The sequence below is a fragment of the Peromyscus leucopus genome, chromosome 8b (genome assembly GCF_004664715.2).
Source record: "Peromyscus leucopus breed LL Stock chromosome 8b, UCI_PerLeu_2.1, whole genome shotgun sequence".
NCBI classification, from domain to species: Eukaryota; Metazoa; Chordata; class Mammalia; order Rodentia; family Cricetidae; genus Peromyscus; species Peromyscus leucopus.
The window spans coordinates 101,084,271-101,224,460 of record NC_051086.1 but is presented as its reverse complement, the minus strand read 5'-3'; the positions used below and the strand labels follow the sequence as shown (position 1 = coordinate 101,224,460).

The 140,190-nt window shown below is 48.9% G+C and overlaps 6 protein-coding genes across 22 annotated transcripts; 4 read left to right on the top strand and 2 right to left on the bottom strand.

The window, feature by feature from the left end:
• Nucleotides 1-19,646: 19,646 nt before the first annotated feature.
• Nucleotides 19,647-43,157, bottom strand: Mfsd11 (major facilitator superfamily domain containing 11). 7 transcript variants are annotated; one of them, XM_037201286.1, is made up of 14 exons: nucleotides 42,186-42,514; nucleotides 41,771-41,944; nucleotides 41,216-41,271; nucleotides 36,526-36,633; nucleotides 35,709-35,788; nucleotides 35,503-35,599; nucleotides 33,988-34,046; nucleotides 33,337-33,481; nucleotides 30,454-30,494; nucleotides 28,301-28,366; nucleotides 26,201-26,326; nucleotides 23,101-23,275; nucleotides 21,370-21,505; nucleotides 19,647-20,788 (listed from the first exon to the last, which is right to left on the bottom strand). In XM_037201286.1, the coding sequence occupies exons 2-14, from the start codon at nucleotides 41,864-41,866 to the stop codon at nucleotides 20,624-20,626; spliced, it is 1,350 nt and encodes a 449-aa protein (XP_037057181.1). In that variant the 5' UTR covers nucleotides 41,867-41,944; nucleotides 42,186-42,514; the 3' UTR covers nucleotides 19,647-20,623. The 7 variants fall into 7 exon arrangements, with proteins under 7 accessions (XP_037057181.1, XP_037057183.1, XP_028745588.1 ...); XM_037201288.1 differs by having other exon boundaries at nucleotides 42,402-42,475; XM_028889755.2 differs by lacking the exon at nucleotides 42,186-42,514 and adding an exon at nucleotides 42,041-42,179.
• Nucleotides 42,803-45,960, top strand: Srsf2 (serine and arginine rich splicing factor 2). Of its 4 annotated transcripts, none has more exons than XR_003736605.2 (4): nucleotides 42,803-43,362; nucleotides 43,617-43,927; nucleotides 44,198-44,301; nucleotides 44,925-45,960. XR_003736605.2 is itself a non-coding variant. In XM_028889766.2 (3 exons), exons 1-2 carry the CDS (start codon nucleotides 43,001-43,003, stop codon nucleotides 43,918-43,920), a joined length of 666 nt encoding a protein of 221 aa, XP_028745599.1. In that variant the 5' UTR covers nucleotides 42,809-43,000; the 3' UTR covers nucleotides 43,921-43,927; nucleotides 44,925-45,960. The 4 variants fall into 4 exon arrangements, 1 of the variants encoding a protein (XP_028745599.1); XR_003736606.2 differs by lacking the exon at nucleotides 44,198-44,301 and having other exon boundaries at nucleotides 42,809-43,362; nucleotides 44,925-45,029; nucleotides 45,529-45,960; XR_003736604.2 differs by having other exon boundaries at nucleotides 42,806-43,362; nucleotides 43,617-44,301.
• On the bottom strand, nucleotides 45,522-52,713 carry Mettl23 (methyltransferase like 23). 3 transcript variants are annotated; one of them, XM_028889764.2, is made up of 6 exons: nucleotides 52,393-52,712; nucleotides 49,271-49,378; nucleotides 47,597-47,701; nucleotides 46,716-46,953; nucleotides 46,552-46,636; nucleotides 45,522-46,458 (listed from the first exon to the last, which is right to left on the bottom strand). In XM_028889764.2, the coding sequence occupies exons 3-6, from the start codon at nucleotides 47,678-47,680 to the stop codon at nucleotides 46,296-46,298; spliced, it is 570 nt and encodes a 189-aa protein (XP_028745597.1). In that variant the 5' UTR covers nucleotides 47,681-47,701; nucleotides 49,271-49,378; nucleotides 52,393-52,712; the 3' UTR covers nucleotides 45,522-46,295. The 3 variants fall into 3 exon arrangements, with proteins under 3 accessions (XP_028745597.1, XP_028745596.1, XP_028745598.1); XM_028889763.2 differs by lacking the exon at nucleotides 49,271-49,378; XM_028889765.2 differs by lacking the exons at nucleotides 47,597-47,701; nucleotides 49,271-49,378 and having other exon boundaries at nucleotides 52,393-52,713.
• Nucleotides 52,714-52,767: 54 nt separating this feature from the next.
• On the top strand, nucleotides 52,768-58,671 carry Jmjd6 (jumonji domain containing 6, arginine demethylase and lysine hydroxylase). Of its 6 annotated transcripts, none has more exons than XR_003736602.2 (7): nucleotides 52,768-53,191; nucleotides 53,575-53,963; nucleotides 55,054-55,340; nucleotides 55,857-55,992; nucleotides 56,457-56,550; nucleotides 56,981-57,133; nucleotides 57,234-57,324. XR_003736602.2 is itself a non-coding variant. In XM_028889761.2 (7 exons), exons 1-7 carry the CDS (start codon nucleotides 53,063-53,065, stop codon nucleotides 58,411-58,413), a joined length of 1,263 nt encoding a protein of 420 aa, XP_028745594.1. In that variant the 5' UTR covers nucleotides 52,770-53,062; the 3' UTR covers nucleotides 58,414-58,671. The 6 variants fall into 6 exon arrangements, 3 of the variants coding, with proteins under 3 accessions (XP_028745593.1, XP_028745594.1, XP_028745592.1); XR_003736603.2 differs by lacking the exon at nucleotides 56,981-57,133 and adding an exon at nucleotides 58,282-58,671 and having other exon boundaries at nucleotides 52,769-53,191; nucleotides 56,462-56,550; nucleotides 57,234-57,372; XR_005090417.1 differs by having other exon boundaries at nucleotides 52,769-53,191; nucleotides 56,462-56,550.
• An 8,081-nt stretch (nucleotides 58,672-66,752) lies between these two features.
• On the top strand, nucleotides 66,753-91,428 carry Mxra7 (matrix remodeling associated 7). Its single transcript, XM_028889696.2, is given in 5 exon segments — nucleotides 66,753-66,786; nucleotides 66,789-67,021; nucleotides 78,556-78,619; nucleotides 82,824-82,917; nucleotides 90,320-91,428. Coding segments are annotated over 5 exon segments (540 nt in total). The 3' UTR covers nucleotides 90,435-91,428.
• A 31,134-nt stretch (nucleotides 91,429-122,562) lies between these two features.
• Nucleotides 122,563-130,665, top strand: LOC114707079 (alpha-N-acetylgalactosaminide alpha-2,6-sialyltransferase 1-like). Its single transcript, XM_037201197.1, has 10 exons — nucleotides 122,563-122,631; nucleotides 126,785-126,911; nucleotides 126,978-127,513; nucleotides 128,340-128,508; nucleotides 128,601-128,772; nucleotides 128,964-129,102; nucleotides 129,334-129,437; nucleotides 129,629-129,718; nucleotides 129,805-129,904; nucleotides 130,091-130,665. The coding sequence occupies exons 1-10, from the start codon at nucleotides 122,563-122,565 to the stop codon at nucleotides 130,280-130,282; spliced, it is 1,698 nt and encodes a 565-aa protein (XP_037057092.1). The 3' UTR covers nucleotides 130,283-130,665.
• Nucleotides 130,666-140,190: the final 9,525 nt, after the last annotated feature.

Sequence of the window (140,190 nt, the reverse complement as noted above, 5' to 3'; positions counted from 1 at the left end):
CTGTGAGCCAACGCCAGGAGAAGTGCAATGTGCAAGTACCAGTGAGCCACAAAGCCACGGGGCAATGCATAGATTAGCAGAAATGGTTGAGTTAGGTTATAAGAGCTAGCTGGCGAGAAGCCTAACCCATAGGCTGTAAGATTTGTAAGTAATATGAGTCCCTGTGTGTTTACTTGGGTCTGGAGCAGCTGCAGGACAGGGTGGGACACAGGAAAACTTCAGACTGCATTGTTTGTTTTTGTTTTGTTTTTATCTTTTTAAAGATTTATTTATTTATTATGTATATAGTATTCTGCCTGCATATATGCTTGCAGGCCAGGAGAGGGCGCCAGATCTCATTATAGATGGTTGTGAGCCACCATGTGGTTGCTGGGAATTGAACTCAGGACCTCTGGAAGGGCAGCCAGTGCTCTTAACCTCTGAGCCATCTCTCCAGCCCCTGTTTTTTTTTTTTTTTTTGGGGGGGGTTGTTTTGTTTTGTTTTGTTTTTTTGAGACAGAGTTTCTTTGTATAGTCTTGGCTGTCCTGGAACTCCCTCTGTAGACCAGGCTGGCTTTGAACTCACAGAAATTGGTTTGTTTTCTTTCGTTTTTTGTTTTGTTTTGTTTTTGAGACAGGTTCTCAAAATTTCTGATCTTCCTCCTTCCACTTTGGAGTGCTGGGACTACAGGAATGCATCAACACACTTTATTTATTCAGGACTGGGGATCAGAGCAAATCTTCGTGCATGCTAGGCAAACACTCTCACAACTGAGCTACATCTAAGCCCCCTTAAGAATAATTTGATCAGGGCATGGGGGCACACAGCTTTAATCCCAGCACTTGGGAGGCAGAGGCAGGCTGATCTCTGTGAGTTCGAGGCCAGCCAGGGCTATATAGTGAGACCTTGTCAAAGATAAACAAACTATGCCATTAATCATTTAAATTAATGTCTTAAATACATGCAAAGAGTCAACCCACAGAGCAGACTCCAAAAGACAGTGTTTCATTAAAGCCAGCTCCCAGCCACATTACCCAGCATGGTGTCTGCTTTCTCTCAGTCTCAGGGCAAAGTGTCAGCAGGCAGACCTGGCCACATTTGCTCTTCCCCAGGTGGGAAGTGATTACAGCTGGCCCTAAGAACCAACCCCTCCCCAGGGTGAGACCTGCTGGCTGGTCCTCTCTCTGCAGGAAACAAATGAATATTTATTACCCTGAAAGTGCTTTTTAAAAAGGGAGGCATGATCTTTGACTTCGGCCTAGTCATAGCAACATGACTAAATGCACCAAGAAGGCTGGAGTATCGGTAAATTCAGGACCCAAGATGGTGCCTTTTTACAGAAAATGAAGAAAGTCAGCCAGTATACCAAGTGTACTTACTCCTTCTTTGGCCAAATCCAGATGAAAAGATGGGCTGTTGGGCATCTGTGGTTCCTGCATAAGAACAGTGGCTGGTGGAGCCTGGACCTGCATCATTACTCCCTGGCACAGACAAGACAGCCACTGAACAACTGAAGGAACTCGCCTGTAGACCAGGACTACCTATGTGGGAGAGCCCCTTGTCTAGGGAACCGGCATGGAGGCTGCAGGCTGTCCTGACAATTCAGACCAGCATCCTTGCCCACTGCATTCATGATGGGCACCATGCTCCAGAAAGCTAGTCAAACCCTGTCTTTTTTTATTTATTTTTTATGTATACAGCATATATGACTGCAGGCCAGAAGAGGGCACCAGATCTCATTACAGGTGGTTGTGAGCCACCATGTGGTTACTGGGAATTGAACTCAGGACCTCTGGAAGAGCAGTCAGTACTCTTAACCTCTGAGCCATCTCTCCAGCCCCAAACCCTGTCTTAGTAGCAGCTCCCTCATCTACAGCAGGAAAACACCCCAGGGACACACAGGGAACAACATATGCCCCAGATCTGCCACAGCAGGGCCCAGAAAGGCCACGGCCTGGAGCAAGGCTGGGATGGAAAATTATCTTTCCTGGGACCTTCTCTGGGGTGAATCGGGAAGAAAAATTAAAGACATGGTTCTGGCTTCTCTGCGGGTAGAACTTTCTAAAGCATTCTGCAGCTGGCTTCCCGCATGATGGGCTTCACTGACTCTTGCGGCTTCCTGAAATGAAGCCTTTCAAAGCCCTGGAAGGAAGGCTCCCCTCCCTTCCCCAGCCATGGAGCCTGCCTCGCCACCCACCCCCACCAAGGAGAGGCCCATGCATTTGTAACTAGACTCCATGGTAGTTGTTTGGTCTCCTTGAAGTTGTAAATAATTCAGGAGAAATGCTCTCCACTGTTCTAATTAATCCACATAGAATTTCAGGCAGCAGAGATGTGCAGCCTCTCCAGGATGGCCTCAGCAGGTACGATCACCTCGTTAACTGGTATCTCATGGCCAAGCGCCAACTGCCTGCTAATAGAGATTTCAGAGGAAGATGCCAGAATCCTAGAAAAGATGCGGCCTGAGCTGAGCAGGCAGCCGAGGGCTGAGAAAGACTCAAACCTCAGACCCTGCTCAACCTCCCCTCCCTCAGAGCAGAGCATGGAGAGAAGGAATGTCCTGCTTGCTTGCAAGATGAAAGATGGCGCAGCTCATCGGATACCCGAAAGAGTCATACAGTGGCACTGGAGCCCTGGCTGCTCTTCCAGAGGACCCGGGTTCAATTCCCAGCACCCACATGGTGGCTCACAACTGTCTGGAATTCAGGATTCAGGAGATCTGCTGTCTTCTTCTGGCTTCTATGGGCATCAGACATACAGGCAGTCCCATATTCATATTAAAAACAAACAAATAAAAAACAGCAACACAGGCAGGTAACAGAGGCCCAGGTTTAGGGAGGAAGAAATGGTCACCCCCCCCCCCCCCCCATCCTGCAACTAAGTCCCAGTGAATGCTCTGTGCTCACAACCTTCCCTGGTCCTATGATGCCCTCAAAGTGCAGCAAAGGACCTGAGAAGGGGAGCATAGCTCAATCAGACCCCTCCCTGGGGCTGTACCTGTGTGCTCCGTATGGACAGCTGTCCCAGGGCAAAAGCCCATCTCACAGACGGACAGTTGCTGATGGTTACAGTGGGTCTCTACAGCACCCACACGGCCAGGCCATCCTTATGAAGACACGCTCAGTCACCAGTGGCCAGGAGTGTGGGGGAGCCTCGGGGAGGTGACTCAAGGGACAGGCTTGCTCTACCAGGCAGTCCTGGAGCTAATGGGGTGGGTGGGTGGAGCTCTAGGGAGAGGCCTTCAGTCTGCTTTAGGGAGGTGTAAAATGAGAAGGGGCTGGAGCGGGGAGACTACAGATGTGTGGGAGGGCTGAGGCCAAAGGAATCAGTCAGTACATGTTTTAGAGATGCCCCTGGTGGCACAGGCCTAGATTACCACCTACTCTGGAGGCTGAGACAGGAGGCTTGGGAGTCCAATGACTAGGCTGCCGAGGACAATTTTAAGAGCCATGCCATATTGCCTGCCTGAGTTAAGTTTCTGTTGTCCAGTATTGAACCACTAACCAGAAACTTTTGACATGCATGGATAAGTCCTGAGTTATTAGAAAATAGCTTAACATTTCCTTATCTTTCTGCTACAGTGACCATTAGTAACAATGTTTTGTGGTTGGGTTGCTTGGTTGGGTTGCTTGGCAACTCAACAGTCCCCTGATCTTTTCCCAAAGAAAGTTTCCTGGTCTGCTTCTATAAAACCCACCTGAGAAAAATAAAATTTTGCAGCTTGATCAGAATACTGTCTTGCTGTCAATTCTTTGTGTCTCTTGTCCCTTCATTCACCATCCCCCCTTCTAGGGTCTCTGCTGAAGATCCCGCTGGCCAGGACAACTGGCCCCCAGCGTGAGGCTCTGGGACGTGGAGGAGTGGTGACCACCGTGGAACACGGCTCCACGAGCGAAGGTGATCGTGGAGTGATCACAATCAGTGATTGCCACGGAAACGCCCGGCCGTGAGACAGATCCGGAGAAGTTTTTTGTTTTTGTTTTTGTTTTTTTTTTTAAGATTTATTTATTTATTTATTTATTATGTATACAGTGTTCTGCTTGCATATATCCCTTTAGGCCAGAAGAGGGCACCAGATCTCATTATGGATGGTTGTGAGCCACCATGTGGTTGCTGGGAATTGAACTCAGGACCTCTGGAAGAATAGCCAGTGCTCTTAACCTCTGAGCCATCTCTCCAGCCCCCCGGAGGAGTTTTAACGTGACAACAGAAGGTAAGTTTACCATGGGACAAGCATTTAATACACATGATTTGTTTATTTTGGGACTGAAACAGTCTCTCAAGACACAAGGAACTAGGGTTAAAAAGAATGACTTAAAAAAAATTTCTTGACTATATTAGAGATGTCTGTCCTTGGTTTCCCCAAGAAGGAACTAGATGAAAAACCACTGGAGACGGTTTAATGACTGTTTAAATGATTTTTACCAGACCTTTGGTCCTGAAAAGGTCCCCGTCCAAACCTTTTCCTACTGGAATTTAATTAATGAGGTCTTAAAAACTTATAATCATTCCCCTGATGTTCAAAAATTAAGGAGGGAGAAAAAGCCTTAAAAGAGTCGTCCTGTCCACCCTCTGTCTGTCATTCTGTCAGTATTAATATTCCTGAACCACCCATGTCTAAAATTGTTCCGGCTGCCCCGTTACCCTCCCCCCAAGAACAACCACCCTCCTCCCCTCTTTTCCTCACAGGATGTATACCCTTCCCACAAAAATGTTGATGATGATTTAACCCCAGAGGAGGAAGCCTCCTTAGAGGAAGAAGCTGACCCCCCTCCTCAAACATGATTGGCCCCCCTCCTCAAACATGGTTGGCCCCCCTCCTCAAACATGGTTGGCCCCCCTCCTCAAACATGCCCACACCACACTTTCTCCTTTTAACCCCCTCCCTCCCAGTTTCTCTGCCCATCTCTTCCGTGGCCCACGAAAAGGTGGCCCGAGCACCCTGAAAGGGGGACTCGAGCATTCTGTCAAGAAGCCATTTCTCCCACGTTGTAGCTAGGCGAAAGTGAGTCCCAGGATGGTTGGAACTGTCATCCAGGATGATATCTGAGGAGTGGCAGTCTATAACTTGAACTTCAGTTTGTCTGTCCTCAAGTCCCCTCTCCCACCAGAGTGACCGGGAGGAGTATCATCATATCTGCAGTTCTGAGGTCGGCCATCGTTGCTTCTGGACAAGGGCCCAAAACTTCAGCTCCCAACAGCAGTCGACGCCCAGGAGTGGCGAGCGGCTGGTCAGGGTGTCTGAGGGTTAAGAGCGAATGGTTCCGAACTGCTCTAGAACTGCTCCAGAACTGGCCTCAGAGGAAAAGCGAGAGAGCGCTAACCCAGGGGATTGTCTCCCTCCGGTTTGGCTCCTAATGGCTGTGTCAAGACTCTGCACTCAGGAATCCTGCAGAAGAGGAACTAAGCTGGAGGCTGGGGAAGGATGCTGTGAGATGCTGTCTTCGACAGGGCATGGCTGCTGCCTTCATGGACTCAGGAGCAGCTCTGCTTTACCCGCACACAGTGAGTTGTCAGTATTCCATTAGGTGTGAAGAGCCCCACCCCTCCCCAGGAGTTATTGGCACTTAGTGGTTGCCGGAGGGCAGGGGGCTGGGGGGGGGGTCAGTTTCTTCCATGGTGTAGCCGCTGAAAAGTTGCTCAGGCTCCACTAAATGACTCACAACTCAAGCTCATGCAAGCAACTCAGGGGGCCCCTCTCTCTATTCCTCTCTCTCCATTCCTCTCTCTCACTCCCTCTCACTCACACACACACACACAGGTGCACACACACACACACATGCACACAAACACACGTGCACACACACATTCACGCACACACGCACACAGAAGAAGCGAAGAGGGGCTTTGTTGGGAAGGAGCGGTTCAGCAAGCAGGAGAAAGATGAGAGCAGAAGGGGAGGGTGACCAAAATACAAGGAATAACACATTACACACATACATGAAACCGCCGAAGAGGAGGAACTTTTGCTTTGGAGGAAGGGAGGGTCTCACTATGCATTCCTGGCTGGCTTGAAATTTGCTGTGCAGACCAGGCTAACCTTGAACCCAGACATCTTTCATCTTCTGACTCCCAAGTGCTAGAATTAAAGGTGTGTGCCACCACATCCAGCAATAACAAGAAGAATAAGAGGAGGAGGATCCCACTCACCTGCAGAGCACCCCAAGGCCTCCGGTTCCTTAGCAACGAACACCACCTGCTGAGGCCAGCCAGGATCTTAGCACCCCCTTTCCAGAGGTTCCATCACCCACCCACCCATCCCCTCTTGCCCACCTGCCCTGGAGCTTGCAGGAACTGGAAAGGCACTGGGAGCAGCAGATCACGGTCCCTGGAGAGTGCCACCCTGATCAGGGTGAAGGCGGTGTCTAAGTCTCTTCTCAGACTGGGCGTCACCAGAGCAGAGAATGCCAGGGATTCTGGCACACGACATTTTCCCTCTCATGCAGGGGCTTCAGGACAGTCTCCACTGAGCCATGTTACAAGCCCTTCCTTCCTAAGAACAACCTATAAACTCGGGGATTCACCAGGACATCAGAAGACAAGCCACAGGCTGAGTGGCACCCCAGAGACCTCAGAGTAGGAGACAGAAGTACAAGGGCAGCTCCCTTTGAGCCGAGTTGAGGTTTATGTGTGGGTTTCCTCTGCAGGCTCAACACCTCTTCCATCCCAGGCCTTGAGCTGAGTCTCATCCTGGGGCAAACAGACAAAAACAGACAAAAAGGGTCGGCTGCCCTCTGGAGGGCATGGAAGGATATGCACCGGCCTCTCTACCAAGACCTAGTTTCTGCACACTGAGGCTGGAAAGAGCCGGAGTGACTTGGAACTGGAGAGCTATGGCTGAGACTTCACCAGGCATTTGGAATACATTTGGTTTGGTTTGGTTGATTGAGTCTATAGCCTAGGCTGGCCTCAAGTCCTGCATCTGACTCCTGAGCACTGGCACTATAATTGTGTGCCACCACACCCAGTTTATACAGCCATAGAGCATGTGCCCAGGACTCATAAGGCCCTGAATTCAGGCCCCAGAAGGGGGCCAGTGCATGTGTGTGAGTTCAGGACACACAGGAACACAGAGCCACTGTATGAATCTGTGACTAACAAGTCTCCACAAAACTCTTTAGTAGCAGTCGGGCGGCGGTGGCACATGCCTTTATTCCCAGCACTCGGGAGGCAGAGTCAGATGGATCTTTGTGAGTTCGAAGCCAGCCTGGTCTACAGAGCCAGACCCAGGAAAGGCGCAAAGCTACACAGAGAACTCTGTCTCGAAAAACCAAAAAATAAAACAAAACAAAAAAACCTCTTTAGTAGCTTAAAACAGCACAAAATACTAGGGTGTGGGTGCTTGTCTGTAATCCCAGCACTTAAGGAGACGGAGGCAGGAGGATTGCTGACAGTAAGGCTACACTGAACCACACAGAGCTCTAGTCCAGGCAGGGCTACAGAGCAACATCTTGTATAAAAAATTACATACTTTCTTATATTTCTAGGCTCCCAGTCTCCAGGGCAGGCCTCACGGAGTTAGAAGCAGGGTAGCAGGCTGTGCCGTCCGGCAGCTCAGGAAGCTCTGGTTTTCTTGGTCTGTGGTTCTTTCATCTTAAAGCCAAAGGTCCTCACTTCCAGTCCTCTGTCGTCTCTCCACCTCTCTCTGATCTTTCCAACTGACACCAAATTTTCTCTGACTCTGACCCACTTTCTCCTTTTTATAAAGACCCTAGGAGGGCTGGGGTTGGGGCGGGGGCTAGGGCTGGGCTGGACTCAGTGGATAGAATGTTTTCCTTGCATGTATAAAGCACTAGATTCAGCCCAGCAGTGCATAAACCAGACATGGTAGTGCCTGTAATTCAGCACTTGGGAAGTAGAGGCAGGAAGATCAGAATTTCAGTGTCCTCCCAGACTACGAAGAGATTTCAAGGCCAGCCTGGTCTACAAAGCAAGTTCCAGGCCAAACAGATATATAGTAAGACCTTATCTTTAAGGGGGAGGGGGGGGACTTGAGTGATAGCTCAGCAGTTAAGAGCACTTGTTAATCTTGCAGAGGACTGGGGTTCAGTTCAAAACACCCACGTGGTGGCTCACAACTCCATAACTCCAGTTCCAGGGGATCCAACACTCTCTTCTAACCTCTCTGGGCAATGAACACACATGGTGCACCTACATACTCATATACATAAACTAAATGCAGCTAATAAAAAATAAAATTTCAAGGAAGGCGGTGATGGTGCACACCTTTAATTCAAGCACTAGGGGGCTGGAGAGATGGCTCAGAGGTTAAGAGCACTGGCTTCTCTTCCAGAGGTCCTGAGTTCAATTCCCAGCAACCACATGGTGGCTCACAGCCATCTGTAATGAGATCTGGTGCCCTCTTCTGGCATGTAGGCATACAGAGACAGAAGAAACAGTGTTTATTAAAACAAAAAGGTGGGACAGGAGCTGGTGGTGGCAGAGGCAGGGGGATCTCTGAGTTCCAGGCCAGCCTGGTCTACAGAGTGAATTCTAGGACAGCCAGGGCTGTGCAGAAAAACTCTGCCTCAAAAAACAAAACAAACAAACAAAAACAACAAGGTAGCCAGGTGGTGGTGGCGGCGGCGCACGCCTTTAATCCCACCACTCAGGAGGCAGAGCCAGGCGGATTTCTGCCCAGAGAGGTTAGAAGAGAGTGTTGGATCCCCTGGAACTGGAGTTATGGAGATGTGATGAGCCACCACATGGGTGTTTTGAACTGAACCCCAGTCCTCTGCAAGATTAACAAGTGCTCTTATCTCTGTGAGTTTGAGGTCAGCCTGGGCTATAGAGTGAGTTCCAGGACAGGCACCAAAACTACACAGAAAAAACCCTGTTTCGAAAAACCAAAAAAAAAAAAAAAAACAACAATAACACCACGGTGTATGACACTTAAATGACATTCAAGGTTAAGGGCACACACACACACACACAATCACACATTAAAAAAAAAAAAAACACCCAGCTATCCCACTCTTGGGCATATACCCAAGGAATACTGATTCATACAATAAAGATACATGCTCAGCTATGTTCATAGCAGCACTATTTGTAATAGCCAGAACCTGGAAACAACCTAGATGCCTGTCAACGGAAGATGGATGAAAAAAAATGTGGTACATATACACAATGGAGCAGAGAAAAACAATGAAAGCATGAAATTTGCAGGCAAATGGATGGAACTAGAAAAAAATCATCCCGAGTGAGGTAACCCAAACCCAGAAAGACAGTCATGGTATGTACTCACTCATAAGTGGATTCTAGATATAAAATAAAGAACAATCAGACCACAGCCCATAGAACCATGGAGGCTATATATATAGCATGGAGGTCCCTAGGACGACTGTGGCTTATAATAAATTTCGGTTTTACTCAATTATTGAAAAAAAAATAGCCAAACGAATGGAAACACATGAACTATGAACCAAAGGCTGAGGGGCCCCCAAATGGATCAGACCCTCTGAATAGGTGAGACAGTTGATTGGCTTGATCTGTTTGGGAGACAACTAGGCAGTGGGACCAAGTCCTGTGCTCATTGCATGAGTTGGCTGTTTGAAACCTGGAGCTTATGCAGGGACGCTTGGCTCAGTCTGGGTGGAGGGGACTGGAGTCTACCAGGTTGATCACAGTCCTCGGGGGAGGATTTGCCCTGGAGGAGGTGGTAATGCGGGGTGGTTTGGGGGGAAGGGGAGGGTGTGGGAGTGGGGAGAACAGGGGAACCCGTGGCTGATATGTAGAACTGAATGGTATTGTAAAATAAAATTTAAAAAAAAAATGTAAAAAAAAAAATTATAAATTCAAAAAAAAAAAAAAAAACCCACAAATAAAAGCCAGGCAGAGTGGTGCCCACTTGCAATCTCACCATTGGGAAGGCAGAGACAGACAGACCCTGGCTCACAGTCAGCATAGAGTAACTGTCAAGCTTCAGGCCAATAGGATACCCTGTCTCAAAAAACACAAAACACCACCAACCAGTCAACCAACTAACTAACCAAAGAAACTAAACTGTCTACAAACACAAGACACCTATGTAGCATGAATCTTTAAAGGTCTTATTAATAAAAGACAAACCTGGGCGGGGGGGGGGGGGGCTGCTGGAGAGATGGCTCAGCGGTTAAGAGCATCTGGCTGCTCTTCCAGAGGTCCTGAGTTTGATTCTGAGAAACCACATGGGAATCAAACCATCTGTAATGAGATCTGGTGCCCTCTTCAGGCCTGCAGGCATACATGCAGACAAAAACCTGTATACATAACAAATAAATAAACTTAAAAAAATAAAAAAAAAAATAGGGGTTGGGGATTTAGCTAAGTGGTAGAGCACTTGCCTAGCAAGCAGAAGGCCCTGGGTTCGGTCCTCAGCTCTGAAAAAATAAAATAAAATAAAATAAAATAAAAAATAAAAACAAACCTGGAGCCAGGTATTGGGGTGAATGCTGGAAGATCAGAGAAACAGAACAAGCCACATCCAACTTCACCTTGCCAATTCCTCAGCTGATCTTGTTTCCTCAGACTGAAAGCCTCTGAATCCTCATCCAAATGGATCTCAGCTGAACTGCTGCTAAGAGCTTAAAAAGGCTAGTTCCTGGTCCTCACACCTTATATACCTTTCTGCTTCCTGCCATCACTTCCAGGGATTAAAGACATGAGTCACCATGCCTTGCTGTTACCAGTATGGCTTTGAACTCACAGAGATCTAGATGGATCTCTGCCTCTGGAATGCTAGGATTAAAGGTGTGAGTGCCACCGTTTTCTGGCTTCTATATCTAGTGGCTGTTCTGTTCTCTGACCCCAGATAAGTTTATTAGGGTGCACAATATATTGGGGGACACAATATCACCACACACCTACTCCTACAAGATAATGAGATAGGCCAAAATGCCCCCTAAGTAAAGGCTTAGTCAGGGCCCAAAGGATGTCTTTCAGTCTAAATGTGATCTGAATGCAAACGGCCTCTTGCAAGCTTGTGCACAGAGTGAGCCCTGGTACAGTTCACTGCAAGAGCAAGGCCAATCCTGACACACAGTGTGGCTCCCCATAAGGACAGAGATCCTATGTCTTAGAGTTTCTACTGCTCTGAAGAGACACCATGACCATGGCAACTCTTATAAAGGAAAGCATTTAATTGAGGCGGCAGCTTACAGTTCAGAGGTTCAGTTCATTATCATCATGGCAGGGAGCACAGTGGTGTGCAGGCAGACATGGTGCTGGCTACATCTTGATCAGAAGGCAACAGGAAGTGGAATGTGACACTGGGCGGTATTTTGAGCATAGGAAACCTCAAAGCGCCCCCCACCCCACACACACACACACTTCCTCCAACAAAGCCACACCTCCTAATAGTACCATTCCCTGAGCTTATGGGGGCCAATTACATTCAAACTACCATACCTGGTGAACCTCTCCTGACACCCCAAGTTTGACAGTTAAATTTTCAACCTGGTTAAATAAACACGCCAGGCATTTATTTATTTAGTGAGACACAACTCTGGGTGTGTCAGAGAAGACACTTAAGATAAACTGCGTGTGGACAGCACAGTCCCATGGGCTGGGGGCTGGACTAGATGGGGACAGAGGAGAAAGCCAGCAGAGGATGCATACCTGCCTTCTGAGCCCCCTGGATGTGAGCAAGCAGCTTCACATTCCTGTCGCCATGGCCTGGAGTGTCTCCCAATTCCATGACGGGCTGTCCCCTAAAGCCTTGAGCTTTTAAAACCAGCCCTTGCTCCCTTGAGTTATCTGGTCACGGAAAGGAGAAACCGAGTGAAAACAGCTGCTGCACATATTTCACACACACACACCTGCTGCACATATTTCACACACGCACACACATATGGGGGTGTCCTGTTTTAACTCAGTCTGCTCCCACCCCATCTACAATGAGTCATACAGACTTGGCTTTCAGCTGCTGTAACAACTGTCCCAGCAGAGCCCTTTCAAATGAAAAACCCAGAGAACTAATCCAATAAAAAAGAAAAAGGCAATCAGGCTCAGAATGTAAACAAAAAAGACTGAAGGATGAGGCGGGAGCTGAGGCCATTTTCAGGAGGACCTTTGAATCGAAATGAAGACTAAACAAGAAAGGCCCAGATGAGCCTCGTCAGCGGCAGTCTTCCAGATTGCAATCAGCTCTTTCAACCCCCTGGCTCGGTTCCCACAAAACTGGGCAGAACTACTTCTGACAAGGGCATCAGACTTGCCAGACTTAAACTAGCGCAGAAAAACCAGGAAGCCAGGCACCAGATGCTCAGGGAGGTGCCGCCTCTTCGCGCCACCTGCAGGGAAGCTGAAGAGAACTGAGTGGGCCAGCAGCCAGGGCAGCAGCTTCTCCACAAACTTCCCACCATTCAAAGGGTCAGGAGGAGGGAGGCTGGAGAGATGGCTCAGTGGCTAAGAGCACTACTATCCTTCCAAAGGACCTAAGTTCAATCCCCAGCACCTACTCACACTCCAGCCACAGAGGATCTGATGACACCTTCTGACCCCAGCAGGTACTTGGACACACATTCACACACACAAATTAAAACTTTTAAGATGAAATTCCGGGGCCAGTGGGATGGCTCGGTAGGTGACCCTGCCTGCTGCCAAGCTGGAGGACCGGAGCTGCGTCCCTGGGAACCACAGAGCAGGAGAGAAGTAATTCCTACAAATTGTTCTCCGACCTCCAGGCACCCACTGTGACATGCACCTTCCAACACACATAAATAAATTTAACTTAGCACTACTTGCTATTGTTCATCGGTACATTTTTTTTTTAAGTATGCCTAAGGTCCTGGATTTCATCCCCAGCATAATAACAACAGTAACATGAGATCTGTAAGCGATATGTTTCAATATCTCTTTTTGTTTTGTTTTGTAGACAGGATTTCTCTGCATAGCTATGGCTGTCCTGGAACTCTCTCTGTAGACCAGGCTGGCCTCAAACTCAGAAATCTGCTTGTCTTTCTCCCTCTCAAGTGCTTGGATTAAAGATGTATGCCATCAAACCTGACTTTGATATTTCTTTTTAAGTATTTAATTTTTATTTTTGTGTTACATGAGTGTATGCAGGTGTGGCAGTTTGAATAAGAACGGCCCTCCTTAGCTTACAGAATAGAATGCTTGGTCACCGGCATAGGAGGTATGTGTGGCCTTGGTCTTGTTGAGGTTTCAAGGGCTCAAGCCAGGCCAGTGTCTCCCTCTTCTTGCTGCCTTTGGACCCAGACAGAGAACTCTCAGCTACTTCTCCAGCACCATGTCTGCCTGCATGCTGCCCTATTTCCCACCATGATGATAAAGGATTAAAACCTCTGAAACTGTAAGCCAGCCCCAATTAAATGTTTTCCTTTAGCAGAGTTGCCGTGGTCATGGTGTCTCTTCACAGCAATAGAACACCGACTGGGACAGAGAGCCAGAAGCCAGCATTTCATCCTCTGGTGCTGGAGTTACAGGTGACTGTGATTTGCCCGGTATGGAGCTGAGAACTGAACTTGGGTCCTCTGGAAGAGCAGCAAGCACTCTTAAGTGCTGGAACATATCTCCAGCCCCTGACTTTTTTGGTTTGTTTGCTTAAAACAACAAAAACAAAACACCATTGTCTACTTACTTTGCATGCCCAAATAAAGAAGCTGCAATGTTATGTTATATTCCCAGGGTCTCACTCTGGTCCAGACTAGCCTGGAACTCATTACTACAGTCCAATTCTCCTGCCTCAACCTCCCAAGTACTGGGTTATTTACAAGCATGAGCCACCTTCGCTGACTAATTTTTCTTAATCAGGCTCCAGAATCCACATTGCGCAATGCCTCCCTATTGATTAACCAGCCACGGCCCTCAGGAGGACAGTCACCCCAAGGTCAGAGCTGTTCCTGCTCTAATCCGTCCAATACTTGCATTTTCTTGGAAAAGCAAAAGAAACTTCATGGGGGCTGGAGAGATGGCTCAGAGGTTAAGAGCACCGACTGCTCTCCCAGAGGTCCTGAGTTCAATTCCCAGCAACCACATGGTGGCTCACAACCATCTGTAATGAGATCTGGTACCCTCTTCCGTATACATAATAAATAAATCTTTAAAAAAAAAAAAAAAACTTCATATCAGTTACATAAAACACCCCTCAATTTAAGAAAGAGACTAAATGTGCTTTTCTTTTTGTTGAGATAGGTCTCATGTAGCCCAGGTTAGCCTTCCACCCCTGATCCACTTTCCTCCACCTCCCAAGTACTGAGATTACAGATGTGTGTCACCACACAAAGCTCAAATGTTTGTGGTTACTCAAATCCTTGCTATCTGGTCTGGGACACCAAGGCCTTGGAGACTGATAAGTTTTAGGCCTCCTGAAGGCCTCTCTGCCAATGCAGCAAACCGAATCAGACCAAATTGGAAAGCCCAGGTTTATTAATAGGTAAAGCACTCCCGGGGAGATTCTCCGGCCCACAGAGAAGAGACGGAATGCGAGACCAGAAAAACCATGTGTCTGTTTTCTGGGATGCTGCTTATATCCCCTGTGGGAGTGGTCTTGAGCCTCTCTGGGGGAGGAGCTGTGTTTGGTGGGCTTTGAAGGGGCGGGTTTAGGGAAAGAGATGGGGAGGGGAGTGGAGGTGGGTCTTCCACCAGACTCCTTCCAAACAGAGATGGGCCTAGAAACACGGTTTAGGAGATGGCAAAGTCTTTTTTGTTTGTTTGAGACAGGGTCTCACTATATTGCCCTGGCTGCCCTGGAACTTGCTGTGTCTGGGGCCCCACAGAGGCTCCCCAGTAAGGCCTTACTCAAGGTCAGAGACTCTGAGCTTGCTTTACCCAGCAGAGCTGCATAATGGGAAGATTTGGCCAGGGGTGTGGTTACCAGGTATTTGGAAGGGTCTACACACTTGACTGTACGCTGTGCTTTGATCTTGAAAGGAGGAGGTCTTTTGCCTCTCCACGGGTAGTGTATAAAAGGCCCACTAGACTAAAACTCTGGGCGACTGAGTATTGACCCAGGGCCCTCCTGAAGCTATCTTGTGTCTGTCTCTTTTGTCATCTCCGCCTATATTTCTAATACTTCCTCGTTCCTCTCTCCTCCCCACAAGAGCCCTTCGAGAGGCTGGAGCGGGACTCCGGCAGCTATGTAGACCAGGCTGGCCTCCAACTCACAGATACCCACCTGCCTCTGTCTCCTGAGTGCTGACATTAAAGGCGTGCATCACCATGCCCAGCGGAGGCACTTTTTAAATGCACTGGTGGGAACATGAGGTGGGTGGGTTAAAAGCAAAGCCAAGAAATCCCCATTGTAGACTTCAGATGCTATTGAACTTTCAGTTGATGGGAGACAGTACATACCAAAGGATTTACTTATTGGTCATGGTCACAAAGATATTGGCTGACATTCAGAGGAGAGCAAGAAATGGCTAAGAGGGCTTAAGGTAGCCGAAGATAATTAGGCTCCAGACCTGCAACACTCCCACTCTCCATAGTTACAAAGATTCTCATCAGTTAATCAGCCTTGTTCAGTGAAGCTGTTCTTTCTAGAAACCTCTGTCCCCAGCAGCTGAGAGTAGATCCGTGTGCCCAGACTGGCAGTGCAAACAATGTAGTTTATGCTAAACACACACCTGCCTTCTTTCTGGGAGTCTGGCAGGTGGCCAGGAGCTAGGCTGAGGCAGTGCCTGGAATCAGACCCCAGACCCCTTCTATGCGGGTCTGACCTGGTGGGCGTTCCTGGTAGGCACACAGCACAGGTGGCTGTGGAAGTGTGACCTGCATGACCCCAAGGTAGAGATCCACGTAGGTAGCTTTACTCACAGCATCTCTAGACTCTGGGTCCTGGTCCTTGCAATCTGGCAGTGGACCGTGACCCTGGAATAAGCTTCAGCAGTGAGTATGACCACATGCTCAGTCCTACAAATCTTTCTGACAGATGTCCCATTTCAGGGATGGTCCTGGGTCCCCTCAGACACAAGCTACCGCAGAGCGCCATCCTCAGCCATCATCTTCACCTGAGCAGCTGTGAGTCCTGAAAGCTGGGTCTGATGACATTCCCTCTCTGGACCCTCAGCTGATTCCACCTACTTCCCCTGCACCTGGCAGACAGCTGTGTGCACTTCTGCCTTGACTGTGCAAGGCCTCATTGGCTTAGGGGATGCTAGAGTGTATACTGGATAGAAGGGTTACTGAAGTTAGCCTCCGTCTGTCCTCACTGGAGAGACTTTGGGGTGGAACAGCTCCTTTTGGGCCATCCACATTCCGGTAAGCCGGCTCTCACCAGTGATCTGTAACTAAATCCAATAAACTCACTAGTTTTCCAAATTGGATTTTGGTGATCTTTTAATCTGGGCTGTTGTCCGTGCCCCATGTGGAATGAGTAGGCATGTAGAGGTCAAAGGACAACTTTAGGAGTCAATTCTCTCCTTCCACTGTGTGAGTTCCTGTGCCTTTACATGCTTGGGTCATGTTGCCAGCCTTCTGTGCTTCTGTTCTACATACACACACACACACTTTTTGAGTATGGTTCTGCATGTATGTCTGCACACCACGTGTATGCCTGGTGCCTTCAGAGGCCAGAAGAAGGTGTCAGATCCCCTGGAATTGGAGCTATAGATGAAAGATGTCCTGTGAGTGCTGGAAATTGAATCTAGGTCCTTTGGAAGAGTGGTCAGCGCTTTTAACTGCTGAGTCATCCCTCTAGACAGATCACATGCTGGAAACTCACTTTGTAGAATAGGCTAGACTTGCTTTCAGAAATCCACTTGCCTCTGCCTCTTCAGTGTCCCATTTTACTTTTTGAGGCAGGGTCTCCCGGAGTTGCTCAAATTAGCTTTGAACTGCTGCCTCACCAGGTCTTGGGATTTTCCAGTCACCCCCTTTGAGCCTCCCAAATAGCCAGCTGGGACGAGAGTCCTGCTGCTGCCTGTTGTCACCTCGCCACCCCAGCACTGGGGACAGAACCTAGGACCTCCTGCATACTAGCCAAGCACTGTGGCACTAAGTTATAGTCCTAGCTCTACCCCAATACTGCAGCTTTTCAAGACTTGTTTATTATATATTTAGATGACAGGGTCTCACTATGAAGCCCTGGCTGTCCTGGAACTCACTCTGTAGACCAGGCTGGCTTTGAACTCACAGAGATCTTCCTACCTCTGCCTCCCAAGTGCTGAGATTAAAGGCGTGCACCAACCATGCCCAGCTCAAGACTGCTGGGAACACTGAGGTCCTTGTACTCACAGAGAAGCACTAAGAGGACCAGGAATGCTAATCACCCAGAGGTGTCTCCTCAATGGAAGGTAAGAATCAAACACCTGCATTCCATCCGGAAAGCCGAGAGGTTGTTAACGACCTGGTGACCTTTCTGCTATGTCAAGGGACAGACTTCAAATTCCCCAGGATGATTACAGCAGACTCTCCCCTCCCTAGACCATTGCCCATCCTTAGGGGAGATGTCACATGTACTTTATGGCCTGCTGACCTCTATGCTATCGGTCAGAGACCACACTAGATTGCAGGCCTTTTAGCTATGGCGCCCACCCTCGTGGGCACATGTACTGTGTAAAGGAGTTTCTATGTGGTCATATCTTAAGCTTTACTGTGCACCTGGAATTGGACTGATTGTTGCCTGGAAACCTTTCCCCAAGCTGTACTGTGTGTTAAACATGCTGACAAAGAACCACACCTGACAGACTCCCTGAAGTCTGGTCCAGGTTAATGAAATCAATTTGCACGGGGTTTTCTCTTATCTCTTCCCTCGGCCACTTCCCTGTATGACACCTGCAGGGACCCCCCTCACAAGACATTATTCTTAATGAATACTCATAAACCTATCATCTTCTGTATCCACTGTGTTGTGTAACCAACCCCCACCATTTATCTCCATGCCTTTCCTTCGCAATTCGGAAGCTGTACTCACTAAGTCTCCGTTGTCCCATCTCCTACAGCCCACCCATTCCACTGTCTGTGAGCTGTGACTGGCTTCTTTCGCTCAACAGAGTACCCTCCAGGCTTACCCAGGCTGCAGGATGTGCCAAAACAGGCTCCTTTTTAAAGGATGAAGACAATTCCACTCTATGCATAAACCACATTTTGTGTTTGTCTTCTGGTTTTGGGTTTTTTTGTGAGACCATATTGCTTTAGATGGCCTGGAATTCCCTATGCTGGCTTTGAATTCCCACAGCTTACACGGCATAGCCGTCAGGAAGTAGACCAGAAGCTGGGTTCACAACCTTCACCACACGTCCTTTCCCTGGTGACAGCAATCACCAGGAATCCTACAAGCGGTGATAAGATATGGCTCCCTCCTATGAAGACACGTGGTGTTAGGGACAGGCTGCTCGGCCACCTTCCACCCACAGTCACATGGCCTGTCCTATGCAAGCTCAGGAATGCAGAACTGGTTTCTCTTCACACCAAAGCTTTGGTGTGACAGTCAACCATTAACCCTGGTGTTCAGGGGCTATGTGGCCCTGTCCCCTCTTGCATGCTGGCCGCAATGACCAGCATCCCCGCAGAAGGCAGAGGAAGTGACGGGATGGCATTTCCATGAGTCGGGAAAGAGGGTTTATATGCTGCCTTTGCTGGCTGTGGCTTGCTTGCTTTGGTGAACACAGCTGCCCTGCTGTGATTTGTCCCAGGACAGCCCCTTGTGACAAGGGACAGGATGGTTTTCAGCTGATTCCTGCCAACAAGGGGTACTGGCTGAGAAAAGGCAAGGGGGTTCTGTAGTATGGCTCAGGGTAAAGAGAATTTGCTTCTTGTGTTGGTTTGTATGAGAACGCCCCCACAGGCTCATATATTTGAATGTTTGGCTCCCCCAGTGGGTGGAACTGTTTGAGAAGGTTAGGACCTGTGGCCCTGTTGGTGATGTCCCACTGGGGATGGTTTTGTCGTTTCAGAAGCCCAAGCCAGGGGCTGGAGAGGTAGCTCAGTGGTAAGAGCACCAGCTGCTCTTCGAGAGGTTCTGAATTCAATTCCTAGCACAACTGTCTATAACTGTAGATCCATGGGATCCAACGCCCTCTTCTGGTGTGCGTACATGTAAACAAAACATCTATATACATGAAACACAAATCTCTGAAGCCCAAGCCAGTCCCAGTTAGCACTCTGCCTCCTGCTTGTGGATCAAATGTAAGCGCTCAGTCACTACTCCATGCCTGCCCACCACGATGGCCATGGCCTCACCACCTGGAACTTTAAGCCCCAACACACCCTTAAACACGTTGCCTTGGTCATGGTATCTCTTCACAGCAAGAAAAAAGTAACTAAGACACTGCACCCTCATCAGAAGGTTCTCAACTGCCTCTAACTGCAGTTCATGGGGATCCACTGCCCTTCTGACTGCCATGAGTTCTGCAGGCACGCAGTGCACACAGACAAGCGCATACACACACAAATGAAATAATAAAAAGAACTGCTGGGCAGTGGTGGCACACCTTTAACCCCAGCACTTGGGAGGCAAAGGCAGGTGGATCTCTGTGAGTTCAAGGTCAGCCTAATCTAAAGAGCTAGTTCCAGGACAGCTGGGCTGTTACACAGAGACAACCCTACTTTGAAAAACCAAAACAAACAAACAAAAACAATGCTTTATTAGATACAGCAATGATTATTCAAACTTATACACAACACACACACACACACACACACACACACACACACACACCGAGTTTGTGAATTTGAGCCAGATGTTGAGGCTGGAAGAGTAAGAGTTGGAGGCCAACCTGGAGTACATAGTAAGACCTGATCTTGAGCTTTATTTACTATCCCAATTGTAAAAGTGTCAGCTCTTATGGAAGACATCAACAGTACTTAAGCATCCTCTCAGACAGGATAGCCGCATAGAACCCACCAGGATGGTGGTTTTTATTGTAACTGTCAGGAAAACCACAGCAAAAGTCCCCCAGTAAATATTCTTTACTTCCCTAAATATGCTTTTATTAATTGACAAATGACAGTCTTTACTTCATTTCATGACACGTAACTGGCCACTCCTTGCTAGGAATGGTAAGGTAAGAGAACTTGTTCAATAAAGCATTTCAAGAGAAGTTAAGTCTCACGCCAAGTGTGTGTGGTGTCTTCTCACCCTCGCAGCATTCGAGACAAGGGCAGGAGCGCTGTCTGCTGTACAAAGTCTAGGCCAGCCAGGGCTGCATATCAAGATCCTATCTCGAAAAGACTGGTGCATTTTAAATTGTGTGCTGGGCACTCTCCATAACCCCAACACTGGAGGCAGGAGGGTTGCAAGTCCAAGGCCAGCCTGGGCTACACACAGTGAGACCCTATTTAAAACAACTGTGTCTCAGCATCCTCACTATACATCTGAAACTCATTCCCATGACCACACATGGAGCGGGACCTGCTTCCTGTTCCTAAGTGGTGAAGTACACTCCGTAGCTAGCAAGAATCCTGAGTGACACATGGCGATCAAGGCAGGATCTCTCCATGAGAACGAGGACGAGGAAGACATGATTGTAAGGAAATGAGGAAGATGGGTGGACAGACATCTCTGAAGGGGATTCCCTTATTCTGCCAGCTTTAAACTGCCAGGACCTGTAAACTTTAATACCAACTCTGCCCGACTTAACAGTGTTGGTTCTTTCGTTTTCCACACTCAGCATCATCCAACGGCTAGGGCATGATGACAGGCAGCCACATTAGCCGGCTCTGCAATGCGACCAGCTGCGTTTCCTGGAGACGTGGGCTTCGTCAAATACTTCGGTAGTCAGAGCCTCGGGCCACAATGGCAGCAGCATCCCACTCCACAGTGAAGAATGAAATGGTTCCAAAAAACCCGAATATCACCATGACCAGGAGTTGCCAGTGGAGGAGGAGGTAGTTGCTGTAGAAGAAAGCCACAGCTGCGCAGATGGACTAGAAAAAACAAGAGGAATCACCGAGTGGACCCGGGGCCTCAGCAGCTCCCGTCAGCCTGCTGCTTCTGCCCCAAAGAACACCTGCGCTGGTGGTGCCCATGGAGACAGACTTCACTGGTCACCAGCTCACGACTGTACCCGAACTTGCCTGACAGCCACAATCAAGGACGCTGTGGGCGCTACAGAAATACGATAAAGTAGAGAGAGAAGTGTGGGTCTGGGCGATGAGAAGGATCTTGTACCTTTCCCCTGAGTGCAGAGACCAGCATGAAAATCTCTCACCCAGCTGTGCATGGCGGCGCACGCCTTTAACCCCAGCACTCAGGAGGCAGAGGCAGGCGGATCTCTGTGAGTTCAAGGCCAGCCTGGGCTACAGAGTGAGTTCCAGGCCAGGGCTACACAGAGAAACCCTGTCTCAAAAAACAAACACAGCCACGAACCACTCTCACCCAGCCGGGCTGCTGCAGCCGGGCTCTACTTCAGTCCTCTTTCCGGGGTGCCCAGCTTTCACTGGAAACCCACGGGAGGGGTGGCAAGGACAAGGCGAAGACAAGGACCGCAGCGCAATCCAGAGGTTACCTGGACAAACTTGAAGACTGCGAAGGCTGGCGCGCTGTCTTCCGAGTAGAGAAAACCCAAAATGCTGAGCAGCTGCGTGTTGAAGCAGCTGTCTCCCAGGCCCAGCAGAAAACTGCAGAGAAGGGCGACTTCTTTGCTGAAGAGAAGAAAAGTAGACACAGGACTGGAAAGACGGCTCAGTGGTTAGGGCATGTGCTGCTGCTGCTGCTGCTGCTGCAAGGGGCTGAGCTTGGCTCCCAGAACCCACTTCCAATGCCCAGAGGACCCGACGCCCTCTTCTGAACTCCACAGGCACCCCACATGCACATATATATAATTTAAATAAAAAATAGGCCAGGCACATGCTTTTAATGCCAGCACTCAGAAGGCAGTCAGGCAGACCTCTGTGAGTTCAAGGCCATCCTGGTCTACATACTGAGTTCCAGGACAGCCAAAACTATCTTGTAAAACCAAAAATAATAAAATTTTAAAAAAATGAAATTTTTTTTTTTTTTTTCCGAGACAGGGTTTCTCTGTGTAGCTTTGCGCCTTTCCTGGAACTCGCTCAGTAGACCAGGCTGGCCTCGAACTCACAGAGATCCACTTGGCTCTGCCTCCCGAGTACTGGGATTAAAGGCGTGCGCCACCACTGGCCGGCGAAAAAAATGAACCTTTAAAATAAATGTAATGTGTAGCACCAATATTTAGTACCACTAGAATATAGAAACCACACTCAACAAAAGCCGTTCACACTTGTTTTTGTTTTACTTGGTGAAGGGGCTGCTGGGGTTGAGTCCAGGGACTCCCGATGCTAGGTGACTACTCTACCACTGTACTACTTCTCAGCCCTGCTTTGCGACAGGGCACCACCACAGAACCCAGGCTGGCCTGGAAGGCATGACCCTCCAGCCTCAGCCTCCTCAGAGCTAAGGTCACAAATGTGCACACATACCCCAAAAAAGAAATAAATACTAACATTTCTGAGGCCTTTTCTGTGGTATTAGGTATTAAGCCCGGGGGCCTTCCAAATTCCAGACAAACATTTCACACTCACAGTGTTATGAATCCAGCCCACCTACTAGAATTTGTACAGTAAGAAATTATGCTTAAATGCACAGACCTTTGCATTCTTTTTTTTTTTTTTTTTTTTTTTTTTTAAGATTTATTTATTATGTATGCAGTGTTCTGCCTGCATGCCAGAAGAGGGTGCTAGATCTCATTACAGATGGTTGTGAGCCACCATGTAGTTGCTGGGAAATGAACTCAGGATCTTTGGAAGAACAGCCAGTGCTCTTAACCACTGAGCCATCTCTCCAGGCTGACCTTTGCATTCCAGCAAACTCTGATCTACTCTCTTTGGAAAGCAAAGACTGCCTTTGGGCTGGGCTCCCTTGGGTTGTGGGTTTATCCAGACACTGCATCTCTAATGAATTACGAGTCAAGGCAATGAATCAACAGCCTTACACGAGGCCGACCACTCGGCTGACGGTCTGCCTCGGCCATTCCTCTTTGACCCTCCGCTAACACTGGAGTGTCACTGCTCAAGATGCCGAGAATGAAATTCTGATCAGATGTCTCTGCACTCCTGCACAGATCAAGGGATGCTCTGGATCCCTGCTTTAATTCCTCCTGGCTCCATCACCACTTGACACATGACCACAGAAAGCCGACAGACTCTGAGGAGGACTAAGTGCTCCACTTCAAACCTCCAGCCGTCCACTCCTCCCGCCTACCCTTAAACCACTAGGATACCTGGGCCTGATGTACGCACTGCTGTTAGTTCCCTCCACTGGGGCGATGGGTGCATCTCCAGGCATGTTGAGAAAGATCAAGTAGAAGGCGACAAAGTGCACCAGCGTGCCCAGCAGCACGACTGGATTTCTGCCGAAGCGATTATTCTTGCTCAGCAGACCAAAGAGGCTTCCACCTGCAGATGAAGACACACGAACACTTCAAAGTTTCCACCCATCCCAGAACCGGTCGCAGGCTATAATATGGAGGCAGGGAATGAACTCTCAGATGCTTGTTGTATCACAGTTTGTCCAGCTTGTCATGACTAGAAGCAATCACTGTGAAACTGCAGAGTGCCATAAGTGCACGGAGTGATGACAAATGCTCTCAGGAAGGGCCACCCTAAGAGCTCGCATGGCTTGTCTGTGAGGCCTAATGACTGAGGAGACTAAGGGGGCGAGGAGCAAAAATTCAAGGCCTGACCCAACTACAGTGAGTTCAAAGCCAGCCTGGGCAAACTCCATGAGATTCTATCTCAGAGTTTTAAAACTGGAGTAGGGTAAGCAGCTAGCTCAGTGGTGGACTGTTTGGTCTAGTATACACAAGGCTCCAGGTTTAATTCTGACCATGAAAAATTTTAAAAAGTTAGCAGTTAAAAAACTTTTTAAAAAGATTTATTTATTTATTATGTATATAGTGTTCTGTTTGTATGTATGTCTGCACGCCAGAAGAGGGCACCAGATCTCATGACAGATGGTTATGAGCCATCATGTGGTGCTGGGAATTGAACTCAGGACCTCTGGAAGAACAGTCAGTGCTCTGAACCTCTGAGCCATCTCTCCAGCCTGTTAAAAAACTTCTAATGTAAGCCGGGCAGTGGTGGCACATGCCTTTAATCCCAGCAGAGGCAGGAGGATCGAGGCCAGTCTGGTCTACAGAGCCAGTTCCAGGACAGGCTCCAAAGCTACAGAGAAACCCTGTCTTGAAAAACCAAAACAAACAAACAAACAAACAAAAACAAAACAAAAAAGCCTACTAATGTTGGGTTGGAAAGATGGCTCAGTGGTTGGTTAAGAGGTCATGTTGCTCTTTCTAAGGACCTGAGTTCAATTCTTATCACCTACTTCAGATGGCTTCCAGTTGCCTATAATCCCAGTCCCAGGGGAATCTGACACCTCTGACCTCTGTGGGCACTCGAATTCATGTGCATATACCCCCCATACACACAAAATAATAAAGATAAATTTAACAAAACAAAACAAAAAAAAATTAATGTAAACAGGGTTTGGTGGTATACACTTGCAACAAGCTTGAGACTAGCCTGTTGTATATGAGTTCCAGGTCAGCCCAGAGCCACACAGAGCAAGACTATCTCAGAAAGAAAAGAAAAGTTACACAGTTCTGTGACACAGTGGGGGTAACTACGGTTAATGACAATTTCTGTAGGTTGCAAAAGAGCTAGCAGAAAGGATCTGGCAAGTCCTGTAACACAAAGAAATGGTAAGTACTTCAGGCACTGATGTGCACGTCACCCTGCCCTGGGATCTGGCGGTCACACAATGAGACGCCACACTGCACCCAGCCGCCTGTGCCCACATTGCCAGCACAGCCCCTCTGGAACACAGCTTGGAGTCCCTAGCGCTCTGCTAACCTGCATTCTTGTTCTTAACGAACAACAGAGTACACAGCGTTTTCCTGGATTCTGTGAGCTATTTCTAACCCTGAATTTGAAGCCAAGTGAGAGAGGGTGGCCTGGGGACCCCCAGGCTTGTGATTGTCTGAAGTGTGGGTGAGCTGTAGGACTGTCACTGGCACGTAGAAACTGCTTTTGTCGACAGCGCCAACTCACCTGTGCCCCCGGGAAGTTGAAGGTGGGGAAGGCCTGGCCCCACCTTTACTTCCCAGCAGTCCCTGCTGCTCTGCACACACACACACACACACACACACACACACACACACACACACACACAAACGCACACACACAGATCACAATGAGAGTCTGTGGAAACTGAGGGGACCCAAGCCTCAGTCTGTCTCATGAGCTGTCTCATTCCAGCCCAAAGCCAGGAGTCCTGCGGTACCTTTCCGTCAGTACCCTAGTCCAGACCACACCAAGGTACCAGCAGGTCTCTTGCCATCTATCTAAACTGTAGAGACAGCAGAGCCCTGCAGACAGTCACCTTGTATGACATCACCCCAAGCACGAGCACTCATTCCATGAGAACCCGGCTGTCCCCTCAAGCAATAAGGAATTCTTGGAACCACCTTGCAGAACCAGAACTCTAACAGCTGACCATGGTGTAACCAAGGCTGCCGAACAGCACACCTCCTGCCCAGGCCCCATCCCTGTGACCAGGATTCTGATCCCATCACCCAAGCAACAAGGAGGGCTGGGGTGGGAGGGGTGGGGGGGTTCGGGTGTCACAATGGCTTCCAGCCTATCCAATAAATTGTGAGCTCTGAGGTTAGGGAGAGACCCTGTCTCAAAGAAATAGATGGAGAGTTATAGAGGACTCTAGACGCCCTCTATTGGCCTGTGTGCACACACCACATATATACACAAATAAGTTAAAAGAAAATAGTGATGATAGAAAAATAAAATATACCATTTGAATAAAAAAGGTGAAAACACAAACTCAAGGACGATAGACTTAAGATTCCTATCTTTATTATAACAAAATGTTTTTGTTTTTCTTTCTTAAGTAGCCCAGGCTGACCCCAAACTCACTATACAACCAAGGATGACCGTGAATTCCTCTATTATCCCATTTCCATCTCTGAAGACTCAAGAATGCAGTCATGAGTCATCATACCTGACTCCCCTTCCTTTTTTAAATTGAAATAGGGTCTCTTTTTATTGCCTAGACTAACACTAACCTTGAACTCCTACAGAACCAGCTTTCCAGCCTGACTTTGAATGAAAGGGTTTTTTGTTGTTATTCTTTGTGACAGTTTTACTATGTAACAGCCTTAGCTATCCTAGAACTATTTATGTAAACCAGGATGGCCTCGAACTCAGAGACCCATCTGCCTCTCAAGTGCTGGGATTAAAGGTGTGCACCACCACTGCCCAGCAAGTAAAAGGTTTTTAAACTAAAAAACAAAATGCAAACAAACCTACCTAAAATTTCTCCAATGCCGATGAAAATTCCAGAGAGTCCAATAAGGCTTTTCTCTTCTGTCCCAAATTTGTTTACGGCCCCAATACAGGTCCCGTACACCCCAGAGAAGAATGTCAGCTCCAGACCTGAGGGGAGAGAAACCAACTTTACAATAGACAGCCACTGTCTCCTTTCTGGACTTCTGCTTGCGTCTAGTAGCAGTTGAGCTTGACACATATGACAAAACCACAGAAACCAGGACTCAGAGGCGAAAGTGCTTTCCATGGGGCAGCTTTATGCCACATAAATGACCAGACAGGCCTCTGTGGAGGGCCTGCCCCCACTTTTTCCCCCCAGGCACTCTTGAGCAGGGAGAAGTGGGAAATACTTGATAGAAATATAGAGGAGAGAGAAACACAGATAGAAACATAGGATAGCCTTGGGAGGGCCTCGGTCAAAATTCACCAACCCCTCCTGTCGCTTCTAAAGGGCTATTTATAGAAATGCCAAGGGGTGGAGCAAAACACCTCCCCCTGGCACAGCCAAGTGCAGATCCTTCCATACACCTGGTGACCATGTATGTGGTCAATCCATCCCCTAATGCAGCCCTGCTGTGTAGAGCAAGCTCAGATCTCACTAGGAAACCTTTGTGGGCTTCCACAGTCTTCTCCGAAAGCCTACAGGAAACTTAATTCCCCACAAAGTGGCTTTGCAGGCACAACCTTCAGGTGATGGACCCACACAATGGTCCCTCATGATGGGATCAAGCACTTTTTTTTTTTTTTTTAGATTTATTTATTTATTACGTATACAGTGCTCTATCTGCATGTACACCTGCAGACCAGAAGAGGGCATCAGATCTCATTACAGATGGCTGTGAGCCACCATGTGGTTGCTGGGAATTGAACTCAGGACCTATGGAAAAACAAGCAGAGCTCTTAAGCGCTGAGCCATCCCTCCAGCCTGGGATCACTCTTACAGGACACACCAGAGTGGCTTGCGTCCTACTCTTGCCAGCCCGGTGACCACACAGCAGGATGACAGCCAGAACCCTTCCCAGAACCTGACCATGCTGGCACCTGCTCTCATTTCCTAGGCTCCAAAACTGCTGCTTGCAGCTGCTGGTGTTTTTTGAGACAAGGTCTCACTCCATAGCTAAGGTTGGTCAGTATGTGCCACAACATCAGGCTCAAACTGGGTTGGGGTTGTTGTAAGATTTACACTTTACTATGTGTCAGGTGTTCTGCCTGTAGCTGTGTCTGTGCACCATTACGTGCAGTGTCCACAGACACCAGAAGAGGGCGCTGGATCCACAGGAACTGGAGTTACATGTGAGCCACCATGTGGGGGCTGAGAACCAAACCTGACCCCCTAGAAGAGCAACAAATGCCTTATCTGCTGAACCATCTCTCCAGCCTGTTTTTGTTTTGTTTTTTCGAGACAGGGTTTCTCTGTGTAGTTTTGTCCTGGCACTCACTCTGTAGACCAGGTTGGCTTTGAACTCACAGAGATCTGCCCGGCTCTGCCTCCCTAGTGCTGGGACTAAAGGCATGCCCCACTGTCGCCCAGCTCCCCAGCCCGTTCTTTGGTTTGCCCTCCATGGCCCTGAGCCTGCTAGGCAAATGCTCTGCCACTCAATTACACAATTACATCCCAGTCCAACCACAACTTTTTTTTCTCTTTTCTCTCTCTCTCTTTTTTTTTTTTTTTTTTTTTTTTTTGATCCTCCCACACTGAATTAGGGCGGCCCCTGTGATTGGCTGTCACCAACAGAACAGAGTAGAAATGCTACAAGGCTAGGTCCAGGACAGACCCTCAGGAAAGGTTGTTCAGCTTTTCCTGTTGTCTTTTTGGGGCCTTTAGACACTCTGAGGCCTGGCTCTCCTGTCAATCACATGGAGATCTCACGGAGGAGGAGGTCACTCAGATAGCTATGTAGAGCCCTGATGCTACATGAAGACTGACTGACAGTGTGACTCAGCCTTCCATCAGACACCAGGAAGACACCAGCCATGTGAACAAAACTGTGTCAGAGGCTCTGGCTGCAGCTGGCCTCCGAGAGCAGCCTGGGGAAGTGGCATGGGGTCGCATAGGCAGTTAGGGCAGAGAGCAGCACACACCTGTGTAGGCAGTCGTGATGCTCAGAAGGAGCATCTCCTTGGTGACACATAACTTCAGAGACTTTTCTGGAAGAAGAAAAATTGGGCAGACTTAGCTAGATTTTAATTGGCAACCAAAAGTTCTAAAAACCATTTCCTTCAGCCAGAACATTCTTCTCATCGCTGTAGCCAGTAAACAAAGAACCTAAATTTTCAGATTAAAATGCATGAGGCATGAACTAAGTCTGCCCTGTAAATAGAATGTTTATTTCAAGTGCTTAAATATGTTCTGGAGACACACTGTCCTCAATGTGTTTTTAGCTCTTAATGACAAGAGGGGAGGGGGAAAGAAACCAGAATTTCACAAGACAATAAACCACTTGAGCAGACACTACAGACAGGCTACACAGGAAGTCAGTCAGCAGAGTCCTTGGGTTGGAACCACCTGGAGCTTCCTGACCCACAGAGACCAACTGCAGACCCAGGGCTTCCCTGTCCTGCTATTTGCAGACTGTGATGTCTGCCTCTGCACTGAGCTGTGTGCATGAGATCTGCAGGGATGAGATGCATTTCTAAAAAACACCCCCCCCCCCAAAGATAGGGTCTCCCTGGGGCTCAAGCTGTACTGGAACTTACTTCGCAGTACGAGACGGTCTGAACAAGTCCCTCTCCCTGGCACTGTCTCCAGAGTCAGGCTTACAGTCTTAGATTACCATGCACGCAAAGTTTCATCTGAATTTGTCTTTTTTTTTTCTTTAGACAGAATCTCCTGTATCCCAGGCTAGTCTTGAATTCCTCAGTAGCTGAGGATGACAACTGAACCTCTTGTGACTCAAGAATTGGAATTACAGGCTGAAATGGAAGGATTCATAGGTTTCAGGCAAGCCTGGGCTACACAGTGAAAAATCAGCCTAAAAAAGTTGCTAAATTGCAGTTCCTGTGAGTTTAACTTCAGTCCTCTGACCCCCTGATCACAGGTGGATATTCTGGCAGACAAGTTCCTAGACTACAAACCAGAAAGCCAGAGTTCCAGCAGTGGTAAGTCCCATTTTAGTCAGGAACCCGGCTATAACTTAGTTACTGACAGCCAAACGCCAATTTGTAATTATGAATGCATCTCTGAAACACAGGAAGTGTGTGAGAGCCAACTTAAACAGCTCTAGGACAGCATCCACATCCTAGGTCCTTTCTAAAAACAGGCCTTGTGCCGTGTGAGCCAGGCCACAGGTGACGAGATCAAGAATCTCCACGCTGGCAGAAGGGACCTAACAACTCATAAATCCCCAAGGGCCACAGGCACTGGCAAGTCCTGAGAGCTGATGGCTTACAGCAGGCTGCTCCCATGGAGAAGAATGGCCTTCGCAAGAGTCTCTCCTGGGAAGCAAAGAAGCTGAGAGGCTGTGGGCAGAAGCTGGAGTCAGAAGCCCGTCTGTGTCTGAGGGAATGCTTGATCTGTGTGAATCACTGACTTTGCCTGCTAAGTCAGCCCCGGCTCAAACCTACTCCATCCACCTACTGACCATCTGGCTGACCTTTGGTGGTACTTCCTGACACCTGCTGTCCAGTCAGTAAGATGGTGCTTGTTTGTACAAGTTCCAGCCTGGACACTGATCATCACATTCCCAGCTGCTAACCGCTAAGCTGCCCACTCCCAACCTCAGGAGCAAGGAGTGCTCCCCATCTCCATCTTACAGCCAATAGGTACAATTTCCTCTATGCTCCAGGAACTGTTTGGTTACTTGTGAACAGCTCTGAGTGGACTCATCCAAGTCCTGGAAACCTCTGCTTTCTTCTCTGGAATGGAAGTGTCAATCTCGGCCTCCTACAGAACCCTCCAAACCACTCGTGAGCACGGCAGTAAGGAACCACACGCAAAGTTTACCCGAGTCTATGGCCCGAAAAAATCCTCAGTGGGCAAGTGCAGCTGCTCTCAACTCCAAAGTCAACACACAGGGTCCCCACACCTGAGCCCCCCGCCCAGATGGGCAGCATTATCACTGATTTTTCACACCCCACATCAGAGACACTGGTGGAAAAACTAGCATATTTTAGAAGTGCATACCTGGAAGACTGAAAACACTGGGGGTCATTAGTCCAAAGTTACCAGGGGGAGGGGAAGCAAATGCTGAAGGTGTTCCTGACTAGTTCTTGCATTTCAGACAGAGAATACTTACTGAACGCATCTACTGCCTTTGCCACGTTGTTCTGGGCAGACCTAGGAAAATAAAATCAGACTGTTCCCCCTTGGAAACCACAGCGAGAACAAAAGCAGCCCGTGATCAACAGCCACCCCACTTCTGTCTGGATTTGTAAAATCTGTAGCCTCAGCTGGGTTTGCCGTCACACTCCCTTAATTTCAGAGTCACAGGCAGGTGGATCTTGGGGAGTTCCAGGCCAGCCTGGTCTACATAGTGAGTTCCAGGGAAGCCAGAGTTATGTAGTGAGACCCTGTCTCAAACCAGCCCAAACCACACCTCTGGCTCTATGTGACCCGCCAAGTAATCCCAATGAGTCTCAGTGCTCTTTGCTATGAGGGACTCGTCTCGGCCCTGGTCTCCAGGGCGCTTATTGTGCCTCCCAGAATCTCCTCATTCTGGACAATGGGACAAGACTTTCTCCTAATGAATTTACTACACACACTCACTCATCCTTTTTGAAAAAGACACTTGAGTAAAACAGAAATACTTTGTTGCTATTGTGGGGCCCACAAGGGTGGAAAGAACTGACTCCTGAAAGCGTCCTCTGGCACGGGTGTCCTATGTCATGACCCACGACTGCCTACATGTATACACATACACATAAACAAATAAATGTATTAAAAATTCAAAGTTTCCGAGCAGTGGTGGTGCATGTCTTTGATCCCAGCACTTGGGCGACAGAGCCAGGTGGATCTCTGTGAGTTCTAGGCCAGCCTCAACTACAGATCGAGATCCAGGACAGGCACCAAAAACTACACAGAGAAACCCTGTCTCGAAAAACCAAAAAAAAAAAAAAGAACAATAAAAATAAAGTTAGTAAAGATCTCCTGACATAAGGATAAAAACACGACGATCCCATGGTTAGAGCACTCTGGTGTTCTCTTACAGGTGTATTACTTCTACCACCTCTAAAACTAAGTCCTATAAGAGCAGGGGCCTGTCCTCTGCTAGGGTTGGCACAAGGTCAGCATTATCTGCAAAACAAAGGCCCAGAAGTTTCGAGACCGCTGATCAGGCTGAGCATCGTTCCTAAGAACTACACTTTCCCACAGGTACCCATGCCCTTCTCCAGTACCTGCTGACTAACGCTACAGAGCTGAGAACCAATCCCAGACTGCACTCACACAACACAGTAGGCTAGCCTTGTTAGGTGACATCATCTTATGGCTCCACTGTCATATAGCAGTCTGTCACTAACAGAAACCTCTTGTGCTGTGCATGACTGTGTGTGTGACATATACTCAACTCTCCTCTCCTTCACTTTAAATACTCAGTGCAAGTTTTCAACTGGAGTTCTATGCGTGTTTGTTTATTTATTAAAAAGGCAACACAGAAGCAGGGCAGAGTGGCCCACACCTTTAATCTCAGCACTTGGGAGGCAGAGCACGAGGATCTCTGTGAGTTCTAGGACAGCCAGGGCTACAGAGTGAGACCCGGCCTTTTAAAAAAAAAAAACCAAAAAACCAAAACCAATCAAACAAAACAACAACAACAACAACAACAACAACAACAAAAAAAAAAAAACCCAAATAAATAAATGGCAACACAGAATGCTCAATGCAAAAGTTTGTTTTGGTTTGGTTTTTCGAGACAGGGTTTCTCTGTGTAGTTTTGGTGCCTGTCCTGGATCTCACTCTATAGACCAGGCTGGCCTCAAACTCACAGAGATCCGCCTGGCTCTGCCTCCCGAGTGCTGGGATTAAAAGGCGTTCGCCACCACCACCTGGCCTACAATGCGTACGTTTTAACAACAAATGAAAAGCTGTAAGAAAAATCTTCCTAATTTACCAACTCAAAAACAAAATTAGGGGGCTGGAGAGATGGCTCAGAGGTTAAGAGCACTGACTGCTCTTCCAGAGGTCCTGAGTTCAATTCCCAGCAACCACATGGTGGCTCACAACCATCTATAATGAGATCTGGTGCCCTCTTCTGGCCTGCAGACATACATGCTGCATACATAATAAATTAATAAATAAATAAATAAATAAATAAATAAATAAATAAATAAAATAAATCTTAAAAAGAAATTTAAAATTTTAATTTTTTCTTTTCCCCCACCTTGAATCTAAATGATACTGCAGACAAATCACCTAGGATTTTTGGTTTGTTTAGCTTTTGAAACAAGTGTAACATAGCCCAGGCTGGACTCGAACTCGCTGTGCAGTAGAGGGTGACTTTCAATTTCTAATTATCCTACCTCCGCCCCCAAGTACTGGGATCACAGGCATGTGCACTATGCTTGGTGACCTGTCATACCCGAAATAATGTCACTATTGAAATATGCTGAGGTGACTGGGTGGGCTGGCACTCCTGTGGGATCCCAGCAGCAGAAGGCTGATGCAGGAGGGTCTCAAGTCTAGGCTAGCCTAAGCTACGTAGTGACAGCCTGTCTCAACATCAGAAAGAGATGTGCTCAATAGTTACAGCATTGGAAACCTCCTGTTCAGATCAGCACAGGAGCCTGGTCCTTGAGAGCTGCAGGGGCTTTGCCTCTGGCCCCCATCACAGCATGGGGGTGCTGGAGAACTGGGCCACAAGCACAGGACTGAAGGCATCTGTCCCCTCTCCTATTGGCCCAGCCTCGCCCGGGGAAATTGTGGCCTAGAGACAGGACAGGACATTTGCTACGGTGAGGGTCACCTGCAGCTGTGGAAGGCCTGAAGGACCTTTCACGGCCTCTCTTCCACAGACAGCCTTTCCCTTCTGTCATCCATGAATCTCCTCCATCTTTGTTTAAAAGGTCCCCCCATGTCCATCTGTCAGAGAGTATCATGTCAGCCGTGGTCAATAGTCTAGTAATCCCTAGACCAGAGCTCAAAATCTACTGTAACATGAAGAAGAATGTTCCAGGCGTCTTACTCAGTGGCTTCCATGTCCTGGTCATCGCAAGACTCTTCTTCTCCAAGGACATTCTCAGGATCTGGTTTCCGAATGAGAAAGAACAGAACTGTTCCCACGAGGCTTATCACCGTCAGGGCAATGAACACTGTCCTTCGGTCGTTCTCTAGGGACAAAGGAGAGAGTGGACGGCACAGGTGAAACAGTGCCAATTAGTGCCATGCCCTTGTCGCTAGGCAGCAGAACACTTCCTCATTACATTTTTCTTTTAAGGCATCAGTAAAAAATTAGGAAGCAGCAGCCACTTCCTTCGTCTCTCAGATGGAGAAACACTGACAAGCCAAAGACACAACAGGACCAGCACAGAACCGCCTCTCCTAACTGAAGGAGGACACAGGTCCAGCCACTGACCACTCACACCCTCGGGAGCCTGGCTAGCACGTGCACCCTCACCGGGACCTTCTGCTTTCTTGGAGGTGCCCTGCAAAGCACAGCCATGAACTCAGACCTTCATTTAATAAATCTGGGGCAAAAGCTTAGGCAAAGCAAACATCTGAAGGAACTTCAGTGTGCTAAAGGTCACTGGAATGACAGAGCAGTGACGGGCATTTCTGGAGAACTACTGTTCTGCTTTCAAGACCATGTCAATAAAGCAACGTGAATAAGACCAACCTGAAATTTGAGTTTTCCCTTGCCAGGCAAAATATATGTAGAGATTTCCAAAGAACAAGCTGTTGGGGAGAAAGGGAGAAGATGCTGGCGAATCACTGGCATCCTGGGGGTGGGGGTGGGGGTGGTATGTTTACTTATTTATTTGAAACGGGGTCTCTGGCTGGCCTGGAACTCAAGAGATCTACCTGCCTCTGCCTCCAAGTACTGGGATGAAAGAGGTTGAGGACTGTGCCCAGTTCATACTTGGGGCTTTTAAAACATCACTCCCATTATTTGAAGAGGGAAAGAGGATAGTGTAGAAAACTGCCTGCCCTAGGTTACTTAACAGTATCAACTCCACCGGACTTTTTCTGAGACGTTGATCGCCCAGATGCACATGACAGTGACCTGACTCAGCACCGCCCTAGAGGCCTTGACTCACTTTGACACGTGGGACTTACTGGGACTCTCCACGTACTGGAGACAAACTTACGCTACTTTTAAAATCCTAAAATTTAAGGACTCTGTGAACAAGCTTGTGATTCAAATAGCCACCTCCAACTGTTTGGCAGACTTTCCTGAGGAACGGGCACTCACGGATTCTCCTCTTTCCTAACCAGGCACCGTGGGGTGTACCTATAGTCTCAGCTACTTGGGAGGCTTGAAGCAAAATAATCACACTGAGCGGAGGAGGAGTTCAAGGCCAGCCTAGTGAGATTCCCAACCAAACAAAAAACCACACATACATCCCTACCATCAACTAAACGGTCAAACTTAAGTCTTGTGAAAAATCAAACCTCTTTCTGAAAACTGTTTATTACACTTGGTTTCTGTATGTGGAGGAGGTGTGCCAGTGCCACTGCAGACAAGCGGGGTGAGAGGGCAACTGCCGCCTCCTACCACGAGGGCCTTGGGACAGAATTCAAGTCATCAGGTCTGGTGACAAGCTTTTATCCACGGAGCCATCCATGGCCCCCAGGCTGGCCTTGAACTCACTGTGTCCGCCTGCCTCTGCTTCCCGAGTGCTGGGATTACAGGTCCATGCACTATTTCTAGTGAAACTCACGGTCCTGAGCAGAATGACTGCTGCGCTTTTTCTTAGGAAACATCTGCTTGCTGTACTGTTCAGAACCGGTGCCACCGTTCGCTCTTCTGAATTTGGTTTATTTATTAATAGCTATCAGGCGGGGCAGCGTGGCAGGAAGGACGTGGCTAAGGAACTACAGATAATCATATCTACATGGGTTAACTTTTAGTCTCCCTTTTCTCATCTGCAGATTACAGAAAATACCTTCTACCTCCTAAGTCTGTGTGAAGAGAACATGAAATTAAACCAATAATGCAAAAGGCCTAAAACACAGAGGCTGCTACATACATGGAGGTTAATATTTTGTTTGCTAATTTTAACTTTTAGGAAAACAGTTCCATGTGTTTTATGTAATTCATAGATATGAATCTGCACCCCACACAATAAAGAGCTGTAAATGATGTCAGAAAGAAACCCAAGGACAGACTGAGCTCCACAGAGATGATTACCTAGACTGTAAGAGTGCCCAGAAAATGCCGCTGTTTCTCCCGATTGTGTGCTCATCGGAATTTATTGTCAGGCAATTTCCTTGTGCTGTCCAAAGTACTAAAATTCAAACCAAAAGTTTATCAAAGGAATGACATCAGGCAGTCTCCCGTGCTAACATGTAAACAGCACCCATACCCCGGGGAAGCAGGTAAAGAGCAATGCTCACCAGCAGCTGCAATTCCAATGAACACAGACGCTGTGTAGAAGGACCATGGGAAAGGCTGGATAAAAACGGCAATGTACATGCTAAAATACAACAGGTCAGGGCATTACAGTCAAACAGTACATGAAAGAGAACGCTGAGCACGCCACCCAGGGGCCAGCTCAGAGGGTCTCGTCCTTAACTTCGACCCGGAAAGCACTTTCTTGGTTTGGGCTTTTGGAAAGGGATAAATGTGAATTGGTTTTTTTGCCTCCAGAAGAGCCCAGGCCTCTGTGTGTGATGGGCGAGTGCTCTGCCATTGAGCCTTCTGCAGCCCAAGCCACTCAGTGCTGTTCACCACCTCAAGCCTGTAAATGCCGATTTCACAGGTTTGCAGCAGCTTCTGCTATGAGTTCAATGCAGGAAGAAGCTCGAGCCAGAGACATTTCTCGATTTCACATAAATCTGCTCACCAACTTTAACAGAAAGGAAACTTATTTCAAGGAAGGCTCTTTTCAACCCTAACAGAAGGAGATTTGTGCATTCTAATTATTAAGAGTAAGACAAAAGCTGGTATCTGCCAGACACGGAGGAGCCGGATAATACCAAACTTTAAAGGCCGAGCCAGGAGGATCGGCAGTTCAGGGACAGCCTGGGACTGGGCTATAGTGAGACCCTGTCTCAAACACAAATCCACCTTGACGAGTATCAGTTAGAAATACAGTGTTCCTCAGCAAAAAGCATAGCACCGAATCCCTAAAATAACTACTTTCTACTGTGCTTGAAAGACGGGCTCAAGTGTCCTAAATTAAACAAGAGAAGTGGAGGAAGAGCCACTCACCTGTAAAACAAGCCACTGACAAACATAGAGAGCTGAGGTCCTACAACGGCAACCACGGATGGAGTAATCAAATTGGAAGCAGAGAACACGCCGTAAATAATTGCCAAGCTGCTCACACAACGTACAGAAAGGAAAAGAACAAAAACCTTAAGTAATAGCTCAAAAGTTCACTTTTCCAATTCTACTTAGGGCCAGCCAGCCGGACAGCTCATGAGGTAAAGCCTGACGACCCAAGTTCAGTCCCCAGAACCCACACTGTGGAAGGGGAGAACCAACTCCTGAAAGCTGTCCTTTGACCTCCACACTCACACTGTGGTATGTCATATATATATATATATATACATATGCATGCACAAAATAAAATAATGTAAAATTCTATCCGTAATATGTAAATTTTTAAATTTTGTAGAAAATTCCATAGACTTTAGTCAGAATTGTTTATATCTTTAAAGACCACATTAAAGTTTTCACTTATGTAACATACAGAAATATACATTTACTTTATAAATATATTAGTTATTGATGGAGAGATGTGGTCCTACTATGTAGCCCTGGCTGGCTTGAAACTCACTGCACAACCTAGGCTGAGCTTGAACTCACAGCAATCCTGCTGCAGTGTCCCAAGTGCTAGGATTACAGGAATACAACCTAACACTGGCTGGTTTTTGATTGTTATGACAGGGTCTCTAAATCTAGCCCTGGCTGGTCTCAAACCTGCAGCAACACTCCTGTCTGTCTGTCTGTCCCAGGACACTGATGGGATTACAAGCATGTTCCACCACATCTGTCTTGTATTGAACATTTGTATCGTGTTTCTTTCAGCTAGCTTGCCTATAACATGATTCCAGGTACCTTTTGTTGTTGTTGTTGTTGTCTTGTTTTTTTCCAAGACAGGTTTTCTCTATGTTGCTTTGGAGTCTGTCCTGGAACTCACTCTGTCACCCAGGCTAACCTTGAACTCACAGAGATCCGCCTGCCTCTGCCTCCCAAGTACTAGAATTAAGGGCATGCGCCACCACTGCCCAGCTCCAGGTACTGGTTTTGACAACGGAGAATATTACCAAGCTCTGCCCTGAGGACTTCACAGTCCTCCTCCTCCTCTAGTCTAGACGCTATAGGAAGAAGGCATTACTACACAGCCTCACTTCATAGAAAACAAAATTGCAGTGAGTGAGTCGCCTCAGTTCAACCAGTCATTAGGTCAGGATCCAGCCCTGGAGAACTGTTCCAGGGGTCTAGGTTAAGCAGTCTATTCCACTACAACTTCTGGAAGCTGAATGGCATTTCTTTGCTATAAATAACAAGTGGAGTTAGAATTTCCTTACATAGGATTTATTTTACTCACCTGAACATTTTTGGGTCACTTCTCAGCCCTATTACATATACACAATTTAGTTATACAAATACATTATATAAATGTATAGATTAGCTATGTGGACAGTTGTTACATCACTATATCGCCAGGGCTGGCCTTGAACCCACAATTTTCCTGCTTGAGCCTCCCATGTCCTGGGATTACACACACACACACACACACACACACACACACACACACACACACACACAGCAGGCCTCAGCACCCCACTACACGTCTCTCCTCCCTTACTACACCTATTTGTTTTCCTTTTCTTTTGTAGACAGGGTCTCTCTGCACAGCTCTGGCTGTCCTGAAACTTATTATAGTAGAGGCTGGCCTTGAACTCAGAGGTCCCCCACCTCGCCTCCCAAGGGCTGGGATTAAAGGCTACATACACCACCATATCCAGCTTACTACATACATATATCTTGAACAGAGGGGCACTTAAGCCATCTTGAAGGTCCTGGTTTCATTTATTAGGCAGTGATAAATCTGCAAATTCAAAGGAAATATTTCTTTGGCTTCCTTAAGTTGCTCGGATATGAAATGTATTCTTTAATTTGTTCTTTAAAATACACAGAAGATACAGTGCTACAAAGCTTCAATGGTGCTAACCGCCTAAAAAAAATGGATACTGACTTCTGCTTATCTTCAGACACCATATACTAGATTTAGGTAATAAAGAGCCAAAATAAAGACTTTGGGGCCGGGAGGTAGTGTCACACACCTGTTGTCTCAGCACTCAGGAGGCAGAGGCAGATGCATCTGAGTTCGAGGCCAGCCTGGTCTACAGAATGAGTTACAGGGCAGCTGGGGCTACACAGAGAAACCCTGTCTTAAAAAAAAAACACCTTAAAAAAAAAAAAAAAAAAAACCTCTGGATTTCGGGAACAGGTAACAACAAACCTATAAGCAAAGAGAAATTAAGAAAAGTAGTCAGGCACAGTAATGCATGCCTGCGATCCCAGGCTGAGTGAGCATGAATGGGTTCTGGGCCAGCCTGGGCTACGGGGGAAGATCTTACTTCTCTTTCTAAAGTTTTGTTTTGTTTTTGTTTTTTGAGACAAGGTCTCTCTGTCTTGGCTATCCTGGAACTCACTCTGCAGACCAGGCTGGCCTCAAACTCACAGAGAACCGCTTGTTTCTGCCTCCTGAGTGCTGGGATCAAAGGCGTGCGCCAGTACTCTGCCTCTAAAGTCTTTAAATCAACCAAATTTAAAGAGTGTGTGTATAACTCAATTTCACAATTCTGTAATGTATACATACTAGGGATAAACATGTACAATTCTTGTCAGTTAAAAGTTTTGCTTTTGCCGGGCAATGGTAGTAGCGCACACCTTTGATCCCAGCACTCAGGAGGCAGAGGCAGGCAGATCTTTTTGAGTTCAAGGCCAGCCTGGTCCACAGAGTTAATTCCAGGACAGCCAGGGCAACACAGAGAAACCCTGTCTGATAAAACAAAAAAAAAATTAAAGAGTTTTTTTTTTTTTTTTTAAAGTTAAGAACCCTGAGCTAAATGAGGTAGTGCATTTGGTTAATCCTAGGACTCAGGAAGCAGAATAGGATCTCTAATTTTGAATAGCCATTTTGAGGCCAACCTGGTCTACAGAACAAGTTCAACGACAGCCAGTGCTATACACAAAATCTCTGCCTCAAAAAACCAAAACAAATAAATAGATTAATAAATAAATAAGACTAGCCAGAGTTACATAGTGAGAATGTCTCACCAAAAAGGAAAAAAGCAGCAGTAGCTTGCCCTACTTATACACAAAGACTGGAAGAACCAGCAGGACAAACTTGGAACATTCTTAGAGAACAGATACACAAAGCTCAACTGCCGGCCTCGCTTAGCCTCTGACCCTGTTAACCACAAAGCAACTGCCTGTGTCCAATTTGTCTAGTATCTCAGCGGTGGGTAAAGCCAGGTTGACAAAGGCCCCATGGTCACCTTCCTCACAAACATGGGGTGAGAGCTCTCTATAGCCTGGCCTGAAGGATGCTGAATTCTTTGATTTAAGTTATTTTGTGTATGTGCATGTGCATGTGTGTGTGCGCGTGTACGTGTGCGTGTGCCCTGAAGCCAGTTCTAGTGCTACAGGCTTCTACTCTCAGCATGGGGGAGGCAGAGGCAAGAGGATCAGAAGTTCAAGGTTCTCCTGTGTTAGCTGTGAGCTCAAGGCCAGGCAGCGTCAAGGCTACATGAGAAGAAGAGGGAGAGGATGTACATACCCACATTATTTAGCACATTTCCAGCTATAAACCCAAAGTACTTCGGACTTGTGAAGTTTTCATTTTCTCTGCCTATAAAATTGGACCCGGACAGCATAAAAACCCAAAAGCTTCTGATGAAATTACAAATTGAGGCCAGGTAGTGGTGGTGCAGGCCTTTAATCGAAGTACTGGGAGGCGGGGCAGGCAGATCTCTGAGTTCAAGATCAGCCTGGTCTACAGGGTAAGTTCCAGGACAGCCACAGGGAACCCTTGTCTTGAAACATCAAACCAAACCAAACCAAATTACAAATTGAGAATGTAATCACAGTGATTATGAAATTACAAAGCCATGAAGATCCAAATTTCAACTGTTTAGGTTTGGAATGGAACTGACAAGACTAGCATGCATACTGGATAGGAAGCACTACACTGTCTTTATTGTCAAGATCCTATCAAAGAAGCTGGGCTCAGCCGGGCGTTGGTGGCACACGCCTTTAATCCCAGCACTTGGCAGATCTCTGTGAGTTTGAGGCCAGCCTGATCTACAGAGATCCAGGACAGGCACCAAAGTTACACAGCGAAACCCTGTCTCAAAAAACAAAACAAAACAAAAAACTGGGCTCAGAGAAATAACTTGCTCAAGGCTGCAAAGCACTCAAATTCTGAAGCTAGGCTTTCAATCCCAAAGTCTAATTATGCAGAAAATCTGAAGTCATGATCTTAAAAAAAACCAAAAACCTATCATCACATTTACTAATTTTTGGGATGGAGGCATGACCAACATGCCCGGCCTATCATTTATTTAGGGTCACATTTTTAAATTTATGTATGTGTAAGGGTGTATTCCTGTGTGGAAGTCACATGTCAACCTGCAGGAGCTGGTTCTCTCCTTCCTTACGTAGGTAGCCTTGGTGGCAAGGGTGGCCCTAGGTGGCTGGCCCTAAAGTAGGAAAAAGGGACAGATTTGACCGTCACTGCTTCTCAGAGTTTTGAATAAAATCCAATATAAGTACAAAAGGAATTACTACTATCCAGTTACAACACTTCATTGCTGGTTTTCCTGAAGAGATAGATGTATGGAACTACGACATGCAAAGTAAAATCATGCACACAGTACAATACCTGGTATATCCACTGCCATGAAAATCTGTGCTATTTAAGCTCCTGATGACAGTTTGCTGTGTGGAAGATAAAACTAGTCAACGAAAACGCCTTTCCATCTCCCTCCCCCTTGGAAAGCCTAAGTTCTTGGAAAATGCTTTGATTCACAGTGCTCACTATCTACCGCCCAAGCCCACCTTGAGAGGAGAAAAAGAACTCAATTGCGGAACACAAACCCGAGACCCGGAACTGGCAACCAGCTGTAACTACATTGGTTTTTAATGCCTCAACCACCCAAGCATTAAACGCAGAGTTTAACGCGGACAAGAATTAGAGTAACTATGGCCAATACTCAAACTCCAAGCCGCATCTGAGTAATAAACGCCAGTGTTTAACATCCCATAAGGGAGAAATGTCTGACACATGAAATCAAACTAAATCATAGAAAACAAGAAAAGGCAGGTTGAAAAACAGGAGGTGCAATCTTGGCGTGGTAGCGGACATCAACGTTTATTGTCACAACTGGAGTGCATTCTAATAGGCATTTCAAAGGAAGGAGGACAAATTCCAACTCACCGCCACATTTCCACAAGTTTGAAAGGCGGTGAACATAAACATAAAGGCAACTCCTAAAATAACGATGTTGAAAAGCTTTTTAGATTCCGGGGACATTTTGGCTCCGCTTGGTCGGAGATCAGCAGCGGCCCAGGCCAGTCACCTCTCCTCCTCCAGCCGAACCCCCTGACAATCCTGAGGGAAGAAACGAGATGAGAGAGCCAGGCAGCCAGACTACCAATCTCCAGTCCCCGAATGGGAATCGCGGACTTAGAAGAAAGTTCTCCCCACCCGCACTTAGGACACTCCGGGGACGTGACCGACTGGGGAGGAGACCCGGGGCCGGCCGGCAGCAACTCCAAGCCGCAGGGAGGGGGATCAGGGGCAAGGACGAGTTCCAGTAGCCGATGGGGCCCGCCCTCCCGGCCTGACTCACTGCAGGTCACGAGAACGGTCAGCTGACCACAGAGCAGGCGCAGCGCCTGCCGGGAAATGTAGTCCCGGGTGGCGGGTGTGCGCCTGCGCAAGGCGACGAGCGCGTGTCTCACTACTCGTCCCTTGGGGGGAGTGACCCCGAGTGCAGCGAGCTAACCACGGGAACGGCCAGAGTTTGGGGGGTGCGTCCGAGGTGGCCAGGGGCGCAGAGAGGCACCTGGGAACAGGAGTACTCGTCTGACGGAGGCGGGGCAGAGGGCTGGGCAGGAAGGTGCGTGGAGCCCGGGTATTGGCGTGGGGGAGAAGGCGGGGTCCGGCGGGGCGCGCTTCCTTTCCCTCCCTCCGGAGGACTGGGCCCTTCCCCCTCCGCGCTCCTCCCCCGGCCTCGCCGGCGGAAAGAGCATTTGGCGGGCTTTCTAACTGCCGTCGCCGGCCGCTCCCCCCCCTCCCCGCGGCAGTGACTGCGCGCTTTCTGCCCGCCCGCCGCGCTCTGCGCAGGCGCGCGCGCGGGTGGGGCGGGGCGCGAGGCGGCGACGTTACGGAACCCGGCGGGCCGGGCCAATCAGGAGATTCATTTCCGGGTGGCGCGGGCGCCATTTTGTGAGGGCGGCTATAAAGGCGCGCTGGGGGCCGGCCCGCCCGTTCAGTTGCTGTCGGGAGGCTGTAGCGTGAGCGCTCGCCGTCGGGGACGGCCGTGCTGCTGCTGCTGCGCTCCGCGGACCCACGCGGACACCAACCGCCGAGAGGCGCGGCCTGCCGCCGCCGGCCGCGGCTTGTGCGGAGAGCGGGCGCTAGGCCCCGGGCCGCTTCCCAGCCATGAGCTACGGCCGCCCGCCGCCCGATGTGGAGGGCATGACCTCCCTCAAGGTGGACAACCTGACCTACCGCACCTCGCCCGACACGCTGCGCCGCGTCTTCGAGAAGTACGGGCGCGTCGGCGACGTGTACATCCCGCGGGACCGCTACACCAAGGAGTCCCGCGGCTTCGCCTTCGTCCGCTTCCACGACAAGCGCGACGCCGAGGACGCCATGGACGCCATGGACGGCGCCGTGCTGGACGGCCGCGAGCTGCGGGTGCAGATGGCGCGCTACGGCCGGCCGCCCGACTCGCACCACAGCCGCCGGGGCCCGCCGCCCCGGAGGTACGGCGGCGGCGGCTACGGGCGGCGGAGCCGCAGGTGAGCGGCCCGGGGGCCCGGGGCGGAGCGGGCGGGCGGGCGGCGGCCGGGCTCACAAAGGTGCGCGGAGCACGTGGAGCGGGCCCCTCCCTCGCGGGCGGCGCGGCGGCGGGGCCTGGCCGCACGGTGCGAGACCCCGCCTCGCGGCGAGGGAAATGGCGCCTGGCAGCCAGATAATGGCGGCGGGGCGGGCGGGCGGGCGGGGCCGGGCCGGCGGCCCGCAGCTCACCCCGGCGCTCGCGTCCCGCCCGCAGCCCTCGGCGCCGTCGCCGCAGCCGCTCCCGGAGCCGGAGCCGTTCCAGGTCCCGGAGCCGCTCCCGGTACAGCCGCTCCAAGTCTCGGTCCCGCACTCGGTCGCGCTCGCGGTCCACCTCCAAGTCCAGATCGGCGCGAAGGTCCAAGTCCAAGTCCTCGTCGGTCTCCAGATCCCGCTCGCGGTCCAGGTCCAGGTCGAGATCCAGAAGCCCTCCCCCCGTGTCCAAGAGGGAATCCAAGTCCAGGTCGCGCTCCAAGAGCCCCCCCAAGTCTCCAGAGGAAGAAGGAGCAGTGTCCTCTTAAGAAAATGGTAATGTCTGCAGGAACCCGAGACCCACCCTGAGTCCCGTGGGGTTTGAAGTAGGTTTTTTGAGCCATGCTAGCGTAAGAGTGACTCCTGGTGTTAAAGAGTACTGCTCTGAAGTTACTCGGCTTTGGGAGTGATGCTGAAGAGGGGTCTTCAGAGAGGATTGTGTAAAGCTTAGATAATAATGGCTGTTTCATACTGTTTGAGACCTATTAATGAAAATGACTATTTCTTGCTGTTTTTATCCAACGTCTGCATTTTCCCCCTTTAAAGCTGCGGTCTCCTGTTTGATAAAAGAATATTGGCCAGTATTGCAGATTTTAACTGATTTGGCTGATCCTCCAGGGACCAGTTTCTGTGGGCGTGTATTGGAGCAGGTTTGTCTTTAAATGTTAAAGATGCACTATCCTCATAGAGAAAAACAATCAGTTCAACTGTTGTTGTACTGACTGGGACTTCTTACTCTAATGGATGTGGCAAATGAATTGCAATTAAGAAGCAATGAACTTTTGGAACCCCAAAAGAAAGTTACAGGTATTGCACTGGGTGGGGAAAGGATAGTGTGTCTTTAACTCTCAAATTGTTTGGTCCTATTTTTTTTTTAAAGGAAAGGGCCCTAAGTAGCTGATTAAGAACATCCTCAACTGCCAACGTTTCATTTTCAAACATCTTAAAGTGTAGACTAATTTCTGATAGCAAGTTTTTGTTTGGATACAGCCCCACCCTGCCCTCCCGCTTTTTCTTTTTTTTTCCCCCCCTTGCCATTTTTCTTTTTGCCTTGGTTATTTGACCAAGAATCACATTGAAACTTGTGCTGGTGGTAGCCGTTAGGAGAATTCTCATTTGGGCCTTTAAAAAACTGGTGGCCAGGTGGAACCTTCTGTAACCTCCTTGTTTCACCCGAGCCTTAGTGAGTACGGGCCTGAAACTGAAACCATTTGCACTTTGGTGCCTTTGCAGTGGTAGAAGGTAAGCTGAACCTTTCTCTTTCCAAATCTAGATGGATCGGCAGATGGCTTAACAGAGGACTCTGGAGGAAAGGACCACAACTCAGTCCATCGGTCCATGGAAGAGTCCTTGGAACAAGCAACTGGCTATTGAAAAGGTTATTTTGTAACATTTGTCTAACTTTTTACTTGTTTTAATCTGCCTCAGGTGGCAAACTTCATTTTATGTGCCATTTTGTTGCTGTTATTCAAATTTCTTGTAATTTAGTGAGGTGAGCGACTTCAGATTTCATTATTGGATTGGATATTTGAGGTAAAATTTCATTTTTGTTTATAGTGCTGACTTTTTTTGTTTGAAATTAAACAGATTGGTAACCTAATTTGTGGCCTCCTGACTTAATAAGGAAACGTTTGCAGCCATTACACACAGCCTAAAGCTGTCAGCAGATTGACTCAACATTGCCTTCACTCCTTAAAATTAAAAACCTACGAAAGTTGGTGTAATTCGTTTATATATGCTATTTACCTTCAGGTCTAAATGATAATCTGAACCCAAATTTGTATAAAGACTTTTCAGGTGAAAAGACTTAATTTTTTGAAAGGATTGTTTACCAAACCCAATTCTAATCTCTTCTCTTGTGTATTTTTGTGCACTAGGCGCAGTTGTGTAGCAGTTGAGTAATGCTGGTTAGCTGTTAAGGTGGCGTGTTGCAGTGCAGAGTGCTTGGCTGTTTCCTGTTTTCTCCTGATTGCTCCTGTGTAAAGATGCCTTCTTGTGCAGAAACAAATGGCTGTCCAGTTTATTAAAATGCCTGACAACTGCACTTCCAGTCACCCGGGCCTTGCATATAAATAATGGAGCATACAGTGAGCACATCTAGCTGATGATAAATACACACCCCTCTCCCCTCAAAAAATGGTAAATCTGATCATCCTCATGTATGAACTTAATCAGAAAATGTTAAGGAAGCAAATGGTTTGTAACTTTGTAAGTACTTAAAACATGGTGTATCTTTTGCTTATGAATATTCTGTACTATAACCATTGTTTCTGTAGTTTGATTAAAGTGTTTCTTGGTGTTAGCTTTTTTGAGAAGATGTCCTGGTCTTTTTTTCTTCGGTTCAATCTAAAGACCTATGTAGTTATTTATCTTCAGTGTTGAGTAGGAGTATGCCACTTAGACCTAAACTAACAGTAGCATTTTCTTGAGGATTTAAAAGCGTCACATTCTCCTAGTTATTGAGAGGAGTCCCAAGTCCTTTTTTAAGTGTTTAATTTGTTCAAAGTTACATTGCCCATCAATTTCTTGGGCATGATTTCAGTCTTAAAGCCGTCTTCAGGCCCACTGTATTTGCTGGAGACAGCTCCTCTTTCTGCCAGGTTATTCAGTCTTGACACTGTCCCTGAACAGCTTGAGGTACAATTCAGGAGCTGTTCTTTGCCGAGATCACCAGCATTTCAACAGTATGTCTTCCTGGGAGGGTAGACTCGGCTATATCTTCCTTGTCTGCATCAAAAGACTCCAGAGGAATATGGACACATTTCATATCCCACTTGAAGAGCAAGCCTTCAAGTGACCAGTCCGCACTTAAAAGAAATAAATTGTTTTTATGACTGATGCTTTATTTTCCTTAGTGCATTTTTAAAATTATTATTAAAGTTGAAATGATCCATACTCACCTTCTGACCTGGTAGGTAGACCAAAATTGAACTTTGGGGTTCCTCTGCATCAGAAAGTAGACTGTGGCTAAAATGCTTTCAAAGTCTGGTGGTGGGGAGAACTTTTTTCAGTGAGCTTAATACAACACATCTGTGCTAGGTTTTGGGGGGCAGATTAAACTTACCTTCTGGTTCAAAGAACACGTCAGACGCAAGAATGATGTCTTGTGTTGGCAAAGACAGTAAGTCCTTTGTTATATGGCCCCATGTCAGTCCTACAACTTGAACCTGTGTCAGTTCATTCAGTTGACAGCTTTGCCAGCAAACATCCAAACAGTGGGGCAGTTCTGAGCTGTCAGATAGTATTACTTCAGCACCACATTTGGCAGCCAAAATCCCTGGAAGACTCACTCCAGCGCCAATCTAAGGAAAATGGAATTTTAGAATGATGTAGCTTTCTACCCCAGATGAGACAGTTTGTATATTCCCTGGCTGGCTTTGAACTCAGTCTACCTGCTTCCCCATTTGAGGGCTGGGACTAAAGCTTGGTAGCTCTGCCTCTCTGGCAACAAGCAGTCCAAAATTTGAACTTGAAAATACATGGTTTATTTGCGAAGATATGGCAGTATACACCTGCTATATTAAAAGATGTTGCTCCCACATCTCAAAATAGTTTGAAATGCTACCTACTGTGGTTCCCATAATCTGAAGCCGAAGCAGCTGACTGCAGGTGGATTATTGCATAGCAGTTGTGCCACCAACTGGTATTGCCTTTATAGCTAAAGTCAGTGTCCAGATTCTCAAGCGTTTCTCTGGATACCTCTGGCTATATTGGAAACAGTAGACTAGACAGGTCTTAAACTGCTTGCCTCTGCTTCTTGAGTGCTGGGGTTAAAGGTGTGTACCACACTGTCAGACACTTAAATTTAAAAATGTGAAGACTTATTTGGAATTTAAAAGCCAGCCAAACTACCTGATTTAAAAATGCCTAACAGGACTTAATAGCTAGCATGAAGGTATATGTGAATATGGCCCAGCCTTCTGGAAACTTAAGGGGTCCTGTTACCTCTAAGACGGCTTTGCCTGGCAGAGATCTTCTGTGAAACCACAGGTACTGGGCCAGGACTACAGCACAGGGCCAGACATACATCCCATATTGGACATGCAGGACCTACAATAAGAAGTCATGTGAATACTTATCTTCATGTACTGTCAGTCACTGACATTCGTTACTGTGACAGTCCTGATCTCCAGCCCCGGACCTACGCGTCTGAAACAACGATGCTCTATTTCTCTGTACACCAGGCTGGCCTCAATCCTGCCTCAGCCTCCTTAGTGAACCCAGGGCTTTGGATGACAGTGCTAGCCCCTCAACTAGCATTTTATGTGTATGAGTGTGGTTTTTGTTTGTTTTTCCAGTTTCTTTGTAGCTTTGCGCCTCGCTCTGTAGACCAGGCTGGCCTCAAACTCAAAGATCCACCTCATCTGCCTCCTGAGTGCTGGGATTAAAGACGTGTGCCACCACCGCCCGGCATGTATGAGTGTTTTATGTGCATGTATGTATATGTACTACTTACATGCCTGGTGCCTCTGAAACCAGAAGAGTGTTGGATCCCCTGGAACTAGAGTTAAACATGGTTGAGCTGCCATGTGTGTGCTGGAAACTAAAACCAGGTCCTGTGTAAGAGCAGCAAGTGCTCTTAACCACTGAGTCATCTCTAGCCTCTCCACAAGCATTTAAATTGAGGATCCGGGATAGTTACAACTTTCTGGACTAGATGTATACTGTGCATGCGACATACTGGACAATGATGGGCAAAAAACAGGTGGTTTTGGTTGATAATAAAGGCTACAACAGTAAAGCAGGATAAAGTAAGGGTCTAACACATGGAGACAATTAAGGTTGCCCAAGCAAGTGCCTCTGGTCTAACCACAGGCACAGCTGTGAGTAGAGATTTACTAACCTGTGCGTCTTACTGGCTGCAGGAATTTAGAATTCTAAATACAAGAAGCTGTTGGAAGGTTTCTTTAAATTAAAAAACAAAAGAACTCGACACCTTTACTTGGTTGGAGGAAGAGGGGGAGGGTGCACATGTGGAGGTCAGAGGACAACTTGTAAGAGTCAGTTGTCTCCTTCCATCGTGTGGGATCTAGGGATGGAATTAGGTCAGGCTGTCCAGTTTGGAGGCAAGTGTCTACCTAAGCCACCGCTTCAGCCTTATTTTTGGTTTTTTGTTTTTTTTTATAGGCAGTGTCTAATGTAGTTCAAACTGATCTTTACTCATACAGCCTAGGATGATCGTGAGCTTCTTCCTGCCTCTACCTTCCAAAAGCTAGCACTGCAGGTGTGTGCCAGCACACTGTTTTCTGAGGTGCTGGGAATCAGACCCAGACCTTCCTTTATATTAGACAAGCACTCTACCAAGTAAGCTGTGTCCCTGTCTCTCCCTATTTTGGGGGAGATTTTCAACTCAAGTATGACGTGGATGCTAATGACAAGTCCTGCAGTACTACAAAAGGAGGCACACGAGCTGAATTCTGAAGGGCAAAAGAAAGCGTTTGGAAAGAACTAGAATCATCTAGGATGTGGTTCCCAGTTGTAATCCTATCACACAGGAGGAAGAAAGAATATTATAAATTCAAGGCCAACCTGATCGACATCTGCTGGCCTGTCTTGTGGAGACAAGGGTACCCTTGATAGGGCGACAAACAGGGACAAAAATCTGAGGTCCAAACTTACTCAGTCCACTCAAGAACAGTGCATGGATGGCTGTGGTGGCACACTGTTCACTCCAGCGCTGGACCAGAGCCCCCAACTGAAGGCCAGGCAGGCCTAAATATCAAGACCCTGATTGAAAATAACAATAAATAGGGATTGGAAAGATAGCTTTGCTTTTCCAGAAAACCAGTGTTCAATTCCCAGCATCTATAAGGCAGCTAGCAAAAGTCTGTATCTTTAGTTTGCAGGATCTAACATCATTTTGGCCTCTGAGAATTATTTTGTTTACTTAAAAATACATACATGTGAGCTGGAGAGATGGCTCAGTGGTTAAGAGCACCGACTGCTCTTCCAGAGGGCCTGGGTTCAACTCCCAGCACCCACTAACAACTGTCTAACTCCCAAGATCTGACACTCTCACACAGACATATATGCAGACAAAACACCAATGCGCATAAAAAAAATTTAGAAGAAACACCGTATATGCATATATATATACATACATATATATATGTATGTATATATATAAAATAAATGAAGTTACAGGGAAAAAATAGGCTAGAAGGCCGTGCGGTGGTGGCACACACCTTTAATTAATCCCAGCACTCGGGAGGCAGAGCCAGGTGGATCTTTGTGAGTTAGAGGCCAGCCTGGGCTACCAAGTGAGTTCCAGGAAAGGCGCAAAACTACACAGAGAAACCCTGTCTAGAAAAAAAAAAAAAAAAAAAAAAAGGCTAGAAAGATAATTCAGCAGTTCAAAGTGCTTTCTGCTTGTTTTTTGAGACAAAATTGGTATGTAGCCCTGGATGGCCTGGAATTGGCTATGCAGACTATGCTGGCTTCAAACTCCCAGTGATCCTCTTGCCTCTGCGTCTTGAATGCTGGGATTAAAGGAGAGAGATTAAGGGCATGGGCTATTATGCCCAGCAAAAGATAAATCTTTAAAAAAAGAAAAATAAAGCAGGGTATGGTGCATGGCTTTAATCCACATGAAAGGCAAAAGTGGGCAGATCTCTGGTAGTCCCAGGCCAGCCACAGCTACATCTTGTCTCAAAAAAAAAAAAAAAAAAAAAAAAAATCAGTGCCTTAGCATAATACCCTGACTCAATAAGAGCTTTTAACATGAAGTCTCTTGGAGGCTACAGGAGAAAAGTTCTGTTTTGACTTGTCACTTATGCTGTGTCTTTTTAACACTGAACTACTAAGGCAGGACAGACAGGCAGGGAAAAATCATGAGGACATGGGAAAATAAAGATCTCATCCCAGACTTTGATTGAAATCTCTCACCAGGTAAGAGTCAAGTTTCAGTACAACTAACCAAATTCACTGTGAAGTTTGTCTACAGAGGAACAGTGCTCTTTATAGAGATATTTCAAACCCAAATGTTAAACTATCAAAGAACCAGGAGGGGATGGGATGCACACCTTTAATCCCAACTCAGGAATCAGAGACAGGTGGATCTCTTTGAGTTAAAAGACCAGCCTGGTCAGTTCCAGAATGAGACTATCTAAAAAAAATTAAAAAATAGAGGAACTTCTTGTGACCAAAATATGTCTGACCTTTGAATGTAACCTCATAGCTTTTCCAGCTGTAACCTGCAACTTTCTGAGAATCTTACGAGCAAGATTATAAACATGTCAACACCCTTGGGACCGAATATAATTAAAGATTCCTTTGACCCTTGTAGCATATGGTTTTGACACCACTATAATCCCTCCGGTCCAATGCACTTTACTAATCTCATCCTGGGACTTTTTAAAAAATATGTATTTATGTATGTATGAGTGCTCTATCTGCATGTACACCTTTATGCCAGAAGAGAGCATCAGATCCTACTGTAGACAGTTGGGAGCCACCATGTGGTTGCTGGGAATTGAACTCAGGACCTCTGGAAGAGCAGCCAGTGCTCTTAACAGCTGAGCCATCTTTCCAGCCCCCACCATGTGATCTTGTTTACTAAAATTTTCTTAGAAATCCCTTAAATTTACCTACAGAAGCTACCAAAATTGTGCATATGGCTATTAAAGAAAGTTGAGTGCAGTTTTCTGCACTTGCAAAGCCTGTACGCGTGCCTTCTGTGTCCTTTCCTAAATGTTTACTAACCCCCAAACTTAAAGCCAGGTTGTAATGTTAATATCCTCCCACTCTGCTCCACACCGATTTGCCCTGAAATGTTTTTCTGTAGTATCGTGAAGAATCTGCTTTGCTGGGTGGTATAGACGGCGGCCTGCAGCCTTTATCCCGCCTTCAATCCCAGAGGCAGGCCAGCCTGTTCTACAAAGTGAGTTCCAGGACAGCCAGGGCTACACAGAGAAACCCTGTTTCAAAAAACCAAAAACAAAAGAATCCTTGCTTCATTTGGGCAGAAGTCTCTGCAAAGAATGCAGGCTGCTACAGGTGGCAGCATAGGGTTGCACCTTCTGCTTCCACTGCTGCTGCCAGGAACACGTTCTGGGCCAGCTGCTAACATTACAACCTGAAAATCCTTTGTAACACCCGACTATCAGGGGATACTTATTATTCGGCATTAGGGTAGCTAGAAGCTCAGAGGAACAAGCCAGGGCCGATGCAGAAAACTTTATTGGGGTGTTAGAGACAGAAATCCCTGGTCTCAAATCTTACACCAAGCGAGAATTTTGCCTAGCATGTATGAGGTCTTGGGTTTGATACCCAGAACCTCACAAAACAGCATGGTGGCGTGGCGCACACCTGCGATTCTAGGAAGAGGAACAGGAGTTCAATTTCAAAGCCTGCCTGATCTCAAAAGTAAAAAACAAAAGGGATGTTAGGAATATCGCTCAGTGGTGGACCACTTGCCTAACAGAGGCTGGGTTCAATCAAGAGTCCTCAGAAGCGGCGTGTGTGTGTGTGTGTGTGTGTGTGTGTGTGTGTGTGTGTGTGTGTGTTGTTAAGATATATTAATAAATGCTTTTCAAAGTTCAAAGCTAGCATCACAGGCCAAGAAAGCCACTTCGGTGTCTCTTTCCTGGCACGGTCCCTTAATGTCTGTGAGCACGTTTAATCATTCCCTCACCGGGATTCATACCAAACCTGCTGCTAATGAACGAAGCGGAGAGCTGAGGGATCCCCATTCCCTACGCTCTAACCAGGGAGCGCTTCCACGTGGGTGCCACTGCACGCACCTGCGGGACGCGGACCTCCAGCACGGCCCCGTCGGTTCCAGGGCCCGGCTCCTCCCGGAACCGAAAGCGCTGAGCCGCGGCCATGAGGCCGCGCTCGCACGGACGGGAGTCGGGGGACCCCAGGTCAGGGGGCGGTGGGGGGCGATACGCGCGCAGCGACGCCAGGCCAGTGGGGCTGTGCCACGTGGCCGCGAGACGAGACGAGCCTGCTGGACGCCCTCAAAACAGAAAGCAGCTGCAGGTGCAGCAGCAGTAGCAGCAGCAGCAGCAGCAGCAGCAGCAGCAGCAGCAGCGAGCCTGGCCGGAAGCGGCCGCTAGGAAGCGACGCGCAGCCGGAAGTGGTGCGCAGGCCGCAGCCCGGAGGGGCAGGGCGCCAGCAAGGCGACCTTCTCAACATGGCGCCCAATCGGCGCGCGTGAAGGCGGATCTCGCAAATCGCTGAGGCCAATGGCGGTCCGCAAGAGGCGGTGGGGCGGGGAGGACGGCCGCTGCTCGCCCAACCCGAAGCTCCGGAGGTGGCTGGGGAGTGAATTTTCTGGAAGGCGACTTTAAAGGCGCCTTGCCGGAGTGAAGGGCGTTTCGGTGCCGCGCCGGCCAGAGAGGGCGCATTTGGTGGCAGGAAGCGAGCTGCGTCGAGGTCGTGGCGGAACCAGACGGTGACCTGCTCAGGATGAACCACAAGAGCAAGAAGCGCATCCGCGAGGCCAAGCGGAGTGCGCGACCCGAGCTCAAGGACTCGCTCGACTGGACCCGGCACAACTACTACGAGAGCTTCCCGCTGAGCCCGGCGGCCGTGCCGGTGAGCGGGGCGCGGGGCGCCGGTGCCTGGCCGCGGGCGGGGCCTCCCATTCAGCGGCGGTCCTCCTTCGGTGCCCGCTACCCGAAGGCCGCCTGTCCCCGGACCCTTTGGGGCGATGGGGCCCCGCAGCCGGGCTGTCAAAGCTCGCTCATTAGGGGGAGCTTCGAGCCCCTCCCTCCCTCGAAGGGGTGGCTCTGAGTGCGACGTGCTCACTCTCACGCACGTGGGCATCCCTCCCCTCGGAGGAGCCTGAGGCTCGGTCATTGCTAATGTATGTCATTGCTAATGTGTGTCGTTGCTAATTGGCCCTGTGGGACACCTTTATCCGCCACCGGACTTCTTCCTGTGTTTTTAACGGGGCAGGTCTTTTGTTGTTCCCCTAGGATAACGTGGAGAGGGCTGATGCTTTACAGCTGTCGGTGGAAGAATTTGTAGAGCGGTACGAAAGGCCTTACAAGCCCGTGGTTCTGCTGAATGCCCAGGAGGGCTGGTCCGCGCAGGAGAAATGGACTCTGGAGCGCCTCAAAAGGAAATACCGGAACCAGAAGTTTAAGTGTGGCGAGGATAATGACGGCTACTCGGTGAAGATGAAGATGAAATACTACATCGAGTACATGGAGAGCACCCGCGATGACAGTCCCCTTTACATCTTTGACAGCAGCTATGGTGAACACCCCAAAAGAAGGAAACTTTTAGAAGACTACAAGGTGCCCAAGTTTTTCACGGATGACCTTTTCCAGTATGCAGGGGAGAAGCGCAGGCCCCCTTACAGGTGAATTATTCTGCATCAAGTGTTCAAAAACCTTAGACAGTGTGGCTAGCAGAGCTCTCAATCTAACCTTGTGAAAGCCGTGAGTGGATCCTCCCTGTGCACTGACTCATTTATGGTCCTACTTGGGAAGACTGATTTCATTGGTCTGGGGTCCACGCAGACGTCTGACTGGATTCCTCAAATTCTCCAGGCATCTAGCTTGGTTTTTCACCCCCTGCGTGCAAGTATGTGTACCAGTGCATGCCTAGTGCCTGAGGAGGTCAGAAAAGGGCCTCAGATCCTCAGGAGCTGGATTGATGGATAGTTGTGAGCCACCATGCACTGTGTTTGGTTTTTTGGGGTTTTGTTTTGAGACAGGGTCTCATTGTATAGCCCTGGCTATACTGTGACTCACTATGTAGACCAGGCTGACCTCAAACTCAAAGAGATCCTGCCTCCACCTCTGCCTTCCGAGCGCTGGGATTAAAGATGTTCGACATTACCCCCACCTGTGCTTTCTGTGTTTATTAGAGGGGCACATGTGGCACAGCACATGTAGAGTTCAGAGGACAACTTGTAGTCTGTTCTCTTCTTCCATTGTGTGGGTCCTGGAGATTTTTTGTTTGTTTTCTTTGAGACATGGTCTCACTATGTAGCTGTGGTTGTCCTGGAATTCGCTCTGTAGACCAGGCTGGCCTGCAACTCACAGAGATCCACCTGCCTCTGACTCCTGAGTGCTGGTATTAAAGACACTAGGTCCAGCTAGGTTTGGGTTTTGTTTTGTTTTTTTTTGAGACGGTCTCACTGTGTAGCCCTGGGTGGCCTTGAATTGACAGATCCACCTGCCTCTTGCCTCCAGAGTGCTGGGATTAAAAGCTTGGACCACCACAGGCAGATAATAGATAGCCTGTATTTTTTAAAAAGTCCAGCAATAATTTACATCAGTGATTTTTCTTTTTTTCTATTAAGACATCAGTTCATACATGATTTACTTACTATTGGGTACCACAACTTGTACAGTCTCTGAAGTAAATAAGCATAATGCGTGAGGATATGATAGAGACTGTACATTTCAGATGACCCTTCATGTCTTCATGTCTACCTCCTGTAGGTGGTTTGTGATGGGGCCACCACGTTCTGGAACGGGGATTCACATTGACCCTCTGGGAACCAGTGCCTGGAATGCCTTAGTTCAGGGCCACAAGCGTTGGTGCCTGTTCCCGACCAGCACCCCCCGAGAGCTCATCAAGGTGACCCGAGAAGAAGGAGGGAACCAGCAAGATGAGGCCATTACCTGGTTTAACGTCATTTATCCTCGGACACAGCTTCCGACCTGGCCACCTGAGTTCAAACCTCTGGAGATATTACAGAAACCAGGAGAGACCGTCTTTGTACCAGGTATAGATGAGCTAGAAGAAACCGTTCTTCCCAGCTCCGACTGGATTCTGTAATTGCACTGATTGTTTTGGAGTAGAATTATAGAGTGAAACAAGTCCAGAGAGAGTGCGTCTCCACCTCCACGTGCCTGTATCCTGCTACCTGGTGTCTCTGAGTAGTGTTCCAGGTTCTGCCTGCTTTCTGTGGCTCTTGCTAGAGTGCAGAGCTGGCTGGATTGATTTGGAAAATCCCAGCCAGACAGCTGCTGGATGACGTTTCTAGAAGTGAGACTATTTAAAAGCTAAGGGTTCTCCTCCTAAAACTTTCGCCTTTACAGTATTAGTCACACTGGGTTTCCAGGAGTCAGTGCAGTTGAGGCAGACGGTCTCTGTCACCGTCGCTGAACTTTGGCCTTTTAGCCATAAAGAGTAGAAAACAGCAAGGGTACGGCTGTGCGGAGTTAGACAGCAGGTCGTCTGCAGCCTCGATCGGGAGCGGCAGGGCTGATCTGCACTGAATGGTTTTGTTGGATTTCAGGGGGCTGGTGGCATGTTGTCCTCAACCTTGACACCACCATCGCCATCACCCAGAACTTTGCCAGCAGCACCAACTTCCCTGTTGTGTGGCACAAGACGGTAAGAGGGAGGCCCAAGTTGTCCCGGAAGTGGTACAGGTGAGAACCTCCTCCTCCTCCTCCCTCTTGCTCTGTTCCGGTTCCTTCCCCAGACGTGAACAGGGAAGAGTTGTCTGCTGCAACACTGTGCTTGGGAACAGCTGGGTCTGTAAACCTGTGGGTAGAGAAGGCCCGAGGTCAGGGCTAGTTGTCAGGCGTCTGCTAGCCTCCAGGTGGCAGGGTGCGGCTCTGCATGTTCCATCAAAGCCACAGTCAAAATAGAGTCACAATTGGGATGTCTCGCATTTTGTTTTCACTCTGTTTGCTCCCTTTTTCGTATTCTTTTGTTGTTGTTTTGGTTTGTTATTTTTTTTTAAAAAATAAAAACTAGCACTAGCAAAAAAAATAAAAAAAAAAGCCTTTGTTGGGGTTTTCTTTATTTCCCCCAGAAACATTATTCATTTGAACCTTCAGTTCTTGTGAGGCAACTGCCCTGGAGACTTAGCTCCTCTGTTTATCCACAGAACAGATACAGCACGGGCAGCGGCAGTTCAAGCCACCCCCAGCCACCCCGTGCCACTGTGTCCCAACCCTGACCTGGAGGGACCAGCTCTCGGGGTAAGAGAGGGTTCCTGGCTTGCTCCATGCTCTGCCTCCCTGCTGAGAGGCCAGCAAGGGTGGTGGCTTCTGTTCCCCTGGACTCGGGCCTCAGCATATGCAGGTCCTTTGTCGCTGGTCACAGTGGACGCCAGATTAGGTTGCTGTTGGGGAGGGCTGCTGCTCTTTGCGACAGCTCAGTCTCTCTTCCAAGTGATGGGGGTGGTCTCTCTCGTGTGACGTCTTATTTCTTGTAAACCTAATTATTTCTGCTCTTTCTAGTATAATCTAACAAACTCCCACCCCCTTCACTAGCACCTTGCTGTGGGAAGGAAAGGCTTAAAAAAGAAAGAAAAAGAAAAAAATCAGCTAGAAAAGGCTTAGGGAGGAAAGTAGAAAAAGGAGCTGTTTCTCTCCAGGGAAAACTCTTAAGGACTTCCCCCTCCCCCAGGAAACTCGGCCTCCAGAGGTGTGTGGCTAGTGCTCATTCAGGCGTGTGGCACTAGAACGTAGTTTTCCTTCAGCGAATGTGGGCAGCCGTGTGGTCTGTCCAGCCCGGTTGTGTCTCTGCAGCCGCTCCAGCCGATGCACTCGGCGTTTCCAGGTGCTGTAAGCAATGGAGTCCTCCACTTTGAGTCTGTCATTTTGAGTGGCTGTCACCACCAGCTGTCACAGCCCTGAGAACCGTACCTCTTGCCCTTCAGGATCTTGAAGCAGGAGCACCCTGAGCTGGCAGTCCTGGCGGACGCTGTTGACCTCCAAGAGTCCACAGGCATCGCTTCGGACAGCTCCAGCGACTCTTCCAGCTCCTCCAGCTCCAGCTCCTCCGACACGGACTCAGAGGTGAGGGCCCACCCCCCCTCCCCCCCAGTGCCCAGGCCCCTGGGGTTGGGGTGGTGGACCGGTTCCTCATGTGCATCTTGCTGTAGTACGCCCTTCTGCAGCCTCACACACGGGGACTGCATCCATGCAGAGGTGCTTGGGTGTTTGGAGGTTTGTGAAACAGTGGCCTTGTGACCATAGGTAGGCACACGGCAGTGTCAGGGCCCTTGTTAGAAATTTTCCTCGTGGATGGTAACACCCAGGCCCAGAAACAGGCAGACCCAGAGACCTGCTTTAGTTAACACTAGTTCAAGGTGAGAGGGTGCTATACATTGATGGATGTCACCGTCACCGTCACCATCACTGATGCTTGCCTAGCCTAGGAAGGCCCTGTGATCAATGCCTAGTAATTCAGAAAAAAAGAGGGATTTTATCCGGGTGGGATTCTTGGGTTTTTTGTTGTTTTTCAAAACAGTTTCTCTGTGTAACTCTGGCTGTCCTGGAGCTCACTTTGTAGATCCACCTGTGTCTGCCTCTCAAGTGCTGGGGTTAAAGGTGTGCATTCCCACACCCTGTTGGTTCTTTTCTATTTAAACATTCTGGTTTGAGCTATCTCTCTCTAAAGAACATTGCTCCTCTGTACAAGCTTCACAGTGAATTTTGTCCTTCAGAAGAGCAGGAAGTGCTCCTGGCCACTGAGCTGTCTCCCAGCCCCTACAGCTTCTGATATGGCACTAATTTATTAAGGGCGTGCCTGTGCGGACAAGCGTTTGCCGTAGCACACACTCGGAGGGCAGAAAATGACTTGGAGTTGGTTCTCTCCTTTCTTGGGAGCCCCAGGGTCATGAAGCTTAGCATCCAGAACCTTTACCCATGGAGCCATCTCCCCAGCCCTAAACTGTTTTTTTCTTTTTCTCTCCCTGTGTCCAGTGTGAGTCTGGGTCTGAAGGTGACGGGACAACACACCGGAGGAAGAAGAGGAGGACATGCAGCATGGTGGGAAACGGGGACACTACCTCACAGGACGACTGTGTGAGCAAAGAGCGCAGCTCCTCCAGGTGACCGCAGGTGGCACTTGTCTGGGCAAGGATGTGCTCGAAGCCATGGGCAAGGCCCAAGCCTGGGGAGGGGCAGCCCATCGGAATCTGCAGAACCAGGGAGGGTGACGCCGGAGAAGGAGGACTCTGAATGGGAATTGATAGCATTTGGTACAATGGCTTTTTCTCCACGCTCATGTCTTTTAGCAAAGGGCAGAGGTGTGTAGAGGGTGCCAAGGAAGCCCTTTCCCTATTTAATAAAAGCAATCCATTTTACATCTTGGACAGCTTTCCTTTGGGCATGCTAGAGTCTCCCTGTGGTGTCTGTGTTGGGGGTGGGGCGTCCCACTGGTGCGTGCCCTGTTGGGGGGACACCTGGAGCAGTGAGGGAGCTGGGACAGCTGTGAGGTTTCCTGTGTAACATGTTAATCATCTCTCCAGACTTGTTTAAAAAGAGTGGGAAACAGAAAACCAGGATTGGATCTAAGGAAGCCAGGTATGGGTGGCACAGGCCTTAATGCCAGCACTCGGGAGGCAGAGGCAGGCAGAGCTCAAGTTCAAGGCCAGCCTTCTCTACAGAGTGAGTTCTAGGACTGCCCAGGCTGCCAGAGAAACCCTATCTGGGGGGACAGACAGACCAACTGGATCTAAGTACTAACTTCAGAGAACCAAAAGGAATCTGCTGGCACCTGCCCCCAGTGTGCACCTGGGAGGTGCACCAGTTGGGACTGTGGGAGATAGTGACGTTCTGCAGTGCTTGACTGCTGCAGGTGAGGGACAGTTCTGTGGCCTTCATTCATCTCAGAGCATTTGAGCATTAACAGCATAATAAAGTCCAGGATCCTGGCTCCTATTCCGCGTTCTCTTTGGGGAGAATCAGGTTGGCTTCCCCGTTGAATCTATGGTGCTCGGGTGCATTCTCCACCCTGGTTGTCCTTTCCACATCTATGCATAGGTGTGCTCTCTGCCTGTGAATCATTTCGTACGTTCCCATCCCATGCTTGGGAGCTGACAGCTGTTATGAGGTCTGAGGTTTTGCCTATTTGGGGTAGGGGCAGTTGAGACAGTACCTGACTGCATAGTCCTGCAGGCTTTGAAGTCAGGATCCTCCTGCCTCCACCTCCTAAGTGCTAGAATCATGCACCACCAAGCACACTCACCTTTGGGGTTCTGGCTTTTTGTTGGTTGTTGTTTTGTTTCTCGAGACAGGATTTCTCTGTGTAACAGCCCTGGCTGTCCTGGAACTCGCTTTGTAGACCAGGCTGGCCTCAAATTCACAGAGATCCACCTGCCTCTGCCTCCTGAATGTTGGGACTAAAGGCGTGCGCCACCACGCCTGGCAGAGTTCTGTTTTAATGTTGCCGTCTAGCTTTGGCCCAGCTGTGCCGTCTGCATGACAATTACAGGCAGTTGTGCTTTCCCTGGCAGGATTAGGGACCCTTGTGGGGCGCTGTGCCCATCCCTGAGCAAATAGACTCCTGGGGTGGTTGCTGTGTAAGCTGTTGGTTGCCCCCCCCTCCCCCCGCCTCAGTTCCCGGCTTGTGCTCCCATCTTATCCTCTGTCTTTGACTGTGCATCTTCCTTCTCTGGCCCAAGCTCCTTTCTTTGAGTCTGTCCCCTGCTGTTGGTAAGGCTCAGCTGTGTATCCAAGCAGAGCCAAGAGTGGTGTGGTGAGGCCTTGATCTGGGAGAGAAGTGCCCGCGTGTGTGCCGTCTTCTGGACCTCACTGTGGTTCACAATGCCATGCAGGGCAGTGACCCAGCTCGGAGCCCTGTGCCTTTGCTCACCACTTGGTGCCATATTAGGATCGTTCTGCACAGGGGCGTCTATGAAGTCTCATAATTCATAATCTTAATTAGTCTTCACAATAAAAACCTGGAGTTAGATAGCAAGGGCGAAGGCTGAAAGAAACAGAGCAGCAGCCACCAGAGACTTCTTACCTCTACGGAATCTCAGATCTAATGGGGGTATGTGGGGGTGTGAATCCTCAGACTGAATGGGTGGGCCAAGATTCTGTCTCCACCTCCCTAGTGCTGGGATTAAAGGCATGTGCCCCCACTGTCTGGCTCTGTTTCTCTTTTAGACTGGATCAGTCTTATAGCCCAGGGTGGCCTTGAACTCCTGAGCTTCCTGCTTCCTCCTCCCAAGTGCTGGTATTAAAGGTGTGTGCCACCGCAGGGCGGTGGTGGCGCACGCCTTTAATCCCAGCACTCGGGAGGCAGAGCCAGGCGGATCTCTGTGAGTTCGAGGCCAGCCTGGGCTACCAAGTGAGTCCCAGGAAAGGCGCAAAGCTACACAGAGAAACCCTGTCTCGAAAAATCAAAAAAAGTGTGTGCCACCACTGCCTGGCCTCTATGGTTAACTAGTAGCTAGCTCTGCCCTCTGATCTCCAGGCAAGGTTTATTTGTCAGAACACAAACAAAACATACAACATTCTCAGTATGATATATTTTGGGGGAACAGTAGGAGACATGATTGGACCTCGGGAAAGGTGTTCCTGGTGTTTTTGTCTCAGAACTTGAGTTGTAAATAGGTCAGGTTCTGATAGGTCAGTTCCCACATGATGAATGAGTAAGGAATGCTCTGTCTACAGGGAACATCATGACCAGTGTCCTCATACTTCTTTCTGCCTCATGCATCAAGGGTGGTTTGTACATGCAGGAAAGAAATCCTGGCATGGAACTGGCAGCTTTTGGGGTCTGTGGGTTCTTTTGAATAGCTCTGGTGGGATTGGGGGTTAACCAGCGAGCTCCCCACTTGCCCCCTAGACTCACCTGCTTGCCTTAATCTGCCCCTGTATTGAAGGAAAGTTGTATCAATAGAGAAGACTTGTCAAGATCTTGTCCCAAGTCCGACTGACTGTGATAGGGAGCTCCTGTAGATGCACTGGAACTGTGATGCTGCTGCCCATAGAAAGAACACCCCAGGACACGGGTCACAAGGACACTTCAGGCTCTCCACCAAGTGATAGCCAGGGGGTGGTATCTGTTTGAAAAGCACTCTCGAATCTTCAGAAAGCCTTTTCCCTGTGTTGCCCCTGGAATACCTCACTCACCCTCTACAACTGCTCCTGCCCCAACCTGTTTAAAAAAGAAATGGCCAGTGAGATGGCTTAGCAGGAAAGAACAGGTGTCACCACAACAAATAACTTGAGTTCTAGCCCTAGAACCAACATGGTGGAATGAGAAAACCAATCCCAGACAAATAAAATGAGACTGGAGAGATGGTTCAGCTGTGACGAGCACTGGCTGCTCTTGCAGAGGACCTGGGTTTGGATCCCAGCATCCACTTGGTAGCTCATACACTCCAGTTCTAGGAGATCCTCTTCTGACCTCTGCAGGCACCATGCACACACACGGGACACATATACACATGCAGGCAAAATACTTGAAGGAAATAAATTTATTTATGAAAATAAATCTTTAAAAAAATAGCTGGCATGGTGGCACACGACTTTAATCCCAGCACTCAGGAGGCAGAGGCAGGCGGATCTCTGAGTTGAAGGCCAGCCTAGTCTACAGAGTGAGTTCCTAGTCTTCCAAGGAACATAGCAGAGCTTGTCTGAAAAATAAATAATGTTTTTAAAAATTTAATAAAACACCAGCTGGGTATGGTGTGCCAGCAGTGCAGTATCCGTTGGCAAGCTAACGTGGGCAGATCAGCTGAGCTCTAGAATTCAAGACTAGCCTGGACCACAGAGCAAGGGAAGTTAGGCAAGGGGATCAGTTCAAGGCCAACCTCCGCTACATCGCAAGTTCAGGCCCAGCCTGGGCTGAGTGAGATCCTATTTCAAAACAAATTAAAAATTGAAATTAAAACAAGCAACCAAAGAAGAGATCTCTTTGCCACCAGGGGGCAGAATGAGGCACAAAGCCAGTCGCCTGGCGGGTGCAGAAATCTCAAATGGAAAAGTCAGCTCTCCTAGTTCTCCCCCAGCTCCAGAGGTGCCGCCCAGTCACTAGACATCAGGAATGGGGCACCTGACCACCCTACAAATAAGTGTACGGTTGATCCTAGCCGGGTTCTGCACACGTGTCTGCTTGCTGTCCCTATGGACACGTCAGATACACTCTGTCGTAGAATATTATTTTAGGTGTGTTACTTTTGTTTATGTTGTATTTGTTTAACTCTGTGAAGCTGTGTTACTGTGCCTGTCTAAAACACCCGACGGTCTAATAAAGAACTGAACGGCCAATAGTGAAACAGGAGAAAGGACAGGTGGGGCTGGAAGGCAGAAAGAATTAAGAGAAGGAGAAATATGGGAAAAAGAAGGAGCCAGAGAAGGAGGCCGACTTCAGGAACCAGCTGCCCAGCTATACGGCAAGCCTCGGAGTAAGAGTAAGATTTACAGAAGTAAGAGAACGGGAAAACCTAGAGGCAAAAGGAAGATGGGATAAGTTAAGGCCGGACCTTTATAACCAAGAATAAGCTGCCATGTGGGATTTACTTGGGAGCTGGTGGCAGGTCCCCCAAAAGAGAAAAGACACCCCCATTCCACTGAGCATAGCAGAGACAAGGTAGAGGGGCTGAGGAGTGGAGTGGTGGCCAAGTACTCGGGACAAGGAGGTGGAAACACACACACACACACACACACACACACACACACACACACATCTCCTCTCTCTGCATATGTTTGGACGGTAACAGAGTAGAGAATTCAGCAACACTACACGGTTTGCTGAGCCACAGCTGGTCTTACTAAACCAAAGAGCTGGGTTCTGGGCAAAAGGAGCTGCGGTTGACTCTACGTCTCCCAGAACATAGTTCACCATCAGCCTGGTGGAGCCCACACTACACAGGCACGCCTCTGCCGTCTCAGCCCTGGGGCCTAGGGTCCCTTCCTCCATTCCCCTCTTGCTGACTGCAGATCCCTGAATCCTAGTTGTTCAAGCCTGGAGCAGCATTTCTCGTCCCTGCAGGTGGGTCAGGGCCTGGGCCCCTGGCTGTGGCGCTCAGTGGCGGTGGCTGCTGCTGTTCACTAGTGAGGTAGGAGGCTTGAATGAGTGTATTACAGCAGTCAGAAGTCAAGTGCGGCTCTCACAACGTGGGCACTAGACCTCAGGACAACAGGGGCCACCCAAGCGGTGGGTGGGAGTGTGCACGTGGCATCTGGAGAGCAGCCGAAGGTGCCCAAGCTAAAGATGGGGTGGTTGATGTGCCAATGCTTTGCCCAGGAAGGCAGAGTGCAGCAGATGTAAAAGGTGCTGGGTAGGAGGCAGGTGTGAGGATGCAGCTGTAGATCGTTACCTTAGCTGTGTATGGCATTCCCACAGAAATGTTTGGGGTGTGTAGTCTGATGAATTCAAGGTGGGGCCTGGCTCCTTGTAGCGTCCCCATGTCAAGATGACACATTGATTTCAGAATACACTGTCTCCATCCCCAAAGTGGGCTCCCTCCCTTGCGGCTCTCAACTGTGTCTCATTGTTTAGTTCAAGAACTTGAACCACTTATCCCCCAGGAATCTCCCCAGGGGGAACCTGCCCAAGCCTGCTGTCTCCATGGTAACTGGACGCTCAGAGGAACCAGGTTGTAAGCACTCTGGTCTCTTGTAGTTACCAGAACACCAAACAGTCTGGGGTTTGTGTCCCTCTTGCTGTGGGCTTGACCACAGAATGCTGTGACCCTGCCACTGGAGTTTTCCCCCTCTTGTGTAAACCTGTTTGCCATTTCAATAAAGCGAGTAGATTGGGGTCTTATGCTGTGTTTTCTCCCGTGTCTTCCTGTCCTTTCTGATTCCAAGGTCAAGGTTTAGGATATGCTCTGCTAGCAGAACAGACTTTTTGTTATTTCTTGAGACATGTTCTTTTTGTGTAGCCCTGGATGTCCTGAAACCTGCTGTGTAGACCAGGCTGGCCTTAAACTCACAGAGATCCACCTGTGTCTGCCTCTCAAGTGCTGGGATTAAAGGCTTGCCCAGCTCCAGGGCCTTTTAAAAATTCATTTTATGGCCAGGCATGGTGGACAGCCATGTCTCAGAAAAATTTTTTAAAATACATTTTATATTTTGTTCTTTTTTTTTTTTTTAAGACAGCTGACTTTGAACTTTGAACCCTCTGCCTCAGTGTCCTGGGTACTAGAATTATACTGGGCTAAAAATACACTAAAAATAAATGGGAACAGGGAACTGGAGAGATGGCTCATTCAGAGCACCTGCTGCTCTTGCAGAGGACTGGGGTTTGGTTCCTAGCACCCACATGGTGGCTCCCAGTCATCCTTAGCTCCAGTTCCAGGAGATCCAGCGCCCTCTTCTGGCCTCCACAAGCACCAGGATTGCATGTGGTGCACATACATACCTGAAAGCAAAACACTGATTAAAAAGAAAAGTCAATAAACAAGAGCCTGGGTTTGGGAGCAGGGTGTAACAGCTTACATTTGTAGTCTCAGCACTGGAAAGGACCAATGCAAGTTCAAAGCCAGCCTGGACTATTGAGTGAAATCTTGTTACTAAAAACAAAACAGGATGTGGTAGGGTGGTGGGGGCAGTGTGTGTGTGTGTGTGTGTGTGTGTGTGTGTGTGTGTGTGTGTGTGTGTGTGAGTGTGTGTGTGTGAGTGTGAGTGAGTGTGTGTGAGTGTGTGTGTGTGAGTGTGTGTGAGTGTGTGTGGTGTGTGAGTGTGTGTGTGAGTGTGTGTGTGTGTGAGTGTGTGTATGTGTGTGTGAGTGTGTGTGAGAGTGTCTGTGTGTGTGAGTGTCTGTGTGTGTCTGTGAGTGAGTGTGTGTGAGTGTGTGTGTGAGAGTGTGTGTGTGTGAGTGTGTGTGTGAGTGTGTGTATGTGAGTGTGTGTGTGTGTGTGTGTGTATGTATGTATGTAGGGGGGGTGTCTTAGACTAAAATAGGCTCCTATACTTTGGCTGCACATTCTGTAGGGGTCAAAAGCCAGGAACCTAGAGACAAACCCTTCTGCATTGTATAGTTGAGCTTTTTCATCAACTACCTCTAAGAGGAGACACATACATGTCCCTTAAAACCAGTGCCTGTTGCTATAGAATTGAGCTGTCCCTGTTGCTGGGGGATCTTCCTGTCACAGCTGTCTCTCCCAGGTAACATAACACTTTGTCCGGGAGGATGTAGCTCAGTGGTAGAATACTTAGCTAGTGTGCTTGGGATTCCTTCCCAGTCTAGCATCTAGCCAAAGTTAGAGCCTCATTTTGTTGTATTAGTGGAGACTGCTCAGGTTGGCCTTGAACTGGCCTCAAGTGACCTACCTACTCAGCTTTCCAAATAGCTGGGATTATAGGTGTACACCACTATCCAGGCTGGGGAGCCCAACTTCTTTCTGTTCTCATGTAGCTCAAGTTGGACCCAGACTCATTGTGTAACCCAGGCTGGCTTTGAACTGATCCTCCTACCTCGACGGAAAACTGGGATTACAGGCATGCATAAACAAGCCCAGTGGAGTTTGTGTGTTTGTTTTCCATTAGTCCCTTTTTCGGACAGACTTTGTCCTGTATTTATTCAAAGTAATTAGAAGGTGGGTGGGGAGTGTTAGGGAAATATACACAGTTGGACCCAGTGTGTTCTACACTTTAATCAATAGAACCCTCGAAAAGATACGGAAAAACAAAAACACCCTTCTTTTCACCTCATTCCAGCCCCTTGCTGAAGCCGGGATGAGAAGCCTTCAGCAAAAACTCATGAATGCCACAGCTGTGGGCCATGCCTGCCACTAACCCACTTCATGAGAGATTTCCCGGACAGGGTCTCACATGCAACCCTGGCTGACTTGGAACTTGCTATGTAGATCAGACTATGTTTGAACTCACAGAGAACCATCTGCCTCTGCCTCTGGAGTGCTGGGATCTGGGATCAAGGGTGAGAGCCACCATGTCCCACTTTGAATTATTTTTCTTTTGGGGGAATTCGTGTTCAATTTCCATGCACCTCTTTGGACTTGACTCCACACGTTCCCCCATAGTGCCCAGATCACCAATGCTCAAAGATGAGCATTTTTGTGTGCGGTGTGTGTTGTTTTGAGACAGGATCTTCTATGGCCCAGAATTTACCCTATCCGAGGAAGACCTTGAACTCCTGATCCTCTTGCACCCATCCACTTTCCAAGTGCTGGGATCACAGGTCTGCAGATCAAACTTCTGCACAGGGCTGAAATGAAGCCAATATAAAGACAATGAACAATGAGGCTTTCACCTAATCCAGCAAGCCTGAGCTGAGCTGGTGCCCCAGAGCATCAACCAGCGAGGTGTGGGCTTTCCAGCGCCTCCCCAGGTCCGCGCTCCAAGTCACCCTGAGAGCGCGAGGGGGCGTGGTTTGGGGCGGGACTCCGCCTCGGGGCGTGGCCTGCTGGCCGGGCGCGGCGGGCTCCCTCGGGGTCCCGGCAGGCGGGCGGGCACTCGGCGGCCGCGGCGCGATGGAGGCGCCGGCCGAACTACTGGCCGCGCTGCCGCGCTGGCCACGGCGCTGGCACTGCTGCTCGCCTGGCTGCTGCTGCGGCGTGGCGCGGCCCCGGTCCCGGCCCCGGAACGCGCGTCCCCAGCGGAGGCCCCCGGGGCTCCCGCGCCGCCTGCGCCTCCGGAGCCCTGCTCCCCGGAGCCCGCACCCGCGGAGCCGCGCCAGCCCGAGCGCATGGCCGAACCGGGGGAGCCCGCGGCGGAGGAGCCGGCGGACGAGGGGAGGCAGGTACGCACCGGGGTCGCCCTGGGGTCCCCGGTAAGACACCCACAAGCCTGCCGGACGAACCTCCCCAGGAAGGGCCGAGCTAGCGGCCGGCAGGAAAGGAGGGTTCCTACGGCCGGACGCTCCATCCTCCCCCAAAGTGAAGCTGACCTCCCTCCCTCCCCGCTCTGGCGTTCCTGGGCTTCCCACGGCCGTTGACACTCTGCTCTGCACCCTCCTCTCTCCCCGCTTTTGCCCACCCGTGCCCAAATCCACGGACACGAGCCCTACTTCAAGGTCTGAATTGGAGTTAGCTTACTCTTGACAACACAGTTCTTTGGGATGGGGTGTGCAGGATGGGAAGTTGCCTGTCTTTTAGGTCAACTTGAAATCCAGATTCCAGAGTCAATGTGGGCGTTGTATGAGGCTGGGAGGACTGGAGTGGAAGGAGGAGCACTTGCCGGGATGCGTGTTATTGTCGTTTTAAAACTGCTTGTAGGTTTGACATCCTCAATCCCCACCCCCTCGGTTGCAGATGAGCCCGGCTTGTGTGGAACAAAAGGTGCAAGAAGAGGCGCTACCCCACCACCCCGTCCCCACCTCCTGGGAGCCGGCCATCCGCTGGCCAGGCCTTCTACAGGGTATCCCTCATACACTCATTCTCTGATGCACCGTGGATTGGATCCTGGTTTGTCCCAGGTTCCTGGGATTTCACAGCTCCAGGCCGGGCCACCCACTCTGGCATTTGGTCAGATTTAAACACTTTGTTCTTCTGAGCCTCCATCCCGAAGGCAGGGTGGCTAGGACAGTGGAAGCCATGGGCTTGCTGAGTTGGTGTGTGGTCAGCGTGTCTGCGGGCGCCGCCTCCTCTTCCCTTGCTGGATACAATAGTTTGCCCCGGAGTGAAGCTCTTGGGACAGAAGAGGCGGCAGCGAGCCTGGGCCCAGGCCTCTCTCTTTGCTGAGTCTGCCAGACCTCCGACTAGCTGGCTCTTTGCTTGACAAGTGGGTGACTAATTGTGTCATTAGAGTGGCTTCTAACTTGCCCCGAGCCAGGCTGTGAGGAGAGCTATTGTGTTCAACCCAGGGAGAGTGGAAAGCTGCCTGCCAGAGGCTCACAGACCTGGGGTGAATGGCAGGTGGGGCTTGGGACTCCTATCTGGCCACCCCTGGCCCTCTCCACCAGCCCTGTTCCAAATTGTTCCTCTTTCACCCAGCAGCAGATTTTATCTAGACCAAGGTGTCTTTTAGGGGGCACAGTCCTATCTTGATCCTTTGGAGCAGGGCAGTTTCCTCAGGAACTTCCTACAAGGCTTTTTGAGACACTCATCCTGCAATGGGTCAGTATAGTATTGAAACAGGGACCTTCACATAATTAACCCCAGTGGGCATTTTGGATTTTTTTCTGGTTTTGGTTGGTTGAGGCAAATTCTTGACATGTAGCCTGGCCCGGCCTGACCTGGGGCCCACTATGTATTCAAGGCTGACCTCAAACTGAAAATCCTCCTGCCTCAACTTCCCAAAGCCTGGTGACTCACACCTTTATTCCAAGCACTCAGGAGACAGAAGAGGACAGAACTCTGTAAATTCAAATCCATCTTGGTCAACATGATGAGACCCCCCCCACCCCCACTCCAAAAGAAAAAACAAAACAAAATCCTAGGATTATAGGCACTCACCACCACACCCAGGTTAGTGGATGCTTTGGAGGACCAGGTACAATGTAGGGAGTTCAAGATGGCAGTGAGCTATCCCGAGGGAATCCACTCAACAGTAAGGCAGTTTCCTCATTTGGAAATCAGGCCCATTACCTGTGAGCATGGACTCTGGCCAGCTCCCTGGACTCCTGCCCAAAATGTCAAGTGGGCAGAATCCCAGGTGAGGGCGGGCCTGGGAGACAGGTGCCTGAGTGTGCCTTCCGCTCTTCCCAGTAGTGTGCTTTAGTGCTAGAAGTTGTTGCTTAGAAGTTGTCTTGAAATGGACTCAGGCATTTCCAAGTGTTTCCAGCACTTTCTTCTGATGATCACCCTAGTGGCGGCGGGGGGTGGGGGGTGGGGGGGGTGAGGGGAGGATGGACGCGGTATGCCCCCAGGGAAGATAACTTGGTTGGAATGAGAAGCTCTGGCTGGATGATGCCCTCAATGGAGGCCCCCTTCATGGTCCCTAGGTGAAAGGCAGCAGCCAGGGATCAGGAACCACCCCACCTGCTGTTGGCCGGGAGCCACTGCCCCTGAGAGGCTTAACTCACTCTCCCCACCTCATCCCCTCTTCATTTTCCATTAACTACTTCCCTCCTAATCCAGTCTTCTCCTTTCCCGGCAAGGCCTGGGCAGTCTGTGGCAGCTGCAGCCTCTGCCTCACAAAGCTGATTATTGAAAAGGCTCTGGAGCCCAGGGAGGCAGTCTTCAGCTGCTGCTGTAGCTCACTGGGGCAGCATCCCCTCTGGAAGGCTGGGTGCCCTAGGGCCAGGGACCAGGTGGTGGGAGGAAGCAGTTATAGATTGAGGCTGAGTGCAGACTCGAGGGGGTGGGGGCGGCCAACCAGAGGTCGGGAGGGGCTGTCCTTCCTCCCACTCCCCAACAGTTCACAGCCCAGGCAGGGACTCCGAGAGGTAGAATCATGTTATTAAAATGTGTTTTTTCCTCTCTCTCGGGGATCACTTGGGGTGGGCAGGAAACATGGGGGGCACCTAGTTCCTACAGAGAACTACGAGGTAGCAGTGTCTAGACAAAAGTTGGTCCTTCTCAAAGCCAGGGAGCAGAGCTTTCTTGATGCTGATGTATAGGCTGGGGTTTTAGGGTGGTCAGGTCGCCTGTGAGATATCAGCATCCCAGCAAGGTCATGTCTGTATGGGAAGAGTCCCCGAGAGGCCACGGCACAGGGTCATTCCAGTGACTCTGGGGTTAGACGCTTAGTCTGTGCCACAGCCAGACCTCCTGGCATGTGGGTTCTAGTTCTGCTCAAGAACAAAATAAGAGCTGAGTGCTGCTGTACTTATCTGGTATACTGTATACTTGGAGACTGAGATAGGAGTCTCATTCGAGTCCAGAGGCCAGCTGGGGCAGTGTAGCAAGACACTCACAAAACAGCAAAAAATAAACACACAGTAGGGGCTTTGTTAAAAAAGATTCATTTATTTTTATTTTATGTGTGTGAATATTTGCCTGCACGCATGTATGTGCACTACATGCAAAGGCCAGAGGGCGTCTGGCCCCCTGGAACTGGAATTACAGAAGGTTTTGAGCCGCCGTGTGGGTTCTAAGAACACAGTCCAGGTCCTCTTCAAGAGCATCACGTGCTGAGCCACCTCTCCAGTCCAGAGTAGGGACCTTCGTGTGTGTGGTGCTTGGAGTGGAACCCAGGCCTGGGGCATGCTAAGCAAGCTTGGTACCATCGAGCTAAATCTCCAACACTAAGACATTTGTAAGTGTGGTCTCAGTGCTGGACTTTTTGTGTGCAGTACTGACACTAAGTTTCTATGGAAAAATGTCCTTGAAGGCTAGAGATGTTGCCTCGTGGTAAAGCACTTGCCTGGTTTAGATGAGGTTGTGGGTTAGAGTCGTAGCACTTAAAAAGGAGAGAGATCTACTGTTAGAGATACAGGCTAAAATTCTTTATTATGAATATACATATTTATTTCGTGTGTGTGTGTGTGTGTGTGTGTGTGTGTGTGTGTGTGTGTGTGCTCATGCCAGTGGCATGGTGCCCATATGGAGGTCAGAGGGCAAGCTGTAGGGTCAGACTCAGGTTGTCAGGCCTGCGTGCTGGAATTGTCTGTCAAGATTTCAATAGTTACACAGAGTATGACACAGAGAGAGAGAGAGAATGGACAGATGGCAAAATTGGTGTGTCTAGGCGAGAAGCGTGCGGTTTCATTGTATTGCTCTTTCAACTTTTAACTCATCTTGCTAGCAAGTCCACCTTGTGACCCTGTCGTCCCCAGCCTTGCTGACACCGGAAGCTGACAGACCCTCTCATAATGACCGAGGGACTGCTGAGCCCTTCCCTGCCAATTCTGCTGACTTAGCAATCCCAACATGGTCTCACTTTGTTCTCTTTCCAAAACAGGTAGCAGAGGCCAGAGAGACACCCAGCAGTTCATGCCAGGTGGGGTCTTGTCTTAGTCGCCTTAGCTGATAGGACCAACACTGTTGACAGCTGGCTTCCGCGACATATTTGTCTCCTGCATTTCTAGAAGCGGGCATCCTCGGGTCTCAGAGGCAGCAGGTTGGACTTTGGGGAGATCTCCTGCCCGTCTTGGCCTGCCCGTCTTGGCTTGCCTCCAGCTGTGTCCTTGCCTGGCAGAGAAGCGGGTGTCGTGGTGTCTTGTGGTAGCCTCACGAAGGCTCTGCTCCCACCCAGTCAGCTGCCAGGTCCGCTGTTGTATTGAGACAGGGTTTCATATAGCTTCAGGGTGTCTTGAACTTACTGAGTAGCCAAAGATGGCCTTGAACTCTTTTTTTTTGGGGGGGGGAGGGGGGCAGGGTTTCTCTGTGTAGCCCTGGCTGTCCTGGAACTCACTTTATAGACCAGGCTGGCCTGGAACTCACAGAGATCCACCTGCCTCTGCCTCTCCCGTGCTGGGGTTAAAGGCGTGCGCCGCCGCAGCCGCCGCCGCCGCCGCCGCCGCCGCCACCCAGAGGCCTTGAACTCTTGGTCCTCCTGCTTCTACTTCCTGAATGTTGCGATTACAGACATGCACCACCACATACACTATAGCAAATAGTGTATTTTTAAAAATTAAGTTTATAGGTGTGTTTTGCCTGTATGCATGTATACCACAGAAGCCAGAAGAGGATGTCAGATCCCCCTGGAAATGGAGTTCCAGAGTGTTTTGAGCTACCATGTGGGAACAGAACCTGGGTTCTCTACAAAGGCATCAAATGCTCTTAACCACGGAGCTGTCTCTTCAACCCTAGCGATTACTTTCTTACATTTAATGTTAAGTGTATGTGTGTGAGCCTGAATATATGTCCATGGTCATATATTTCACCACAGCCAGTGCTCTTAACCTCTGAGCCATCTCTCCAACTCCTAAAATTTTCTTAACTATACACACACACACACACACACACACACACACACACACACACATACACACACACACACACACACACACACACACACACACACACACACACACAAAGCAGAGATTGCATAACCCCAAGGCATGGGTAAGGGGAGTTGTTCCTGGAATAGTTTTTCTCTTGGGTAGATTCTTATTTTTTGAGGTCTTACAGTCTGGAGATAAATCTCAGGACTTGAAAGTACCTCCTCCGCCAGCAGCTTCGGCTGCTGGTCTGCAGTGAGTCTCACTCTGGGCCGAACCACCCACAACTCCACTCCCAGGGAACCCAAAACAGTCTTCTCCTCTGGCCAAAGCCTTAAAGAGATTTTAAAAGCTGTCCACCTACTCTGTGTGTGTGTGTGTGTGTGTGTGTGTGTGTGTGTGTGTGTGTGTGTGTGTGATGGAACCAGAACATTAGCTCTAAGCTCCCGAGGACAGCCCAGCCCAGTTTTCAGTTATATTCAGTTTATCAAAGTCCTCCAGCCTGGCTTCCTGAATGAATGACTGCATTCCCCAACCCTCTCAATTCCGACTGAATCAATCCCTTCTTGATTTTCCTCTTTCTATTTTGAAATGTGGTGGATGGATGTCAGCCCAGCGTTTGTCCTGGGGTTGGGTACAGTGCAGGCTGCTCCCCACGGGGCTTTCGTGTGTTTTGTTTCGTTCTGGTTTTATGAAGCTCCTGGTGTCCTTTAAACCCTCTCATGGGAGCACTGCCCAAAACTGTTAATCTGATGGGATTGAGTCTGCCATGCCCGCTCATTTGAGTGAGTTTGCTTAAGGCTGGCCAGTGTGCCCTTGACTGGGCTGTTCTCAGAGCCCGGGATGGTGTTTTCGGACTGGATGTCTGAACAGGGTAAGGTCGGGGTATGAGTGCTAGCCAAAAGAACAGTGAGTCAGGCCATCTCTGTCTCAGTCTGCCCCCCAGCATACACACACTCCTCTCTCCATCTCCATTCCCCACCCTCCCTGCGCTGTAAGCCAGCCCCTTAGCCAAGGCATCCTTATGTGTAAGTGTGCTCTCGTGCTTGGGACTCCCCCTCCTCCTCCCCCTCCCCCCCCCCGTGGGAAAGGTTCTGGTGTATAGTACCAACTGAAGGGCCTCTGGGCCTGCTCCACCGTTGCTGCCTTCTAGAATACCCCACCACCATCGTTCTGTGATAGTGAAGGACACCCAAATGCATTCACGGAGCCCTCTCCCATCTCCTGCAGACACCCCTTCTCCTCAGGTGTCTGTTATTGTCTGCCTTCTTCCCCACATGTTTCCTCTCCTCACGATCCCCACGCTGGCTGCTTAGGCCTGAAGCCCAGGCCTGTCTTGCCCTCCTCTTTTCTCTGCCCGGCAAGTTCTTGCCTGTCTCCCAGAGCCTCCTCCCAAAGGAGCCGCTCCCCTGCAGTCCTGATGGCTGCTGTTCCATGCCGTGTCCTTGCAGCCTGTCCGGGAACCTTTTCCCAGGCTCCTGCTGCCCGTGTGTCCGAGGCTGCCCAGCTCCCCCAGCTCCCAGTTTGCCTTCCGTGAACCCAGAAGCTGCGTCCTAGCCTCCTTGCTCGAAGCCCTCTGCAACTTCTGCTGCACAGGGCAGACTGCAGCCGCTGAGGCTGATGGACCCTGATCACAGTGCTCACTGTCCCCACTGAGGCCACTGGTGTCTTCCTCATACTCAGGCCCGTGTCTAGACACTCATGTTGACTGACTGCCTGGTATGCCCGGGCTGCATCTTTATACAAGCCCTGTGCACATCCTCTCCCCGCGCCCTTGACCACGTTAGCAGATGTAAATCACCCTCCTCTCTGCTCTCCCTCGGCTCACTCGCCCATGCATCATCCTATTTGGCTCTCCTCAGAGCACTTAACCAGCATGAGGTCATCTTTTATTTTTGAGCACATTGTCTGTGCAGAGGAATGTCTGCACACAAGAATGAGAGCAGGCGCCTACCCACCACGTTCACCACCCCTTCCCCGCCCCTACCACGGGTCCACCATGCAGCAGGCACTGTAAGGTCTTTTTTTAATAAAGAACATGCCAAACATACAAAAATCAAAACAAAAACATGCTGCTGGCTCATTGCTAAAGGCAGGTCCAGTCTCCTTGTCTCTGCCCTGCTTGCTTATGGCCTGGCTAGCATCCCCTGCTGCAGAACTTACTCCCAAGCCTTGTCTTATGCTCCAGAGAGGTAGCATTAGAGAGGCAGACTACTCTGTAAGGGAGTGAACTCCCAGTGCAAGATGTGTTCAAGCAGAAACTGGCACGTGTTTTACACTGGATTCTCGTGTCTGCTGGAGTGCGAAGTATTTTTCTCCCTCTTGGGCCTGACATGGAGCTCAGTGCACAGAGACAGAGAGAGTTGCCCATATTATGGAAACCTTGGCCCCTCTTACTGTCCTGCAGATCCAGGCACCAAAACAGCTCTGAGCTGTCAGGCCCTGTAATCTAGGAGACCTCTGGCCAGACAGAGGGAGTCAAGGGACCCACGAGTGAATGACAAAGGGCAGATCACAGGCCCTAAAGACCCGTATACCTAGCTGGTGCCACATGCCCCTAATCTAAGCACTTGGGAGGTAAAGGTGAGAGAATTGAAAGTTAGTGTCATTCTCAGCAACGTAGCAAGTTCAAGGCCAGCCTGGGCTATTTGAGACTGTCTCAAAAACAAAGAAAGAAAATAGAGATTGTGGAGTCTGGAGAGATGGTTAATGGCACTGGCTGCTCTTCCAGAGGACCTGGGTTTGATTCACAGCATCTACATGGCAGCTCACAACTGTCTGTAACTCCAGTTCCAGGGGATCCAAGGTTCTCTTCTGACCTCTGTGGCCCAGGCATGCACATGGAACCAGACCCGACATACATACAGGCAAGACATCCCTGCGTATAAAACAAAGAATAGGGACTGTGGTTCAAAGAATACGGTGTTCTAAAAGTAGGGAAAATTAGAGGAGAGGGGCCTGCAGAAGGTGGAGGTGACTTGCAGGGATGGGAGAGCAGGGGTCCTGCTGGAGTTTTGTCAGAGGCTGTGACCGAGTGAGTGTTAGTTAGGCTGTTGCCCTGAATAGCTGGATGGATTGAGAGGACCAGCTTGGGACAGGGCGAGTGGTTCGGTTCTGAAGGGAAGTTCCTTGCCCTAAGGTGCATGTCTTCTCATCAGTAGAGACTTAGTGAGAGGCGGCCCAAGTGTCCTCCTGGAAGCATTGTTTGGAGGGGGGAGGTGGCCGAACTGACCTGCTAGGACCACAGGGAGAAGGGCTCTGGGTTCCAACTGGCTGGCACTCGCCAGCTCTGCTCTCTAGCCAGACTGCCAGCCCCTCCTTGCCCCCCAGGCAAAGATGAAAACTGAGCCTTCCACTAGGGGGCGAGACCTGCAGGCTGTGTCCTCCGTTCCCGCCTGCCTTACCCTTTCTACAGGAGATCCTCCCTGAAGAGTTGGGACCAAACTGAGCTCTACCTGCCTGGCAGAGCTGCCACGGTCTAAAGACGTCCAGATAAGCATCAGATTTAGTACAGGTCATTACACCCTGGGCTAGCTTTGGTGGCTAGCCACAGGGTTTCTGCTGATATTGTTGGTAGGATCCAGAACAGTTGCATCTCCTGGGATAGCACACACACACACACACACACACACACACACACACACACACAACATAAGGGTACATACACACACATGCAGCAGATGGGCACGCTCACACACACACAGACACACACACACACAGACACACACACAGCATAAGGGTACATACACACATGCAGCAGATGGGTACATACACACACGTGCAGCAGATGGGCACGCTCACACACACACACACACACACAGAGACACACACACCACGCACACACTCACACCCTTATCCTGTCTGGTGGTTTTCCTCTGCAGTACTGTCTGCCTGGGTCCTTGGGGATGCTGGTTGGAGACTTCCCCACCTCTGGAAGAAGCTAAACTGGAAAATTAACTCAGTACACGGGCAGTTGAAACAGTATCCGTTCAGTTGCCCTGAGCTGAGACTCAGTGGGGTGATTGGCTTTTGCTCTGTCTTGTGGAGAAAGCAGGCAGGTTTGTTTAGTGTACTGCAGGGAGCCGCAGGCAGAGCAGCAACAGAAGAACCGCCTGTGAGGTGATTGGCTTTGAGCCTCAGCCGGGCCTGCTGGGGGACCAGCCGGGATGACATCAGCCTGTGTTACAGCGTCCAGTTTTCATGAGGTTGCTTTACCATCCCTGGAAGCCCGCTGTGTGGGCTTGCCAGGGCCACTGCAGGAAAATGCCATGGGCTGGGGGCTTAAACAACAGCCATTTATTTTCTCTGAGGTCGAAAGTCCAAATCCAAGGGGATTTCTTGGCAGAGTGCATTTCTTCCGGAGCGTCTCAGTGGGCGTGCATGTGATCTGTATGTGCCAGTGTCTCTGTTTATGTCTGGATTCTCTGATAAGGATAGAGGATCTTGGATTAAGACCCATCCCAGGGGCTGGGGAAGTGGCACTTGCCACACATGCATGAGGACCTGAGTTCGAATCCCCAGCATCCACGTGCTCATACGCCTGTAATGCCAGCACTGAGGGGTCAGCGGCAAAAGGATCGTTGGGGTGTGATGACCGCCAGCCTAGCTCCGGGTTCAGTGAGAGACCCTGTCTAAAGGGGACAAGACGGAGATTGGTAGACTAGCAGGCCACCTGGTATCCGCGCACGCACGCACGCACGCACGCACGCACGCACTCGTATCCACACACACACATATACGACCCCATCCTCAAGGCCTTAATTTATTTTATTTTAGAGATAGAGTCTTGCTATGTAGCTCTGGCTGATCTGGAACTCACTCTGTAGATCAGGCTGACCAAGAACGTACAGAGATCCTCCTGCTTCTGCCTCTCCAGTGCTGGAGATTCAAGGTTTGTGACACTGTGTCCAGCTCCACCTTATCTTTAAGGACAGGATCTCTCCCTGAATCCAGAGTTCACCAGTTGTGTGGGCTGGCCAGCTGGTAAGCTCTGAGGATCTGCCTGTCTCCCCCCCACACCCAGCACTAGAGTCACTGACATACATAACCCCTGCCCTTCCTTCCCATGGCTCTGGGGATCCAGGCTCAGTCATCAGGCTTGTGCACTCTGCCCACCTCCCCAGCGCCCCCTCATACATTCTTTTGACTCTTCCTCATATCAGCGTGTGCAGACACCTCCTCTGCATGCACTGTGTGATATACATGCCTGGTGACTTTGGACTGGTCGACAATTTGGAGATCATGCTAGCCAAGTGTATTTAGCCAGGAGGTACTTAATTCTCCATGTTTCTAGCACTGTTGTATGAAAGTCCTAGATAGATGTTTGTTGTCTAGACAACAGGTCCTTCAGAGTGAGTCCCCTGCATCAACACGGGTGTCTCCTTTTTTGACCTGTTCACCTCCCTTTAGCTACAAAGATACTTTGCTTTGCCAAACTGGGGAGATGTCTGGTCTGCCAGGACACAGCCTAGCCGATGTTGGGGCAGTACGGCTCCTACCTACCTCCCACTGAGTCTGCAAGATCTGCTAAGTGAGAACACTGGCCCTGTATCCTGAGGAGCTCAAGCCCCAGAGTCTGCCTCTCGTGACCCATCACCGTGTGGCCTGTGGAAGCTTCATTTCCAGGCTCAGCCAACTGTTCATTTGAGAAGCCTCCTCCTACTGAGGCTGGCTGCTTCTCGGGGTATCCGGGGTACCCCAGACCTATGTCAGTGTTTGTCTCCAGTGCAGGCTGCTCACTTCTACCCCTGGCCTCCCCCTCAAACCTCAACTTTCCACACTGGCCTGCTAGGCTTCCAAGCCACAGCTCCTTGGGCCTCTCATCCCTCCTCACACCCTCCGGTCCCACACGGTCGGCCAATCACATGCCTCTCTCATCCTCAAACATTCCTAAAGTTGAAGTCACTCCTTCCCTCCACCAAGGCCATCCCAGGACAGGATGGGGTGCCTCTCCCAGCCATCTGTTTATTGAATCCATGTGTGGGAGAGACCAGGCTAAGGGGGTGGAGTTCCAATTTTGGGTAAATGGTCACCGAGCTGACTGGAGACAGAAAATATCGTTGGTTGGAAGAAGCCAGGAAGGCCGTTGCTGTGGAGCTGGGCTGTGCAGCTGGCCTTGGCCCTAGGTAGTGCAGCCAGCTTTCTCCGTGTCTCTCTTACTCACTAAGGTGAGGGTGGGACTTCCAGGCCACTTGCTAAAATGCCTGCACAGGCACTACCTGGGGATGGCCTAAGTTGAGGGCCCGTGGTACCCAGGGCCCTCTATCACCTCCTCCTCCTCCTCCTCACCCTTGAGTTTGCCCTGACACCACAGGTCCCACCATGGCTGCCGGACATGCTCACACTGGACCTTGGAGATGTCTTCCCCACTCCCCCACCCACCCACCGCTTCCCCAGCTTAGGGGGTGGTCACTCTGGAGCCCCATCCCTCCGCCCACATCTCACCCTTTCTCGAGAGAGGACAGGGTTCATCTGGCTAAGTGGCACTGACCCCTGCCATTGTCTTGCAGGATGAAGAGCAAGACTCAGACAGTGAGACGGGACCGCCCACTGAAGAGCCTGAGGAAGAGGATGGTGAGCGGCACCCACTCCCATGAGGCTGCAATCTGGCTCTCCCTGGGCCACTCGGGGGGGGGGGCAGTGGGATCTGAGAATTGGGGGGCCACGGGGGCTTGAGGATGGATGGAGTGAGAGGAGCTATGGGATGATCAGGTCAAGGCCCCGCCCAGCCCTGAATACTTCCTTTGCACTTTTGGTCCTTGCTTTTTCCGTCTGTAAATCAAGTATTGTTGGGTGCAGGAGGCCTCCCCTTAGGGGTGGCAGCTCCCTGGCTGGGAGGTCTCCCAGGAGATGGGGCTGCTTCTTTTTAGCTCTGGATGGCTCAGATGGGAGAGAGGGAACCACAGGAATATGAAATCAAGATGCCCCTGTGTGTCTTAGACAGACAGACAGACTGTCTCATCTGTCACATTTTATTTCCTTCAAAAAGAAACTGGAGAAAACCAAAAACCAAAACAAAATGTTAATATTTATTGAATCAGTACAGAGTTTTGGGATTTTTTGGGGGGGTTGTTTGGGTTTTTTTTGAGACAAGGTTTCTCTGTGTAGCTTTGGAGCCTGTTCTAGAACTCTCTCTGTAGTCCAGGCTGGCCTTGAACTCACAGAGATACACCTGGCTCTGCCTCCCAAGTGCTGGGATTAAAGGTGTGCGCCACCACTGCCTGGCGGATATTTCATTTTTTAGAAGAAGCAAGACCAGCTGCAGCTTTAAGCCAGCTGCTGGCAGGAACGATGGGAAGCAGGGGTTTAGGAATGGGGAAACTGAGGCTCCTGTGGGTGTCCACAGCAATGAGGCTCTGTGAAGTCCCCAGGCCCTCCAGAGAGTGAGCAGAGCTGTGGTGTCTATTGGTACAGCCTCTGAGGGGACCCAGGCATAGGCAGTGGTAGGTGGGGATGTCAACCCCTGGCCAGCCAGGCCCATGCTCTCCACTCCTAGATCAAGTTAGGAGCTAACGGCAACTGTGGCCCAAGAGTCTATCCCTGTTGGCATGGGCACCAAGGTCCCGTGAGTGACTTGAGCATGCAGAAGGGAAGTTGACATGAATCTGGAGACCCCTGGGTTCAAACAAAGTGAGAGACCTACATCCTACCCTTCCTAACTCAGCTGACATCCACAAGCCCTGTACCCGGCCCCATGCTTACCCCTGAGTTCTTTCTCCCTTTGTCATCTGGGCCACTGTCCCTGGACAGCCCCCAGGACTCATGGCTTGCCGCTATAACCAGGCAGGGGGAGAAAGGCCAATGTTCTCAGCGGTCCGAAGGAAGCAAGGATCCCCCCCCCCCCCCCCCCCCCCCCCCCCCCCCCCCCCGCCATCCCCTCTGCAAGAAGCAGCTCAGCCTCCCAGGCTAATTGATTAGTGTCGCTAAATTGACTTCCCCTAGCGACTCAGATTCATGATGCCTGGAAGAGGAAGCCCCCACCCTATACGTACTCCCCAGGGGCTCTCACACCCAGCCTCCTCACTCTAACAAAATTGGATTTGGCCCACTGCCTGTGATTAAGTTAAAGCCTGCGTCAGTAGGCTGTCCTGGCGGGCTGGAAAAGCATCAAGCTAATAAGACTTGCCCCATAAACCAGACCCCAGACCTGCACTAAGCTGGCAGAACTTTTTATGTTTATTTCTCTAAAACAGCAGCCCCTAGGTGTTGAGGTTCACCGGTTTTCCTGGGTCCATCCTGAGGGTTGTTCGCAAGCTCAAGCTACAGCCGTGGTAGGCCGTCCATCCGTGGCTTGCAGGATATTCCCGGCTTTGAGACAAACAAAGACCCTGCCCCTTCGCTCCTCTGTAGGAACGCTGCCGCTCCTTGCAGCAGATGGAGTTGCTCTGGGAAGCTCCCTGATCTGTCCACACCCTGGACTTGAAATCTCTTGGTTCCGATGACCCAGATGGAGTGGAGTTTCCTACTTTATTAGCTTAGCTGGGCAGAGCATAGCCTGGCCGGGAGGTGGGGGGTTTGGAGGGCTGCGGGGGAGGGGGCTGGTTTCAGAGAAGTTTTCTGAGAAGGGAAGGACAGCCCAGCTCTGCCTCAGACCCCCAGGGCCACCATCTCACCCCAGCAAGAGCCCTGGCAGCCAAGCCAACCACAGTTGACTCATATGCCTCTGTCCACTCACCCACAGTCACCTTGCTGTCCTGTACCCTCTGTATTAGTTGGCCTGAAGCTTGATATGGACCAAGCTGGCCTGGAACTCACAGAACTCTGCCTCCCAGGTGCTGGGACTAAAGATGTGCGGGCCTGGCTCCATCAACACTCCTGCTGCCCCTCCCATCTCCGCGGCCCCTCCCATCTCCGCGGCCCTCTCATCTCAGCGGCCCCTCCCATCTCAGCAGCCCCTCCCATCTCCGCGGCCCCTCCCATCTCCGCGGCCCCTCCCATCTCAGCCGCCCTCTTCTAGGACTAGCTGCTGATTTGAGGCTTTCTGTGTACGTTTGTCTTCTGGTCACTGCAGCATCATCAGCACCTGGAATTGTGCTCTCTAAATGCTTGTGAGATGATTTGAGGAGCGAATCGTCTTTGTAAAAGGCCGAGATAGCTTCCTGAGGAAGGCCTCCGGCAGCTCCTAGTGAGGACCCCAATCCTCCTCCATGAGGATTGATGAGGGGACAGCATGGCCCCTGCAGAGTGTTTGGGTTCTGAGATCATCTCCAGAACCTTTTTCCTCTGAGCCAGGAGAGAATGCTAATCCCAGCGCCCTTTTCTTCCGGGTCAGCGTCCGTCTATCTGATGACGTGAGTGGGGAGCCTGACCTGCTGTGAAAGGATGTGGAGGTGTCTCAGACTCCTCAGGCAGGAGAAGTTCTAGGATAGCAGCTGGAAGAGGAGTCAACAGTGTCCCTGGCTGTCGCCATCGCCAGCCTTTCTCTGTCTTCACAGGCATTAGAGAGAAGCCAGCCAGCCCGACATTCTCAGTCTCCCCAGACACTGAGGCATTGCCTCCAAGCAGATTTTCTCATTAGGACACTCCTCTTTTCCCTGCTGCCCTACATCTCCTGCCTCCCTCTGCTGGGGTACCCCAGCATCTGTGTTGACGCTGTGTCACATGCCCTGGCCCTTGTCTGCTCACAGGCCCCACCCCACCCCCACCCCGTCAGAGCTGCAGATTTACCCTTTCTAACAGCCTGCCGGCACTGGAGGCCGCTCTCAGGCCCTGGCAGTCCGCCAAGCCTGTTCGTTTGTACATCCCATCTTGGGCCTGATGTATGCCTTCAATTGCTGAGAACCTGGCGGGGGTGGGGGTAGGGGAGACAGAGCAACTGGGCCTGGCTGTCCCAAGCCTAGGAGATGAGAAGGAAGGTCTGAGTCCCTGGGGCCCAGTGTGGGGACCCATGTGCTCCCTGAGATGTGAGTGGCGTTTGCTGTAGGTGTGATCAGCATAAACGGGTTGAGGGAGGCCACTTTGGCAGGAGTTGGATGGGGGTTGGGGGTGATCCTTGCAGACAAGCAACTGAATTCTTGGCTTAGAGACAGGCAGACAGCTCTGGGCTGGCTTGAACTGGCCTGGGGAGGGGATGACATTTGGAAGATGGAGCAGCCCAGGGGATAGTTTCTGTCTGGGTCTCTCTTCCATGTGATCCCCACTAAAGACCAAGGCGCAGGAAACCAGAGGAGTTCATAGGAAGGACAGGATGAGCCTGGGGTCAGGTGCTGGGGTGAGAAATGATGTCACTGAGTGTGTGGCCCCTCTGAAGCTGGGGCTGCATTCAGGCTGGTACAAGACTGTGCAGGTGGCTTGTTGGCCTCTGTGACAAGTTTTCTCTGTGTAGCCCCGGCTATCCTGAAGACCAGGCTGACCTCGACTCAGAGATCTGCTTGTCTCTGGCTCCTGCTCCTGAGTACTGGGATTAAGAGCATGAGCCACCACCATCCTGGTTTTTGTTGTTGTTGTTTTTGTTTTGTTTTTTGTCTACCCGCTGAGCTCTGTTGCTAGGCTGTTTCTTTGAAAACAATCAGAGGGTGAGCTGAGGGTGTAGTTCAGGGAAGAATGTTTGCCTAGCCTGGCATGTGCAAGGCCCTAAACTCAGGGCCTAAATCCCCAGTTACACACACACACACACACACACACACACACACACGCACGCACGCACGCACGCGCGCACACACACACACACACACACACACACACACTCAACTAACCATGGAAAGGGGGTGCTGCTGAGCATCGTTGGGGACAGCCTAGCCTCCCAAGTTGGTGATAAACTTACCTACTGTCCCCACAGGAGCGGCCTTCTCCTTTAAGTACAGCCCTGGGCAGCTGAGGGGAAGCCAGTACAAGCAAATGATGACCAAAGAAGAACTGGAGGAGGAACAGAGGTAGGCGGCTTCTGGAACACTGGTGCCAGGGCCAAGCAGGGGTGAGCCAGCCCCCCATGTCCTCTTCCCTCTTGGGTAGGGGTGGGGGTGTGCATCCTTCCTCGCCCTGGTAATGTTCAGCCAGCCTCAATCAAGGGAAGATGGTCCCCCGGGGGCCGGCAGCACAGGGGAGGGCGTGAGAATAAAGTAGAGCCTATTTCTTGATTCTCTCTGCCTGAAGCCTCCCCAACCTGGAGAAAAAAAGAGATAAGAATGAGATGCCAGGAAAGGGCCAGAGCAGCCTCACTGTTCACTTAGGCGTAGAGTCCCTGACAAAACCAATTTGTCACTTGAGGACAGAGAGAGATTCTTGGTGCTCATCCATCTGGCAGCCTCCCTCCTCCAGGCCCCCACCCGCCACGTCGCTCTCTATCTGTTCCGCTCTGCACAGCTCAAGGCAGCTGTATGGCTTCTGGTTTCCCGAATCAGGCCACTCTCCCCTCCCCCACCAGGACCCCCGTTCCCCCACCCCGTGTGTGTGTCCATCAGGTTCCCCTCCACATCTTATCTGGACTGCATGGGTGACTGAGGGAGGCTCTGAAGCAGTGGTATGGCCAGGGCGGCCACAGGAGGAGCAGGGTTCCCAGCAGCCCAGCTGCGCCCCTCCACGAGCCCCTGCTGTCTGCCCCACCCCACCCCCACCCCCACCCCACCCCCAGCCATGTGGAAGCAGAGCCCTTGCATTCTAGTGAGGTCTCACTGAGAACAGCACCATTTTCCAGACCTGGCACCCAGAGGAGCTGGGGGTGGGGTGGGGAGGGGGATGAGCCCTGATTCATGAGCGGAAGCAGGAGTAGAAGGCTGGAGCAGGATGCAGCTTAGCCACCCCCTCTAGGCTGCTCCAGGACCACCAGCTTCCCTCCAGGACCACAACCCCCCTCCCTGCCAAGATGCAGCTTCACAGGAAGCCTCCTCACCCTGGGTGCAGAGGGACGTCGGTGGGTGTGGGTGCAGGCAGGAGAAAGCGCTTTCCATGAGAGTCCTTGGATGCTGCTGCCTCTTGTTGTGACCCCATTTGCCACCTTTATATTTCAGGATTGAGCTGACCTCTGACCTCACCTCCCTGTAGCGAGTCCTTTAGTCCTGGGCCACAAATGTTCTTGCAAACCCTTGTGGTAAGGAGGTTGGTTTCGTAGACTAGCGGGGCTTCCTCACGTTGTCTGCTAATGTGTCCCCAATGCCACTGACGTGGTCTAAATCCTCTTCCTCCACCTTCTTCATAACCAATTAATGCATTCCGTCCCATCTGAACCTGTCTTGTTCTTCCCATGCACGAGGAATCCCAGACACAAAAAGAACCTTTCCCAGGGGCCAATTCAAGTCCCTGGTAGACCTAAGGGGTCCAGCTGTTTTGGGTGCTAGTATACTTAAGGGGGGACCATCATCTCTGAGACCTGGGGTGCTATGGGAATATGCATACATCTTGTGAGGCGGCCATTGTGGCTTTGTCTCACCCAGAGGAGAGACAGCTGGTTGCACAGCGAATGACAGAACCCTGAGAGGGCCTTGAAATCCCCCCATGCTGCAGGGCAGGCAGGACTGTGGCTCTTCAGAGCTGGGCCTGCAGACCGAGGCCTTGGCCGCCGTGGCTCACTCCCTGCTGATGTCAGTGCAGAGGACAGACGTGGTCACATTCACTCATTTTCCGAGGCTCTTTTGGAACTCCTGTGGCAGAGCTGAGGTGTTGACACAGACCCTTTGAGGGTTCAGCCCTGGCTGGAGAGGCGGGCGAGGGCCTGCCCACCACCACCACACACACACAGAGCCACCCCAAGCATTCCTGGGGGTGGGGCTTTGGCTGCACCATAGCCTCATTCTATCCACTCAGGCCCATGCACTGTGGGCCTTGAGGGGCGGTCAGGGCAGGAGAGCAGTTAGGGTTCAAGTTCGAGATCTGCCACCGCCCCTGTGTTCAGAGCTGAGGCCAGGAACTGAAAAGGCAGTCACTTCTGTGTCGTGTTGAAAGACAGCAGATCCCCCACTGCCTGAGGGCCCTGGAGTCTCCAGGGGACCCCAGACCACCCACAGATGCTTGCTCTTCTGTAGACTAGAGATTGTACCCAGGAGCTACTCTTGGGGTGAGGAGGGAGTCCCTGACTCCTCCTCTGCACAGGGAGGTCCCAGCAGGGCCTGCGTTTATGTTCACTCCATGACCCTACCCCGCATGCTTCCTGCGGCTCTCACGCGCCTACCCCGTCTGACATCTGCCTGCTCCCCCTCCCGCCCTTGCATGTGGCCGCAGCTGAAGCTGCTGGGGGCGCCCCTGACCACACACCACTGCGCCTCATGTGATGCTTGGGGTTGCAGAGGCTGTTCAGTTTGGCTTCGCCTTTCTGTCTCTGGGTTTTGGAGAGGTGATAGTTACAACACAGATCGGGACCCAACTGAATTTGGGGAACTGCCCTAGAACTGTCCCCTGAAAAATACCACAAATGTAGGATGGGGAGATGCCTGCCGCCAAGCCTAATGGCCTGAGTTTAATCCCTGAGACTAATGTGATGAAAAGCGAGAACCAACTCCTTGTCCCCTGACCTCCATATGTGCACATCCACAATGTACACACTCACAGATCCACACAAAACAAATAAGAATGTAATAATAATAATAATAATAAAACCCAGAATGTTACCATCAAACTAATGAAACCATCCTCAAGCTGGCAAAGCGTCCATCAGCTCCGTCCCTCCCAGACGGCCTTTGCCCAATCCGAGGCTGGCGCACAGGGAGCACCTGGTTAGCAGGTAAATGTTGCGCTGCCTCTCGTCTTGAATGACCAGCTGGGCCACCGTAGCTGCACCTAGGACCCAGCTCTGCAATGCTCCCTGCTCTGCTCTCCCCAGGCTCGCTCGGGGTCCTTGGGGAGTGAATCGAGAGGTCCCCGCGGGTCCTCCTCCGATCTCCATTGAGAATGCCTGCCCTTGGGTCGGCTCCAGACAGAGCTGGCCGGCTCCTGGGAGGTGCTGGGCAGCAACTGCTCTAGTCCTGGCTGCTGTGCATGCGAACCTTCCCGAGTGCCCTCTGAGCAGACACGCACTCCCCTCCCCTGCTCCCCACAGCGGCTCTGTCCCTGCCTTCCTCCTAAGCCTCCCTCTGTGTGAGTGGGGTCATTGGCTAGCAGGCTTCTGACAGCTCCCCCTGAGCAAGAGGCCTTTTCACTCCACAAGCTAGTGAGACGGCCAAGCGTGACAGGCTTTGCCGCTTGGCAGGGTAGCCCATCGGCTGGTTCCAGAGGGAAAGTGGAACCCAGCTTGTACACTAGGCTGTGTGGACAGGTCAGGCCGGGCCCCACACTGCTGTGGCTGGCAGTCTGAAAGACTGACTCATGGAAATAGACAGGGCCCGAGAAGAGGGATACATAGGGCGTATTAGGGCAGTAAGGGAGGTGGGAACCCTCCTGTAGTTCTGGCTCCTATATAGTTTCTTCCTGAGTGAAATCTAATGGCTGGAAGTATGCGTTGACTCCAGCTTCCAGGAGAGGGCGCCAAAGGCAAAAAAATAAGCTCACTCACCTTCAGAGAGCTATCAAGACCCTTTTTTTGGGGTGGGGCGGGGGCCCTTCTGGAAACCTGCCAGGGAAGGTACAGAGTCTCCTCACAGGAGACAAAGACCAGGCAGCAGGAAGCAAAAATTCCCCGGGGCAATAGGAATGTCATTAGTGTAACCAGCCACACAGCCAAGGATCAGCGAGCTCACTGCCCGGCCACTCTGTACTCTGTTTCTCAGAAGCTGGAAGTAGCAGGTGGCAGTCGCCACCTGGCTGGGGGTGGGGCAGGGGGACAGACAGACCCACGGAGTCTGTGTCACTGCAGAGTGTGCGGAGCAAACCGCTGGTCTGAGAAAGCAGCAGGGTCTAGCGTGGCCTCTGTGATTCCAACCATCTGCCTTCTGTGCCCACTCTGTCCTGGGCTGCTTCTAAAGTAAACCGAGCGAGATACATGATCTTTTTCTTCCCGTTTCTCTTTACAGAACTGAAGAATAAAGAAGGTGTCCTTCTTAGCCTCCTCCTGAAGGCTTTCTTTCCTTTTGACATCTTAAAAGCTTGATTTAAAAAAAAAAAAGAGGAGCCCATGCAGGCTTGGGTTGGGGGCGGTGGGGGGGGTTGCCTGCAAATCTGCTGACATGTTGGCCCACCCCAACTCCCGCTGGGCTCCCCTGGACTAGCAAGATCTTCAGGACTGGTTTTGTCTCTGTCCTGCTCAGAGGTGTTTATTGGGAGAAGGGGGAGACTTGCCAAGAATATGGGCTCAGGCCCTCGGCTTTTCTTACCAGCCATGCTTGCCCCCCACCCACCCCCATTTATGCCCCCACACCCCATCCTGCCCTGTGCTTTTGTTCTCACAGAAGCCAAACCACCAGATTTGAGACGAACGAAGTAAAGCCCACCAGGGCTCACTTGCTGTCAGAGGTGGTCACACACACACACACACACCCGGGGGGCGGGGCTTTCCTCCTCTCTGCTCTGGCAGGAATGATTCATGCCAGGTACTGGCTTTAACGCGGCCTCCTTTTTGCCCCCCCCCCGCCCCCACCCCAGGAGTCTCGGGCCACCCCTCTTTGTACTGAGAGGCCTCTCCACTAGTGTTCTCACCAGCTCAACTTAGTCTCCACTCTGGCTTACAACAGCAGTGTTAGCTTCCAGCAGACTTCTGGACTGTGTATTTTCTAGGTTTTTCCTAGATGACTTTGAACCTCATAATCACCCAGCAGTCCCAGGTTAGTTTTTTCAGAATTTTATATTTGACAGTATTTATACCAGACGACTCTGAAGTCTTAGACTTATTGGTGAAGACATTTTTTTTTCCCTAAAGCACTAAGTTTTTAGAAGATTTTCCATTTAATAGAAAACTAGAAAAATGTCCAGCATCGACTCCTAAGCCGCGCGTCCCTGGCGGCCTTCTCCCATGCCCGATGCCTTGGGTTCGGGGCTTAGGACTGAGCCGGCAACAGAGCAGCAAACACAACTCAATGCCTTTGACACAGCCACGTGACCAACAGAGTCACACTCACTTGTTCCTAAATAGCAATAGTGAAGTCCCTGTCTAGGCTGGGGCTTCCTCCACACAGAGGAGTGACTTCTGGATATCGTTAGTTAGGCTTATGTGGAAACCTGAGCGTGGCTTGTGAGCAACAAGCCCCTCACGCTCCTGGTTGCTTGGCTCGATGTGTACAGCCTGTGTTCTGGCCAATAAAAAGTTAAGTAGAGGACCTTGGTTACTGTGTGTTTCTTCAGTTGGCTTTATTTAAAAACAACAACAAAAAACCTCTTTAAAAACAAACTTTAAACTTCTTCTCATTTTGATGCTCCAGCAGAACACAAAGCCATATGCATACCCTGTTACAAATTCACAGCCCAGGGCTGGAGAGAGGGGTGTTTGCCTAAGAACACTTGCTTTTGCAGAAGATACGGGTTCTGTTCCCAGCACCCAGATGGTGGTTCACAACCATCCATAAATCTAGTTCCAGGGGATCCAGTTCTCTCTTCTGACCTCTAAGGGCATCAGGCAAACATATGGTACACATACATATATGTAGATGAAACTCCCAAACACATAAAAATAAATAAGTATATACCACAGCATTGTGGGTACAGGGTGGTGATGGTGGTGGTGGTGGTGGTGGTGGTGGTGGTGAGCTGTGATCCCAGTACCCAGAGGCAGAGTTTACATAGTGAATTCTAGGCTAGCAAAGTCTATATAGAGAGACCATCTCAACATGCCCCTTCCTCCAGAATCCTAAAAATGATAGTAATAATGATTATAATAAATATACAATCATCATGGCCACCAAAACATTATGGACAGTTCATTAAGATAGTGCTAAATGTATCTGACAGTGATTATTTAATCCATGCTTTCAGTAACCCCCGTCTGTTTACCATACCTCTTTTTTTCACTTCTTTTTTAGTGGGGTACAAAATACACCCTGCATGTCCCTCTTCCTCTTACACAGAACTGAGTATAGACCTAGTTTGTCTAGACCAAGGAGGGTAGGAATTGGGACAGCAGTACTCCAACATCTAGATGCTACGGTAGACAGAAACCATTCTTTGAGTGGAGGATATGGGGTTTGGGGGGGGGCATAGAACTTACAGTAGAAGGAATGTCATTAGAAGCACAAGTCCGCCGGGCAGTGGTAGCACACGCCTTTAATCCCAGCACTCAGGAGGCAGAGCCAGGCAGATCTCTGTGAGTTCGAGGCCAGCCTGGGCTACCAAGTGAGTTCCAGTAAAGGCGCAAAGCTACACAGAGAAACCCTGTCTCGAAAACAACAACAAAGTACAAGTCCTGGCCTGACATGCTGGTGCACATTTTTAATTCCAGCACTCAGGAGGCTGAGGCAGGAGGATCTCTGTGAGTTCAAGGCCAGCCTGGGCTACAGAGTGAGTTCCAGGCCAGCCAGAACTACAAATTGAGGACTGTATCAAAGACAAAAGGAAAGAAAAAGAAAAAGCCTAAGACCTAACACATCGGGACCACCTCTCCAGGCGGTCGGTGCAGTGGCTGACAACTTTGCTGAAGCCTGCTCAGACCTACAACATGGCCACAGCAGACATGGCCCTGGGGAAGGCTGAGAGCTGAGCCTGCAGGTGTGGCTCACCTTCTCTCCGGGCCGAAGCAGTAGTGTGCCATGGAGGAAGTGGTACAGGAAACAGAATCAAGAACTCAGGATAGCCAGGTGGAGGCAGGATGCAGGGGACAGTTGTCACGCACAGGGCGGTGCAGTGGAGCAAACAGGACCACACACGGTTCCTAGTTTCAGCTGTTCGGCCCACCCTTCGTGTTTGCCATGGGAGTCATTCTACGCTGGTCAGATGGTGTGGCGGAGTCTCGCAAACCATGAGGCAGCCAGAGAACCATGTGGTCAACACCGAGGTCCATGTGCATCCACACCCACTTTGTGTACATAAGGAAAAGGTGCCTCTTTCTCTTGGCAGCAGAACTCCAGGGACTAGATTTCAACCTCCCCTCCCCACTGCCCAGCACTTTTGTCTACACATCTATATGCCCCATTTCCCTTGCTTCGGTTCACTGTCTAAACTGAGGCTGCTCCTGACCCCCTATTCTCAGCACACCAAGCCACTTAATAAAACAGGGTTCTCTTCCTCCTTGCCTCACTGTGAGATGCAAATCACTACAGGCCCATGAGGAACCTGAGCCACAGTGCACCTGAGACCCAGGGTTTCAGGGCTGAGTGTGAGTGCAAACATCCTGCATTTTAAGTGGGTCCTTACACTGGAAAGCAAACGGAGTTAGAAAAGCGGAGAGTCTCCACCTGGCCGATGGATGGCACAGGTGCCGCCCCCACCCCCAGCCCCACCCCCGGTCGGGAGCATCCTTTTCCTCTCATCCTCTCTTCTCAACAGAGTTCAGAAAGAACAGCTGGCCGCCATCTTCAAGCTCATGAAGGACAACAAGGAGACGTTTGGTGAGATGTCTGATGGTGACATGCAGGAGCAGCTTCGACTCTATGACATGTAGGCCTGTCGCCCAGCAAGACGTGACCCAGGACATCCTGACGACCCTGAGGGACTTGGTCCAGGCTGTTGTCGATTCCCAGACTTTTGAAGGACTATCTTGTACAAACAGATAGAGATGCGTGTTATATAAGGATTCGCTTGGCCTCTGCAATTTCTATACTATGTTTGAGGAATCGACATTGTTTTCTTCGGGGGAGGAAACCCCTGACCCCTCTGGCTTCAGCTCACTGGTGAGGGTCCACCTGTGTCGTGTTCTACAGACCCAGGGCAGGTAGTCCAGGATTGCTGACGAGGGCTTGACGCTGGGCCCCTAAGCATACTGTGTAGACAGAATACAGGGTGTCACAGGGGAGATGGGTATTATCTAGTAACAGTGTACTCTTCATTCTGCCCCAGGGGCGTTTCTGGAAGTCGCTGGGGTGGCAGCCACAAGTCTGATTGAAAGGCTCAGCTGTTACCCTGGGGCAGAAGAGTGGGGTCAGTTGATAGAGTAGTTACCACTGCCGAGGCTCACCGTCACCATCACGCCGTGTGAAAGCGTGGCGCACAGAGAACGATGCTGGACACTAGACAGAAGAAATAACACACACAACAGGACCTGGGGTGGAGCGTGTGCTTAGCAAGTTCAAGGCCCCCGAGTTTCATCCCCAGCACCAGAAGCCCTTCTCCCCCAACCCATCCCCCCAAACGACAGTGTGGTCTGTACCTTTGGTGAGACTAAAAGGCCTTTAGGAAATGAGAAGCTACCAGAAAGCTTCAGGAAAATGTTCCAGCATTCCCTAAAATAATGCCTGGGTGCCAGGGTAGGACCACCCAGTGATGATGGGGAGGGACCACAGCAGCTCCCTCGTGCCCACCAGTCCCACTGGCTGTCACCCCACTTTGCCAGAGCAAACTGAATTGAAGGTATGCTGAGGACGGGAAGTGGGAACGCTCTTAAAACCAACTTTTATTTGCTAAAATAAAACGAAATAAACATAAAGACATAACTCAAACTATGGAGAGCAGAATTGACTTTTTAAAGATTTATTTTAGCCAGGCATGGTGCTATGTGCCTTTAATCCCAGAGTTCAGGAGGTAGAAGCAGGCAGACCTCTATGAGTTCAAGGCCAGCCTGGTCTACAGAGTGAGCTCCAGGACAGCCAGGGCTATACAGAGAAACCCTGTCTCAAAAAACAAAATTAAAAAAAAATTATTATTTGTTTTTTTGAGACAGGGTTTCTCTGTGAAACAGTCCTGGCTGTCCTGGAACTCACCAGGCTGGCCTCCAACTCACAGAGATCCACCTGCCTCTGCCGCCCAAGTGCTGGGATCAAAAGCATGAGCCACCACCCAACAAGTTTGATGCATTTTTTTTTTTTGGAGATGGCCTTACTATGTAGCCCTAGCTGTCCTAGAACTCACAGAGATCCACCTACATCTGCTTGCTTCCTGAGTGCTGGGATTAAAGGGTGTGTGTGTGTGTGTGTGTGTGTGTGTGTGTGTGTGTGTGTGTGTATGTGTGTGTGTGTGTGTGTGTGTGTGTGCACGAGCATGTAAGTGCAGATGCCTGGAGTGCTGGCTCAGCGGTGAGGAGTGTTTGCTGCTCTTCCAGAGGACCAGAGTTCAGTTCCCACAGCCCATGTCAAGCCGCTCACAACCTCCTGTAACTCCAGCTCCAGCGGATAGGAACCTTCTCTTCTTGTCTCCATGAGCATCACACTCATGTGGTGCATGTACACACACACACACACACACACACACACACACACACACACACACACACACACATATACACACAGCATCTGCAGACTCAGAAGCCATTCTTAACCATTCCTGGTGCTGTTGGTAAGACTTAACACGGAACATTCACTCCACCTTGTGATCTGAAACCCAGAAGAAAATCCTATTAACTTACAAATGTCAAGAAGAAGAAAAATCAATACCATTGGGGCCACTGAGAAGCATAAGGCAGGTGTGACAACACTGGTTGTCAAATTGGCAAGACCTAGAATCCCTTAGGGACACACCTAGTCATGTCTGAGAGGGTGTTTGCAGACAGATTTAACTGAAGGAGGAGGCCATGCTGAATGTGGGCAGCATGGTTCCCTGGGCTGGGCTCCTGACTGGGTAACAAAGGGAAAGTGGCCTGAACACAGGTGTTCATCCTCTGCTTCCGGATCGTGAATACACTGTGCACCACACCCCCACTGCTGTGACCTCCTCACCATAACGGACTGTATCCCCAGACTGGGCAGAATAGACCCTTCCTCCCTTTATTTGCATCTTGTTAGGACTGAGTGAGATACAGCAACTTGTTCACAATCATGAGGATGGAAGTTTGGATCCCAGCATCTGTGTCACAAGCTGGGTCCCCACAAATACCTGTCACCTCAGTTCTGAAGGGGGTGGAGACAGGAGGGTTGCTGGGGCTTGCTGTTTTCCCCTTAGCTCTTGGTTCAGAGAGAGACCCTGCCTCAAAGGGAAAGGGAAAATGATAGCGGACACTCGACGCTCTCTTCTGGCTGCCATGTGCACATGAAGGTGTGAGTATACGTGCTCATGCATGGACTTGAATGCACACACACACACAGAGAAATAGGTAAAATAATATTTTAGGTTTTTGTTTTTGTGCTTTGGTTTTTGGTGTTTCAAGACAGGGTTTCTCTGTGTAGCCCTGTCTGTCCTAGAAATAGCTCTGTAGACCAGGCTGGCCTGGAACTCACAAAGATTTGCCTGTCTCTGCCTTCCGAGTGCTGGGATTAAAGGCATGGAACACCATCACCCAGCTAAAATAATCTTTTAAAAAAAGGAGGCTGATTATGGTGGCATAGACCTTTAATCCCAGCACATAGGAGGCAATCGTGGAGGATCTCTGAGTTTGAGGCCAGAGTGGTTTACATAGTGAGTTCCAGTAAGCCAGGACTACATAGAAAGACCCTGTGACAATAAGAAAAAGGGGCAAGAGGATGGTTCGGCCAAGTATAGATGCCCGCCACCAAGCCTGAGTTCAGGCCCTGTGATCCACATGATGGAAGGAGAGAACTGGTTCCTATTAGTTGTCTTCTGACCCACCACCACATGACTGCTGAGTGTGCCCTCCACGCACACGCGCACACACACACACACACACACACACACATACACACACACACACACACACACACACACACACACACAAACTAAAAAGAAATGTACAGGCAATTTTTTAAAAACGGCACAGGAAGGGCGACTGAGCAGTTAAGAACACGAACTGCTTGTCCAGAGGACCCAAATGGCTCAAAACTGCCTGTAACTCCATCTCCATGGGATCTGATGCCTTCGTCTGTTCTCTTCCGGCACCTGCACATGTGAAAAAGAAACCCAGGACAGGAAGGAGAAGCAGAGAGGACTTGCATGTGGCAGGCCACAGCAGAACATTCATCAGGAATTCTAGCTCCTGGGTCCAGAGCCACAGTAGTTGAAGAAAGAACCTTCTGGGACTCTGAGCTTCTGGCCAGCCATGGAACCAGCCTCCAAGCCTTTGGCCTTTCCCACTGTCCTGGCCCAACACACTGCCCTGGCTAGGCTGCCCACATAACACAAACAGCAGTGGCATGTCACTCACGACACACTTATACAGGTTCAAACTCACATCTGAGACGTTCATGTCTAGTTAGCAAGTCCTCAATTGTTAGAACAATTTCAGGCTCTTCTTTCCTTAAAGTTGCATGGACCTCCACATCTGGACAGTAATAACTGGTGCCAGGCTTCTGTACTGAAAGTAATTGCTGTTTTCAGGGGGTTATACTGAAGAAACAGGATCTCTCTATTATGTAGCCCTGGCTGTCCTGGAACTTACTCTGTAGACCAGGCTGGTCTCCAACTCACAGAGATCCGCCTGCCTCTGCCTCCTGTGCTGGAATTAAAGCTATGAGCCACCACCATCCAGCTATGGCCTCATAATTTTTTTATTAAGGATTGATAACTTTGTTTTTTTCCCCCAATGTGATAATACATAATACTATTTATTGTTTTTAAATATGCATGTGCACATGAGTGTAAGTGGCCATGGAGGCTGGAAGGCTTCAGATCTCCTGGAGTTAAAGTTACAGGCAGCTGTGAGACAGCCAGTGTGGAACTGAGAAGGACACTTGGGTCCTTTGAAAGAGCAAGCAGAGATCTCAGCTAAGTCACCTCTCTAGCCCCTCAGTGTGTGATCTTTTAAAATTTTATATATATATATTTTTTTTTCTTATTTTCCTGTGTATGAGTGTTTTGCCTGCATGTATGTATGTGTGCCATGTGTTTGTCTGGGGCCCACAGAGACCAGACAAGGGCATCAGATCCCTGGAACTGGAGTTACAGATGGTTGTGAGCCTCCATGTAGGTGCTGGAAACCAAGCTCAGGTCCTCTGACCTGCTGAGCCGTCTCCCCAGCCCCAGCATGGTGTTTCTCAGCACACCTTTCCCTAGGCTCACGAACCAGCCCAATCTCTAAGCCCTTTCTCTTTTTTATTCAACTGTCTATTTTCAACCACCCCCACCCCATCCAATTCCTTGCCAGAACCTGAGAACAGGTGCCCAGCTCAGCTCGCTCCTTCGTTACATTTTATCCTTCCAAACTGCCCGCTTCCTGCTTTCTGTTAACTACCATGTATTTGATGGAGGTTAGTTTATCAAAGAGCACTCATTTAAGATGATCTTAACCCAGGCCACTGACGAGGCTCAGTGGGTCACCGCATTTGTTACCAAGCCTATTGACTGGAGTCCAGTGCCCACCACCCACATAGCAAAGAGAGAGAAGCGACTTCTGGAAGTTGTCCTCTGACCTTCACATACACATACTAAATAAATAAATGTCAAAAGCACTTTTAAAAATATTATTGTAACACCTGTAATCCCAGTACCCAAGAGGAAGAAGAAGGTGGGTCTTTGTGAGTTCCAGGCCAACCTGGTGTACATAGCTAGTTCCAGGCTAGCCAGGCAACATAGTGCCCACCACCACCACCAAAAAGAAATTGATGCGTCTCAATTATGCTTTGATCTTCATTTTACACATCTGGAGAAACCGCCTGCAGGAAAACGCCGCGGTGGGTCCCCACAGATCGCTCCGCACTGCGCAGGCCTCCCCAGCCCTTCAACAGTCCCAGCATCGGCCAACTGTCCACGCTCCTTCGCTCTCCAGCCCCCTTCCTGCACCCAGAGTGGAGAGTCCCGGTGCGCCACACTAGTTTCTTCAATGATTGACCTTCTCCCCTATGAGGAGCCAGGCCTGACCCGCCCGCCCACAGGAGGCAGAAGCGGTGAAGGCTGGGGCCGCTCCCGGTGGCTCTGGGGTGGACAGGGCCAGGTCCTGCGCCCCGCACCCTGCGGAGGGCTGCATCGCCATTTCCTAAACTCATCTAACTATACTACCTTAATGAACCCTAACGCCAGGAGTATTGGAGCCATTCTCTGCCCAGCCTGCATTCTCCCCTAAGCAGACTCTAGAGCTCGGGGCACAGACCTCAGCTGAATCCAACATACAGTCCCATCACCCCGTCTGTGAAAGCCAGCTAGTCCTGCGCCCAGCCATGTCCTCACGAGGCGTCAGTCCAGGTGCGTGCCTCTCCATTGCATCAGCCCCTGTGCCTGCCCTTTGGAGCTATGCTCCGGCCTCTTCAACCCTGTCCTATCAAAGCAACATTAAATGTGAAATCATTCAGTGAGCCTCCAGGGCCAGAGTTTCCATCCTGCTACTCACCAACACCCATGGGAGCAGTGGTGGGCAGCGCCACTCACCCAGGGCAGACTGGAATCTGGAACCAGGTGGCAGCTTGGGTACTTTCCAAGCCATATCCTTGAGGCCAAGTTCACTGAATTGTGTTGAACTCTGTCTGCAATCAAGAATTTGAAAAGTTTTTTTTTTTTTTTCCACTCCTTTTAAGTTCTTTCATCCCTTTGTGCGGAGCTCTCCAAAACCATACTTGTGTATGACAGGCAGGCATCTAGCCTCTTTAATAATTGATCGTATTCACCTGCAAGACGGCGGCTGGTTCTCTCTCAGCCCCTCTTCAGGAGAGGAAGCAGCTGGCAAAGGGGCAGAATTAAGAAGATTGTTCTGTGAAGAAAAGATGTGATGAGAAAAATGAAAGCCGGCTGGGCACAGGGATTCAACTTGGAATTTAGACGTTAATTGACAGTGTCTGTCTACACACCCCGCCAGGTGCTGTAATGCAGAACCACTAGACTGGGTTTGGACCTTCCGGGCAAGGTTTATCAAGGGTCGGAAAGTTTGGAGTCTGTGCTAACTCAGAGCCCAGGTTAGTGCCCTCAGAGGGCAGGAGAGGGTGTTGGATTTCCTGAAACTGAAGTTTCAGGCAGTTGTGAGTTCATCTGTGGGTGCTGGGTATTGAGCCTGGTCCTGGGTAGGAACAGCCAGCGCGGTTAGCCGCTGAGCCATCTCTCCAGCCCCAAGAAACTAGTTATAGCCAATAACATCCTTTTTTTCCTTCCTCTTCTTTGCTCTATATTTCTTTCTTTCTATTATTTATTTTATGTACATTAGTGTGAAGGTGTCAGATCCCCTGGAACTGAGGTTACAGACAGTTGTGAGCTGCCATGTGGGTGCTGGGAATTGAACCCAGGTCCTCTGGAAGAGCAGCCAGTGCTCTTATCCACTGAGCCATCTCCCCAGCTGCTCTATATTTTCTTCACACTTTAAGCTAAAGACTGGATTTACCACTATGTAGACCACATTATCCTCAAACTCACAGAAGTCCACCTGCTTCTGCCTCCCAGGTACTGGGATAAACTTTATTTGGTTTTTTTTTGTTTGTTTGTTTGTTTGTTTTTGTTCCCCCTCCCCCAAATAGGGTTTCCCTGTGCAGTCCTGGCTGTCCTGGAACTTGCTCTATAGGCCAGGCTGGCCTTGAACTCACAGAGATTTGCCTACTTCTGCTTATCCAGTGTTGGAATCAAAGGTGTGCACCACCACCACCCAGCTATTTTTTTAGTCTGGAAAAAAGAAAAACAGGGTTTCATCAAGTCCAGGATGACCTCGGGCTCACTATGTAGCTGATGATGACCTTGAACTACTGGTCCTCCTGCTCCACCTCCCCAGTGCTAGGGAACCACGCACCACAATGCTTGATTTTCCTGGTGCAAGGGAACAGACCTCAAATGCTTGCTAAGTAAGCACCCTACTGACTGAGCTGCATCCTCAGCTCAGCTTCTCAGTGTCCTAGACAGTGATAGTAAGGTATGCTGCAGGGCTGCCTAAGGGAAGGTGACCGAATAAAGTCAGTGTCAGAGAAAAAGAGGACTGGGACAAAGAAGAAAAGCAATAGAATTGAGTCCAACAAGAATCTACGTGTTAGCCGGGCGGCAGTGGTACATGCCTTTGATGTCAGCACTCGGGAGGCAGAGGCAGGTGGATCTCTGTGAGTTCGAGGCCAGCCTGGTCTACAGAGTGAGTTCCAGGATAGGCTCCAAAGCTACATAGAGAAACCCTGTCTCAAAAAAAAAACAAAACAAAAAACAAAAAAAAGAAAAAGAAAAGAATCTAAGCATTGATTTTGTTGTTTCTAATTGTTTTGTGTTATTCATTTTATTTATTTTTTAATTATTTATTTTTATTTTATATGAATTGGTGTTTTGCCTGCATGTGTGTCTGTGCGAGGCTGTCAGACTCCCTGGAACTGGAGTTACAGGTGATTATGAGCCATCATGTGGTTGCTGGGAATTGAACCTGGGTCCTTTGGAAGAGCAGCCAGTGCTCTCAGCCACTGAGACATCTCTCCGGCCCCTTGTGTTATTTATTGTGAGTTTTTTGGTGTTGCTGCTGTTGTTCTAATTTTACTATGTATTTATTTGTTTGTTTGTTTATTTATTTGTGTGTGTGTGTGTGTGTGTGTAAGGCAAAAAAAAAAACTTGTAGGAGTTGGTTCTCTCCTTCTACCCTGAAGGAAGGTCCTAGGGATGAAATTCAAGTCCCCAAGCTTGGCAGGTGTCTTTAGACGGCTCCCCAGTCCTGCAGTGTTTTGTTTTGAGCTGGCTCTGTCACTGGTGAAGGGCTCTCTAACATGGGTCAGCAGGCTTTGCACTTCCTCTCCCCTCCCCCTTGCTAAACCATTAGATCGCATTCCTAAAGCTAGCCCCCAGGGTCTATTCCTGTATTTGGCCACTTTGTTATACCTGACTAAAACTCCAAGGTCCAGAAATCAAAATTCTTATTTTGGCTATACTGGCTACCGGGTCCAATCAGGACTTTCCAACTCATCCTGACATAGACTTCCCCTTTCCTCTCCTTTGAAAACCCACTCCTGCAAAGAAGAGCTGCTAGGTGCCCTTGTCCTCTCCCGAGGCAGACCCCCAATGCTGTCCCTCCAGGGTAAGAAAGCTCCTTTGTGCTGAGAACTTGGTGTTGGATGGTCTGTGATTCGTGGGTGGGTCGAAGAAAGAGGGTCACTCCAAGATGAATTTTAGGCTGTCTGGGAGCAGGGAGGAAGTTTCTATGAACTGAACCCTGAACAGCGTGCTACGGTGTATTTATTGATTGTTACTCAAGAGTTGTTTTTTGGTTAAAATAGTTCCTCATACTAAAGTCCCCGATTTTACCTCTATGTCCTTCTGAGGAGAGCATCACCCCCCCCACACACACTTTAGTCTTTGTTATACACTGTTTGCAGTACCCAATAATCCAAGACATCCAGGGGTGCCAGACAGTCTTCTGACCAAGTCCCCCAAAGGCTGTAAAGCAGCTTCAGAAAAACAGCTCCATGGAAAACAAAACAATCACTATTTCCACAATGATTTCTTAAAGGTCAAGGTACTTCTAGAAAACAACCATTCATTCTGAAGTTCACCTTAGATAGAATGAAAAACAACTATTTCATTCTAATATTTACCCTAGATACCATGATTCTGTTAATGTTTCCTCTACAACGTGGTTTCTGCTGTGTTCTGTACCGACTCCTAGCTCTCCTAGCTCCGAGGCCCCCAGCTGGGAGATTACAGGAGCAACCTCCTACTTTCTAGTCTGGGCTTCACAGCACTCAATAGCAATCCCCTCAGTCCCCTGACAATGTCTTAGGCAAACTCCTTACCTTAGGCTGGAAATGTCAGATCCACCCTGCTTCAAACCCACTACCATATCAGAACCATCTTTACCTCCTTCCCAGAGCTCAAGCTGTCACCCTGGCTGCTAAGTAAAGGGGATGACTGGGGTGGCGTGGTCTAGGTCAAAGGCACTTTGTTCTGTCTCTTGGGAAGGCCTAGCTCCCAGAGCTGGACACTGGGAAATGGAAATGATCAACACAGGCTAAAGGGACAGAGCTAAGGTAGAGAGCACAGATCTGATTGGGTGAAGTTCTGTATACTGTTTTTGGTCTCAGTTGTGCAGCAGAGAGACATCAACAAACATGTTCACTGATGACAGACCTAAGAAATGATCACACCCAAGAACAGCTTGGCAAATCAATGAGTTTACTGGAGATACTTACAGGAGCATGGGTGAGTTGTTACTCCAGGAGCATGGGTGATTTGTTGCTCCAGGGGCATGGGTGATTTGTTGCTCCAGGGGCATGGGTGATTTGTTACTCCAGGGGCATGGGTGATTTGTTACTCCAGGGGCATGGGTGAGTTGTTACTCCAGGAGCATGGGTGAGTTGTTACTCCAGGAGCATGGGTGATTTGTTACTCCAGGGGCATGGGTGAGTGGTTACTCCAGGGGCATGGGTGAGTTGTTAGTCCAGGGGCATGGGTGAGTTATTGCTCCAGGAGCATGGGTGAGTTGTTACTTCAGGAGCATGGGTGATTTGTTACTCCAGGGGCATGGGTGAGTGGTTACTCCAGGGGCATGGGTAAGTTGTTAGTCCAGGGGCATGGGTGATTTGTTGCTCCAGGGGCATGGGTAAGCTGTTACTCCAGGGACATGGGTGAGCTGTTGCTCCAGGGGCATGGGTGAGTGGTTAGTCATAGGGGCATGGGTGAGTTATTGCTCCAGGGGCATGGGTGAGTTATTGCTCCAGGGGCATGGGTGAGTTGTTACTCCAGGGGCATGGGTGAGTTATTGCTCCACGGGCATGGGTGAGTTATTGCTCCAGGGGCATGGGTGAGTTATTGCTCCAGGGGCATGGGTGAGTTATTGCTCCAGGGCATGGGTGAGTTATTGCTCCAGGGGCATGGGTGAGTTATTGCTCCAGGGGCATGGGTGAGTTATTGCTCCAGGGGCATGGGTGAGTTATTGCTCCAGGGGCATGGGTGAGTGGTTAGTCATAGGGGCACGGGTGAAGGTTATACCCAGGAGCATAGGTGACTCAGGCATCTCCCCCATGCTCTCATCCTCCTAGCAATTGCTCTCTGCTTCTGTAACCTCAGGAAGGGCCCTGTCAATCTTTTAAGTTTCCTGATCATAGGGTGACCGCTGCCCAAGATAGATGGTGTTCCCCTTGGTTGGGAAATCTCCTCAGACAGAACAGTCTTGTCTTCCCCAATCCCATTGACAGTCCACCTCCCAATCACCAGAGGAAAGACCCTGATGCTAGGGTCCAGAGCCACCTGGCTAGCCTAGGGGAAACCTGCCCTTCCTGTGCTTCTTCCTATGCCATCTCAGAAAATCTCCAGGCTTATCCGCGCCCCTCCACTACCTCCCAGGGACTACAGAAGACCGGCAGGCAGAGAACAGTGCCCACTTCCGGCTGGATTCCCACGCTTTTCAAACCCCGTTAGTCTGCACTGCTCCGGCTCTTACAGCTGCTGTCCGTGTCACAGCCGTTTATGGTTCCAAATAATAAGCCTAAAAAGAGCTGTGTGGTCACTTTTTCCCCTTCTAGACCTGTCTGCCCAAATGGAGTTTTCTACAGTGGCCAGAAAGAAAGAGCGGTGTTAACCGTCAACTTGACACAACTTAGAATCACCTGGGAAGAAAGACACAGTGAGGGGTTGTCTACAACAGTTGGCCTGTGGGTGATCTGGATTGCCTTAATTGAAATGGGGAGTACCCACCCACTGTGGGCAGCACCATCCCCTAGGCAGGGGGCCCTGGGTTGTAGGCACAAGAGAAGGCTTATCAGAAGAATTTGTTTCCTCTCTGCTCAGTGGAATATTCCTTTACACTGTGTGATTATGTGTCACTGTGATTGGGTTAATAAAGAAGCTGACTGGCCAATAGCTGGAGGCTAGGCAGGACTGGCAGACAAAAAGAGAGCATGAAGAAGAGTCTTGGGAGTCTCGAGGAGGTGCAGAGGAAGCAGGAGATGAACTTGCCGTACTGAGAAAAGGTTCTGAGCCACGTGGCAGAGGGTAGATGAGAAATATGGGTTAATTTAAGTTATAAGAGCTAGTTAGTGACAAACTAAGCTATCAGCCAAGCATTTATAATTAATAAGTCTCTGTGTAGTTATTTGGGAACTGGCTGGTGGGACAGAAAGGTCCACCTACACTACCCTACCTCAAGCTGCTGCCTTGACTTCCTGGCCATGATGGACTGTGACCTGGAACTTTGAACTAAAATAAACATTTTTATCTATAGGTTGATTTTATTTTGTTTCATTTTTTGTTTTGTTTTAGATCTATTTATCTTATTTTATGTGTATGAGTGTTTTGCCTGAATGGATGTATGTCTGTGCACCACATGCTTGCCTGGTGTCGTTGGCAGTCAAAAGAGGGCATCAGATCCTCTGGAACTGCAGTTATGGGTGGTTATGAACCACCGTATGGGTGCTGGGAACCAAACCTGGGTCCTCTGCAAGAGCAACAAGTGTTCTTCTGAACCACTGAGCCACCTTTCGGGCCTCCTCTAAGGAGCTTTTTGTCAGAGTGCTTTATAACAGGAACAGAAATGGAAATAGCAAAGAGGGGTACACAGGAAGGACCCTGCTGAGAAACCTGGAAAAAAAAACATACAAAACAAAGCAGAGCAAAGCCTATTTTTAAAAAAGATTTATTTACTGTTTATAGTGTTCTGCCTGCATGTATGCCAGCATGCCAGAAGAGGGCACCAGATGTCATTACAGATGGTTGTGAGCTGCCATGTGGGTGCTGGGAATTGAACTCAGGACCTCTGGAAGAGCAGTCAGTGCTCTTAGCCTCTGAGCCATCTCTCCAGGCCAACAAAACCTTTTTGTTGTTGTTGTCTTGATTTGGGTAAATACAATCCTGTTGCTCCCAGGGCAGTCAGTGGTGGTGCACACAGAGCCATAGAGTTTGTCCTGCTATGGCTCAGAATCTCACCTGACGTTCTGGTGAGAAGACTGAACATATGCAAAGCATGACAGACGTTCAGAGTGAGTCAGCCATGGTGCTGTAAGCCTGTAATCTCCTCTCTCTCTCTCTCTCTCTCTCTCTCTCTCTCTCTCTCTCTCTCATTTTTTTCAGTTTCTCAAGAAAGGATTTCTTACAGAGACCTGCCTGCCTCTGCCTCCTGAGTAGGCAATAGTGGAGGATCTCTGAGTTTGAGGCCAGAGTAGAGAGTAGTTTACATAGTGAGTTCTAGGACAGCCAGGACTACAAAGACCCAGTCATCTGTAATCTTTTTTTGTGAGTATGTGTATGTGTGTGTGTGTTCAGGAGTTCAAGGTCAGCCTTGGCTACATAGCAAATTCAAGGTTAGCCTGAATTATAGGAGATCCTATCTCAAAGCAAAAAAAAATTCACAGTGTAGAACTTTGGGTTAACACAGAGAAGATGATGGGGCACCAGGAACTACCACTGAGCCATAAGGACTGCCTTCTGCCCTTTGCTTGCCCTGCCCCATGCATGGCAAGAGCGTGGGAGACACCCACACTCCTTGGCTTGGCTACTCTGTCTTTCCAGAGTATCATCCTTCACTATTTTCTTCTTTTGAGACAGTCTTGCTATGTAGCCCTGGCTAGCCTTCTTCTTGCTATGTAGACCAGTCTGCCTTTGAATTAAAAAATAAAAAATTTAGACTTATTTTGTATTTTTTCTTCTATCTGCATATTTGTGTGCTGTGCATGCTGGTGCCACAGAGTTCAGAAGAAGGTGTCAGATCCCCTGGCACTGGAGCTGCAAGATGGCTGTCGGCTCAGGGAATGGATCCCAGGTCCTCTCTGAGAGCAACTAGTGTTCTCTCCAGACCCCTTGGCCTTCTCCTCCTGTCTCTTGTTAATCCTACCTAACCAGAGTAAAGGCCATTACCCAAATTCTTTGGTCAAATTAAGTAGGCTTTATCTTCTGTTAGACAAGGCCATCTCCCTAAAGTGGAGTTTGAGAAAATGACACTGAACACAGGAAAAAGCAGGGCTTATATAGCCCAAAAATTGCAAGGCTAGGGAGTTCCCAGGGGGTTTGGTTATGTAGGAACTTGGCAGAACATTTCAAAATTATTTGGCAGAGCATCTTATCAGGGTGGAGTTTAGGGTATAGGGTGTGGAACACGTCAAATTCCAGAAAATAGGTCAAGATGGGGTCAAATGCAAGCTTTACAAAAAACAGAAATGAACTTATTTTGACCTTGTAACAAGATGGCCTTTCATCTTAAGACTGGTCTTAAGTCAGGCTGGTCTGTCATGCTGTCTCACGAGTGCCAGAATTATAGGCAAAAGCCACCACACCAGACCTCATCTTCTCTGTTCCAGAGACCATCCTGCTAGGGAAAAGGCCTGGCTGCCCATATTGAGAGCACATCTGTGACGAGCTGTGCCTCCCTGGCTGTCTGGAAGGGCAAGAATTCCTTCCATCTTTGCCGTCTCTCAGAAGGCACATGCTAGTTCTCTAAGCAAATTGTTCTCCTTCTCCTCCTCTGTGGGGAGGTTTTCTGGGTCAGGAGGAGATCTTGAGTCACAGTCCTACCTCCCACCCCACCCTTGTCTGCTTCAGACACACTGGCTTCATGTTAATCTCCAAAGCAGGAAGCATGCTCCTGACTCAGGAGCTGGCATTCCTGATTCCTTATACTTCATCTAGCTTCAACACAATGTCGCTTCCTCCTCCACCTGGTCTCATCGGCACAGGCCTTCCTTAATCACAGCTCTCACATGGCTCTGCACCTTGCTTCTAAGCATTGTGTTAATTGTTGGTGTTCTGAGTCCCATGGGACACTGCAGGTTGGACAAGCAAACACATATCTATTGATTGTTACACAAAAGTTGTTTTTAAAGCAAAACAAGTTCTTCATACCAAAGTCCCTGACCTAATCCATGTGTTTTGTGGAGGACAACGTCACACCTCTGCAATGTCAGTCCTTACTGTGCACTGTTTGCAGGACTCAATAATGCAAAGACACTCCAGGTGTGCCAGGGCCAGCTTGTGACCAAAGTCATGCAAGGCTGTAAAGCTCCTTCAGAAAAACAGCTCCATAGATAACTGTAGTCAGAAGGTTTCTCCAGTCCTGCCCGGCCCTGCAGTTGGAACGAATCTTTCCCTCCCTTGTCCTGCAGCAGCTTGGTCCCAAGTAAACACACAGAGGCTCATATTATTTACAAACTGTAAGGCATATGGGCCAGGCTTCTTTCTAGCTAGCTTTATCTTAAATTAACCTATGTCTATTAACCTATGCATTGCCACGTGGCTTTGTGGCTTACCAATGCTTTAACATCTTGTTCTCCTGGCACTGCTCCCAGCTTCTCCCCCCACTCCGCCTTTCCCTTTCCTGACTCTCTCAGATTTCTCACCTGCCTCTAAGCTGCTTTGCCATAGGCCAAACCATCTTATTTATTAACCAATGGGAACAACATATATTCACAGTGAACAGAAAGACATCCCCAAGCAGATAACAGAAAACAATCACTGATCAGACACAAAAGATTTCCTCAGGGTTTAGGTATGCCTAAAAACAATCCCAGCACAATGTTCACGCCAGATGGGACAGTTTTACTAATTCTCTGCTACACTGTGTGGCTGATTGACTCTTTCTCGGGTCTAGAAGTAATCTTGATAAGGAAGGACCAGGTTGTGTGTCTACAGCACCTATGGGACCCAATGATGGGGAATTAAATGAACTCTCCAGCCAGCTCTCTCCACAAGGTACCTCAGGCAAAGCAATGGTTACTACTGCAACTCAGCTCTTCTCTTCCATCCCTCTCTGGGACGGTGGAGATCTGGGCCAGATGTGGCCAGGACTGAGTCCTCACTGAATCTCATTCTCTGCCTGTTGTGGGATCCATGTTATTGCTCGAGCCTTGCTGCCATGATGGGAACACAGGATGGAGTATCTTTCTGTACTTGGGCTGAATTCATTAGACACCCCTCCTGCGTGGTTCTAGAGGCCCCGTATACTTCCTGTTATATATTTACACACCAATTTATAGCATTGTATGCTTCTCTCAATAAACATGAGATCAACTCACTCACAAAGCTGAGCTTTTGCAGTTTTGTTGTTTTATTGTTTATTTACTTAATGTTTTTTGAGACAGACTCTGTGTTTTTCCTGGCTGGCTGGGAACTCGCTCTGTAGACCAGGCCGGCCTCTGCCTCCCAAGTCCTATGATTAAAGGTGTGCACGAATATACCTTGTTTTCGTTTGTTTGTTTTTAAGATTTTATTTGTGGGGCTGGAGAGATGGCTTAATAGTTAAGAGCGCTTGTTCTCGAAGAAGACCAGAGTTTGACTCCCAGCACCACGTGGCTGTTCACAACTGGCCATAACTCCAGTTCCAGGGGTCACTCTTTTCTGACCTTCAAGGGTGCATGCACATGGCGCCCAGACAGATATGCACCACAAAATATTCAGACACATAAAATAAGTAGACTTTTTGTCTTTTCCCTTGATGTTGTGTGTCTTTTTCTTTTTACATTTTTTTTCTTTTTGCGATTATAGAAAATTTATGTCCTTGAAGTAACTGAATAGAGAAGATGCATCCTGAATGTGGGTGCCACTATTTTGTGGGTTAGGGTCAGGACTGAATGAAAAGAAGAGTAAGCTGAGCACTGGCATGCATGCATTCATTCATCTATCTCTGTGAGCTGAGCACTGGCATTCATTCATTCATTCATTCATTCATCTATTTCTCTGCTCCTGACGGGGCAGTAACGTGGCCAGTTGCTTCAAGGCCCTGCCGTCTTGACCCTGTTGTAATGAAACCCGTTCTCGCTTAAGTGGCTTTGGTTGGGGTGTTCTGTTACAGAAACAGGAAAAGAAACTAAGACAGGTTCAAAAGCACAGTAGACAGTGTCCCCCTGAGACATGGAGAAGAGCCCTCTCTATTGGGAATCTCTGCTCTAGCCCTACTCCTATTCCAGACCCTGCCCCTCAGAAAGCCTGCCAAGGGTGGGCTCCTCCCCCAGAGATGCTCAGACCACGCCTACAGGGTATTTAAGACACAGTCTGCCACATGATTTCTCTCCTGCTCTCTTCCCCCGAGAATCACCCGGGGTTGCTTTGCTCATAAAACCTGGAATTTTAATTCAGCCTGATCTGATTTATTGCATCGGCAGAGAAACCCAATATCGGGTCCGGAAACCTTTCACTTTGCCAGGATGCCTCACCCAACAAGACCTTAGATCCCTTGGAGCTGGAGCTACTAGTTATGAAAAGGTATCTACAAATGAGCTCAGACAGTCTCTGACTTAAAATGGTTGGGCTTAGAATTTTTCCTTTATCCTAATGGAAATGTAATATGCATCAGACAGAAATGGTAGGTTAAATGTTGTTTGAGACAGGGTCTCATGAGTCTCAAGTAGCCCAGGCTAGCCACCTCAAGCTCACTCTGTAGTGAACTTGTGAACTGTGAACTTATCCTTCTGCTTCCACCTTGCCAGTGCCGGGTTACAGGCGTGGCCCCTCACACTCAGTTTATTTGGTGCTGAGGCTGGAGGGCTTTGTGTGTGCTCACTAAACACTTTGCCAAATGAGCCCCAGCCCCAGCCCCTTCAATGCATTTGGACCTAGTATTTTCAACTTGTAATCAGTTTGTTGGGCTATAGCCCCATCTCAAGTCAACCATCACTATACAAAGTCCCTTCTGAAGATGAGGAAAGGGTTTTAAGTGCAGACTGTGATGATGGCTATACACCCTCTGAGCACACTAAAAAGTCACCGGTTGAACCTCAGTTGAGCAAGCCATAGGGTTCAGAAAGTGTATCTCAGGGCTGGAGAGATGGCTCAGAGGTAAGAACACTGGCTGCTCTTCCAGAGGTCCTGAGTTCAATTCCCAGCAACCACAGGGTGGCTCACAACCATCTGTAATGAAATCTGGTGCCCTCTTCTGGCCTGCAGGCAGGCAGAACACTGCATGCATAAATTTTATAGGAAGAAAGGAAGGAAAGAAAGGAGGTTATCTCAAGGTGTGTACAGCAGTCTGGAGTGGATCTCCTGCAGAACAGAATCAGTGAGAACAGGGGTGGCTGGGGTGGGGGTGGGGTGCTCTGTGGCAGAGTACTTGCCTAGCATGCTCCAGGCCCTGGACTTGATATCAAGCACTACAGAAAAGAAGAGGAGGGAGGATGGGCATGGTGGCACACGCCTTTAATCCCAGCACTTGGGAGGTGAGGCAGGTGGATCTCTGTGAGTTCGAGACCAGCCTGAGCTACAGAGTGAATTCCAGGAAGGGCGCCAAAACTACACAGAGAAACCCTGTCTCAAAACAAAACAAAACAAACAAACAGGAGGAGGAGGAAGAGAAGGGAAGGGAAAGGAGGGGAGGAGGAGGAGAAGCAAGAATTAACAACCATGCCACTGAACACACCTCCCACTTAGGACCGAAGATTCCACTCTCCAAGAACTCCTTGGCATGAAGATCATCTTAAGCTGTTTATTTTGGGAAACAGGATGGAGGTATCTTTTGTACCAGGAAAAGAAGGGTCTTTAAGTCTCAAGAGAGCCTCACAGAGGAGAGGGCAACCCAACTTGAATTTGCACAACAAATCTGTTTGCCTGGGCCTTTCCTGGTGACTTCTCATAACTTGTCTCTACACCACTTCCCATGTTCTTAGTAGACATGCTACAAGAGAGGCTTTCTGAGTCTGAGACGGACAGTTTTCTCTGGTTACCTCCCTCACACATGAGCTGTATGCAGTCTAGATGTCTTCCTTTCCTCCTGTGGATCAGTCTTCTGTTACAGCAGCCCCAGCTGAGAACACAAAGACATAGAAGGAGGGTGACTGTCACTCCCTGACTCCAGAGAGCCGCCTTTCAGAAAGTTGCCCATTTCCTCCTCATTCCTCTCAGGCAGCATCCGGACCTTCAGGTGGCCAGACCTGGTGGCACACACACAATTAGAAGGCTAGCATTTGGGAAGTAGCAGGAGGAAGAGATGAGCCTCGGCTACTTACTAAAGTGGGATCTAGACTTGGATGCAGGAGAGGGTGTCTCAAAAGGAAAAAAAAAAAAAAGATCTTATTGAATGAAAAAAAAAAGAAAAAGAAAGAAAAGGAAAGCGCATGACTGCTCCTCGGTGTGGAGGAGGAGAAAGTTGATTGTAGATAAAAGGAAGGGCACAGCCAGAGGCAGAAGCACCTGAGAGAGTCCACAGTGGACATGACCAGACTGAGCTGTGCCATGTGGGGAGAGGGGGAGGGGAAGGGAGAGGAGGAAAAGAGGAACCAGGGGTGCAGCCAGGAAGCCAAAGGTACAAAGGAGGTGGAGAATCAAAATGGTTGCATTATGTAGGGAGGAGCAGCCTAGTCCTCAGGGCTGGAGAGTTCAGGGTAGGGTAGCGCTAGGTACGCCAGCCATACCCTGTAACAAGTAGGGACTGAGGGATGCTGGGAGAACCTGGCAGTCAGGTCTACTTTGGTATGTTAAATAGGTACCTCAGCTGTTTGTCCCGATTTGAAACTTAACATTTATAACACAAAGGATCCCAAACCCAAAAGCTGTGAGCCTTCAGGAATCCAATCTGGAGCCAGGAGAGATGCTCAGCAGTTTAGAGCACTTGTTGCTCTTGCAGAGGACCCACGTTTGATTCCCAGCATCCATGCGTCAGCTCATGACTGTCTTTAAGTCCAGTTCTAGGAGATCTGACACTATCCTCTGAACTTACAAACACCAGGCATGCACGTGGTACCATGATGCCTAAAGAAACTCCATTTTTCATCAGGCCTCCATTTTAATACCTAATAACTATTTGTCCCAAGACTCAAATTCCTGGAAGATAAGTTCCCAGCAAAGCTGACTCAGGGACCCCCACCCAGAAATGTGCATCTGTGACCACCTGCCTCAATATGCTATGACTAGCCGCTTTTGACTTCTGTAACTTTTTTACACAGACATTCACGGACTGTTTAGGTGACTCAAACTGCTTGATCTTGGCAAAACAGACCAGCTCTTTGCTTGCTTGTGCAAATATCAAAGGTCCTTTATGCAGTTTTCACATTCAAAAACCTTTCTCTAAACTCTCTCTGAGCAGCACACCTTTAAGGCTGTTACCCTGTTGGCCCCTTAAATAAATTCAACTAAATACAATCTGGACAGAGTCTGTGGTCTTTTCTCACAGGTCTCAAACTCTGTAACATTTCACACAGAGAGATGCAGACGAAACACTCCTACATATAACATAAAAGGAAACAAATGTTTTTTTAAAGGCATTCCAATCTGGGGCTGGGGAGTAGCTCAGTCAGTAAAGCGCTGACCTTGTAAGAATGGAGACCTGAATTCAATTTCAGAACTCAAAAGCACAGGTATGGTGATGGCCAAAGTTATGTTTTAAGTTTTAATTCCTGTGCTTAAGAGATCTACAAAACAAAAATGCCTCTGAGAGTGCTGGGGAGCCAGACCAGAGCTGACCAGAGCTGACCAGAGCTGACCAGAGCTGACCAGAGCCAACCAGAGCTGTGACAGGTTTCTAATAGTCCTGCCAGGGGCCAGGCCTTAGTTTTGGTTTATCAGAGCTGGCTGGAGCTGAGCAAGCAGTTCTCGGGAAGACCACAACTCAGGGGCAGCCAGTCAGCAGGCGCCCCCCAGCCTTCTGCTGGCTAAAGAGAGCTTTTCCTACCCTCCCGTCAATAAGCCCCTAACCACTACAGCCTGCAACCAATCAGCACCCATTAATCCCTCCTCCCTGGAATTCCTCTAACTCCACTTAAAAGGAGCTTGTGACCTCCCTTCAGGATCGCTATTTGCTACCCCAACCTGTTGGAAATAAATGTTCTTGCTAAGTTGTATATGTGACTGTTGGTCTTTCTTGGGGGCTCCTCACGGACCCTAACAATTGGTGCACTGGCCAGGAAGCCCTCCCAAGACCCCTGACATGTTGAGCGTTGGAAGCCGGCTGGCCAGTAAGTGTAAGTGTGAGTTGAGTGCTCTTTGTCTTGGTCTGTCATTGTTCTGTCTGACTGACACTGTTCTGTCCATGTTCTGTGTTTCTTCCTCTAGGAAGCTCCAGCTAACTCAATCTGGAGGCCAAGGTTTGCCAGGCAGACACGGTAGAGGCACCTCCACTGCGTGGGCTGGGAAACATCCCTTCGGTTGAATTGGGGCAGAGGGTCCCCCTGGTTGAATTGGGGCAGAGGGTCCCCCTGGTGGAACAGGAACAAAAGTCGCTTCTGTTGCAAAATGGAACTCATCAGGGAGACAAGTCTACTTCTGGTTTCTTTTCTTTTCTTTTCTTTTTTTTTTTTTTTTTGGTTTTTCGAGACAGGGTTTCTCTCTGTAGCTTTGTGCCTTTCCTGGAACTCACTTGGTAGCCCAGGCTGGCCTCGAACTCATGGAGATCCGCCTGCCTCTGCCTCCCGAGTGCTGGGATTAAAGGCATGCGCCACCACCGCCCGGCTATTTCTGGTTTCTTTTGTGTGCACCGTACTGGTCCGTTGTGGTATTGTGGTCTCTGTTGCCACCTTACGTTTTTTGTCTGCTCACTATATAACACTTGAGTCAATTCCTATATTTGCTAAGCTGCGGTGGCCATGTTGTGTGGCTAGCAAGTAGCGGCTCACCGGGGCAGGACTTTAACACCAGAGAGAGAAGCTGGGGTTGGTTGCTGCGGCAGCTGGGGAAGCTGACGATCTTTTTTTTTTTTGCAGCCTTTAACCTGTGAGCCCCACTTGTCCAAGGACAGATGACTTCCAGGAATGCGGGAGCTATTATTCATGTAAGATAACAAACTGTGTGTTTTCACTTTTGTAAACAAGCTTGGCTGCCCCAACTGAACAGGATGTGCTTGATTACATGTGGGCGGGAGGTATGGAGGCAGGAAGTTTGACAGAATGTATGCTTGCCCCTGATTGGACAAGGGCACAAAGTACACAGCCTTGTGGGTTTTGCCTTTATAAGTCCCTGACTAATGTAATTTAGAGCCATTCTCTGGGAATCCAAGGTATGGACCTGGCCAGTGTCCATCGTCTTGGCCAGTGTTTAATAAAGCTGGCTTCAAATTTGACTAAAAAACTCTGGTAGTGGTCTTATTCTTGTCCAGTGGGATTAACAGTGCATGCTTGTTGTGGTTGTTTAAAAGAAAATGGCCTCCAAGGGAGTGGCACTATTAGGAGGTGTGGCCTTGCTGGAGTGGGTGTGGTCTTGTTGGGGCAAGTGTGTCACTGTGGAGGTGGGCTTTGAAGTCTCCTATTGCTCAAGCCACATCCAGTGAGACAGACCATTTCCTGTTGACTGTGCAAGATGTAGAACTCTCAGCTACCTCTCCAGCGCCATGTCTGTCTGCACATTGTCATGTCCCACCATGATGATAATGGACGGAACCTCTGAGCTGTAAGCCACCCAATTAAATGTTTTCCTTTATAAGAGTTGCTGTGGTCATGGTGTCTCTTCACAGCAATAGAAACCCTAAAACACTTGTAATCCATGTGGGGGATGGGGGATCCCTAGAGTTCTCTGGCCAGCCAGTATAGCCTGATCTGTGAGCTCCAGGTTCAGTGGGAGACCCTGAGCAATTAAGAAAGACATCTGACATTGGAGGGCCTCTGGTCTCTGCCCACACTCAAGGTATCCCCCCCCCCACACACACACACACAAATCACAATTTCAGAATGAGTCCCAGGCTTGCTCACTCTAGAAAGCTGTGTGAAAAGATAGACTGATATTTGGCTGGTTTTACCTTGCAACTGTCTTTGGGGAATCTTACAATCAAAATAGTAGGTAATAGAGTTAAAAATAATTCTCCCCGTAAGTGTTGCAGCTTGGATGGAAAGGTATCCTGGCCTTTGGGAGCCAAGGAATACCACAATGTCACTGTAAGCATAGCAGCTACAGCCCTGTTCCAGGAAAAGGTTTCCCCAAGGCAAGTGTAACAACTTTGCTCCAGCAGGGGAGGATTTCCCGTGAAGTTGTCACAGCTCTGCTCAGGTCCAGCAAAGTGTTACAGCTCTGTTCCACTCTGGCTTCAGCAAAAGTTGTCACAGCTGGGCTCTGCTCCAGGAAACCTGTCACACCACAGAACCAACCTCGCTTAAGAGATTTATTGGGAAGGAAGAATCCCAGAGGGTGGCTGCCTCTAGGGTGAGAAGCAGCAGCAAACTGAACAGAGTACAGAGTTTATATAGGATTTCTTTGGGGTTGGGGCTTTCCAGGGTGGGAACGGTGGTTCTGGGGCAGGCTCAGGGATTGGTGGGATTTCAAGCCCTGGTCCTGGGGTCAAGTCAGGGTCAGGGTGTTTTTCCTTGGCCCTTTTACCCTACATTCCTCTCTCTGATTGCCTTTCTCCCTCAGAAAAACCAGTTTTGCCTCAACTTTTATAATCATTTCGCTTCTCAACTCTGAATTAATTTGAGTTTCTGCTCACTCTCTTGAACTGACTGGTTTCTGTGCCTGGTTCTGTCAGGAGCAGAATAAACCATGACCACGGTTTCATGTCTCACAACTGTAAATATGACACACTTTTTTGTTTTGTTTTGTTTTGTTTTTTCTGAAACAGGGTTTCTCTCTATGTAGCCCTGGCTGTCCTCGAACTTGGGCTGTAGACCAGGCTGGCCTCAAACTCAGATATCAGTTTTGTATTTAAAGACAGGAGGCAGTGGCCTTGGCGAGTTGGAGCCGAGGGGTACGGTAGAAAGTCAGGCACACCATGCAGGCAGACGGTGCCCACACAGGGACGCTTGCGCTTCTGGAGAAGAGCTGGGATAAAGGAGAAGAGAGGAGGTGCAGATGCAACTGTGGGAAGAGAGAGGGAGGGAAGGAGAGAGAGAAGTGGGCAGAACCCACCTCTATTTTTTATTTTATTTTAAACAGTAAAATATTTTCTCGGTAGAAAATAGTATAAATGATAATATTTCCCATTAAGCCCTTTTAAGCCAAATGACAGCTGAATTACACATATAAATATTGATTAGATCCTGGGATACAGAAGAAACCTATCTTTGTCTGTTCAGAGAGCTATGTTTTACTTAAGTTGTGTAAGTGAGATTCCTATTCATCTTCCCCTTCACTGTTTGATTTATAGCAGACATTTTTCTATAGGCTAATCCATAATCTAAAAAGATGTTAGCCTCCCCTCCTGAAAGTACGGCCAGCATTTTCTTTCACCAGCTTGATGCAGTACAAATTCTTATCCTAATAGTGAAATGTTTCACTAAAGCTTGCCCAGTGATTAGGCAAAACCAAAACTTATTATAAGCCACAGTCATCCTAGGGTCCCCCCTGCTAGGTAGACTCCCTGGATCTGCAGGTTTCAGTCTGGTTGTCTTTTGCTTTATATCTAGTATCCATTTATGAGTGAGTACATACCATGTTTGTCCTTCTGAGTCTGGGTTACCTCACTCAGGATGATATTTTCTAGTTCCATCCATTTGCCTGCAAATTTCATGCTTTCATTGTTTTTCTCTGCTGAGTAGTACTCCATTGTGTATATGTACCACATTTTCTTAATCCATTCTTCCGTTGACGGGCATCTAGGTTGTTTCCGGGTCCTGGCTATTACAAATAGTGCTGCTATGAACATAGTTGAGCATGTATCTTTGTGATATGATTGAGCATTCCTTGGGTATATGCCCAAGAGTGGTATGGCTGGGTCTTGAGGTAGATCAATTCCCAATTTTCTGAGAAAGTGCCATACTGATTTCCACAGTGGTTGTACAAGTTTCCACTCCCACCAACAGTGGAGGAGTGTTCCCTTTGCTCCACATCCTCTCCAACATTGACTGTCATTGGTGTTTTTGATCGTAGCCATTCTGACAGGTGTAAGGTGGTATCTCAGAGTCGTTTTGATTTGCATTTCTCTGATGATTAAGGATGTTGAGCATTTCTTTAAATGTCTTTCAGCCATTTGTGATTCTTCTTTGAGAATTCTCTGTTTAGCTCTATACCCCATTTTTTAATTGGATTGTTCAGTATTTTGATGTCTAGTTTCTTGAGTTCTTTATATACTTTGGAGATCAGTCCTCTGTCAGATGTGGGGTTGGTGAAGGTCTTTTCCCATCTCTAGCCTGTCTTTTGGTCTTATTGACCATGTCTTTTGCCCTACAAAAGCTTCTCGGTTTCAAGAGGTCCCATTTATTAATTGTTGCTCTCAGTGTCTGTACTACTGGTATTATATTTAGGAAGTGATCTCCTGTGTCCATGCATTCAAGAGTACTTCCTACTTTCTCTTCTATCAAGTTCAGTGTAACTGGATTTATGTTGAAGTCTTTGATCCACTTGGACTTAATTTTGTGCATGGTGACAGATATGGATCTATTTATAATCTTTTACATGTTGACATCCAGTTATGCCAGCACCATTTGTTGAAGATACTTTCTTTTTTTCCATTGTATAGTTTTGGCTTCTTTGTCAAAAATCAGGTGTTCATATGTGTGTGGATTAATGTCAGGGTCTTCAATTCGATTCCATTGGTCTGTATGTCGGTTTTTATGACAGTATCAAGCTGTTTTTATTACTATAGCTCTATAGTAGAGCTTGAGGTCAGGGATGGTGATGCCTCCAGAGGTTGCTTTATTATACAGGATTCTTTTAGCTGTCTGGGTTTTTAGTTTTTCCATATGAAATTGAGTATTAGAATCCACCTCTTAAGGGGGTTTGGCGCATGCGCAAATGAGCTACGCAAACGGGCTACATAGGATGACGTTGTCAGGACACCGAGGGGACAAGATACTGCCTGCTTACCTGCTAGGTCCCCAAGGGCCTGGCCAGAAGAGGGATACAATCCCTGGATCCCTTGCAAATGGAGTTATAGACTCTGTGAGCCACCATATGGCTGATGGAATCCAAACACGGGTCCTCTGTAAGAGCCAAATCAACCTGTAAGCCCCACCTGCCCAAGGTCCAGGTAACTTCCTGGACTCCTGGGAGTTGTAGTTCTTGGAAAATAACAAAGCCCCATGGTGGTGTGTATAATTTGTCCTTAAAGAGCCCCTACAACACGTAACTTATCACCACTGACTAGGATTCCAGGGAGTGGACCTGACCAGAGTTCATTCTGGTCAGTCTTTAATTAAAGCTTGCTTCAAATTTGGCTCCAAATTGTGGAACTGGTTTTTCTCTCTGCAAGAAAAACAAGTGCTCTTAACTGCTGAGCCATCTCTTCAGCCCCAAGACTGACACACTTTCATCCCTTAATGCATATTACCCTGTTGGGCCTCTTTTTTTTTTTTTTTTTTTTTTTTTGTTTGTTTGTTTGTTTTTTGAGACAGGGTTTCTCTGCGTAGCTTAGCACCTTTCCTGGAGCTCACTTGGTAGCCCAGGCTGGCCTCGAACTCACAGAGATCCGCCTGGCTCTGCCTCCCGAGTGCTGGGATTAAAGGCGTGTGCCACCGCTGCCCGGCATTTTTTTTCCCCCCTTGTGCCTCTCTCTTACTCTGTGAGTAAGCTCTCACTCATCCCATGTATAAAAAAGGCTAAAAAGACAAACAGCTTAGTTTTAAAAGGAAAGAAAAGTAGCTAAGACCAAACGCAGGACTATGATGATATTTTAAATTGGATTTCTCTAAAGTAAGTGTTCCTCTGCCTCTCCCATTCTGCCCAGGCACATGCTAGAGCAGCCTTGGGCTAGAATTTAAGAACCAGGAAAAGGCCTAGGGATAACTCAACCCGCCGCTGGCTTCCAGATCTCCAATTTAACCCACTTTGGAACAGTGTGAGGCCCAGCCTGAACTGTACAAAGTAGCTCCGCGACACCGGGCACTCAGCTGGGTCTCCATCCCTGTGCCAGGCAGAGGACACTGCCCGCAGGGCCCTTCTCAGAGAGTCGGGTGACACATAAACATGACTGTTCCCAGATATGGCTGAGGGGAAGGTTTGTGTTGTAGATATGAGGAAGAGAACGGCTGGACGCATCTGTAGGAGTCCAGAGCCGGGAGAGAAAGAAGTAGATGCAACGTGGCCTGGACTTAGCTGTGAGAGGAGAGCAAGGGGAGAGTGAGAAGGGAAGACAGAGAGTGGGGGTAAAAGAAACCGAGAGAGAGAGAGAGAGAGAGAGAGAGAGAGAGAGAGAGAGAGAGAGAGAGGCCAAGAGAGGAAGACAAAAGAGTGCTCGTTTCCAAAATTGCAGGGTTACATGAGAAGTTGGGGGAAGGGAAGCCCATAAAACTGGAGAAGGTTAGGGTAGGGGGCGATGGGCTGAGAAGAGCCAGGATGCCAGCATGGACTCTGTGGCAGCATTTGTGATGCTAAGAGAACCTGGAGGCCAGCATACTTGGGTATGCTAATAGGAACCACAGCTAGTCTTTGGTCTGATCTTTTGGGCCTGACTAGAGGAGAGAGACTGCTTAGTCAGACCAATGCTGGAGTTAAGAGAGAGCCTATCCACTGTGCACTGCCTTTGCCTACTGTGACTGTGGGGCATTTACCCACCACCCCCACAGCTTCCCAGAGTTTTCTTGAGTGCGAGCAGCAGGAAATATTAGATAGAAGGATTTATAGCGGAGAATCTTGTGGAGATAAACAGATAGAAAATAAAGGATAGCCTCGAGAGGGCCTGGAACCTATTCCAACGGGCCCGGACTGTCTCTGGTCCAGGGTTTTTATAGAGACGCCAAGGGGTGGAGCAAAAGACCTCTCCCCCAGCACAGCCAAGTGCAGGCCATCTCAGACACCTGCACTCAGGCCCGTGGTCCTGATCATCCTCTATTCGGACCTGCTGGGTAAAGCCACGAGGAACCCCAGAACGGGCTCCCACATGTGACAGAGTCGGGTCGCGGGGGATGAGATTCCCGGTGCCAGCATTTGAAGGGCTTCTTGTTCCTGTGTGTGCATGCATGCTCCTGTGTGTGTGCAGCAAATGTGAGCATATGTAGGTGGAGGCCAAAGACAACCTTGGTTGTCGTTCCCTAGGAGCTATCACCTTTTGTTGAGACAGGGTCTCTCACTGTCTGGGTACCCACTGTTAAACCTGAGAAGTGCGAGGAGGAAAGACCAAATCCACAAGATCAAATCACAATTGTCAAATTAAAACAAGCTGTATTTTGGGGTGCAGCTGGGACTGGCCAGTCGGCTAAGTCAGGATTTGAGAAAGCAGCCCCTGGTGTCTTCTTGAAGTTCCTCCTAGAGGAGAGATAAGTTGTTGACGGGGCAGGAGAGTTGGCTGTTACACATTGTTAGAAAGAGACACCGGAAGGGGAGGAACAAGGGTAAGGATGTGGATGGGGTGGATGAGGTTGCAACAAGTTTACATTAGATCTAAGAAACAGGAACTTATTCTTTGTGTGTGGGGGGGTGGGGGGGGTTCTGAGACAGGGTTTCCTCTGTGTAGCTCTTGGAGCCTGTCCTGGAACTCACTCTGTAGACCAGGCTGGCCTCGAACTTACAGAGATCTAGAAAGGCATGCGCCACCACCACCTGGCAAATGTATTCTTAATTACAAATAGAAACCTTGCCTTGCAAGAGCTTAATACAGGACAAACAAGAACTAACTTTTTGTTTGTTTGTTTAGGATTTAACTGAGGACAAACGGGAACTTCTCAATTACAAATAGAAACCTTACCTTGCAAGGGCTTAACACGGGACAAACAGGAACCTATTCTTAACTGCGAACAGAACCCTTAACTTGCAAGGTCGATTTTTCCTGTTTTGGTCTCCCCTTAACTAAGTGCCAGGCAGACTGTCCCCATTTTGGTGTCACACCACCGAGTAGCCTACACTGGCCTGTGGACCCAGAGATCTGCCTGACTCACACCCTGCTTTCTTTTGATTTTACTCCACGATTATTATTGGAGGTGGGGTACTCATGTCAGAGGACAGCTTTTGAGTTGGGTCTTGCTCCACCTGTCTGTGAATTCTCCAGATCAAAGTCAGGCCACCAGGGTCGAACAGCCAGCACCTGGTCCCCCACCACACACTTTTTTTTTTTTTCTTTCATGTGGCTTTTGAGGATTGAACTAATTAGATTTTTACCCTTGCAAAACAACACTTGATCAACTGGGCCCTCACCTCAGCTCCAAGAGCAAGGACTTGACACGAGCCTATTCAGAAAGTGCTTATAGACTCACACAGACAACAGACAGACAGACAGACAACAGACAGACAGACAGAAAGGCAGTGAGACCAGACAGAGGGAGACTTCCCTGAAAGGGAGGGCTCCCCCTGTTCTGGTGCCAGGACCTGCAGCGTGCACTGTGGGATTTAAACCCATTAGCTAGCTGTCTTACAAGCCCCGGCTTCTTAGGAGCCTGCTAGCTAGCTCCTCTCTTGTCCCTAAGAGGGTGGGTGAGGCACTCGCTGGTGTGTGATGTGGATGAGGGCCAAGGGCTTTTGGGCAGAAACCGGAGCAGTGAGACAATGTGAGCAATGAACCCAGGCCCTGAGACCTTCAGAACCCCACCTTCCACGTGACTTCGGCATCCTGAGTGCTCGTACAGTCCAGCATCCTAGAAGTAAGAATCCACAATACTTCCATGTTTTCTGGAAATCTGCACCTGAGAGTATGTCTGTGCACAAGTGTGCAGGAGCCCATGGGAGTCAGAAGGGGGCAGCAGATCTCCTGGAGCTGGAGTTACAGATGGCTGTGGGCTGCCGTGTGGGTTCTGAGAACTGAATCTGGATCCTCTGCGAGAGCAGCCTGTGCTGTGACCCATCGAGCCTGCACCCCAGACCCACTGGAAGCACCTTTTCTGTGAGGCCTTCTGTGGTCCCTGGATACGAGTCTCAGACGTGTTACTTGCTCCCGCATCTCCACTCACAATTTCAGAGGAGCTCAGAAAGTTGGCCCGCAATGGTGACTGTGTGGGGTCCCTGCCGTGAGCACCCGAGTGTGGATGAGCACCTGAGTGTGGTGGAGACCGCTGCTTCTCTCATTGATGGATGAGGCTGGCAGAGGAGGTGACCAGGTAAAAGCGAGGCTGTTTATGATAGATATGTGGTCTCATATAATTCTCCAGAATTTGGCTTCAGAGACTAAAAAGAAAAAAAGAACTTGTTTGAACAGAAGGAGTTTCTCTTCCTTCGGTCCATGCCAACTTAAAGCAATACTCCACCCTTCCTTTCCCTCCTCTGCTCCCCCAAGTGGCTAGATAAAAGGCTGAAGGCCAGCAGTCCCTGGCCCGAATACCTGAATGAGGAGGCTGTGTGACCTGTACATAGCCTCAAGGGACTTGTTCTCAGCACACATGCTTCTAGCAACCAGTCAACCACCATGAAGACCTGTTTTTGGAGACTGCCTCCCTGGAGTCCAGGTGTCCTGCTTTTGGCTGTGTTGGCTCTGCTCTTCATCCTGCCCTCCTTCATGAAGGAGCCTAGCACAAAGCCTTCCAGGTAAGAAGGAGCCAATCCTGTGATTCCAGAAAGACTACCCAGTGGGGAGGCCTGGGGAACTCTAAGCTACCTGGGGTCCACATGGGGTGTTAAGGTCAGGAGTCCGATCAAGTACCCCTGGAAGGAAGGCGGGTATCAGAATTCAGAAGAGATGCAGATGGAGGTGGTGGTGACCCGGGTGCCCGGAATCCCAGGAGGCTTGTGCAGGAGTTGGGGACTCATGGACTGAGTCTCCAGAGGGCAGACACGACACAAGGCAAGTTGCCCCCAAGGGCTAGTGAGTAATAGGACAGCTGAGGAAGGGCTTGCTCTTACATGCCACTCTCCTTGACCTGAAGCAAAGACTTAGCCTGTGTATTTTCTGTGTCTCAGAGGCAGTCTCACCCTGAAGAGTGAGTCAGTAGAATTTAAGACCTCCCATTGGTGGGGGTGGGGATGAACATCAAATCTGCGCCCCTAATGAATCCTCCACAGGAACTTCTAGAACATTTAGCAAGACTTCCACAGTGAGACCCTCTTTCCAGACTCAATGGAAAAGCTTTTTTGGTGTTTACAGCTCAACATTTGAAAACAGTACATTCATTCTCTCACAGAGACAGGGGAAAGGGTACCCAGAAGCTCGGTATGTGGCTTTGCTGGGTGAATTGCTTGCCCAGCATGAGCAAAGCATGATCCTGATTCCCTGGATCAAACTAGGATGATGGCAAAACCTAGCACTGGGGAGGCAGAGGCTGGAGGATCAGGAGTTCAAGTTCAGCTACATAGAAAGTTAGTGGTCCAGCCTGAGCTACAGCAGACCCAGTTTTTTGTTTTGTTTTTGTTTCTGTTTTTAAGTACAGAGAAGTGAATCAGGAAGTGAGGGTCTCCCCGACTCTGTTACTCCCTAGTATTCGGGTGTGTGCCCAGCGCTCACATTGTCGGAGCTGACCCTTCTGCAGTGTAGATCTGCGCCAGGCCCTCCTCTAAACGTTTCCAGTTTCTCACTCCTCATTGTGAGGAAGACAGACAGACAGCTAAGGTGAGTCAGCATTACACTGCTCTGTCTGTCACAGAGCTGGCTCAAACCCAGGCATTTTCATCCTGTAACCTGAGTTTGACGCCTGCAGGTTATGTAGCTGGGGATGACTTTGAACTTCCTATCCTCCTGCCTCTACCTCCCAAGTGCTGAGACTGCAGGTGTGATCCACCCTGTTGGTTTAGGAACACATTTTACCTGGATAAGATTTATCCATCTTTCCTTTGTGGTCATTAGATTGTGATTTGGGGGAAGGTTGGTTCAGCACTCCTCCCAAAAATGCAAAACATCTTCTAAGTCTCCTGCGAATGCCTCCATACTTCTGTTCACTTCAAGAGTTCATTTAGAAGAAACTGATTTTTGTTTGCGCTATGAAGATGTGTTTGTATCTGTTTGTTTGAGACAAAGTCTCTCTCTCTATGTAGCCCTGACTGTCCTGGAACTTGCGTGTAGACCAGGCTACCCTCAGACTCAGATCTGCCTGCCTCTGGCTCCCGAGTGCCGGGATTAGAGGCGTGTGCGGCTATGCCGAGCCCTTTGTGGAGGGGGTTGGAGGACTCCAAGGTTGCTAGAGAGAAGCTTCTAGTAGGAGTGGGCTGCAGGAGAGTCCCTCCAGGCCCCTGCACCCAGCCAAAGGCACAGGCTCCCGCATTAACGGGTATGGTAAACAGACTGGTGCCCATTTCTGGTCTAGAGACTTCTGAAGGCTGAATGTCAGTCAGCTGTCCATTGTGTAGTACACTGGGAAGAGAACAGAACTGCTCTATCCTGTGGTGTGGGTGTAGAGACCAGAGGTGGACATCAGATGTCTTCCTTCCTTTTTTGAGGTAGGGTCTCTCCTGAACCTTGAGCTTGCCAGCTGGGTTCCACTGCATAGCCAGTGAGCATTTTCTGTATCAGGCCAGTCAGTGTGTGTGTGTCTCAAGGGAGAAGGCCCTTGGTTAAGCAATGAGGGCACCAGTGCGACCAGCAACCCTCTAGTCTCTGCCCCTCAAGACAACAAGCTCTGTGGAGGTGCTGGGGATTGAACCCGGGTCTTCATGCTTAAGCAGCAAGCATGTTACCATCTCCCCTGCTCTTAATTGAGTGCAGTGTCTTGTATCTTTATCTCTCATATAGATCAGAATTATGTAATTAAATTGCTTTTTGCCTGGGGATTGTCTATAAGCACTGTGCTCTGTCTCTCTGAATTAGAGGCTTTATAAACATGCTCTCTTCAAGCCCACCTGGCCCCTGTACAAGGTCAGGCCCCCTGGAGTCTGAGCATACAGAGCAACCAGCATCTAAAGACTTCTCAAACCTTCACTGAACTCTGTGCAGGGGAATAAGAGAACACCTATATATATATACCCACATAGATACACCTAGTCATTATAGGTATATTTAATTGTAGAGAATTAAGTGAAACTAGATTACATAATTTTTGTCCCTCTTTGCCTCGGCTTCCTATAAAATTTAAACATGTCACCAAGTAACTAGAGCATCTACGGACAGAACATCTCTCAGAGCCACCCTTGCCTCTAGACAGATTCCAAAGAGGGGCTCTTTATCTCTCCACACGAGCTGTTCAGTGTGGAGCACACCCACTCCCTTTGGTTGGGGGTGTAGCTCAGCTGGTAGGGTGCTTGCCTAGCATGCTAAAGCCATGAGTCTGACCCCAGCACTGCTCAAACTGGGCAGCGTGGTGTACGCCTGTGACTCCAGCATTTGCGAGGTAGAGGCAGATTGATCAGAAGTTCAAAGTCATCCTTGGCTACACAGTGATTTTGAGGTCAGTCTGGAATGCATGAAAACTGTCTTAATTTTTTAATGTGTGTGTATATATGTGTGTGTATGTAAATACATACACATGTCTGTATCTGTATAAATATGCGTGCTAGAGAGACTCATCAGTTAAGCGTGAGTACTGATCTTGCAAAGGATCTGGGTTTGATTTCTACCACTCACACTGAGCTCTGTGGGTGCCTGAATTCTCATGCACATACCCATACATAGACATAACATCATTTAAAAATAAAAATAGCCTGGTGGTGATGTTGCACGCCTTTATTTCAGCACTCAGGAGGCAGAGGCAGGCGAATCTATGAGGTAGAGGCCAGACTGGGTCTACAGAGAGAGTTCCAGGATGGCCAAGACTACACTACACAAAGAAACCCTGTCTCAAAAATAGAAAGCACACACACACACACACACACACACACACACACACACACACACACACACACATTTTCTATGTAAGGCCAGTGTGTGTGTGTGTGTGTGTGTGTGTGTGTGTGTGTGTGTGTGTGTGTGTGTTCTCCAAGGAAGACAGGAGATACAATGTAACCAAAAAGCTGGCCCTCACCGGGGAAGGCAGGCTGGGAAGATAGATTAGCAGAGGTGGTCACCCACTTCACAGGCTGCATTTCTTCAGAGCAGGAGGATCCACCTTGCCTTCTGCCTCTAACAGCAATGATCTCCAAGTGTCCAGTCCCGATGTCTGACCTTACTCAAATCTGCAGTCTATGTATGTATGTGCATCAGCGTACCCTGCACAGAACAGACATTTAATGAACAGCGATTGAGTGACATCTTTATTCTTATGTCCTCTGTGGCAATACTACAAAAATGTCTCTTAGATCTAAGAGACTGGAACTTTTCCCAGAACCAGAGTTAATTGTACACCTTGAGATCACAAAAGTCTTAAGACTGTCTGTTCTACTGTGTAATCAGCCTGTTTAACCTGCCTTTTATATAACAGCATAACAAGTATTAACAGCATAACAAGCTTACTTGCCTTGAATTTCCCATATAACCAACTTTTACAACCAGAGCTAGTGAATAGCTACAACCCTAAATTATGTACTCCTTGGTGTCCCTGACCCAGAGAACAATGCATGCATATCATTTCCTGAAAGCAATAAAAATAGACGTTGGAAGCAATCTTATAAAATGTTGAACAGAACATTTGGATATCGTTTGATAAACAATGTTATCTGTCATACTGGAAGCTGGGTCTGTTGGAGCCAATGACTTAATCCCTTGTAAAACTCCTATAGAGTGTCCCATTCCTTCCCTGTGTGACGCTTCCTGTGCCGTTCAATAGACAGCAAAGCCCTTTGTCAGGGACAGACACATGCAGTCACTCACTGACAGACTCAGAACCAGGGACAGATTCAGAAGACAGCCTTCAGGCAGGCACAGATGGACACAGGGACAGTGAAATAAAGAACTCAAGTCTTGGTTAAATGACATCGCCCAGTGTTTTGATTTCTTCCCTTAGTGAGCCACCAATGCATCACCGGTGACTGAGTGAATTATCGATGCTTTCAAATTGACTGCTCTTCTGTACGTAATTCAAATGCTTTCGTTCAAGTCCATTTCCCGGCTGGACCTAGTGGCGTGGCCTGCAATTCCAGCACTTGAGAGATGGAGGCGGGAGAGTGAGGAATTGAAGGAATTCTCTGCTACGTAGTGAGCTAGAAGCCAGCCTGGGTTGTACGACTACCTGTCTCAAATAAAACAGCAGGAGTGTGAGAGGGAAGGAACCAATACTTGTTAAATATTCATTTTAATTTATTACATTTATTTTATTTTTTACATATAGATAGATAGATAGATAGATAGATAGATAGTTTCTCTGTGTATTCCTGGCTGTCCTGGAACTCGCTCTGTAGCCCAGGCTGGCCTCAAACTCACAGAGATCCACATGCCTCTGCCTCCCAGATGCTGGGGTTAAAGGCGTGCGCCACCACTGCCTGGCTATTTAAATTTTTTCATGTGTATGACTGTTTTGCCTGCATGTATCTAAGTGTACCATGTGTGTGCCTGGTACGTGCGGAAGCCAGAAGAAGGTGTTGGATGCCCCGGAACTGTTACAGGCGGTTGTGAGCTGCCATGTGAGCGCTGGAAGGACTGAGTGCAGGCGCTCTGCAAGGGCAGCCCGCTCTCTTAGCTGCTGAGCTAGCTATCTGACTTTTATGTATTTATTCAGAGACACGACTTTTCTACATTGCCTTGTATATCCTGGGGCTCACTGTATAGACCAGGCTAGCCTGGAACTCACAGGCATCTAGCTGCCTCTGCCTCCCAAGTGTTGGGATTAAAGGTGTGCCCCATCACTCTTGGCAATTTTCCTTCTTTATTTTGGGAGGAGGGGCACACATAATGGCAGGTGTGTGGAGGTCAGAAGACAGCTTGGGGGTTGGGTCTCTCCTTCCACCATGTGCGTCCTGGAGATCCAAGTCAGATCCACAGTCTTGACAGTCAGTACTTCACCTGCTGGGTCTCTTGCCAGCCCTGCGTTTGCAGTTTGTACCCGATGCCCTGCACACTGTTGGTGGATAATGCCAGGAGGCTTTCCTCAGATGGCAAGAGCGGTGGTCCACCGTACAGATGAGGAGAACCAGGAGTCAGAAGACTAAGAATCCTCCCTCCAATCACATGAGCAGGGGCGGGGAGGTGCTCAGACTTTCAGATCTGTGGGTCTGTCCATTTCATGCTCTTTCTTTTTTCCTTCACACAGCCTCAGTAAGTCTCTTGCATACAGCTGAGAAAAAGAATGGTAGGAGCAGACAGGGCTTGAGACACATCTACCCAAGATGAACTGGAGGCCTTGATGGAAGGGGCAAATGAGAACATGGGAATCCACCTGGGTAATGGCCAGAGTAGGTAGAGAGCGGATCTCTTCCCTATACTCCCAGGGATCCCCACCATATAACACAGTTGTTTAGAAGTTTAGTCAGGGAAACAGGAAATGGGTTGGGAATACCAGGGCACCTGATACCAGCTGCATAATGGAAGGAGGCTATCTTAGTTACTGCTCTGTTGCTGCGAAGAGACCAAGGCAACTGATAAATGAAGACATTTAATTGGGGCTTGCTTACAGCTTCAGAGGCTTAGTCCATCATCATCACGGCAGTGAGCATGGCGGCAGGCAGGCAGGTGTGGTGATGAGAGCGCTCGGCAGACAGACAGAGACACTGGGCCTGGCTCGGCTCTTGAGATTTATTTATTTATTAAGTATATAGCATGATACAGCATGTATGACTGCAGGCCAGAAGAGGGCACCAGATCTCATGATAGATGCTTATGAGCCACCATGTGGTTCCTGGGAATTCAACTCAGGACCTTTGGAAGAGTAACCAGTGCTCTTAACCACTGAACCACCTCTCCAGCCCAGCTTGGGATCTTGAAACTTCTAATCCCACCCCCAGTAACATACCTGCTCCAACAAGGCCACACCTCCTAGTCCTTCCCAAACAGTTCCACTAACTGGGAACCCAGCATTCAAACACAAGAGCATATGGGGGCCATTCTCACTTACACCATCACAGGCGGCTTTCAACAGACTTACATAAAAGTAGAAAAACAGGGGCTGGGGAGATGGCTCAGATGGCAAGGTGGTTACCAAACAAGCGTGAGGATCTGAGTTCAGATCTCAGCACCCATGGGCACTGGCCTGTAATCCTAGAGGATTCTTGGGGTTTGGTCCGCCACCCTATTTAGCTGAGTTAGTGGGCATCAGGTTCAGTGAAAAACTCTGCCTCAGGAAACAGAGAGTAATAAAGGAGGACAGTGCTGGGGTTGCAGGTACATGCATGGCTGGATTTATGCTGGATTTTTTTCTTTTCTTTTCTTTTTTGGTTTTTCAAGGCAGGGTTTCTCTGTGTAGCTTTGTGCCTTTCCTGGAACTCACCCTGTAGACCAGGCTGGCCTCAAACTCACAGAGATCCACCTGCCTCTGCCTCCCAAGTGCTGGGATTAAAGGCGTGTGCCACCACCACCCAGCGGATTTTTTTTTTTAACGTGGGTGCTGAGGAAGCAAACTCAGGTGCTCATGCTCACACCGTAAGCACACCAGTGATGGCTCACGCTCACACCATAAGCACACCAGTGATGGCTCACGCTCACACCATAAGCACACCAGTGATGGCTCACGCTCACACCATAAGCACACCAGTGATGGCTCACGCTCACACCATAAGCACACCAGTGATGGCTCACGCTCACACCGTAAGCACCCTTACGCACTGAGCTGCCTCCTTGCCCGCCAGTGATGGTTCTGGCCTGTTTGTATAATATCCAACCTTCAACAACAGTTATCTGTGCTCAGGTATCAGTTTATAGAGAAGAATAAAGAAAATCCTCAGGAGATGCTACAAAAGGCCATACTCCACAGACCCATCATGGAGCTGCCACCGAGAGTTCGAGACAAGGAGAAGACCTCTGTCAGGACAGAGGAGCTGAGCCTGCAGAATCAGGACAGTGAGGCAGCCAGAGCAGACAGGGAGGAGAAGAGGAAGGAAACAACCACACGGACAGCACTGGGGAAACGTCAGAGCGTGACAGAGCCTGCCGCAAAGACACTTGTTCCAGAAAGTCGGGGTAAAATATTGACAGCCACAGGAGCACTGTTTACAAGGCTGAAAAAGAAACTGATAGCCACAGGAGCTGTTCCTGCCAAGGACAAGGAGGCCCCGGCCAACCCATCCCCTGCCTCTTTCCCCCACCGCACCACACAAAGAGGCCAAAGGCTGAAGGCCTCCAACTTCAAGTCTGAGCCTCGGTGGGATTTTGAGGAAGAATACAGCTTGGATGTGGGGGGCCTGCAGACGGTGAGTTGGGACCTCCCCACTTCCTCAACTTCCACCCCCACCCCCACCCTCACCCCCAGCAGCCCCTTCCTCCAGGCCTTGACACCACCACCACCACCACCACCACCACCACCACCACCCACCCCCCTATGCTCCGCCCAGTGCTGCTGTTGGCCCCTCCTTCCTTCCTATGACAGCCAAGATCAGGGAGCAGAAGGCAGGTCCAGAATCAAGGTCTGGACAGCTCAGGAAGGTGTGGGTGGGAAGGGGTTTGCCTGGACACCCTTGAAGAAATCCTGGGGCAGACCAGCAATCTGCGGGGGACAGAGTGTGGCCAGTTCTGGGGTGTGGGGCATAAATCCTTATTCTATGGTTGTGGGACTGATGGACAAGAGGATGTCCATGCCCAGCTGCTGCCCTCCCAGGATCACTGCCACCCCTGGAAAGCCTAGTCTAGAACCTTTGCTCTCTTCCGGGCTCAGGAAAAACTGCACGTGTTCAACCCCATGCCACCTCCCTGATCTTTCCCACCCCTGCCCAGGAGGCTAATTTTGAACACCTGTTGGTGTGTATATACACAGAACAGGATCATAGTCCCAATGGTACCGTGGACGTACCACGTGTGGCCTTCGGACTTGCAAAGGTGTAACTAACTGCCTAGGAGCTGAGGGGACCCGTTTTCTGGGACTAAGGTGGGCCCAGACATGAAGAGTTGGGCAGCCAGACATGGGGTCCAGCGTGAAAGAGGGAGCAGGGACAGGAGCTTTCAAACTGCAACCCCCAGCCCAGCCCTGGCTAATGGCCTTCCTGGACCGCTCCCTTGCCTGACATGGCCTCCCGCACATAGACCTGCCCCGACTCTTTGAAGATCAGGGCCTCCAAGTCACCGTGGCTACAGAATATCTTTCTGCCCAACCTCACTCTCTTCCTGGACTCTGGACACTTCACCCGGAGCGAGTGGGACCGTCTAGAGCACTTTGCACCGCCCTTTGGCTTCATGGAGCTCAACCAGTCCTGTGAGTCCTTACTTCAGGGCGGAGGGCAGCCGGCTTCCTGTCTGGGGTCTGCCTCCTTCCAGGCCTCTGAACGGAGCCCTGCTGTGTTCCAGTGGTAGAGAAGGTGGTGACCCGCTTCCCTCCGGTACCTCAGCAGCAGCTGCTCCTTGCCAGCCTCCCCTCAGGGAACTCTAGCTGCATCACCTGTGCTGTGGTGGGCAATGGGGGCATCCTGAATGATTCACACGTGGGCCAGGAGATTGACGGCCATGACTATGTTTTCCGGTATGTTCTCCATCTCCAGCCCCTTGTCTGCAGATAGGGACTATTATGGGGACCTGACAAGTGTCCCCAATGTCTTTACTAGAAAATGGAGTGTGTCGACAACTCCTGCCTTCCCTGCTCGATCCTTGCTCTCCCACCTCCACAAATTTCTCTCCTCCATTCAGACCCTCTAGCTTGATCTTCCTCTATAGGTTGAGTGGAGCTGTTATTAAAGGATATGAACAGGATGTGGGGACCCGGACATCCTTCTACGGCTTCACTGCCTTCTCCCTGGTCCAGTCAATCCTCATACTGGGTCGTCGAGGTTTCCAGCATGTGCCTCTGGGGAAGGTGAGAAGACAGGAATGGGCATGGGCACACAGCCTCAGGACAAGGGAGTCACAGAGGAGAGAGATGAGTCTGGGTCATCACAAGCTCCGTTCCTATGAGGGCAAGAGCAGTAAGAACAGCCACTCGGGCCATGGGAGAGCCAGTGTACAGTCTGGAATCAGAGTCGGGCACTCCCCCGGCCCCGGTCCTCAAGACAGTACTCCTGAACCACTTACTGTCCTTGGTCTTCAGGATGTACGGTATCTACACTTCCTGGAAGGCACCCGGGATTATGAATGGCTAGAAGCGATGTTTTTGAATCAGACCCTGGCAAAAACCAAACTTTCCTGGTTCAGGTACCACTTCCCTTCCTGCCCCCAAAGTCCAGGCCAGACTAAGAAGTGAGTGGCTGATTTCAAAAGCGTGAGAAGGGGGGGCTGCCTCTGTGCCACCTGGAGATGGGATAGTGGTCACACCATGACCCTGGCTTGGCCTCCAACAGGCTGGGTAAGAGAACAGGTCCCGAGTGATCCATCCCTGACTACAGGCACAGGCCCCAGGTCGCTTTCCAGGATGCCTTGGACATGGACAGATACTTGTTGCTCCATCCAGACTTTATCCGTTACATGAAGAACAGGTGAGGGCAGAAAGCCCAGGGAGGAGCTGTGGTCTCTCTCATCCTTGCTGTCTCCTGACAGCTGGGGATCTGGATATTCTCAACAGGTTTCTGAGGTCAAAGACCCTGGACACTGCCCGCTGGAGAATATACCGTCCCACCACGGGAGCCCTCCTGCTCCTTACAGCCCTTCATCTCTGTGACAAGGTAAGGTTGCAGAGCATGGCCCAGGGTTGGCTGCATACCTCTGATGGGAACAGGGAGTGGGCATAAGCATGCACGAGCACCCAAGGAACCTGCATCCAGACCCCTAGGGACAGAGCTAAGATAGAGGAATGAGGGAGGCCCCAGGAGACTGCCAGTGCAGTCTCAGCCCTCCCAACCTTTCTGCAGGTCAGCGCCTATGGCTTCATCACCCAGGGCCACGAGCGTTTTTCTGATCATTACTATGATAAATCGTGGAAACGGTTGATCTTTTACATAAACCATGACTTCAAGTTAGAGAGAGCGGTCTGGAAGCGGCTGCATGATGAAGGCATCATCCGCCTCTACCAGCGTCCAGAAAATCCAAAAGAAAAGAACTGACCAGCTAGGCTTCAGGAGTCTCCTGGATCACCAGCGGCACAGGATGTAAGGATTCCACAGATGTCCCCACGCATCTCCCAGGACTCAAACCTGCTCCAAGCCCTTCGAGAGTCCCAAGGAACAGCCGTGCAGAGACCGAGGGTTTGGAGTCCTCTGGAAAGTCACTGCAGGCTCTGGTAGTTTCTTGTTCAAACCTCACACTTAGAATTTGAGCCAAACCCTGAACAATTTATTTGATGTTACGTTACTTTTCAAACTCTGTCTTTGGGATTTTCGACTCTGGAACCTCAAACGACTCTAAGGAACAGATTGAGGCCCTGGGTAGTGGTTGGGTAAAACAAAACAAAAAACACCAACAACAAAACCTTCTTTTTGCCGGGGGGTGGTGGCACACGCCTTTAATCCCAGCACTCGGGAGGCAGAGACAGGCAGATCTCTGTGAGTTCGAGGCCAGCCTGGGCTACCAAGTGAGTTCCAGGAAAAAGGCGCAAAGCTACACAAGAGAAACCCTGTCTCGAAAAAACAAAACAAAACAAAACAAAACAAAAAAAAAACTTCATTTAGACTTACTGTCCAGTTGGGTACCAAAGGGCCTGGATTTGCTCAAATAGTGCAGTAGCGCCTCCAGCCGACAGGGGGCGGCAGCTGAGCGTCCGAGCGCGGATTGCCTCTCCTTGTGGTGGGAAGAGGCGTCACAAGACAAGTGTGAGTCTGGTGAAATTTGGGATGGACAGAGCCGATTGGCCCTGTTCTGGAGTGCTTTGCCGGGGCAGCACTCTGCCTGGGCAGCGCTTCGGAAGAGTGGAGCCGGCCCAGCACTCCAAAGCACAATCAGGTGCAGGGCTGAGCAGGATGAAGTTGTGGAGGGCAATGCAAGCCCGAGGTGCAGCTGGGCAGGACGCGCAGGATTGCCCAGAGGTGGCCTCAGGGGAGGCGTGCTGAAGGGTGCGTCTGCGGGGTCGCCCCTTTCCCGGCGCCCTGTTCTGAACAGCTCTGGGACTAACACGTGGTGCTGGGCGAGGGTGCTGCGGCCACCACCACAGCCACTTCTCTGGTCTGGAGAGTGACAGCTGTCCCTGCTGCCCTATCACCACAGCTGTGGCCACCACCTGCAGTCAGAGCAAACAACAGGGATGCAGGGAGGGCCTTTGTCCAAGTCCGTCCCCACCCACCCACCCCCACGTCCAAGTCGGCCCCAAGTCAACTCAGCCTGGCTTAGCCTCTTTTTGTGGCTTCCCTCTGCCTACATCATACAACATACAGCTAACCCACTCTGGAGGGAGCAGGAAAGAGGATTGGAAGAGAGAGGCTTGGAGGTGCAAGCTCGCCTAGGAGGCACAACTCCTGTGTCCCAATCCAACACCAAAAGGAAACAAAGTTACATCTACCTCCTCCTCCTCCTCCTCCTCCTCCTCCTCCTCCTCCTCAGGGTTAAGAGCACACACTGCTCTTCCAGAAGACCTGAGTTTGGATCCCAGTACCCATGTTAGGCAGCCACACCTGCCTATCACTCCAGTCTCAGGGGATCCATTGCCTTCTTCTGCACTGGCTGCTCTTCCAAAAGTCCTGAGTTCAGTTCCCAGCAACTGCATAGTGGCTTACAACCATCTGTAATGAGATCTGGTGCCCTCTTCTGGTGTGCAGACATACATACAGGCAGAACACCGTATACATAATAAATAAATAAATCTTTAAAAAATGAAAATAAGTTACATTTTCTTTCTTTCTCTCTCTCTCTCTCTCTCTCTCTCTCTCTCTCTCTCTCTCTCTTTCTTTCTTTCTTTCTTTTGGTTTTTGGAGACAGGGTTTCTCTGTGTAGCTTTGCACCTTTGCCTGGATCTCTCTCTGAGGCCCAGGCTGGCCTCAAACTAACAAAGATCCACCTGCTTCTGCCTCCCAAGTGCTGGGATTAAAGACATGCACTGCCGCCACCACCACCCGGTGGTTTTTTGTTTTTTGTTTTTTTTTTTTTTTTTTTATGACAATGAGACATGTCTGCCCCTGGCAGCACCAATATACTTCAGAGAAGATGATGGGCATTGAAGAAACTCCATATGGAATTTACTTTCTTTGTGGCAAAAATTATTCGCTGGGCAAGAAACTGTCCTTACCTCGACTGCTGACATTATGCTGTCCAAATGGGACAAGCAAGACACAATAGAAAGAATTGATGAGCTTTGCCATGACAAAGTAGGACAGACCGTCAGAAAATCCTAATTCACAGATCAGTCTGTCAGATATTCTTGGCCAGTAGACTGAAGATGGATGCCCCAACATTGTAGAGGAACCTTTTGTGACTGTCCAGGCAGCCAGCTGTTTCTGTCATTTCTCACATTTGTTGGAAGTTGATTGTTTGCACTTCCTGCTTTCTTAGGTAATATTATTTCCTTCTTCAGTCTCTGAGGGAGTTAGTTTCCATTGTTTACCAAATTCAGAAAAGAAACTCACTAAAGAAGTATAAAGTATATAAGGCTGAAAGACATCAAAAGATAGTTTTAGATGATAATGCAAGTTAGGATAGAAAGTAAATTAAGTACATTATAGACTCACCAAGATAGGATAGATATGGAGTATTTTCTGTGAATTTGTTAATTATTAATGGACTAGACAGTATTGATGGAATTATTGCCCATATATATTATATATAGTTATTGTACTTATTGTATATAGTTTTCTTATATTAGTTATAATCTTTTTTTTATTTTATACAAAAAAGAGTAAATGTGGTGATATTTTGTGTATGCTCTAACAAGGAAAGCTTGCCTGAAGATCAGAGGGTAAAAAAAAGATCGGCCACTAGTTAACCATAGTGGCCAGGCAGTAGTGGCACACATCTTTAATCCCAGCACTTGGGATCTCATGCCTTTGCTCCTAGTACTTGGGAGGCACTCATGCCTTTAATTCCAGCACTAGGAGATGGAGACAGGAACTGATACGGCTGGGCAGAGAGAAGAATATAAGATAGGAGGAGACAGGGTCTCAGTCCTTTTGGCTGAGGAGTTGGTGAGGTGGGTGGTGGTGGCTGTGGCTTTTTCCTTTGTTTCCCTAATCTTTCAGCATTTACCCCAATATCTGGCTCTGGGTTTTTATTAAGACAAATCAGATTTGGTGCAGCATAGGAGGTTTATTGTGGGGACAGCAAAAGGCCATCTCAGAGAGGGGACATGAGAGAGACAGAGACAGATCTATAGACAGACGGACCAGAAAACAGAAAAAGAACAAGAGAGGTAGCTAGAGACCAGTCTGTGATGGCAGGGACCTTTTAAAGGATTGGCAACTTATGATGGTGTAGCTAGCTGCTGGTGCTGAGTCACTGTGGGCAGACTGCAGGAGAGCCTGATTTCCAACATTCCTCCCTTTTGTATATTATAAAAGATGAAGAAATAGGAAGGGGTGATGATGAGGCAGGAATGGGGGTGCCCTGCTCTTCAGACTGTTTCCTGTTGTCCTGGGGGCATTGACATTTTTGGGAACCCAAGAAAGCTAGGATGTTGGCCAAGTCCTGGAAGACTAGGCTGCTTCACTCACTGTCCAGGCTCTGCAGGATCATTTGGGACTAGGGAAGTACAGGCAGTGTCTGTGAGGCTGGACCACCTGGGGCTAGCTGCTTTGAAGCTGTCCAGGATGCAGAACTTGAAGAAACACCCAGACCTGACAGAATGCTGGAACAGATATATATTAGGAGCAGAAGGAGTTTAGGAAGAAATTTTTCCTTGGAAAAATTCTCAAATTCCATTGGAAACTTTTAGGCCCATGGTCATGGTAGTTGAGGGAAGGGAGTCCCAAGACCAGAGAAAAGGGGAGAGTTTCTATCCTCAGGAATAGGCAGGTGGGGAAACATGCTGTTGATTGACAGTACTTATCTGGAGTTCATTTGACCCATGAGAGGTAGATTCAAGCTGATTCCTTGAAACTTACAAGTATTTTTTCATTTTACAAGAAGAGATATGTTTTAGATATGTTAGCTACCACTGTTCATAATTTACTGAAATCCACATTGTTGAAAAGGCAATAGACTCACACCTTTGTGTCATAGTAGATGCTTGAGAAATGATTTGGGGTTAAAAGAGTGACCACTAAGGATTGGAGAGATGGCTCAGCAGTTAAGAGCACTGGCTGAGCTGGGCGGCTGTAGCACACGATTTTAATTCCAGAACTCAGGAGGCAGAGCCAGGCAGATCTCTGTGAGTTCAAGGCTAGCCTGGGCTACAGAGTGAGATCCAGGACAGGCACCAAAACTACACAGAGAAACCTTATCTCGAAAAACAGAAAACAACAACAACAAAGCTAGACAAATATTGCTGTGAACCTGAGTAGACCTTAGGAGTTTATAAATCTTGATTATCAAATATCAAGCATATGCTATCTAAATTTTCTAGCACCTTGATGTTGAACAGTTAGCAAAGACAAAAGCAGTTAGACATAAATCTTAAATCCACTTTTGTTAATCTGAATAGACCTTTATAACTTTAAATTTTTCATCAGATATAGTATATTGTAAACCAGAGTTGAATTGCATATATAGTATGTTGTAGCAAATAGAACCTTAAATACAAAAGTCCATACCAATAAAAAATATTTGAGACTTGCTTTTGCAAAGGAGATACAATTGAGCAGAGAGCTCATTAGGACTAAGAAGTTTTACAAATGTTGCTTTATGTCATGTGGTCATCTTAAGTTGGTGAAGTCATATGGTATGTACTCTTTAACCTTAGTAAAGATGGTTGCCAGTCATGTGGGGGCTTACATCCTGATGAAGTCACCAGCCAAGATTGAGAAGAGCTACATGGTTACTATTTTAAAACATTTGTTTTCTTATGTTTTCAAATGAGAACTGAATCCAAGTTACAATTGCACATATACACAGAGTTGAACCAAGTTAAATACACATACATATAGAGTTAAATCACACACACACACACACACACACACACACACACACACACGTTGCATGAATCCTAAATGGTCTTATAATAAAAAACAAAAACAAAAAAACTCAGGGGCTGGAGAGATGACTTAGTGGTTAAGAACAACTGACTGCTCTTACAGATCCTGAGTTCAATTCCCAGCTTCCACATGGTGGCTCACAACCATCTGTAATGAGATCTGGTGCCCTCTTCTGACCTGCAGGGACACATGCAGGCAGAACACTATACATAATAAATAAATCCTTTAAAAACAAACAAACATGGTTCGTTCCCGGGTTTTGGCACCAAAAACAAACAAACAAAACCCAGAGCCAGATATTGGGGTAAATGCTGAAAGATCAGAGAAACAAAGGGACAAGCCACTTTTTTTTTTTTTTTTTTTTTGGCTTTTCGAGACAAGGTTTCTCTGTGTAGTTTTGGTTCCTGTCCTGGATCTCGCTCTGTAGCCCAGGCTGTCCTCGAACTCACGAGATCCGCCTGGCTCTGCCTCCCGAGTTCTGGGATTAAAGGCGTGGGCTAACACCACCCAGTCACAGCCACTTCTTACCTTGTCAACTCCATGAATCCTCTGACTGAATGTCTCTGAGTCCTCAGCCAAAAGGGATCCCGCTGAAAAGGCTCCCCAGGATAAAAGGGTTTAGTTCCTGTCTCCTCACACCTTATATACCTTTCTCCACCCAGCCTTATTACTTCCTTCCTAGTGCTGGGATTAAAGGCATGTGTGCTTCCCAAATACTGGGATTAAAGGTGTATGCCACCACTGCCTGGCTTCCATGTTTAATCTAGTGACCTGTTCTGTTCTCTGATTTTCAGGCAAATTTTATTAAGGTACACAATATATCATCATCATCATCATCACACACACACACACACACACACACACACATCTTACTCTGCTGAGCCATCTTTCCAGAACCTGACTTTTCCCCCCAACCCCCCTTTTTTTTCTCTTGTGTGGCTTTTGAGAATTGAACTAATTAGGTCTTCACCCTTGCAAAACACTCTACCAACTGGCCAGGCTGAAGAGCAATGACTTGACATGAGTCTATTCAGAAAGTTCTTACAGAATCACACAGAGACAGAGAGGGAGACCAAGACAGAACATGAGAATTCCCTGAAAGGAAAGGAACCAGGAGATGTAGTGTGCACTTTAGGATTTAAAACCACCAGCCATCCTATATTGGTGAAATTATTAAGGCCATTCCTCGTAGTTAAAAGGGAGGTTTATTTTGTGGGGTAACTTACAAGTGAAGGAATAGGTTACAGGGTCTGGGAAAGGTGTGGCACAGTCTGGTGGTGTTCTCTGGAGAACTCTCCTCGGTCTACCTCCAGCGTCCAGGGTCCAGGAACCAAGAGAGCCGGCACATCCAGATCTCGGGTCTTCAGGGTCCTCTCTCAGCCCCGCCTTGTAGGCGTGACAGTTACTGAAGCCTCAGTGGGGGTTGGAACTTCCAGATCAAAGCTGGAATGGCTACCCACTACAATCCTATAAGCCCCAGCTCCTTAGGAGTCCCTAGGAGGCTAGATGAAGTGCTCACTGGTACATTCTGTGGACAAGGGACAAGGGCTTTGGGGCAGAAACAGAAGCAGTAATATATGAGCTGCTGGAGCCAATGGCCATATCAGAGGTACAGCAGATGGCAATTGAAGTTCAGATGTCAGCCCACCAGAAGAATATCTCCCCAGTAGGTATGTCTCATTCAAGCAAGGCTTATGGGAAAACAGACTCCAGAACATCTTTTGCTTCTGCTGTACCTTTGGTATCTGATATTATGTATATGGTATGGGGAATTCCCCACTACCTATATTCTAAGATGTCTATCTTGATCTTATGGGCATTTATATCTGTGGACTGTCTAGAGAATGACTCCTCCTTAAGCTGTATTATCCATTTGATGTCTATAATGTTAACTTACACAGAGTTTTTGAATAATTGAATACAAAGAAATACTATACAAGTCAGGAATCATAAGTCCCTGAGAACTGTTTTGTATCATAACTCAGTCTGACTTAGAAAAATAGTCATATTTTCAGCTACTAAAACAACTTTTCTACCATTAGCTGATTTAAAACCTCAAAGTAAGTTCAGATAAAATGAGGTGCCTTGCTAATGGGTTTTAAGATAAACATTTCCCAATAAAAGCAGTCTAATTCACAAGGACAAAATAGCCAGCTATCTGATTTGTTAAACCAAGATTAAAGACACAGAGCAACTTTATTGTGGCACAAGCTCTCCGAGGTCTGGCTAATTATTTAGGACAGAAATTAACTCCCTGCACAAATTCCTCAGCAATTAACTCTTTACACAAACTCGTATTTTATAATACAAGACTCAAAGTTCAGCTGACTAACTGTTTTTATGTTGAATCCTAAAACTGTGTGCGTGAAAAAGTTACAAGAATCCTTTTTTTTGCTGCAAGCCACAGGAAAATGTAATGGAATTCAGTTACTATCACAAAAGCCTACTACCTGAAAAAGTCAAGGACTTCTCCAAAGGTCAAGCCATGGCTTAAGAATTCTTGGTGATATTTTAGCTTTTTTTTTTTTAATTAAAACTGCTCAGCCATTAACTCAGGCCTACCACTGACTAGCTCTTACAGTTAAATTCAGCCCATTTCTGCTAATCTATATGTCACCACATGTTTGATGGCTTTACCTGTGTGCCATTACAAGCTGCTCCCTGGATGGCGGGATGGCGTCTCCTGACTCAGCCTTTCTCTTCCCAGAATTCTTCTCTCTGCTTGCCCTGCCTATACTTCCTGCCTGGCTACTGGCCAATCAGCATTTTATTTATCAACCAGTCAGAGCAACACATATTCATAGCATACAGAAAGACATCCACAGCACCTCCCCTTTTCTGTCTAATCAAAAAGGGAAGTTATAACTATAACATAGTAAAATTATATATAATAAAACAGTTATCAAGCAGGAATTACAGTTACAATATCTAGTCTATTTATACTTGGCAAATTCAAAAAAAAAGTCTATTTATCTTGCATTTGTGAGTCTAAAGTTTCATATCTAACTTATCTTTTATCATAACCAAGGAAAATTATAACTATCTAGTCTTCAACTACATCAAAGATCTCAGAAGGATGCAATATTACCTAAGTAAACAGGAAGAATATTGTAAGCAACTTCTTAAAATTTAGAATGACAGGGCCAGCTGGCTACCTGGACAGTCACCCAAAGTTCTTCGGCAACCTTGGGGCATCCATCTTTAGCCTATAGGCCTAGAGTCTCTCAGTTGTTTCTCTCTGTGTTCTGTAGAATGTCTGGCAGTCTCCAGTGTGAAGCAGGAATCTGAAGGACTATTTTGCCTTGCAAAGTTCAGTAGTCACCTTCCTATGGGTCCTGCATGTCCAGTCGATACAACATTTTGTCAATCAGTCCAGGCAAGAACAGTTTCTTGCCCAAATGGCTATTTTTGCCAAGAAGAAGATAAACTCCATATGGAGTGTCTTCGACGTCCATCTTTCTCTTTGAAGTAAATCAGTGCTGATAGGAGCAGACATGTCTCATTGTCCAGAAAGTCTAAGTTTTTATAACATTTTAAATGCCATATTCTGTAGGTCTTTGAAGTGTTTGAGTATTATCTACCTAATTGAATTGTATCTATGTATACCTAGAAAACTTAACTAACATGACTGTAAGTTTGACTATCATAGAACACTAATTATTAATCTGTATTTCTTAATTATCTATTACAATTTAAATAAGCTGCACAAACATAATACCTTAAACAAGAGTAGAAATTTATATATGGTATAACAAAATTAACTTTAAATTTGTATCAATAAACTAAAATCTATACCAATGTAAAACGTTTTAAACAAATTGCTCTTTAAAAGTAGGTTCAACAATCCACCCTTTTATCCTATCATCTATATCCTATATTTCCATATCATATCCCCCTTTCTTCTTTTAGAAATATATTGACTATGATCAATAACAATTTGTAACCAACAACCTAAACAAAGACAAACATCCATAATCCATTTTTGGGGAATGTGGGCATAGGGTTCTAGACTACTTCCTGCTGACAGAGGGTGCTAGTAGTCTTATGGGGATCCTGAGAAAATTAAGAATTATGGTCAATCTGGATGGTAGTGGTGCACGCCTTTAATCCCAACACTCAGGAGGCAGAGGCAGGTGGATCTTTGTGAATTCAAGGCCAGCCTGGTCTACAGAGTGAGTTCCAGGAAAGGCGCAAAGCTACATGGAGAAACCCTGTCTCAAAAAACTAAAAAAAAAAAAAAAAAAAAAAAAAAAAAAAAAAAAAAAAAAGAATTATGGTCAAATCCTGACTGGAATAGTCCGTGATGCTATATTCTCTGATCCCTTTGCCTTGAAGCTGTTCTGGATGTTGGATCATCTGGAGACCTCTCAGGGGGCATCTTCCTTGATCAAAACATATTATGCTGAAAGCAATCCACAGGTTCTCATCTTCTGTGGAAACAAAAGCAGAACCTCTTTTCCAAAGCAATATATCCTTAGATATAAATTTTGAAATCAAGATATCTTTAAAATATACATATTGATTTAACTCAGCAGCCTTTACAATCAAATGTCTATCTGTAGTTAAAAATCCCAAAGACAATATAATCCAGACTCTCTGTGTAATATCCATCTTTATGTGGCTTATTTTTATATTACTTTTACTTTCTCCTTAAAGATTTTATTTTTTAAAACTTTCTATTTTTTATATAACTGTCTATATTTATTTTCTTCTCTCTTCCAAGCCTACATACATTTTTACACATACTGTAAACCATTTAAAGTCTTGTTTCACCTGGTGACCTTGCTCTGCCAGAGGATCACTATGGATTGGGTTTATAACTGAACACCTCAGAAACTGAGGGTACTGAGGTATAAGGAGAACGAAAAGAGGATATTGAGGATTTTGGCTGGAGAGGATTTTTGACTAGAGAACTGGAGGTCAGGATAGAAGATGAGGAAGAGCCAGACAGGAAAGTACTA

Coding starts and splice junctions, on each gene's coding strand:
- LOC114707079 (XM_037201197.1), top strand. CDS start 122,563: ATGAGTCTGACCCCAGCACTGCTCAAACTGGGCAGCGTGGTGTACGCC. Junction 128,509..128,600: donor CATGGAGCTCAACCAGTCCT/GTGAGTCCTTAC, acceptor GCTGTGTTCCAG/TGGTAGAGAAGGTGGTGACC. Junction 128,773..128,963: donor GGCCATGACTATGTTTTCCG/GTATGTTCTCCA, acceptor CTTCCTCTATAG/GTTGAGTGGAGCTGTTATTA.
- Srsf2 (XM_028889766.2), top strand. CDS start 43,001: ATGAGCTACGGCCGCCCGCCGCCCGATGTGGAGGGCATGACCTCCCTC. Junction 43,363..43,616: donor TACGGGCGGCGGAGCCGCAG/GTGAGCGGCCCG, acceptor TCCCGCCCGCAG/CCCTCGGCGCCGTCGCCGCA.
- Jmjd6 (XM_028889761.2), top strand. CDS start 53,063: ATGAACCACAAGAGCAAGAAGCGCATCCGCGAGGCCAAGCGGAGTGCG. Junction 55,341..55,856: donor AGAGACCGTCTTTGTACCAG/GTATAGATGAGC, acceptor GTTGGATTTCAG/GGGGCTGGTGGCATGTTGTC. Junction 56,551..57,233: donor TGGAGGGACCAGCTCTCGGG/GTAAGAGAGGGT, acceptor CTTGCCCTTCAG/GATCTTGAAGCAGGAGCACC.
- Mfsd11 (XM_037201287.1), bottom strand. CDS start 41,866: ATGTCCCCGGAATCTAAAAAGCTTTTCAACATCGTTATTTTAGGAGTT. Junction 35,789..36,525: donor GTCAGTGGCTTGTTTTACAG/GTGAGTGGCTCT, acceptor GTTGTATTTTAG/CATGTACATTGCCGTTTTTA. Junction 20,789..21,369: donor CAGTCTTCAAGTTTGTCCAG/GTAACCTCTGGA, acceptor TGTTTTTTCTAG/TCCATCTGCGCAGCTGTGGC.
- Mettl23 (XM_028889763.2), bottom strand. CDS start 52,476: ATGGCCGCGGCTCAGCGCTTTCGGTTCCGGGAGGAGCCGGGCCCTGGA. Junction 47,702..52,392: donor TGGAGGTCCGCGTCCCGCAG/GTGCGTGCAGTG, acceptor TTCTTATTGTAG/GTCCTGCATGTCCAATATGG. Junction 46,954..47,596: donor CAGGCAAAGCCGTCTTAGAG/GTAACAGGACCC, acceptor CATTTTCCTTAG/ATTGGCGCTGGAGTGAGTCT.